The sequence below is a fragment of the Bos mutus genome, chromosome 3 (assembly GCF_027580195.1).
Source record: "Bos mutus isolate GX-2022 chromosome 3, NWIPB_WYAK_1.1, whole genome shotgun sequence".
NCBI classification, from domain to species: domain Eukaryota; kingdom Metazoa; phylum Chordata; class Mammalia; order Artiodactyla; family Bovidae; genus Bos; species Bos mutus.
Window position 1 is genome coordinate 55,223,265 of NC_091619.1, and position 128,943 is coordinate 55,352,207.

Consider the following 128,943-nt stretch of genomic DNA (forward strand, 5'->3'; position numbering starts at 1 on the left):
GAGGATACAGGAGTCAAAACAAATCCCTGCCCTGATAAAGCATCTTGGTGATATCCTTAGGATTTAATAATGATCTCAGAATATGAACGGGTCTTTAGGGACGTTCCACAATACATACAAAAGTAAATTATTCTTGTCTAATGATCGTTTCATGCCTAGGATCAAAGCTTTGATAGACCACTTTTAATCAATGATAAAAAACAAATTTGACCTCCTTACTGGTTTGGATCATATCTCATTGAAAAATTATCTTATAGTCTTTTTTTTATTATAGTTTTTGTTAATATGAAGTATTCATTCATAATAAAAATGAAACCTAAATAATTCTATCATAAAATTATTTCTATTGTGGATTCATAAATATTTTTCAAATGGCTTAGAAAAACTTTGATTTTGTTAATATACCAAGTGAATTTATAGCACACTTTGAAAGTGTTTCTTAAAAAGCCAATAAGTAAGGTGTTCCCTAGTGGCCTAGAAGTTAGGATTTGGCACTCTCGCTGGTGTTGCCTGGGTTCAGTTCCTATTTGGGGAAGTGAGATCCTGCAAGATATATGGCATGGCCAAAAAAAGAAAAAAAGCCAGCAAGTAAAAATATGCACTTTATTTTATGGTTAGTTAATAAATGGATTTTTCTAAGATAGGAAATGGTATATTCATTTTGCTTTAAAGTGAAACTAATTAGAACTAATAAACTCAAGTATTTAGGAAATTTACAACATTCATATGTTCACATATATTTCAAAGAGCTTTATAATAGACAATGTATAGTAAATTAAATCCTAAATAAATGTTTGCCAACTATGTATAACATTGAATCTCAGTTCTGATGCAATCCCTAGTTTAAACTATAGATAAAATCATAGCTAATGCAAAAATTGCCAAATTGATTGCAGAAATCTTGGTACCCAGAGCAGGGACACTGTCTTCTGGCATAGGAATAAACTTGATTGCTTGTGCGATGTTAGAAACCTCTGAGGTGAGATTGGCTTCATTGATGGCTTGGACTGCAATATAGAAGTTGGTGCCATTTTCTATTCTAAAAGGTTCTGGTTTAAATTCAAAATTTTCATCTGAGCCGGCATCCTTAGGTTTTAGACTGGAAGTATTCACTAAAGTAGCATTGTCAAAATCTTTTTGGAGATCCAGGAAACTCTTACTTATTCTTATAATGTAGCTGTTGGCTGGAAAACAAATAGGTATTTCGTGTACGTTAGAATCACTACATGCGTTATTGCTACCACATTGTTTTACATTTAAGGGTCCATCAGAAGTGCACACTGGGTTTTTTGTTTGGTTATTCCATCTTCTTTATTTTAAGAACAAATATGTGAACAGTTTTTTATCTAGTTATCTAATCACAAAGAATTTAATTTAAAATTGTGTAGTACTAAAAATGGATCTCAATTTTTTAAGAAATAGAAATATGAAGAACTGAGTCTACTTTTGATTTAGAACAAGGAACACAATAATGTTTGAGTATAGTAAAGACCTTATGTCTGTGTTATTTTCCATTAAGCTGAGAGAGAGAGTTATAAGATGGGTGAGTAAGAGAGCAGATAAGTAGAGTAGAAACCAAGGATATGGACAAAGAGCAAAGAGAGGCAAAGAGTCTGGAATGTGTACTAATTAAACATGTTTAAGAGCCAGGCAGACTTTGACTAGTACCTTAGTTTTACTACTTTCTAGCTGTAAGAAAGAAAAATTTATTTAATATTTCTTAGTTTTCTTAACTATAAAAAGAGAATCAATCATTCATTTCATCTAACATATATGGAGTGCTAGTGATGAAAATTATATGTGAGAATGCATGAAAAGCGTTTAGCACAATGTCTGGGACTTAATAAATGTTTGAAATATTAGTTATTATTACTGTTACTTTATCAAGAAAGGAAAGAAAGATAATACAAATATTTCATTTCAAAATGCTTTTAGAAATCCATCAGAGCCATAGATAAAGAAATATATTTTAACATTATGAAATGCCGTGAACAATAAACCATCGAATGTCTTCTTTTGAAGTGAAGACTTTATTTCATGAAGTGTTGAAGATGTTTTAAGTATGTGGTGAATAACTTGAATTTAGGGTTTTCTTTTTAATTCAGGACCTGTGCCTTAACATCTGAGTCTTTTAATAAATACATCTTATCCATCTGATCTATTCCGCTACTCTTCACATCCTCTCTGCATTTAATTTTGATGGGTCTATCTAACTATCCATCCATCCCTTTAATTCAAATATTTCATTGTGAAATTTTGCTTTTTTGACTTTGAGCATATTATTTGGTTCCTGTTCTCCCTGACATGAATCCCTGGAATGTGCCTCCCTCTCCCTATCTATGCAATTTGTACTTATTCTTCAAGGCCCAACAGGAGGTCCAATTTCTCCTTGAAGTCTTGATCATGTGTTTCATCACTTGATGACTCTCTTCCATGAACTCTTACTGCATGGGAAGGAGCTTTCCAATTTTATGAAGGTTCAGTTTATCTTTTCAATGTGAATTACTTCTGGGCCCCCAAAGACACATGAAAAATGCTCAACATCACCAATCATTAGGAATGCAAATCAAACCTACCTTGCACCTGTCAGAATATGTATTATTAAAAAAACAACAAAAGACAAATGTTGGCCAAAATGTAGAGAAAAGGGAACCCTTTTGCACTGTTGGTAGGAATGTAAATTGCTGCACCACTATGGAAAACAGTATAGAAGTTACTAAAAACATTAAAAGTAGACTGATCATATGATCCAGCAATTCTGCTTCTGGGTATTTTTCTCAAGAAAACAAAAACACTAATTCAAAAAGATATATGCACTTCTATGTTCATTGCAGCATTATTTGCAATAGCAAAGATATGGAGCAACCTAAGTGTCCATTGATAGGTGAATGGATATATATATATACATATATATATATAAAATACTGGAGTGGGTAGCCTATGCCTTCTCCAGGGGATCTTCCCAACCCAGGAATTGAACTGGGGTCTCCTGCATTGCAGGTGAATTCTCTACCAGCTGAGCTACTACAGAAACCCTATATATACATACTTACACACAACGGAATATTAATCAGCTATAAAAAGAATGAGAGCTTGTAATACATGACAACATGGATGGACCTAGAGGGTATTATGCTAAGTGAATTAAGTCAGATAGAAAAGACAAATACCATGTGATTTCATTTATATGTGATATCTAAAAAACAAATGAACAAATATAACAAAATAGAAATAGACTCATCAATACAGAGGACAAACAAGTATTTGCCAAATGGGAGGGGAGTGGCAGGAGTGAGTGAAATCTGTAAGGGAGATTAAGAGGTACAAACTTGCAGTTACAAAATAAATGAGTCATGGTGATGAAATGTACAGGATGGAGAATGTAGTCAATAATACTATGGTAACTTTGTATGGTGACAGATGGTATCTAGATTTAAAGTGGTGATCATTTTGTACTCTATAGATACATCAAATCACTATATTATGTATTCAGAACTAAAATAGTGTTGTAGATCAATTGTACTTTAATAAAAATATTACTTTTTGGCTAAAAATGTTTATTCAGTTGATGCCCAAAATGACAAAATTAGAGGATCATAAAATATTAGAATTATATCTACTTGTTTTAGTAATTCTAGGTCATCTAGTCTGATTTGCATATATGACAGATATGGAAATTGGGTCCCAGTAAATTTAAGTTTTTCATTCAAAATTATATAGGCTATTCATTTATTTTTTGAGATACTGCTACTACCTCCTTTTGTAATGCCTAAGGGTAAAATTTGGTAGAACTACAATATCTTCCTATCAGTTACAAGAAAAGAGCGAGATTCAGATCTCACGTATTGTAGGCGTTTGAGCTTAAACACACTGAAGTGCTTTCTTTTTCAATGTGTGTATGAAATACTTTCTTCCTTCTTTTAGTTCCTGGAAGCAAATGGCAACCCACTCCAGTGTTCTTGCCTGAAGAATCCCAGGGACAGAGGAGCCTGGTGGGCTGCCGTCTCTGGGGTCTCACAGAGTCGGACACGACTGAAGCGACTTAGCAGTAGCAGCAGCAGTAGCAGCAAGCAGCATAAGGCATTTATTATGAATCCAGTCTTAATCTAAAGGCTTAAGCTTAACTGAATTCAAGTTAGAACTAAACATATAGTCATATAATTTCATTTATGGCTTTTTCAGTGAAAGTATATATATATTTTTTCACCATAGTTTTAAGGGTCATATTGTATTTCAGAAGCTATCATGGTAAGAGTCTCAGTACTGAAGTACAAAGAGCTCTTTGTAGGTATTTTATGTTTCCTTTGGCTTCAGAATGATTTTTTTATTGTGTAATAATAACAAAAAGAAATATAACTACAAAGGAAATGAAAGATTAAGAAGCATCATTTCTTTTGAGAGCATATAGTGAGGGGTGTATTATAATCCAAGTGAAGGAACATTGAAAGTCACTTTTAAGCACTGGCAAGCTCTGAGTTAATTGTGTCTGTTGATATGCATATTTCTTTCATTTTACCACCTTTAAGGGAAAATAACAAGATTGACTTTACCCCATGAGAATCTTCTAGTCTAGCACAATTCTGGAATATGATAGTCATTCAATATTTAATTCAGCTAAATTTAAAGCAAAGCTAAAAGTGATTTAGGCTTTTTGGAATGAGGGCAGTTTATTATGAGGAACTTTGAATGAATGAGATATTTTGGCCTTGAAATTTAATTCAAACTCCATAGCCAAATCTCTGCTTGTGATCCTCTCTCTGGGACATCTTCACCTAAATTTGTTAACTTCTTTCATTCTTTAAGACTAGGTTAGGGATAGTCTTCCCTGAAAAGTTCTTTAATATACCTTGTGATCTTAACCTTCAACTATTAATAGAAGTGGGCATCCAATGGTGTATCTCATTATATTCTATAAAATTATCTTTTATTTTCAGGAACTATCTTCTCTACCTAACTGTTGAGAGTAAGGTTTATTTCTTAAGAACCTAATAGTGTTTGAAAATTCAATAAAAGGTCAGTGAATGAATGAAATTGTGCAATACTGTACTTGCACAGTACAAAAATAGAAAAAATTTTCTCTGTTAGGAAATCAGTCTTCTCAAAGAATTTCTAAGATAGTTCATGTTGTGAGAGGCAGTTTGGTACAACAGAGTCTGATGAGAGTGAGTTAGACTTCTAATTTATTAAATACAGAAGTAATTTGGGCCAATCCATTATCTCTTGGGGCTTAAGTTTTCACATATGAAAACAGGTGACCAATAGTAGACAATCTATACATGTTATTTACAAATAGGACATTAGAAAATTTTGAGCAAATGAAAGCCTGTGGGATTTCTTTTAGTATATAATATTTTAAAATATAATATCACACTTACCTTTTCCTTTATCTAGGACATTGCCAGGGGCTGTCCATGACAGTTGAATGTGATCTTCTTTAAATTTTGCTTCAAGGTCTATAATTTTATTGGGTGGGAGCACAGAAGGGTGATTACCAGAAGGAGGAGCTCCTGATACAGTAAATGACCCTCCAGAGGTTAGTCTGCTAAAGTCTTCTATTTCAGCTTTTGCCAGGTCATCTTTGACTTCAGGTCTGGGTGGGTTCAGTATAATTTTACCTACCAAAAAAGCAATTTTGTAACTTTTCATTTTGCCATATCTATTCTTATAATCTCATTTGCGGCTGTAGAGGAGTTAATATTGAGTGATAGTAGCAGCTATTGAAAAAGTAATAACTTTTAGGGAAAAAAAGCTTCTTTTATTGGTGTTATTTTAAAATTGATGAGGAGAAATTATGAAATATTAGGACTATTGTTTAACCCATCTGTCTTTATTCTTGACTCTAAATTCTTTGAGGACAAGGATGGCCCCTTATTTATCTCTGTAGCTCTGAAAGTGAAAGTGAAGTTGTGCAGTTGTGTCCGACTCTTAGCGACCCCATGGACTGCAGCCTACCAGGCTCCTCCGTCCATGGGATTTTCCAGGCAGGAGTACTGGAGTGGGGTGCCATTGCCTTCTCCAAAACTATACTTTAGATGACTTCAATGTTCTATGACCTAGCTGGGCCAAAAATCAAGTTATATAAGTGAAACTTAAGATCTGAAAGTTTTCGTTATGTACTCTATTATCATTGATTAGTTCGATATAATGCCTTTGCTTACTGATATCCATGAGCATGGGCATTTTATAAAATGAATTACAACATTTAGATTACTTTTGAATTTGGAAAAGCCTAATGTTGATGAAAAGTATAGAGTTCACCTTTAAGGTACAGGAAGCTATAAACAAAAGACTCTACGCTAGAGAATCCTGGGAACAAGACTTTTCCGTTTGTCTTGAACTAACATTTTTGGCTTAAATATGAAGGGATTTGATAAATTTCACAATTTTTAAAGCTCATCAGAATCTCTGTAGCTCTAGTATATAGCAAAAGCTTGCCACAGTAAATTTTTTTTTCAGTGTAATTGAAATGAACTGAGGGAGATGTAAACAAAACTAGGTCCCTCATCATAAATATGGTTTTGAAACATAAAGTTGATTATATAACTCTATACTTAGGTTTTCCATGCTAAGTTGCTTCAGTCATGTCCAACTCTTTGCAACCTCATGGACTGTAGCCAGCCAGGCTTCTTTGTTCAGGGCGATTCTTCAGGCAAGAATACTGGAGTGGGTTGCCATTTCCTCCTCTGGGAGATCTTCCCAACCCAGGGATCGAACTCATGTCTCTTACATCTCCTGCATTGGCAGGTGGGTTCTTTACCACTAGTGCTGCCTCCATGGTACCTTTTAATTTGAATGCTTGTCACATATAATTTACCTAGATAAATGACATATTTCTATTTTAATGCCACTTACCATTTTCAATATACCCTGGTATATACAGGGCTTTGTTCTGTGGTTGTCTTAAACTTAGCCTAGCCGTGTTGTTTCTTGCCTCGGCATGTACTTTTAAACTGTATCTACCATTTCCACGGTAATCTGTAAAATATCTTGAATAGATGCCATCATTCTTGACAGTATCAGCACCTTGATATTGAAGTATAATATTAGATATACCACAAAGTAAAAATTACAACATCAACTGTATATGAGCCCTAGCGATGGAAGCTTTTTGGAGGGATAGTAGAGCACAATTTTTTAAGTACATGAATCCAAGAATCAGGCCACTTGGGTTCAAAGTCTTGTTTGGCCACTTGCCAACCTTTGACTTTGGAAAAGTCTAATTCATGGTAAACATTCAATTAATATTAGTTATTATTTTTTCATAAGAGAATCCTATCAAAATAAGGAAAATGTAACTAAACTGGAGAAAGCAAATGTAAAACACTGATACTAATGAAAATAGAGAAAAATTGTACTCTGTTATATGGGAAAAGTAAAATTATTCATAAAATTTAAAGAAGATAAATATGCTTATGTTCGTGCCTAGACAAGATAACTAAGTGAAAGGTTAAAAAATTTTAAAAGCATTACAATTAAATTTAATTCACTTAAAGTACGTTTCTTTGGATATATAGGAACTCCTGACTTCTAAGACATGTGACTGTAGTAGAATTTTAAGTTCAGTGGAAGTTGATGCATATTCTTATTACCTGCACCATTGTCCCAGAGCTCCAATGTTACTTGATGGCCATCTTCAGTTTCTATAATGGCAGTTACATTGATTCCCAGTACAGGCAAAAACCCTTGACTGACTTGTGCATAAACAATCACTGGGCTAGGGTAATGTGCTGTATTTTGACTCATGTGAGCTGTTGCAGTTACTGGGGGTGTAGTAGGACTTCTTGCTCGAGTGGTCACTGTCACTGTTAGTATTTGAGGACTGGCATGATTATTTAGAAGGCTGTAAGTCCAAGTACCTGTCTGAAAATTAAAAAAAAAACAAAACATCTATTTTAGAGCTTTTGTAATATCTTCCCTCTCCTATATGAGATGTTGTCTTCATTTTTTCCTAAAAATTGGTTGATAAAGCATGGAGAAAATAAAAAATATTCTTACCTCTGCAATACCAGGTATTCGAAGACGAGCAGAATGAATATTTAGCTTATCTTCTTTGAAATCTGAGGTTTTATATTTCTTTCCTTTTGGATCCTGGAGAAGAATTTCTGGCTTTTTTATTGTCCACGTGACAACAAAGAAAGTGTCATTTCCAACTGTACTATCCACAGGCACCGTACCATTTACCCATTTCTTTTCTGTAATTGCCAAGGCTTTGCTTTCCAACTGTTAACGTAAATATAAACAACAAACACGTGAGACTGATTTGTTATTACAGTTAATAGGATTTCAAAGTTTAGTCAGTTCAGAGAAATTCTAAATATACTTTTAAGATTTCAATTAAAATAACCAAGACTTATGTTGAATGTTTATATTGATTAAAAATAGAAGAATCAAAAGAAAAAGTGGCTGTAAGTATCACAAAAAGCAAATTCAGTAGGATGTTTTTCTTCTGGAACCTGAAATGTTTTCAGACAGATGAGTTATTTATTAGAGAAAGAAGTTAATATTTAGGGTAATAAAAATTTATTACAAGTGTGAAAAGGCAAATAATTTTTTTAAGATACTGACCTGAATAGTCTGCTGAGTGATACTGCCACTTCTAGATGAAATTCTACTGAATGCATTAGTAAGGCCATTTATGTCTTTATTGGCATAAAACCGATGTCCTCCTAAAATGGAATTTTATTTCTTTTATAATACTAATTTTATTTTATTTGAAAAATTTTTACTGAAATATATTTGATTAACAAAATGTTAGTTTCAGGTATGTAGCAAAGTGAATCAGTTATACAGATACATTTATTCATTCTTTTTTTAGATTCTTTTTCCATATAGGACATTACAGAATATTGAGTAGACTTCTCTATGCTATACAGTAGGTCTTTATTATCTATTTTATATACTGTAGTGTTTATATGTCAATCCTAATTAGAAAGTGAAGAGGAACTAAAAAGCCTTGATGAAAGTGAAAGAGGAGAGTGAAAAAGTTGGCTTAAAGCTCAACATTCAGAAAATGAAGATCATGGCATCTGGCCCCATCACTTCATGAGAAATAGATGGGGAAACAGTGGAAACAGTGTCAGACTTTATTTTTGGGGGCTCCCAAATCACTGCAGATGGTGATTGCAGCCATGAAATTAAAAGACGCTTACTCCTTGGAAGAAAAGTTATGACCAACCTAGATAGCATATTCAAAAGCAGAGACATTACTTTGCCAACAAAGGTCCGTCTAGTCAAGGCTATGGTTTTTCCAGTGGTCATGTATGGATGTGAGAGTTGGATTGTGAAGAAAGCTGAGCGCCGAAGAATTGATTCTTTTGAACTGTGGTGTTGGAGAAGACTCTTGAGAGTCCTTTGGACTGCAGGGAGATCCAACCAGTCCATTCTGAAGGAGATCAGCCCTGGGATTTCTTTGGAAGGAATGATGCTAAAGCTGAAACTCCAATACTTTGGCCACCTCATGCGAAGAGTTGACTCATTGGAAAAGACTGATGCTGTGAGGGATTGGGGGCAGGAGGAGAAGGGGACGACAGAGGATGAGATGGCTGGATGGCATCACCAACTCGAATGAGTTTGAGTGAACTCTGGGAGTTGGTGATGGACAGGGAGGCCTGGTGATTCATGGGGTCGCAAAGAGTCGGACACGACTGAGCAACTGAACTGAACCGAACTGAATCTCCCAATTTCTCTCTCCCCAGCTCCTTTTGCCCTTGGTAACTATAAATTTGTTTTCTACGTCTGTGACTGTTTCTGTTTTGTAAATAAGTTAATTTGTACCATTTTTTTTTTAAAGATTCCACATGTAAGTGATATCATAGATTTGTCTTTCTCTGTCTGACTTACTTCACTCAGTTTGACAATCTCTAGGTCCATCCATGTTGCTGCAAATGGCAGTATTTAGTTCTCTTTTATGGCTGAGTCATATTCCATATGATTCTAATTTTAAGTGGGAAAATCATATTTGATATTATACTCTTATCAGTATACTATAAAATACATTTAAAATTTTCTTTTTAAACTTACAAAAGATGAATTTTCCAGACCTTTGGAACTTTTAGTAAATCAGTATCCTAGATGTAATCCTGCAATAACTAAACCTTGCTCAAAATATCTTAGAATAAAGAAAAAAACTGGCCAGTTAATATTATTTTAAAATCAATCATTAGATTTAAGTGCTTGCCACATTAGTAAAGCTTATCTAATCACCAAATAATGATACGAAAATTAAAGACAATTTTAAACTAGCTGCTTATTTTCTGGTTATATTAAGATATACCAAAACAATTAGAGAATGACAGTGTAGAATAAAGTAAAATTGATTAAAGAAAGTGAAAGTAAAGTGAAAGTGAAGTCGCTCAGTCGTGTCCAACTCTGTGACCCTGTGGACTGTAGCCCACCAGGCTCCTCCGTCCATGGGATTCTCCAGGCAAGAATACTGAAGTGGGTTGCTATTTCCTTCTCCAGGGGATCTTCCTGACCCAGGGATCGAACCCAGGTCTCCTGAATTGCAGGCAGACGCTTTAACCTCTGAGCCACCATGGAAGCCCTAAAATTGATTAAATGCAGATACTAAATGACGCAAGAGTTAATGAAGAGGGAGATAACTTCAGTGTCAGGAGCTGGAAAAGAGTGGATTGCAGAGAACAAGATTTGGTATTCAGTTCTCTATGCTGTGCTGTGCTTAGTTGCTGGTTGTGTCCGGCTCTCTAGTTGTGTCCAACTCTTTGAGACCCACGGACTGTAGCCTACCAGGCTGTCTGTCCTTGGGGATTCTCCAGGCAAGAATACTAGAGTGGGTTGCCAGCTCCTCCTCCCTGGATCTTCCCAGCCCAGGGATTGAATCTGGGTCTCCCTCATTGTAAGTGGATTCTTAACTATCTGAACCACCAGGGAAGCCCAAGAATAGTGGAGTGGGTAGCCTATCCCTTCTCCAAGGGATTTTCCTGAAACAGGAATCAAACCCAAGTCTCCTGCATTGCAGGTGGATTGTGGATTCTTTACCAGCTGAGCTACCAGGGAAGCCCAGTCTTACTATATTGCCTTGGGTAAATAATTTGTATTCTCTAGATTTTACATTTACTCCTCAATAAAATAGTGCTAGCTGAATCTCTACTGTAATATTGAGCAGGTAAGATACTGAGTAAGAATTTTGGAACTGCAGTTGAGTAAGTCCAGTAACCATGAGAGCAAAGGTTCATCTTGGTGGTAAAAAGTGATGAGAAATGAGTGAAGACAACACATATGGACTAATGTTAGAAGAAGCTAGTATAGGTAGAAACAGAGAGAAGTGAAATGGGGTGAGGAGAGATATTAATTTGAAGGATGAAGAGAAGGAAAGGACAGAGATGAATTTTTATTTTTAAATTTTATTTTATTTTTAAACTTTACATAATTGTATTAGTTTTGCCAAATATCAAAATGAATCCGCCACAGGTATACATGTGTAGAGATGAATTTTTTAGGACAGGAAAATTTTGAGCAGTTTATAGTTTAAGGGGAAAGAGTCCCTGGAATGAGAGAAACTGAAAAGGTATTTTCTATTTAAACTCTATTCCAAAGGTTTACCTGTCATATCTGACAGTGTCTCCAGTTCTTTGGCAGCAGAAGGTCCCAGGGCAATGGTGTGAATGATCACACCACTTTGTTTTACCTCCTCAATGCATGAGTGTATTTCATTATCTTCCCCATCGGTTAGTAGTATGATTTCAGAACCAGAAGTTCTCTGTTGACTCTGAATAATTGCCTAATGTTGAAAAACCAGACTATTGTTAATAATTAGAGAATATCTTATCTAAATACATATAAACTAAGAATAAACCTTTTCTTTAATTTTGGAAAAGTCTTTAGGCCTATACATCAGAGTAGGCCAAAGGAAACTTCCTGTTGTCATTCTAGGTTGAGCTAGCTTGGAAATGAGTGTAATGTACAATGGTCTTGTAGGTTTCCAAAGGCAGAATGTTAACAGTGCTTTCACATATACTCAAGCTATCCAAGACAGAAAGAATATAACACTTAGAACGCTAACACACAATAAATATTCAGTGAATGCTAACTATTATTATTATTATCTCAGGAGATACTTGAGGTGGAGCCTGATGACCCAGGCAGTTTTGGTAATTTGCAGACTAGACAGCATTTGTAAAGCCATGACTGAAGGCAGGTGTACAAAGTTAAATGATGTGACTTGTGTCTTTTTACGCATTTTAGTTGATAATTAAAGAATCTTAGGATTTCCTGGAAAAAACATTGACCTGTCACGAAGAAGGAAGTTCATGAATTTATCAAATACTGTAATTTTGGGAGGGTGGTATTTTCCTGATTTTTTACCAAGAGTAGTGGCTAACACAATTTACTCAGAGACATTAAGAGTAAATTCTAGCTCTTCCCTTTGATGAATTGAATAGCTAGTGTTTAGTCTCTCTGTAGTATATGTATATATAAAATATATGTATGCTGCTGCTGCTGCTGCTGCTGCTGCGTTGCTTCAGTCGTGTCTGACTCTGTGCAACCCCAGAGACGGCAGCCCACCAAGCTCCCCCGTCCCTGGGATTCTCCAGGCAAGAACACTGGAGTGGGTTGCCATTTCCTTCTCCAATGCATGAAAGTGAAAAGTGAAAGTGAAGTCGCTCAGTCATGTTCAACTCTTCGTGACTCCATGAACTGCAGCCCACCAGGCTCCTCCATCCATGGGATTCTCCAGGCAAGAGTACTGGAGTGGGGTGCCATTGCCTTCTCCAAAATATGAATATAATTAATATTTATAATAAAGTTCTATAAAGAGTTCAGTGTAATTATTACTTTTTTGAACTTTGGAGTAAGAAAGACCAGGTTTTGATCATGGTTTTGCCAATTACTGATTATATGACCTTGAGAAAGATATTTAATTACTCTGTACCTCAGTTTCTTTATGTGCAAAATAGGCATAATAATAGTGCCTGATTAAAAATTAATGGTAGCAATAATGTAAGATTATGAATGAAAAGCATTTAACATAGGCACTACTGTAGAATATGCTCAATAAATTTCAGATATTATTGTTATGATTCTGTAAGTAAAAGCTTATATGATTTCATTACATAAGTAATTAAGAGGTTTTTATTTGTTTGAATGTAATTTGACATAATCTCTTCAGCAATAGTCTGTGGTCAAAATGTCATATGACACATATCAAAACATTAAGAAAAACTGATGAACCAATATGTGCAAACATTATAACACATTCCCAAGATATAGTGCAGTCATATTTTAGAATTGAATAAACATATATAAGAATTATAATTTTTAATAGCAATCCTTCCTTGAGTACTTGCGTATCATTTTTATTGAATTATAGTTGATTTACAATGTTATATTAGTTTCAGGTATACAACATAGTAATTTACTATTCTATGAATTATACTGTAAAGTCATTACAAAATAATGGCTATATTTCTCTGTGCTATACAATATATCCTGTTGTGTATTCATTTTATATATAGTAATTTATATTTCTTAATACCATACCCTTATCTTGCACCTTCCCCTCTTCTCTCCCCATTGGTTACCACTAGATTGTTCTCTATATCTGTGAGCCTGTTTTGCTATATACATGATGTTTGTATAATTTTTTGGGTCCTACATATAATTGATAATAGAGTTTTTGTCTTTCTCTGCTTGACTTATTTTATTAAGCATCGTACCCTCTAGGTCCATCCACATTGTTACAAATGGCAGAATCTCATATTGCTGAGTAATAGTCCACTGTATATGTGTATAAATACATACATACACACTAAATCTTATTTATTCATTCATCTCTTGATAGACACTTGGTTTGCTGCTATATCTAGGCTATTATAAATGATGCTGCTATGAACATTAGGGGAACACTTATTTATCTGACATATTTCTTGCAATTAAATAAGTACTATTGCTTTTTTTCCTTCAAAGAAAAAGGAGTGCAAGAAGGCAAAGTAGTTGTCTGAAGAGGCTTTACAAAGAGCTGAGGAAAGAAGAGAAGTGAAAAGTAAAGGAGAAAGGAAAAGATACACTCAACTGAATGCAGAGTTCCAGAGAATAGCAAGGAGAGCTAAGAAGGCCTTCTTAAATTAACAATGTAAAGAAATAGAGGAAAACAACAGACTGGAAAAGACTAGAGATCTCTTCAAGAAAATGGAGCTATCAAGGGAACATTTCATGCAAGGATGGGTACAGTAAAGAACAGAGTGCTAAGGACCTAACCAAAGCATAAGAGATTAAGAAGAGGTGGCGAGAATATACAGAGGAACTATACAAAAAAGATATTAATGGCACTAATTACCCTGATACTGTGGTAACTCACCTAGAGATGGACATCCTGGAGTGTGAAGTCAAGTGGGCTTAGGAAGCTTTACTATGAACAAAGCTAGTGGAGGTGATAGAGGTACAACTGAACTATTTCAAATCCTAAAAGATGTTGCTGTTAAAATGTTGCACTCAGTACTTCAGCAAATTTGGAAAACTCAGTCGTAGCCACAGGACTGGAAAAGGTCAGTTTTCATTCCAATCCCAAAGAAAGGCAATGCCAAAGTATGTTTAAACTACTGAATAATTGTGCTCATTTCACATACTGGTAAAGTTATGCCAAAATCCTTCAAGTTGGCTTCAGTAGTATGTGAACCAAAAACTTTCAGATGTACAAACTGAATTTAGAAAAGGCAGAGGAATCAGAAGTCAAATTGCCAACATCCATTGGATCATGAAAAAAACAAAGGAATTAAAAAAAATCTGCTTCATTGACTATGCTAAAGCCTTTGATTGTGTGGATCACAACAACTGTGGAAAATTCTGAAAGAGATGGGAATACTAGACCACCTTACCTGCCTCCTGAGAAACCTGTATGCAGGTCAAGAAGCAACAGTTAGAACCTTACATGGAACAACTGACTGGTTTCAAATTGGGAAAAGAGTGTGACAAGACTGCTTATTTAACTTATATACAGAGTACATTATGCTAAATGCTGGGTTGAATTAATCACAAGCTAGAATCAAGATTGCTGGGAGAAATATCAACAACCTCTGATAAGCACATGATACCACTCAAATGGCAGAAAATGAAGAGGAACTAAAGACCCTCTTGATGTGAGTGGAAGAAGAGAGTGAAAAAACTCGCTCGAAACTCAGCATTCAAAAAACTAAGGTCGTGGCATCTGGTCACATCACTTCATGGCAAATAGAAGGGGAAAAAGTGGAAACAGTGACAGATTTTATTTTCCTGGGCTCCAAAACCACTGCAGACAGTGACTGCAGCCTTGAAATTAAAAAAAAATGTTTGCTCCTTAGCAAAAGAGACACAGATGTAAAGAACAAACTTTTGGACTATGTGGGAGAAGACAAGGGTGGGATGATTTGAGAGAATAGCATTGAAACATGTATATTGCCATATGTAAAACAGATGACCAGTGCAAGTTTGATGCATGAAGCAGTGTACTCAAAGCCTCTGGGGCAACCCAGAGGGATGGGATGGGGAGGGAGGTGGGAGGAGTGTTCAGGATGGGGGGAACATGTGCACCTGTGTCTGATTCATGTCGATGTAGGCAGAAACCACCACAATATTGTAAAGTAATTATCCTCCAATTTAAATAAATGATTAATAAAAAGATGCTTACTTCTTGAAAGGAAATCTATGAAAAACCTAGAAAACATATTTAAAAGCAAAGACATCACTTTGCTGACAAAAATCAGTCTAGTCAAAGTTATGGTTTTTCCAGTAGTCATGTACAGTTGTGAGAGCTAGACCATAAAGAAGGCTGAATGCTGAAGAATTGATATTTCTGAATTGTGGTGCTGGAGAAGACTCCTGAGTGTCCCTTGGACTGCAAGGAGATCAAATTAGTCAATGCTAAAGGGAATCAACCCTGAATATTCACTGGAAGGACTGATGCTGAAGCTGAAGCTCCAGTACTTTGGCCATCTGGTGTGAAGAGCCAACTCATTGGAAAACACTTTGATGCTGGGAAAAATTGAAGGCAAAAGGAGAAGGGGGTGGCAGAGGATGAGATGGTTAGATAGCACCACTGACTCATGGACATGAATTTGAGCAAACTTTGGGAGATAATAGAGGAAAGAGGAGCCTGGTGTGCTGCAGTCCATGTGGTCACAAAGAGTTGGATACGACTTAGTGACTGAACAAGAACAACAAGTATTACTTCTCATATTCCATTAATTGAGAAAACTGAGATTTTTTTGAGTTGAGTAACTCACCCAAGGTCATTTAGCTAGGGAATAATAGAATTACAGTCCCAGGTTTGTCTGGATCTGGAACTTGTGTATTTTCTTAAACCTATATGCTTTACAGAAAATAAACATCATGAGGAAATCTAGGAGTTTGCATTAACTAGTGGCCCAGATGAGAGTAATAATCTCTACTTTTTAGCTGAGGCAGTGAGAGGATCAGGGAAGGGAAACAATTTTCTGTTTTTTTGACTGAAGGAATATAAATAGGCTTAAACAGAGGCTATCTTAGGTTGGAAGAGATTCAGATGAGTACTGGAGGCAGTTTAATATAATGCTCAAAAAGTTGCTCACAACTTTTGATTTCACAATTTTTATTTCAATAAACTTCTACCTATGTGTTGTGAGTTTCATACTATACTTGAGCAACTATCTCTATTTTTGTGATTTTAAATGTCAATTTAATTGGATGAACTGGGGTTTTCTTTATCCATAATATAAAAATATTAGTAATCTCCCTCTTCTAAAATCCCTTTAACAGCATTATTTTATCCTCATAGAAATTTGGACTTTGGAATGATCAAGAAATGAAGACTTTCTCAATAAAATCATGATGATTATGTTTACATAGAATTTTTCTTCCCTTTAACCACTCCTCAGTGCAATGCAGTACCTTAGGAGTAAGAACAATAGGCAATAGAATGTCTTTAAAAATTATTTAAATGAGAGTTCAAGATGACAGAGTAGAAGGATGTGTGCTCATCTCCTCCTGTGAGAAAACCAAAATCTCAACTAGTTGTTGAACAGCCATCAACAGGAAGATGCTGGAACCCACCAAAAAAAGATACCCAACATCCCCCCTTGGCATAAGCCCTCTTGGAGGTCACCATTAACCCTAGGGCCTGTAGACCCCAAGGCTGGGTTGCCTCAGGCCAAACAACTAACAGAGAGGGAGCACAACTCTACCCATCAGCAGATAATTGGGTTGAAATTTATTGAGCAAGGCCGTGCCCACCAGTGCAAGACCCAGTTTTTCCCACTGCCAGTCCCTCCCATCAGGAAGCTTACACAAGCCTCTTAGCCTCCTCCATCAGAACGCAAGACAGAAGAAGCAATAAGAACCACAACCCCACAGCTAGAACAAAAGCCACATTACAGAAAGTTAGTCAGGATGACAAAGCAAAAGGTTATATCCCAGATGAGGGGACAAGATAAAACCCCAGAAAAATACTAAATGTTGTGGAGATAGGCAACCTCCCAGAAAAATAATTCAGAATAATGAAAGTGAAGATGATCCAGGATCTCGGGAACAATGGTGAAGATGCAAAAAATGTTTACCAAAGACCTATAAGAACTAAAGAACAAACAGAGATGAATAATACACTATAAGGAGTCAGTAGCAGAATAACTGAGGCAGGAGAACGGATAAATGACCTGGAGGACAGAATGGTGGAAATCACTCCCATAGAACAGAATATATAAAAAAGAATGAAAAAAAAGAAGATAGCCTAAGAGACCCCTGGGATAGCATTAAACACACCAACATTCACATTTTGAGGGTCCCAGAAGTAGAAGAGAGAGAGGAAGGACCTGAGAAAATATTTGAAGAGATAATAACTGAAACTTCCCTAACATGAGAATGGAAATAGTCAACCAAGTCCAGAAAGCACAGAGAGTCCCAGGCAGGATAAACCCAAGGAGGAACACACTGAAACACATAGTAATCAAACTGACAAAAATTAAAAACAAGGTAGAATATTTAAAACAACAAGGAAAAATGACCAATAACATACAAGAGAACTCCCATCAGGTTATCAGCTGATTTCTCAATAGTAACTCTACAAACCAGAAGGGAATGACATGATATATTTAAAGTGATGAAAGGGAAGAATCTACATCCAAGAATATTCTACATAACAAGGCTCTCATTCAGATTTGATGGAGAAAACAAAAGCTTTCCAGATAAGCAAAAGTTGAGAATATTCAGTGCCACCAAACCAGCTTTACAACAAATGCTAAAGGAACTTGTAGGCAGAAAACAAGACAAGGAAAAGACCTACAAAAAATAAACCCAAAATAATTAAGAAAATGGTAATAGGACCATATGAAAGTGAAAGTGAAAGTTGCCCAGTCGTGTCCGACTCTTTGCAACCCCATGGACTATACAGTCCGTGGAATTCTCTAGGCCAGAATACTGGAGTGGGTAGCCTTTCCCTTCTCCAGGGAATCTTCCCAACCCAGAGATCCAACCCAGGTCTCCTGCACTGCAGGCGGACTCTTTACCAGCTGAGCCACAAGGGAAGCCCGTACATATCCATAATTACCTTAAATGTAAATGGATTAAATGCATCAACTAAAAGATGTAGACTGGCTGGGCAGATAAAAACATGTGCATGTAGGTACTTCCACAGCACATCACTCTGCTTGACCCCCCCAAACTGTATGTAATTACTTTATATTGTTAGTTTAATCATGTCCCGATTATGGCCTGCAATTATAATTATCTTTTATTTTTTGTCTGGCTATTGATTGTGTAAACAGATAAATGTCTTTTACTATTGAAAAAAAATTATTTAAATGAGAGACCTCTATGCTCATGACCCTTGTAAGAGAGCTGGACAATATTAAAAGTAATAATAAATGCAAATGATACTTATAAAAGCATTTTTATTTTACCTGAAATCCTGCTTTGAGCCCCCTACAAATTGAAGTTCCACCATTAGCTTCTTGAGGCAGATTTGCAGTGATATTTTCATAAACATTATCATCAGTTATTTTTGTTAGATTATTTCGGATTTCAGCAACACTGTCAAATGTAACCATCCCAACCAAGGATCCCTTTTCAATAATTTGAATCAAGAATAATTCTGCTGCTTGATTCATTCGAAAGAGACGGTCTTCCTGTAAGAAAAGAAAGTGAAAATGAAGTCGCTCAGTTGTGTCTGACTCTTTGCGACCCCGTGGACTGTAGCCTACCAGGCTCTTCCCTCCATGGGATTCTCCAGGCAAGAATACTGGAGTGGGTTGCCATTTCCTTCTCCAGGGGATCTTCCCAACCCAGGGATCGAACCTGGGTCTCCTGCATTGCATTGCAGGCAGGTGCTTTAACCTCTGAGCCACCAGGGAAGCCCCTATTTGTTTTAATATCCCTGACAAATTCTTATAATTTAAACTAAAGGGATTAAATAATTCCAGTAATCACTGAATCAATTATTGTGGCATGTCTGAACAATCCCGGAGTTTCCTCCAATCTTGACAGACTGGTGAAAACAAAGTTCATGGCCAGAGAGCATGGTAATAATTGATTACTGTATTTTAGCATTTAACTTCATTATATTAAAAAGAAATATTAAAGAAAAACTTAAAAAGTCAGTCATGTCATACTTGGGAAAGCCCTGAAAATGTATACTGTCTTCTTTAACAATAAGGAAATAATTTAAAATGCACACAAAAATGTTTGTTGCAGTGTAATTTTTGATAAGTTGAAAATCATCAAAATGTCCATTAATGACATTTGTTATTTGACTAAATTATAGTTTGTGCATATGATACAATCATTAAAATATGTCTCATGGAATAATTTTTTCCCCTGGGGAGTGTTTAAGGTATAGTAAGTAAAAAATCATATTATGAAATATTATGTAAGATAATCACAGTTTTGAGAAGGAAATACAAGTGCATACACAGAAACAAAGTATTATGCTCAGTGGTGGAATCATGAGTGATTTTCATTTTTTCTTTTTGTTCAGTTATATTATTTCTTGTTTGTTAGAACTAAAAGTTAAAAGAATAAATGTCATCCATAATCCAATAACCTTAATATAAAAATTACTTTTATTTTAGTATTTTATCTTCTAGTGCTTGTCCATACAAAATCATTGATTAAAATTTATTAGAATAATAAATTTTAGTTAGCTTAGTAAAACTAAACCTAAGATTAAATTATACATCTATTAGCTTAAATATCTAATTTAAAAGAGCTAAAAAAAAAAAATCTTACTGAAGACATGCTTCCAGATTTATCAAGTACCAAACAAACTACTCGCTGTTTGGACTTGAGCAATGAAAATGTAGGTTGAGTCGGTGGATTCATTTCTGTCATGGGAGATGTATTTTGAAAGTCAGTAGAGTTCATGATTACATCCCATGTGCTTTTGCCATTGCACATTTTGTTTTGTAGGTTTGGAGCTTCCACATTGTGTGTTTTTTCTGTACAAAATTCAGTCACCTGGAAAAAAATCAATTGAAAGACAATTATACAGTAACTGATGCATTACGTCCCTTTCCAAATATACAGCTGGCTGTGTTATACATCCTTCACAGATTTTATCTCCTGCTAATTAACAATTATTTCATAATCTAACATTCTCACATCTGTTTTGCATACTTTAGTGGAGAAAAAGCAAAGTAAAATCATATGCGCTGGAAAATTATTTGGTAATTTTTTTAGTTATGGGTGTCTGACTCTTTGTGACCCCATGGACTATAGCCTGCCAGAATCCTCTGTCCATGGAATTCTCCAGGCAAGAATACTGGAATGGGTAGCCATTCCCTTCTCCAGGGAATCTTTCTGACTCAGAGATCGAACCCAGGTCTTCTGCATTGCAGGCATATTCTTCACCATCTGAGTTACCAGGGAAGTCCTTGGGGGATGATGGTGGCTTACATCATCTTAACTGCTTAAGTTAACTTCTTACTTTCCCTTGTAGACTCTTGGGGAATTCAAGCTTTGAAATAAGTTTAATGGAAAAAGGGGTAGGATTTGTAGTAATTTCTAGCTGACCCCTAAGAGTAGGCTAAAGAAAATAGCCTTCTTTAATTGCCTAAGTATTTGCTATCTCTTTATAATTTATTGGAAAACTTGAAAACAAATATGTAACATTGTTACATTGTTACTCTGAATGTTACTGGCTCTGTGAACTCAGAAATAAATAATACTCCTGAAAAAGTAATGACAATGTGGGAAGAAAGAAAAGAAATGTGATGCCTCCTTAGGAAGCATCACTACGAACAAAGCTAGTGGAGGTGATAGAATTGCAGTTGAGCTGTTTCAAATCCTAAAAGATGATGCTGTGAAAAGTGCTGCATGCAATATGCCAGCAAATTTGGAAAACTCAACAGTGGCCACAGGACTGGAAAAAGTCAGTTTTCATTCCAATCCCAAAGAAAGGCAATGCCAAAGAATGCTCAAACTACTGCACAATTGCACTCGTCTCCCACGCTAGTAAAGTAATGCTGAAAATTCTCCAAGCCAGGCTTCAGCAGTACGTGAACCGTGAACTTCAGATGTTCAAGCTGGTTTTAGAAAAGGCAGAGGAACCAGAGATCAAATTGCCAACATCCGCTGGATCATGGAAAAAGCAAGAGAGTTCCAGAAAAACATCTATTTCTGCTTTATTGACTATGTCAAAGCCTTTGACTGTGTGGATCACAATAAACTGTGGAAAATTCTGAAAGAGATGGGAATACCAGACCACCTGACCTGCCTCCTGAGAAATCTGTATGCAGATCAAGAAGCAACAGGTAGAACTGGACATGGAACAACAGACTGGTTCCAAATCGGGAAAGGAGTATGTCAAAGCTGTATATTGTCACCCTGCTTAATTATATGCAAAGTACATCATGAGAAACGCTGGGTTGGATGAGACACAAGCTAGAATCAAGATTGCTAGGAGAAATATCAATAACCTCAGATATGCAGATTGACTCCACCCTGATGGCAGAAAGTGAAGAAGAACTAAAGAGCCTCTTGATGAAAATGAAAGAGGAGAGTGAAAAAGCTGGCTTAAAACTCAACATTGAAAAAACTAAGATCATGGCATCTGTTCCCATCACTTCATGGCAAATAGATGGGGAAACAGTGAAAAGAATGGCTGACTTTTTTGGGGGGAGCTCCAAAATCGCTACAGATGGTGATTGCAGCCATGAAATTAAAAGACACTAACTCCTTGGACCAACCTAGACAGCATATTAAAAAGCAGAGACATTACTTTGCTGACAAAGGTCTGTCTAGTCAAAGCTATGGTTTTTCCAGTAGTTATGTATGTATGTGATAGCTGGACTATCAGAAAGCTGAGCGCCGAAGAATTGATGCTTTTGAATTGTGGTGTTGGAGAAGGCTCTTGAGAGTCTCTTGGACTGCAAGGAGATCCAACCTATCCATCCTAAAGGAAATCAGTCCTGAATATTCATTGGAAGGACTGATGCTGAAGCAGAAACTTCAATACTTTGGCCACCTAATGTAAAGAACTGACTCATTTGAAAAGACCCTGTTGCTGGGAAAGATTGGAGGCGGGAGGAGAAGGGGATGACAGAGGATGCGATGGTTGGATGGCATCACAGACTTGATGGACATGAGTTTGAGTAAGCTCCGGGAGTTGGTGATGGACAGGGAAGCCTGGTGTGCTGCAGTGCATTGGGTCACAAAGAGTCGTACACGACTGAGCCACTGAACTGAACTGAACTGGTGAGTCATGTCCAGTAATTCTGCCAAATGATGTTCCATTACTATGCTGCTGCTGCTGCTAAGTCGCTTCAGTCGTGTCCAACTCTGCGCGACCCCATAGACGGCAGCCCACCAGGCTCCCCCGTCCCTGGGATTCTCCAGGGAAGAACACTGGAGTGGGTTGCCATTTCCTTCTCCAATGCATGCAAGTGAAAAGTGAAAGTGAAGTTGCTCAGTCATGTCAGACTCTTAGGGACCCCATGGACTGCAGCCCACCAGGCTCCTCCATCCATGGGATTTTCCAGGCAAGAGTACTGGAGTGGGGTGCCATTGCCTTCTCCGTCCATTACTATAGAACCTATTAAAATCCTCCAAGTTTTGAAAATTTAACAAGTTGGAGAAACACTGGATAAACTAGTATAGCATTAGGAGAGAATTTGTCTTACAGTAAAGCCTCAGCTTTGTGTCATTTTATTTTTTTTAAATGCCCTCATATAAATCTCTGGCTATAAATTCAGGTTTAGAACTAAATTATTAAACCTGCATAACTTTTATTCAAGTTGTAAGAGTTTCTTTTCCTTCTCTTATGTTTCTGACTGATATTTCTTAGAAGGGGATATATTGGATGGAAGAAAAGTATAGTTTTCAGTCAAAGCAGTGATTTACAATCATCTTGATGTTATGAAATGCATATGAAACATGACTCCTTTTACTACTGTCACTGCCTTAATTTGTGACCTTCAGGTCTCTTGTCTGCCTGTTTTCATGTCCTTCCAATTGGTCTGCCTACCTCCACTATCTCACTCCCTTTTATTTTTCACAGACAGAAGAATTGTCCTGAAGGAATTAGCTGGTTACATTACAAGCCTGAGGTTGATAAAATAAAAATCTGAACACCTTAGGTTTGTAGCTTCCAATTTTGTGTTTCAGTCTCATTCCATGTTTCTTCCTTACCGTGTATATTTTGCTTATAGGACACTGAACTTTCTCCTGTTCTTTAGAGTATGCCAGAAGCTTTTATAAGGTTCTCACTAATACAAATGGAAAAAGAGAACAGGAAATTTGTGCAAATTATAGAAAGGTGCCCCTTTCTCAAGTTCTTTTTATTTCTATCCAGTAGTCATGTATGGATGTGAGAGTTGGACCATACAGAAGGCTGCTGCTGCTGCTAAGTCGCTTCAGTTGTGTCTGACTCTGTGCGACCCCATAGACGGCAGTCCACCAGGCTCTGCCATCCCTGGGATTCTCCAGGCAAGAACACTGGAGTGGGTTGCCATTTCCTTCTCCAATGCATGAAAGTGAAAAGTGAAAGTGAAGTCGCTCAGTCGTGTCCGACCCTCAGTGACCCCATGGACTGCAGCCTTCCAGGCTCCTCTGTCCATGGGATTTTCCAGGCAAGAATACTGGAGTGGGGTGCCATTATAGACAGCATATTAAAAAGTAGAGCCATTACTTTGCCAACAAAGGTCCATCTAGTCAAGGCTATGGTTTTTCCAGTAGTCATGTATGGATGTGAGAGTTGGACTATAAAGAAGGCTGAGTGCCAAAGAATTGATGCTTTTGAACTGTGGTGTTGGAGAACATTCTTGAGAGTCACTTGGACAGCAAGGAGATTAAAGTGGTCAATCCTAAAGGAAACCAACCCTGAATATTCATTGGAAGGACTGATGCTGATGCTGATGCTGAAGCACCAGTACTTTGGCCACCTGATACGAAGGACTGACTCACTGAAAAAGACCCTGATGCTGGGAAAGATTGAAGGCAGGAGGTGAAGGGGGCAACAGCAGATGAGATGGTTGGATGGCATCATTGAGTCAATGAACATGAGTTTGAGCAAAATCTGGGAGGTGGTGAAGGACAGGGAAGCCTGGCGTGCTGCAGTTCATGGGGTTGCAAAGAGTTGGGCACATCTTAGTGACTGAACAACAACAATAACTTTAAAATTGTTCTAATAAACATTAAAATTTTAGTGACCATGCTGCAGATAATTTGGGCAGTGCTCAACTTGTGCAGTCATGTGTGGCATCGTTGTATTTTTCCATCTTTGTTTTTGTAAACCTGTTTCTTTGCCTAGAATACACTTCCTCTTCCTGCTTTAGCAAGTTCATACTAATTTTTTTTCCAAATCCCAACTCAAAGCTCATTTCTTTTAGAATCTGTTTTCTGACCTCTAGTTTGAGACATTTTCTGTACTCCCACAATACTTGGTTTCTATTTCTTCCTACTTTGTATTCTTATTTATTTTTCTTATATCTACCAGCCTCACTAAATTGAGTTCCTCAAAAACAGTTCTTTTTAATTATTTGTGTATTTTTTCTGCTCCTAATACAGTGCTGGACATGAAGTGGAAATAATGAAGTTTAAAGGAAGAAAATCATGGACTTGAATATTCATTATTTCAGAGCGTATTTCTCCTGGGTCTGAGCTTATGCCTTGGGTACAGTCATACAATGTATTTAGTCTATGTGATAATAATTAGAAGGTATGTATTTAGTCTATGTTATAATAATTAGAAGGTAGTGTTATGCACAAGATATTATAGTTAAAGTACAGTATTTATCTCTGAGCCATATCTTATATAAATTGCCCTCCATATTTCAGCTACATGATTTTCCTTCTTCATTATTGTTTATTTTATGATAGGCAGCATCAGTTATCTCTTAATAGGCAGATGCTTTCAGAATTTATAATTTGGTACAGACAGTATATGTTCCAATTATCTTCTTGTGTCACATGATCTAATATCTATTTGGATGCTGAATTCTTTGGCTACCTTTGTGGATCTACTTGCAGCAGGTTAAAGTGAGATTTCTAGACTCATGCTTCAGATATTCCCAGGAGGGAGCTTTATTAGGCTGGAAAACAATTTTTACTTAAAAATCTTACTGGATTCATTTAGGAGTTTTAGAAGAATTTATCAAGTCTATATTTTTACTCAAGTCTTTCATTATTAATGCCCTAGACTTCAAAGCAATTTTAAAGCTTACTGGAAATGATAGGCTTTTACAAACCTCTACCCATAAAGTCTATGTTACTAGTAATTTGGTACATGAAAATTTGCTTCTTTTAATTGTTAGTTTACTATCTAGAGATAGTATTCTTTATTTTGATTTGATGTTTTTGAAAACTTTCATATGTTTCATATTTAAAAGTCTATTTTTAATGTTTGGAAACTTTCATTGAGTTAACTATAATATGCTTACATTAATTAAGCTGAATTTATCCAGGGAAAGAGACAATTTCCTATTATCCAAATATTTTGTAATTTTAAAAAATTAAAAAAATTAAGTTTACTTTGTACTCACCTTGTGCTAAGCACTGTTGTCATACTTTATTTATATTAGCTCTTATAAAACTAACAACAATAATACTGTAAAGTATTTTTAAATTCCCATTTAAAAAACTAGAGAATGAAATTTCAGATTAAGCAGTTTGTTGTTCTGTAGAGACAGAGCCATTTATGTGTTCACAATATCATTTTGCCAAGTATAGTGTGCTTTAGTATGAACGTAATGGAAAGCAGAGACTGTCAGTACTTTCTGAAGCTACAGAATGATTTGCTTTGGAAACGTAGTATGAATAACACTTAAAGGAAATAATTAAGGTTGTAGTTCTAGACAATACAGAAGTCAAATGAGGGAAGGGATGCTATAAGAAATTCTGTGATACCAATGAGGAGGGTACAGTTTTACCTCTGAAGAAAAAAAGACAGGTTAGTAATAAAGTATGGGATAATTTCCAGATATATTCTGACAGGACTGGTGACACAAGACTGGATAAAATGACTGTTAGTTAACTGTCTTAGTAATTTTCCTTACTTCTATTGGTATGTATAATTTCACAGTAGAAAATTCAGCTTCCCTAATTAATTTTTTCCAAAGGCTTCCTTTGTAAGACTAGAAAAAGGAGGTACTTACAGAATGGAGACTTTGCATAAACATGATGGACTCCCTTGCAGTCTGGGATTTTTCTGGGATGAATGTACATTTTGCCTCATACAGCCCTGTCTGTGAGTCACGTCTGCATGGCCTTGTTATACAGCTGCCTCCCTGGCATTTGACAATCACATTAGTACCAGTAATATGAGTTGAACATCTATGGTGAAAGAATTAGATTACATTTATATATGAAGGCCAGAGAAATTATAAATAGATATTAACATCCTAAAATCATTCCCTCAGTGATAATTGCTATGGACCATGTACCAAATTCCATTTTGACAAAAGTAGGCACAGTGTCATACCCCTACTCACCATCAACTTCAATAAGAACAATGATGTTAATTCATATGTATTAATATTCACTGTTCATTAAAGTGATCAACATATCTATTAGCTCCTTGTGACTTTGAGCTAAAGATGATAATTCCTCACAGGGATGTTGTGAACATTAATTGAGTTAAAAGATACAGAGGAGTTGCTTCCCAGTGGGGAGGGGAGAGTCAACATTATGCTTAAAACCCTCTTTCCTACTCATGGTACACGTATACATATATACTTGCACACATGTGTGTGTGTGTGTATAAAGAGCCTCTTGATGAAATTGAAAGAGGAGAGTGAAAAAAGTTGGCTTAAAGCTCAACATTCAGAAAACTAAGATCATGGCATCTGGTCCCATCACTCCATGGCAAGTAGATGGGGAAACAATGGAAACAGTAAGAGACTTTATTTCTTTGGGGTCCAAAATCACTGCAGATGGTGACTGCAGCCATGAAATTAAAAGACGCTTACTCCTTGGAAGAAAAGCTATGACCAACCTAGAGAACATATTCAAAAGCAGAGGTATTTCTTTGCTGACAAAGGTCCATCTAATCAAAGCTATGGTTTTTCCAGTAGTCATGTATGGATGTGAGAGTTGGACTATAAAGAAAGCTGAGCTCTGAAGAGTTGATGCTTTTGAACTGTGGTGTTGGAGAAGACTCTTGAGAGTCCCTTGGACTGTAAGGAGATCAAACCAGTTAATCCTAAAGGAAATCAGTCCTGAATATTCATTGGAAGGACTGATGCTGAAGCTGAAACTCCTATACTTTGGCCACCTGATGCGAAGAACTGATTCATTTGAAAAGACCCTGATGCTGGGAAAGATTGAAGGTGGGAGGAGACGGGGACAACAGAGGATGAGATGGTTGGATGGCATCACCGACTTGATGGACATGAGTTTGAGTAAGCTCTGGGAGTTGGTGATGGACAGGGAATTCTGGCGTGATGCCGTCCATGGGGTTGCGAAGAGTCGGACACAACCCATCTGAACTGATATTGCTGTATGTGTTGTGCTGTGCTTAGTCGTTCAGTTGTGTCTGACTCTTTGCAACCCTGTGGCCTGTAGCCCTCCAGGCTCTTCTGTCCATGAGATTCTCCAGGCAAGACTACTGGAGTGGGTTGCCATACCCTCCTCCAAGGGGTCTTCCCAACCCAGGGATTGAACCCTGTCTCCCGCATTGCAGGCAGATTCTTTACTATCTGAGCCACCAGGTAAGCCCAGGAATATTGGAGTGGGTAGCCTATCCCTTTTCCAGGGGGTCTTTCTGATCCAGGAATCGAACCAGAGTCTTATGCATTACAGGCAGATTCTTTACCAGCTGAGCTACCAGAGAAGCCCATATTGCTAAATAGATGTATACATATATACATAGATGTATATATCATACATAAAAAACCATGTGTGGTTTTTGTGTTTACATTTTACATTTTATTGAGCTAGACTGAATTAAGAAATAAAAATAAACCCTGTATAGAAATGCTTGTGTGTTCAAACCTTTTGGTCTTTATAAGTAAGAGAATTGTCAAATCCCTGGCAGAGAATGAGGTGGAGTAGGGTATGGGTAAAAGATTCTGAAGAGTTCTTGTTTATTTGCAGGATTTATCCCATTCTGTGTTAATATTAAACTTCATTCCATTAATCCATTTAAATAAATTTATTTGTATTTCAAGGATTAAAAGAAATAATTAGTCATATTTTCCCAGAAGGTTTGCTCTAGAGTAAGCCTGAAAATTAAACTTACACTGCCTCCAACAAAGTGCCTGGCTCACAGTAGGAACTCAGTGTTATTTTCAATACTTGTTTTTACTATATATCTTTATGACTGATAAGGAACCTGATTTATTTTTCATTAACTTTTAAAAAGTAGTTGTTTGATAGATTCTTTGTTTAATTTTTACTTTATGCCATGTACAAGGCTAGGAGATTAAAAAAATCAGTCCTCAAGGATCTTAAAGTCTAGTGGAGAAAATAAAATGATACAGAAAATTATTGCCCACTGTGAGAGAAGTACCCTCAAGGATTAAATGGCAACCCACTCCAGTATTCTTGCCTAGAAAATTCCATGGACAGAGGAGCCTGGTGGACTGCAGTCCATGGAGTCACAAAGAGACACGAATGAGTGCCTGAGCGCACACACACACACACACACACACACACACGCAGGTGAGAGCAGCCCGTGCATGTTGCTTTGGGAACAGCCTCAAGGATATCACAAATGGAGGGAGAGGAAAGACACTTGGGGGAAAGCATTTAATTTGAGACTGGAAGGACTAACAAGCATTATCTGAATACGGGAGGTGGTGCTGGGAGGGGTTGTTGCATGAGAAGAGGAGAGAGTGTTTCCTGGGTTGAAACCCTAGTCTCTGTGAAAGATTCTAGCAGCTTAGTAGACATAAAGCGAACAATACAAAGGCATTTTTCTACCACACCTCTTTTCTCTAATATGTTTTTTTATTCCAAAGCAGTTTTAATTACACTAATTTCTGTTGTTCTTTAATACTCATTAACTATTCCATGTATTTGATAGTTTTAATTTAAATATCTCATCTATTCATAAATAAGAGCTAAGTCTACCTATTCTTTAAAAAATCAAAAATTTCACTTATTTTTAAGAAAAGTACTTCTTTTCTTTAAGCTCAAGATTAAATGAAAAATAGAATATACTTAACATGAGACTCTAACAGTTTAAATGATTTCAGTGAAACAGATTGACCTTAAAAAGCTTTGAACCACATGGAATAAAAGATTGGGTAGGAACTTGAGCTCTAATTCTCAGATATCTTAAGGTTTAGATTACAACCTTTTTCTTTCTCTCTCCTCTGCTGCTGCTGCTGCTAAGTCGCTTCAGTCATGTCCGACTCTGTGTGACCCCACAGATGGCAGCCCACCAGGCCCCGCCATCCCTGGGATTCTCCAGGCAAGAACACTGGAGAGGGTTGCCATTTCCTCCTCCAATGCATGAAAGTGAAAAGTGAAAGTGAAGTCGCTCAGTCGTGTCCGACTCTTAGCGACCCCATGGACTGCAGCCTACCAGGCTCCTCTGTCCATGGGATTTTCCAGGCAAGAGTACTGGAGTGGGTTGCCATTGCCTTCTCCAACTCTTTCCTCTGAGAACAACATATTTTTAATACAACCCCATGAATATTGAAATTATTCCCAAATTTTGATTGATCGTGCTTCCAAAATGTAATACTCAGAAATTGTTAGATATATAATGGGGCAGGTTGAATATTGCAGTTGAGTGTGTGAGCACTCAACCACAGAGATAGTCTTTGTTTGCTTAGTATAGAAAATTAAAAATTCATAAGTGAAAACATTTGAAAACAGATTTATTCAATAGAATGATACCTTGTTGCTTCAATAGTGTTCCTTCTGGAGATATAGAATGGCTGGTCCCCGTTATACTCATCAAATATTCCCCATCGGAGATGGGCCCACTCATGGACAAATGCTCTGCCTATGAGAGAATATTGCCGCTTTAAAATTTATGTTTACAACAGAAGTATCCCTGCTTTTTGAAAATTCATTATACACCACTTCATTTTTATGAAAGACCCACCTCAGTACCTGTTTTCACTAACAGAAAGAAATTTGAAGAGGATTTTGCTTTTATGAAAAAAGGTGAAAAGCAAAGGTAGCATTAGGCATTTGTTTTGCAGCCAACTGTTTTACGGACAGCACACACCCAGAGCAGGAAAAGTGGCAGCACCAAGCTCCTTCCCTAGCAACTGTGCTTGGCATCAAGCCTCATAGATTTGAAATGTGTCTGTGAGCAATCTGTGATTCATCTCAACATATTTTGTGTATCTGTTAGCAAGATGTGTCCTAAGGTAATTGCTTCTTGTACATCATTCTGACTTATGATAGAAACACTTCTTTTGAATAGTGAGGGAAACTTGTATATAAATAGGGTTTCCTTATATTTTAAGTCTCCCTTCTCCACATCATCAATCTAACTGAGTCAAGGAAATCTAGAAATTGACAACTTTCATTAGACCAAAGAAGTTAAATCAGTTAGTATCAGTAAATGGCTAACTTTATTATTAAACACACGTACAAAAAGAAATGTAGTTAGGTTGAACATAACTAGTAACTTTCTGAACAAAAATATTAATACTTATTTTTTCCTTTAAAAATTAAAAAAATACCATCAATCACAGTGTTATATTTGTTTCCAGTGAAAATAAAAACAGAAGTATGAAATAAATATCCTTACCTCGGGACCCATAGATAGGCAAATTATTAGTCAGCAAGAAGTTTGGAGTAAAATGTATATATTGTCCTTTTTCTCCACATCTTCCATATTGAAGTGTATAGGGATCATCTCCATGTTTTAGGTAAGGATTAGCAACTATGACTTCTGCCTAAAAGGCAGAATAAACAAACCAAAACAGATCTCATGAGCAATAGAAACAAGGAAATTTTCATCTAAATTTAGAACATTAATATTACTAAATTAAATACTAAAGTAGTCATTAATAATTACTCAAAATTATGAGCATTAATTTCTAAAAATCACAGCAAGAAGAAACAATTTAGGAGCTAGATAAAATACCCTACCTGGTCATATGATTCTTGTTTTGGCATTAAGTACTCAGATTTTGACTTCCACGTCATTGGAATTAAAATGCTTACATTCCTGAAATAAACTCTTCGTTTGGTGGCATGAAACAGGTAAGTAGAAGCTTCAGTTACCATTTCCTGACAAAATTAAAAGTACCTTGTAGTGGCAGTTTCACAATGAAATGAATGTGAAAGTGTACAAACAAGCAAGAAGAAGCTGATCTAAGCCCATCTCCCCAAATATTTTAGCAAAGACTAACTGAAAAGTAGGTTACATTTTACCATATCTATCTAGTCTGTAAACTCTCATTTTTATATACCTAGAAATCAGTTCTTTAATTTTTACCTGTCCAGGTCTGCATTCAACATGAGTTGGAGCAGGGAGTGAGGGTGCTAGGTGAGATATAAAGGTGATTAAGACTGGGAGTCTGTTAGCAAGTTGCTTCTTGAATTGGACAGAGGTGCTTAAAACTGGGCTGGGAGTTAAAAGTTTGGTTGATTTTATGCTGTTGTTAATTGAAAAAACAATTTGCTAGATTTGGTTTGAGTTATCTTCTCATATGGAATGTGTTCATAAAAAGCAAAGTTTTACTAGGCAATAATTTTCTAAGAATACGTAAGTCATTGGCTTCAAGTTCTAGTTTTGCTACTTAATGTATGACGTACAAATCACTTAACTCCTCTCAATTTATACAACAAGGGTAATTAATAATCTGTATTGTGTGGGCTTTCCAGGTACTGCTGGTGGTAACCTGTGTGCCAATGCAGGAGACATAAGGGACGTGGGTTTGATCCCTGGGTTGGGAAGATCCCCTGGAGGAGGTCCTGGCAACCCACTCCAGTGTTCTTGCCTGGAGAATCCCGTGGACAGAAGAGCCTGGTGGGCTACAGTCTATGGGGTCACAAAAAGTCAGACACAACTGAAATGAGTGAGCATGCATGCATGCATTGTTGACCACCTTATAGGGATATTGAGATACAAAGAAAATAGTATATATTAAGAGTACTATATATAGAATATTGTACTGATTAGCCCAAAGAAAATTAGGAAATGAGTCAACCTTAAAAATATATTTTCTTTGTGATCAGATACCTAAGAATTTCAAAATTTTCAGAGCTAAACAAATATGAAAACTGAAAAAATTGAAAAAATGTATAAGATAATGAACCTCAAGGGCTTTAAATAAGGTTAGTTTTTTAAACATTATAAAAGTAACTTCATAAAGTTTCAAAATTATTCTCTAGTAGCTTGAAGATCTTTCTTTTAGCTTAATGAGTTGAAAATATTAGTAGTTTGGCCTTTTAATAATTCATTAAGGGAGTGACTAAAGCTATTAATATATGATACATAATACTTAAACTAAGCAGATATTAACCTTGACAGTTTAGATATATGCTAAATAAATGATGAATATTATCAAAGGAATTTTGGAAAATTATAACTCTATGTGAATGTGCGTATCTGCCTAGGCAACATGAGTTGAAATACTTAACAAAATAAAGATAAGTGGATAATAAGCTTTTCTCTTACCTTTATGTTTTGAATGAGTTTTTCATCTTCTGGCACACTAGGGTTAATTGCAATGACAATGCCATCATATCCATTGTTAATCAAATTTACCATTGAACTTTTCATTCCAGGCAGGAGGTGCAAAGTTAGGAACAGAATGACAGTCAGACGAGGCATCATTTTTGCGCATGTTACAATAAACCTATTGGAAATGTAAGGAGAGTATTTATGTATCTGTATAAGTCAGAGATTTGACTATAGCCCCAAATTTGCATAAAAGTATTACAAAATATCTTGATGAACTTCCTTATTCTAAAGAATTCTTCAATTGTTAAGTAGTAACAGGGATTATACTGGACATTTATTGCACTTTCTAAGACAACTAAGGTGTTGAATACTCAATGAACTGAGGAATTCTTTTAGATTATGTGGTTAGTCATCATCCTCATCATGGTGGTCATTCATTGTCTTCATTGTTATCATCATCAAATAGTTTTAGATATTTTACAGTCCTGTGATCTGTGGTCTGTGAAAAGCTGAGGAACTGAAATGCAAAGCACCAGGAAATAGCAGATGAATAAGTCATGTTTAAAAAACAAAGCAAAGATGAATAAAGGAACTAGAGCAGGAGTGGCAGTGAATTATCAAAATCCTAATTCACTGCCACTCCTACTCTAATTCTTTTATTTATTTTTGTTTTGGTTTCTAAACAAGACTTTTTCATCTGTTATTTCCTGTTGCTTTGCGTTTCAGTTCCTCATGCTTTCACAGAGCACTTTTCTGCAAACAGAACCCAGGACTGTAAAATATCTATTTTATGATGGGAGTCATATAAGCACAGTGGTTGCAGACAGCTATGTGTCAAGAGGGAAGTGGGTTTTTCCCCCTGCTTTCTGTGATGACTACTTGGATATTTCAGTTTTCAAATAGCACTGAATGCTTTAAATCCTTGTATAACTTGGACAGTTAATATGCTTCAATTATATTTCTTTTTTGGATTGAACACAAATCTTCCAATATTCTGTTAGCTTGAAATAGTTGTATACATAGCATTGTGAGCTGGCTTTAGAGTCAGATGAATCTAAACCTGACCCTTGCCTTGGTCATTTAACAGTCATGTGATTCTTTTTAAAAATTGAGGTAAAGGAACTTCCCTGGTGGTCCAGTGGTTAAGATCCACCTTCAATGCAGGGACACAAGTTAGATCCCTTGTCAGGTAACTAAGATCCCACATGCCACAGAACAGCTAAGTCTGCATGCTGCAACTACTGAAGCTCGTGTGCTCTGGAGCCTGTGCCACAGCTGGAGAGTCTGTGCAGTAACAAAAAGATCCCGCATGCCACAACTGAGACCTGATGCAGCCAATTAAATAGGCAGATTAAAAAATTGAGATTTAGTTGGTGTAAAGTATTTGGGCTTCCCTTGTGGCTCAGCTAGTAAAGAATCTGCCCACAATGCAGGAGACCTGGATTCGATCCCTGGGTTGGGAAGATCCCCTGGAGAAGGGAAAGGCTACCCACTCCAGTATTTGGGCCTGGAGAATTCCAAGTCCATGGGGTCGCAAAGAGTTGGACACGACTAAGCAACTTTCACTTACTTGCTCACTTACTGGTGTAAAATATAAGTTTCAGGTGCACAACAAAATGATTCACAGTTTTTAAAGATTATATTATACTTATAAAATATTGGCTATATTCCCTGTGTTGTGCAATATACTTGTAGCTTATTTTATACATTTTGTAGTTTGTAGCTCTTAGTCCCCTACCATTATCTTGCCTGACCCTGCTTCCTTCTTTCCACCAGTGACCACTAGTTCTGTACATCTGTGAGTCTGTTTCTTTTTTGTTGTATTTGCTAGTTTGTTGTATTCTTTATGTTTTACTTATAAATGAAACCATACATCATTTGTCTTTCTCTGTCTGGCTTATTTCACTTAGCATAATGCCCTGTTGGTCTGTCCATGCTGTCACAAATGGCAAGATTTCATTTTTTCTTTTATGGCTGAGTAATAGTCCATTATATGTATACCACATCTTTATCTATTCATCTGTTCATGGGCCTTTAAATTGCTCCTGTATCTTGGCTATTGTAAATAATGCAATAATGAACATAGGGATGCATACGTCTTTTCTATCTCATGGTTTTCCTTTCTTTGAATAAATACCTAGGACTGGAATTGTTAGATCATGTGGTAGTTCTTTTTTTTTTTTTTTAACTTTTGAGGAATCTCTATACTGTTTTCCATAGTGGCCAATCAGTGTTCTTCCTGCTTTTTAAAGAGTACAGAAATGAGTAAAACACAGGCACTGCCTTTAAAGAACTTGCAAATTTGAGATTTGAACTCAGGTCATCCACTTTCAGAATCTATGTTTTTAAAGTGTATGTAACATACATAACTTCTCAAAGGATGAATCAGTGAGTATCAGCCTAGAAAATTACTTTGAAAGCAGTTTCTTTTTGTTTCTATTGCAGACTAGTACTTGAAGTATAAGAGTAAAAAGAACGGGGACTGCTATGAATATTGCTATAAATCAATTTAACTTTTATCTTTTTTTCAATTTTAGGTTGAATAATGGAATTTTCAAAAGACTTTTGCCATGAAAACTTAGAATTAAGTACAAGTCTTTCAGAATTTATTCACTTTTTGATTATTTTAAGGACAGAAAACCTTTCAATAAGCAATTCTTAAACTGTATTTGAAATTGAAATGGTCAACAGAGGTAAAAAATCATATTGTCATAAAAATTCCAAAAACTTAATCTCTAAGTTTCTTTTGATGATCTTTATTAAAACTTATTTCTTTATTCTTTCCCTGTTGCCTCTTCTCCTGAAAGATATTTGTCTGGATGCCCCAGAAGTGTTGAGATAATAGCAGATTATTTTTTATATATACTACCTTTCAAAGAGTTACATAAAATGAATTAAAAGCAAATGCTAGATATGAACAAGGAAATGTTAAGAGTTCTCCTATGGGTGTGTTGCACCGATTCAGAGGTGTTATGAACCGCACCCACTCATGCTACTGTCCGATCATACTTAGATGTCACAGTTAATTCCTGTAGAGATTATACTGGATTTTACCAACTGTTACATAAACTTTAAACTGATGAATACAGTGAATTGTTAGCTTAGTCTCCTTGTAGATGCTGCCTTAAAATTTTATTGGCCCTTCCTTTTTCTTTGTTTGTTTTATACCATCACTTCTGGAATGTTATTTTATTTGCCACCAACATTCATGCTATGCGTTCATGACTATTCTCTTCATTATTTTATTTTACAAATCTGTTCATTCATTCATTTATTCAACAAACTTAGTGGACACTTGCCATGTATCAGGCATTCTGCTAGTGTATTAAGCTATAATCATTATCTTCTTCAAGGTGCTTCCAATCTACTTGGCATCCTGGACACTAGAAATTATCTTGATTGATTTTCTCTTGTTCTTCCTACATTGTTGAGCATTATTTCAATTTAGAGACTCTGATCATTATGCAATTTATTACTGTGATTTTTGAACTTAACACTATCTCAGCCAAGTGTTAACTACTGTACTACATTGCTGTAGAATACTCTGTAAGTTTCTTCAATGTCCACTTACCCTTTCCCCCCTGCTGATAGAATTTCAATTTTGTCCAGGTGTTTTCAACTTTCATGTGACTTGAATGAAGGCCATCCCCATCTCTAGCAAGGATAATTCTAGGTTGATCAGAGCCCATGGTCTTCAAAGTGTGGTTTGCAGACCTCTAAAGGTCTCCAAGACTCTTTCAGAGGATCTAAAAGGCCAAAAACTATTTTGATGATTATACTAAGAAGTTACAGTATTTGTGTTTTTTAAATTTAAATTTGTTGACATTTGATGATGATGCAAAAGTTGCAGAGGATAATACTGCTAAAACCTTAGCACAAATAAGGAAAACCACTTGGACAAAAGGTATAAGCTGAACTAGTCACATTTGTCATAAGTGCCATGTTTTACTTGAAAGAATTATTTATAGACTATGGTTATTTAGACATAGATATTTGGCAAATATTTTCTCAAAAATATCATGTAAGAGAAGACAACTATTTGTTGACCATGATAAAATTTGAGCTTTTAAAAATTAGAATTTGGAAATATTGTAAACTTGATAAAGATTTTTCTCATAAGGTTGGTAGTAGGTGGTATCAATTGATGTGAGTTTTTGCTATTGTATAATGAAATGTGTCAACATTTAGAAGATTTGCATAACTCAATGAATCAGTATTTTCCAAATCATCAATGCGTGATATTAGAAAATTACACAAGTGTAAATATCCATTCAAAATATAATATACATAAAGAGCTATTTAACAGAATATCAATTTACTTGATTTGTGATGTTTTCTAAATCAGTGGATGTTTAAAAACTATTTCTAAAATTTCAATAAAATCAGAATCACTTAATTTAAATACCAATTAACAAATATTTGATTTTATTAGTGTCTTTTCATTAAAATACTCAAGAAACCCTGTTAATAAACAGTAAACTGTTTCTTAGAAGCTATAATTGGCTTGCATTTTAATCATTCATCCCTTAATACCCAGGAAAGAATTTTTTGTTGATGTTATGTTTGCTAAACAAACTTATGGGTGATGTGAGAAATAGTTTAAAAAACTTGAAAGAAGAGGTAGACCAAGGGAGGGATACAGTATTAGATTAACTCTTCTTAGTTATCTATCAGGAATCAATATTTGCTACTTCTCTGAAATAACTCATTTTGGTAGTTTGATATATGTTCACATACACACATAGATATATACACTAAAACATTATTGGCATAATGGGTTAGGAAGACAATTTATAGTATAGCAAAATAAATATTTTGAAAATTAAACATTTTGTAATTTATTACGATTAAACTTCTATTGGAGAAAGAAATTTAGTAAAGTAGCAACTTGGGAGTGTTTTTTGAAGTAGGCTGTAGTCACACACTAGTAAAGTAATGCTCAAAATTCTCCAAGCCAGGCTTCAGCAATATGTGAACCATGAACTTCAGATGTTCAAGCTGGTTTTAGAAAAGGCAGAGGAACCAGAGATCAAATTGCCAACATCCGCTGGATCATGGAAAAAGCAAGAGAGTTCCAGAAAAACATCTATTTCTGCTTTATTGACTATGTCAAAGCCTTTGACTGTGTGGATCACAATAAACTGTGGAAAATTCTGAAAGAGATGGGAATACCAGACCACCTGATCTGCCTCTTGAGAAACCTGTATGCAGGTCAGGAAGCAACAGTTAGAACTGGACATGGAACAACAGACTTGTTCCAAATAGGAAAAGGAGTACGTCAAGGCTGTATATTGTCACCCTGCTTATTTAACTTCTATGCAGAGTACATTATGAGAAACGCTGGGCTGGAAGAAGCACAAGCTGGAATCAAGATTGCTGGGAGAAATATCAATAACCTCAGATATGCAAATGACACCACCCTTATGGCAGAAAGTGAAGAGGAACTAAAAAGCCTCCTGATTAAAGTGAAAGAGGAGAGTGAAAAAGTAGGCTTAAAGCTCAACATTCAGAAAACAAAGATCATGGCATCTGTTCCCATCACTTCATGGGAAATAGATGGGGAAACAGTGGAAACAGTGTCAGACTTTATTTTTTTGGGCTCCAAAATCACTGCAGATGGTGACTGCAGCCATGAAATTACAAGACGCTTACTCCTTGCAAGAAAAGTTATGACCAACCTAGAGAGCATACTCAAAAGCAGAGACATTACTTTGCCAACAAAGGTCCGTTTAGTCAAGGCTATGGTTTTTCCTGTGGTCATGTATGGATGTGAGAGTTGGACTGTGAAGAAGGCTGAGCGCCGAAGAATTGATGCTTTTGAACTGTGGTGTTGGAGAAGACTCTTGAGAGTCCCTTGGACTGCAGGGAGATCCAACTAGTCCATTCTGAAGGAGATCAGCCCTGGGATTTCTTTGGAAGGAATGATGCTAAAGCTGAAACTCCAGTACTTTGGCCACCTCATGCGAAAAGTTGACTCATGGGAAAAGACTCTGATGCTGTGAGGGATTGGGGGCAGGAGGAGAAGGGGATGACAGAGAATGAGATGGCTGGATGGCATCACTGACTCGATGGACGTGAGTCTGAGTGAACTCCAGGAGTTGGTGATGGACAGGGAGGCCTGGCATGCTGTGATTCATGGGGTCGCAAAGAGTCGGACACTACTGAGCAACTGAACTGAACTGAACTGATAGGCAGCCAGGAGACCAGAGTTTGAGGTTTATATATGCTACTAATTTACTTTGTACAAACTGTGTCAACTTGTATAACCTCTAGCTCCTCATTTATAACATAAATTTATATCTATCTTTAAGAATTCCCATGGAAATTACATGGGATTGTATATACTATTTGTGTATACAAAAGAAAGTGAAAGTGAAAATTGCTCGGTTGTGTCCAACTCTTTGTGACCCCATGGGCTATACAGTTCATGGAATTCTCCAGGCCCGAATATTGGAGTGGGTAGCCTTTCCCTTCTCCAGGGATCTTCCCAATCTAGGGATTGAACCCCGGTCTCCCGCATTGCAGGCAGATTCTTTACCAGCTGAGCCAAAAGGGAAGCCTGTATATACAAAATACTATTCAAATAGAAAGTGTTATTATTTAGAATATTAAATAGGATGTTCAGTACCACAAGTCTACCCTGTACAATAAAGCTAAGAAGTCAGGTGTGGACCTTGGTCTATGAAGAGAACTCACTACTGGGAAGTCATATGACTTATTTTTGAAATGTTACTGATACATTCATGCCGGAAGTAACACATTTTCTGTTATCTACTCCAGTAATGCACATGCTAAACAGATCTTTTACCTAACGTTAAGGTCCAAAGTCTCCAACCATAAAACAAAATGTTCTTTGTGTAAATACTAATTGTTCTATATAGAGATAAAATCTGCAGGAGAAGTCTTTCTTGTGGTGGGCTTTAACTAGCTGAGCTAACTGGCTGGGCTCATGCTCTTGCCATTTTTTTCCCGCTGATAGTTTGGAAGTTATATGCTGTATTTCTATTTGTTTACTGTTTCCCCTAAAAATTTTAATATGCATATTTGTCTTAACAAAGTTCAAAGTTAATCAAATTATCTTTTCTTTTCAGATTAAACAAGGACCTCAGTAAACTTGAATTCCAATCCTTCTTTCTCATTTATATTATCCTTCTCATATATCTTAATTCCACATATTTATTTATTTAGTTTAAATTTATTTATTTAGGCCGTCTTTATTGCTGTGCAGGGACTTTCTCTAACTCGGGGAGCATGGACTACTCTCTAGTTGCCTTCCTCAGACTTCTCATTGTGGTGGCTTCTCTTGTTGTGGAGCACAAGATCTAGGGCACGTGAGCTTTGGTAGTTGCTGCTCATGGGCTATAGAGCTCAGGCTCAGTAGCTGTGGCACACAGGCTTAGTTGTATTGCTTTGAGTATGAAAATTTAAATTATCTCTTCCAATCCATGAGTATGGAATATTTTTCCATTTATTTGTGTCTTCTTCAATTTCATCAATGTCTTATAGTTTTCAGTCTACTGTTGTTTTATAGTAAGTCTTGAAATCAGACAATGTGAGTCCCCAACTTTGTTCTTCCTTTAAAGAAAAAAAAAATTTTTTTTATTCTTGTTTCTTTCGATTTCCAAGTTTTAGAATTTTCTTCTCACTTTCTACCAAAAAACCTAGTGAGATCTTGTTAAACTTATAGATAAGTTTTGAGAAAATTTTCATCTTAACAATATTGAGTCTTCTGGTACATAAATATAATTTATTGCTCAATTTTATTTAGGTCATCTAACTTCTCTCAGTATATTTTGTAGTTTGCAGTGTACACGTTTTTTTTTTACAATTATTGTCATATTATCTCTATAAAGTGCATGTGCTTCGTCATTCAGTCATGTCCAACACTTTGTGACCCTTGGACTATAGCAGGTGAGGTTCCTCTGTCCATCGGATTCTCCAGTCAAGAAAACTGGAGTGGGTTGCCATTTTCTTCCTCCAGGCTATTGTTATAAATGGCACTTAAATTTTTTTCAGATGTTGTGCTAGTATATAGAAGTAAACAAGGAGAGACAAGAAGGCCTTCTTCAATGAACAATGCAAAGAAATAGAGGAAACCAACAGAAAGGGAAACACAAGATCTCTTCAAGAAAATTAGAGTTATCAAAGGAATATTTCAGGCAAAGATGTGCACAGTAAAGGACAGAAGTGGTAAAGACCTAATAGAAGCGAAGAGATCAAGAAGAGATGGAAAGAATACACTGAAGAACTGTACAAAATAGATCTTAATGACCCAGATTACCATGATGGTGTGATCACTCACTTAGAGCCAGACATTCTGGAGTGTGAAGTCAAGTGGGCCTTAGGAAGCACTGCTGCCAATAAAGCTAGTGGAGAGATGGAATTCCAGCAGAGCTATTTAAAATCCTAAAAGATGATGCTATTAAAGTGCTGCATTCAATGTGTCAGCAAATATGGAAAACCCAGCAGTGGCCACAGGACTGGAAAAGGTCAATCTTCATCCCAGTTCTCAAGAAGGGCAGTACTAAAAAATGTTCAAACTACCAGACAATTGCACTCATCTCCCATGCTAGTAAGATTATACTCAAAATTCTCCAAGCTAGGCTTCAGCAGTACATGAACCAAGAGCTTCCAAATGTTCAAGTTGTTTTTAGAAAGTGCAGAGGAACCAGATTTCAAGTTGCCAGCATTCGCTCGATCATAGAGAAAGCAAGGGCATTCCAGAAAAACATCTACCTCTGCTTCATTGACTATGCTAAAGCCTTTCAGTGTGTGGATAACAACAAACTGTGGAAAACTCTTAAAAAGATGGGGACACCAGACCATCTTACCTGTCTCCTGAGAAACCTGTGTGTGGGTCAAACAGCATCAGTTAGAACCTTATGTGGAACAACTGACTGGTTCAAAATTGAGGAAGGGGTATGACAAGGCTATTTATTGTCACCCTGTTTATTTAACTTATATGCAGAGCACATCATGTGAAATGCCAGGCTGGATGAATTACAAGTTAGAATCAAGATCTGGGAGAAATATCAACAGCCTCAGATATGCAGATGATACCACGCTAATGACAGAAAGCCAATGGGAACTGAAGAGCCTCTTGATGAGGCTGAAAGAAGAGAGTGAAAAAGCTGGCTTAAAACTCAGTATTAACAAACTAAGATCATGACATCTGGTCCCATTCAGTTCAGTTCAGTCGCTCAGTTGTGTCCGACTCTTTGCGACCTCATGAATCGCAGCACGCCAGGCCTCCCTGTCCATCACCAACTCCCGGAGTTCACTCAGACTCACGTCCATCGAGTCAGTGATGCCATCCAGCCATCTCATCCTCTGTCATCCCCTTCTCCGCCTGCCCCCAATCCTTCCCAACATCAGAGTCTTTTCCAATGAGTCAACTTTTCGCATGAGGTGGCCAAAGTACTGGAGTTTCAGCTTTAGCATCATTCCTTCCAAAGAAATCCCAGGGCTGATCTCCTTCAGAATGGACTAGTTGGATCTCCTTGCAGTCCAAGGGACTCTCAAGAGTCTTCTCCAAGACCACAGTCCAAAAGCATCAATTCTTCAGCGCTCAGCCTTCTTCACAGTCCAACTCTCATATCCATACATGACCACAGGAAAAACCATAGCCTTGACTAGATGGACCTTTGTTGGCAAAGTAATGTTAGGGAGGCTTATGTCAGATGTAAGAGGGAAATACATTTGGAAGCTAGATTCATTATGAAGAGTGGAGAGTTGTATGCAAAAGAGAATTCTCTCTTCTGCCTGAGAGTGGTAGAGACAGTCAGGGATGGCAGTAGAGGTGGCGTTTTAAAAGAGAAACATGTTCAGGACAGAAGAGGGAGCCTGAAGGTGGTAGAATTAGAAATGAGGACACCACTTTCTGAAGATAAGATAAGACAAATATCTGACAACCAAGAAGAGACACCAGATCTGCTGGTGCTTTCATCTTCATTTCCTGGCCTCCAGAACAGTGAAAAATAAATTTATTTTGTTTAAGACACCCAGTCACATAGAGGAGTAGGATGGGAGGGGGAAGGGAGACCCAAAAGGTAGGGGATAATTATGTTTGATTCACATTGTTGCTTGGCAGAAACCAGCACAACATTGTAAAGCATGTGCATGCATGCTAAGTCACTTCAGTCATGTCTGACTCTGTGCTACCCTATGGGCTGCAGCCCACCAGGCTCCTCTGTCCATGGGATTCTCCAGTCAAGAATACTGGCGTGGGTTGCCATTCCCTCCTACAGGGGATCTTTCTGACCCAGGGATCAAACCTGTGTCTCTTACATCTTCTGCATTGGCAGACAGGTTCTTTACCACTAGTCTCACCTGGGAAGCCCTTGTAAAGCAAGTATCCTCTAATTAAAAAGAAAAATAAATAGAAATGGAGAAGGACAAAAGGGGTATGGTATTCTGATAAACATACAGAGATATAAAGCAGCATAGACTTTTGGGAAGACTGAAAGTCTGATTAAAAGTGTGAGATCACTAAGATGGTATAGATAGGGAAGTGGAGGCAAGGTCAGCATAGTGGAAGGCCTGGCACTCATTTATCAAATATTTTGTTCCTTTTGTCCTCTATGCCTAGAAAAATTTATGTGATGTCATAGTCTCTGCTTTTGTGGCATGAGACTTTATTTTTTAAAACAATTTAAGAGCTATTTTCATTTTGTGTGTTACTTTGGGGCCAGTGTTGTAGACATATTGGGGAAGGTAGGATGAAGACAGAGGCCTGTTAGAGAGCATCTGTATCCAGGAGATAACTGTGGATGCTGAACTGAGGCTGCATTACTGAAAGTGAGGTGGGGAGAGACTAAGGTTAAGGGGGTGTTTATGATAAGACTTGTTAATTGATTGGATGCAAAGTGTAGGGGAATTGGAGGGTCAAGCAATTTCCTCCTGGTTTCTGATTTAGGTGACTGGGTGGTGAAATATTTTTCTTTCTCTGAGATAAGATATTTAGAAGGAAATATAGGTGAAGAGAGATGGAAATAGCAGACCACCTGATCTGCCTCTTGAGAAATCTGTATGCAGGTCAGGAAGCAAAAGTTAGAACTGGACATGGAAAAACAGACTGGTTCCAAGTAGGGAAAGGAGTACGTCAAGGCTGTATATTGTCACCCTGCTTATTTAACTAATATGCAGAGTACATCATGAGAAATGCTGGACTGGATGAAGCACAAAAAATTAATTAGAAACAAATAGTATTTGACTAAGTATTTTACTAAAATGCTATTGTAGATACAGAAGCTTTAAGACAACTTTATGGCTTATGGAATAATATAATACAATTTGTAGTGAATACTTTTTCATATGTCAGCTCTAAGAATAGGGCTACTGCATGAACATATACAGATTACTCTTTGTGAAACTCCATGGGTGCCATTTAAGAAATTATTTGAATGGATCCTTTTAGAGTTGTGTATATGGTGGTCCTAGATAAAATTTAGGGTTATGTGGAAACAGAAGACAGAAATAGGAGGAAATGCAGCCAGCACAAGGAATGAAGCCAGAAGGAGAGGGTGATGGTAGGAGGGCTGATGGGAGATTAAGTCGAGGACTTGCCAAGAAATCTAGCATGGAAAATGATTGGACCTCTTGTAGATGGGAGAATGTATGATAGGAAAGTGAAAACAGATGTTATCTGCAAGAGGGACTTGTGACAGTAACTTCCCTGTCAGACAGTAAGAGTTTGATGTCTAGGGAATGGGTCTGGATATCAGTTGGTTTGTGACCATAAGTTTATGCAGCTGTGATCACTGTGAAATCAGTTTATTGAGCAGTGTTATCTTTTTGATACATAAGCATGGAAAAGTAATGTTTTTCAGTATCTATAATGAGCTGTGTTCCATTGTTTCCCTTATCTAATTGGGTAGTAATTTCTATTACATCGTAGTCCAATTCTATTAGCATTGTCAGTTTTGAGTATTCATCTGGTTTTGGTTTGATGGTTAACACACAAACCTATTCATTTTAAGACATGTGTCTTTTATTTGAGTTTCAGATTTCCTCTTTCCCTTCCTCTAACTCAGGTCAGACTTCTGTCTCTGACTTGAAATAGGGAAGAAAGGAGTATAGAGCCTCAGTCTCAATTGACTGCTTCTCCCTTTTTTTAGACAGCATATTAAAAAGCAGAGACATCACTTTGTCAACAAAGGTCCGTCTAGTCAAGGCTATGGTTTTTCCAGTGGTCATGTATGGGTGTGAGAGTTGGAATATAAAGAAAACTGAGCACAGAAGAATTGATGCTTTTGAACTGTGGTGTTGGAAAAGACTCTTGAGAGTCCCTTGGACTGCAAGGAGATCCAATCAGTCTATCCTAAAGGAGACCAGTCCTGGGTGTTCATTGGAAGGACCGATGTTGAAGCTGAAACTCCAATACTTTTGCCACCTGATGCAAAGAGGCGACTCATTTGAAAAGACCCTGATGTTGGGAAAGATTGAAGGCAGGAGGAGATGGGGACAACAGAGGATGAGATGGTTGGATGGCATCACTGACTCAATGGACATGGGTTTGGGTTGACTCCGGTAGTTGGTGATGGACAGGGAGGCCTGGCGTGCTGTAGTGCAAAGAGTCAGATACAACTGAGCAAACAAACTGAGTGTAAAAAAAACTATTAAAAATTCCATCATATGGAGGCTAAACAATACGCTTCTGAATAACCAACAGATCACAGAAGAAATCAGAAAAGAAACCAAAATATGCATCTGTTCAGTTCACTTCAGTCGCTCAGTCGTGTCCGACACTTTGCGACCCCATGAATCGCAGCACACCAGGCTTCCCTGTCCATCACCAAATCCCAGAGTTCACCCAAACTTACGTTCATTGAGTCAGTGATGCCATCCATCCATCTCATCCTCTGTTGTCCCCTCTCCTCCTGCCCTCAATCTTTCCCAGCATCAGGGTCTTCTCAAATGAGTCAGCTCTTCGTATCAGGTGGCCAAAGTATTGGAGTTTCAGCTTCAACATCAGACCCTCTAATGAACACCCAGGACTGATCTCCTTTAGGATGGACTGGTTGGATCTCCTTGCAGTCCAAGGGACTCTCAAGAGTCTTCTCCAACACCACAGTTCAAAAGCATCAATTCTTCGGCACTCAGCCTTCTTCACAGTCCAACTCTCACATCCATACATGACCACAGGAAAAACCATAGCCTTGACTAGACGGACCTTTGTTGGCAAAGTAATATCTCTGCTTTTTAAATATGCTATCTAGGTTGGTCATAACTTTCCTTCCAAGGAGTAAGCGTCTTTTAATTTCATGGCTTCAGTCATCATCTGCAGTGATTTTGGAGCCCCCCAAAATAAAGTCTGACAGTGTTTCCACTGTTTCCCCATCTATTTCCCATGAAGTGATGGGACCAGATGCCATGATCTTTGTTTTCTGAATGTTGAGCTTTAAGCCAACTTTTTCACTCTCTTCTTTTACTTTCATCAAGAGGCTTTTTAGTTCCTCTTCACTTTCTGCCATAAGGGTGGTGTCATCTGCATATCTGAGGTTATTGATATTTCTCCCAGCAATCTTGATTCCAGCTTGTGCTTCCTCCAGCCGAGCTTTGCCTTGACCTACCCCTTTTCCTATTTGGAACCAGTCTGTTGTTCCATGTCCAGTTCTAACCGTTGCTTCCTGACTTGCATATAGGTTTCTCAAGAGGCAGGTCAGATGGTCTGGTATTCCCATATCTTTCATAATTTTCCAACACCGAAATCAGATTGATTATATTCTTTGCAGCCAAAGATGGAGAAACTCTATACAGTCAGCAAAAAAAAGACCTGGACCCAACTGTGGCTCAGACCATGAACTCCTTATTGCCAAATTCAAACTTAAATTGAAGAAAGTAGGGAAAACCACTAGACCATTCAGGTATGACCTAAATCAAATCACTTATGATTATACAGTGGAAGTGAGAAATAGATTTAAGAGACTAGATCTGATAAACAGAGTACCTGATGAACTATGGACGGAGGTTCATTACATTGTACAGGAGACAGGGATCAAGACCTTCCCCTGGAAAAGAAATGCAAAAAAGCAAAATGGCTGTCTGAGGAGGCCTTACAAATAGCTGTGAAAAGAAGAGAAGCTAAAAGCAAAGGAGAAAAGGAAAGTTATTCCCATTTGGGTGCAGAGTTCCAAAGAATAGCAAAGAGAGATAAGAAAGCCATCCTCAGCGATCAGTGCAAGGAAATAGAGGAAAATATGCATAGAAACGAATGAAAATGAAAACACAACACAAACCTATGGGACACTGTAAAAGCAGTGCTAAGGGCAAGGTTCATAGCAATAGAGGCTTACCTCAGGAAAAAGAAAAAAGTCAATAAATAACATTACACCTAAAGCAACTAGAAAAGGAAGAAATGAAGAACCCAAGGATTAGTAAAAGAAAAAAAAATCTTAAAAATTAGGGCAGAAATAAATGCAAAGGTAACAAAAGAGACCATAGCAAAAATTGACAAAGCTAAAAGCTGGTTCTTTGAGAAGATAAATGAAATTGACAAATCATTAGCCAGACTCATCAAGAAACAAAGGGAGAAGAATCAAATCAACAAAATTAGAAATAAAAATGGAGAAATCACAACAGACAACACAGAAATACAAAGGATCATAAGAGACTACTGTCAGCAACTATATGCCAATAAAATGGACAACTTGGAAGAAATGGACAAATTCTTAGAAAAGTACAACTTTCCAAAACTGAACCAGGAAGAAATAGAAAATCTTAACAGACCCATCATGGGCATGGAAATTGAAACTGTAATCAGAAATCTTCCAGCAAACCAAAGCCCAGGTCCAGATGGCTTCTCAGCTGAATTCTACCAAAAATTTAGAGAAGAGCTAACACCTATCTTACTCAAACTCTTCCAGAAAATTGTAGAGGAAGGTAAACTTCCAAACTCATTCTATGAGGCCACCATCACCCTAATACCAAAACCAGAGAAAGATGTCACAAAAAAAAGAAAACTACAGGCCAATATCACTGATGAACATAGATGCAAAAATCCTTAACAAAATTCTAGCAAACAGAATCCAATAACATATAAAAAGATCATAGGTCACGACCAAGTGGGCTTTATCCCAGGGATGCAAGGATTCTTCAATATCCGCAAATCAATCAATGTGATACACCACATTAACAAAAACCATATGATTATATCAATAGATGCAGAGAAAGCCTTTGACAAAATTCAACATCCATTTATGATAAAAACCCTCCAGAAAGCAAGAATAGAAGGAACATACCTCAACATAATAAAAGCTATATATGACAAACCCACAGCAAACATTATCCTCAATGGTGAAAAACTGAAAGCATTTCCCCTAAAGTCATGAACAAGACAAGGTGCCCACTCTCACCACTACTATTCAACACTGTTTTGGAAGTTTTGGCCACAGCAATCAGAGCAGTAAAAGAAATGAAAGGAATCCAGATTGGAAAAGAAGAAGTAAACCTCTCACTGTTTGCGGATGACATGATCCTCTACATAGAAAACCCTAAAGACTCCACCAGAAAATTACTAGAGCTAATCAATGAATATAGTAAAGTTGCAGGATATAAAATTAACCCACAGAAGTCCCTTTCATTCCTACACACTAACAATGAGAAAACATAAAGAGAAATTAAGGAAACAATTTCATTCACCATTGCAATGAAAAGAATAAAATACTTAGGAATATATCTACCTAAAGAAACAAAAGACCTATATATAGAAAACTGTAAAACACTGGTGAAAGAAATAAAAGAGGACGCAAATAGATGTAGAAGTATACAATGTTCATGGATCAGAAGAATCAATATAGTGAAAGTGAGTATACTACCCAAAGCAATCTATAGATTCAATGCAATCCTTATTAAGCTACCAACGGTATTTTTCACAGAGCTAGAACAAATAATTTCACAATTTGTATGGAAATACAAAAAACCTAGAATAGCCAAAGCAATCTTGAGAAAGAAGAATGGAACTGGAGGAATCAACCTGCCTGACTTCAAGTTCTACTACAAAGCTACTGTCATCAAGACAGTATGGTACTAGCACAAAGACAGAAATAGAGATCAATGGAACAAAATAGAAAGCCCAGAGATAAACCCACACACCTATGCACACCTTATCTTTGACAAAGGAGGCAAGAATATACAATGGAGAAAAGACAGTCTCTTTAACAAGTGGTGCTGGGAAAACTGGTCAACCGCTTGTAAAAGAATGAAACTAAAACACTTTCTAACACCAAATACAAAAATAAACTCAAAATGGATTAAAGATCTAAATGTAAGACCAGAAACTATAAAACTCCTAGAGGAAAACATAGGCAAAACACTCTCCAACATAAATCACAGCAGGATCCTCTATGACCCACCTTCCAGAGTAATGGAAATAAAAGCAAAAATAAATGGGACCTAATTAAAATTAAAAGTTTTGCACAACAAAGGAAACTATAAGCAAGGTGAAAAGACAGCCTTCTGAATGGGAGAAAATAATGGCAAATGAAGCAATTGACAAAGAATTAATCTCAAAAATATACAAGCAACTCCTGCAGCTCAATTCCAGAAAAATAAACGACCCAATCAAAAAATGGACCAAAGAACTAAATAGACATTTCTCCAAAGAAGACATACAGATGGCTAACAAACACATGAAAAGATGCTCAACATCACTCATTATCAGAGAAATGCAAATCAAAACCACAATGAGGTACCATCTCATGCCGGTCAGAATGGATGCTATCCAAAAATCTACAAACAATAAATGCTGGAGAAGGTGTGGAGAAAAGGGAACCCTGTCCTTCTGTTGGTGGGAATGCACACCAGTACAGCCACTATGAAGAACAGTATTGAGATTCCTTTAAAAAAATGGAAATAGAACTGCCATATGACCCAGCAATCCCACTGCTGGGGCATACACACTGAGGAAATCAGAATTGAAAGAGACACGTGTATTCCAATGTTCATCACAGCACTGTTTATAATACCCAGGACACGGAAGCAACCTAGATGTCCATCAGCAGACGAATGGATAAGAAAGCTGTGGTACATATACGCAATGGAATATTACTCAGCCATGAAATAGAACGCATTTGAATCAGTTCTAATGAGGTGGATGAAACTGGAGCCTATTATACAGAGTGAAGTAAGTAAGAAAGAAAAACGCCAATACAGTATACTAACAAATATATATAGAATTTAGAAAGATGGTAACAATAACCCTATACGTGGGACAGTGAAAGAGGCACAGATGTATAGAACGGTCTTTTGGACTTTGTGGGAGAAGGCAAGGGTGGGATGATCTGAGAGAATAGCTTTAAAATATGTATATTATCATATGTGAAACAGATCACCAGTCCAGGTTTGATGCATGATACAGGGTGCTCAGGACTGGTGCACTGGGATGACCCAGAGGGATGGGATAGGGAGGGAAGTGGGAGGGGGTTTCAGGATGGGAAACACATGTACACCCATGGCTGATTCATGTCAATGTACGGCAAAACCCACTACAATATTATAAAGTAATTGGCCTCCGATTAAAATGAATAAATTTTTAAAAGCTGAAAAAAATTAAAGTAATTGTTGCTTATTATTATATAGTTATTTCTATTTTATTCTTATTAATTATGGTTTTATTATTTATTTATTGTTCATCTAAGACAGGGTTCTCACAATTCCACATAAGGACATTCTTTGCTCTCCCACAATTGTCACCATTGCCTACCTTCCATGTTTCAATTGGCTTTGAAGGCAACATGGAGAAGATTGAGCTACATTTCCCAGAAACCACAAGACTTTGGTTTGAGTTGGTCAAATAAATACATGTTAAAATTTGGAAGGCATAAGTAAAACAACAGCCATAACTGTCTGAAGGGAGAGGTGACAGGAGACAGTAAGAAAGAAAACAGATGGAAATGGGCTGGCACCCTTACTCTTCCCTACTCCATGTCCAACTCTTCTTCCTGAATGCTGGCTTTGCTTACCTATCATGATCCCCGACCCACAACAAGACACTTAGTGAAGAACTCATACAGGTGGTAGCTGTACAGTGGCCACAGGCTGCCACAGACTTTGACACCATGCCCTCACAGCCCCACTTTATTAATAGTTCCTGGCCTTGCTTAGCTTCTAACATTCAACATCAAAATCTAACTCCAGTGCTTCAGGAAACACTGTTAGTAACTTTTCTTAACTCTCCAACTCTTTCTTTAGTTCTTTACTTCCCCAATTAACTCTTATAATAACTTCCCTAGTGTATAATATTCATAGTAGTTCTGTTTTCTTGATGGAACTCTGATATCTTTATTGGTTGTTTTGGCTATTAATGTATACCAAACTATCCCCAAACTTAGTGGTTTGAAACAACCAATTTATTATTTTCATGATTTTGTGGGTTGACTGGACTAACTTAGGTAGCTCTTCTGGTCTTACTTGGAGTCTGGTAATTATGAATGGAATCATCTAGAGGGTTGACTTGGAATCAGAAATAGTTAGGTTGTTTCTTTCTGCCTATAGTCTTGGAACCTCTCAATCAGCATAGCTGGATTTTATACATGGGCTCCCAAGAACACAAAAATGGAAGCTTTCATAATTCCTGCTGCATCCTGCTAATTAAAGCAAGTTGTTGGGCCAGCCTAGACCCAATTTATGAAGGGACTACACAAAGGCATAAATAAGAGGTCTTATGAATCTTTGAAAACAGTTTCCAAACTCCAAAGCTAGTTTTGGAAACTAGCTACTATACTTTTTTGTTTGACCTCACTTTCATGTTAATTCAAGACGTGCTTTGTGCTTTTCTGAATCTAAATTTAGGCTTCTGTTATGGTGAGTGTTCATCAGACACTATGGTTTGAGTCCCACCATCTGCATGTGCTCTGTTAGGTGACTCTGAGCTGCAACTCCTGTCATCACTAGCAACATGAATTAGGAGCACAGAAAGGTAGTTCCCTTGTGACTGGTTTGGAAGGATTGTGAATATATACCACCCCTCAGTTTTATATCTTTGGACAGATTCCTGAAGGTAGATAAAGTATACTTTGTGGCACTGCTGACTGCCCACCTCCAGGGGAAGTAGTCAGTTGTGTGTGTTTGTTTGTTTGTTTGTTTTTCATTCAGAAACTCTGAAGTCATTTGAGACTCTGAGGTTGGTTCTAAGGCTGCCCGGTTTCACATAGGGCTATCTCTTTTCTTGTACTTGGGAAAACCTATATTTATTTTCTGTAGCTAGGTTCCTTCCCAGAAAAAATAGTCCTAAGGTTCCCTTTCCAAACTTCGTATTTTTTGTGATTAACTACATCAAATATTAGATCATGAATGTTGCTGTATGGCTGTAATGGAAAGCCTGAACAGAGATTCCATATTACATGTGTTATTACTAGTTTAACCTGGATTGTACCTAGAGCTGGCTTAGTGGACATAAGTCCTTTGCACTTGTACAGAGCCCCAAGCTTAGAAGGCCCTGCCCTTTGTTTAGTGCTTTGTTGTTGCTATCTTGAATTTCATAATTGTTTTTCAACTGAGGCCCTCTCATTCTCATTTTACTCCGGGCCCTACAAGTTACACTGGTAATATTAACTACACCACTGGTTGCCAACAGAGAACTTCAAGCTTTTATCATCTTCTTTGTAATAGTTCAAGTATTCTACACTTACCCCTCTCAGACCTCCTCCACATTTACCTGTTTATTCAAAACCACTAGCACTGGTTGACTTGGTGCCAGCTCACTGGAGGAACAGAGTGCCAACAGATTTTCTGCCTCAACAGCTCAGGCAGGCCCAAAAATGCCTATATGCAGAGCTCATGTTCCACTGAGTGTCATGAGTGTAAATCAGAACATCTCACTGAGGACTTCCCACTTTCCTCTAATTTTAGATTTCTGCACTTCTCATTTGAACCACAGCACCCTTCTTGTCAATCCTGCCACTCAGACCAAAGGAATTATGCCAGGTCAAAGTCTGGTCTATGTTTGAAGATTGTTAAGGATGACCCCCAAGCTCATCTTATTTGGCTTGCATTTTGGTTTGCTTCCAAATCAATGAATTGTTGTTGTTTAGTGGCTGTCATATTCAACTCTTTTGTAACGCCATGGACTGTAGCCTACCAGGTTCCTCTGTTCGTGAGGTTTCCCAGGCAAGAATATTGGAGTGTGTTGCCATTTCCTTCTTCAGGGGAGTCTTCTCAGCCCAGGAATTGAATCCTCATCTCTTGCATTGGCAGGCGATTCTTACTGCTGAGCCACCTGGGAAGCCCAAATAAGGAGGCAAATGATGGATGGTCACCTTCGTATCTCTCCAGTCCTCAGGGAGCTGAATTTTGGTGGTAAAATTCCCTTTGCAACGTGAGAAGAAAGAAACAATAAGCCTATAAACTTGGACTGATAAGTCTACCTACTCTCTTGAAGCCAAATTCTTTTAGCATCATGGTAGACCATACTTTTATATTGTTTTATTAGTTTTTTCTTCATTGTTAGGACCTTTGTAGGCATGGCCATTGCCTGCTACTTAAATCTGCTTTCTTCAAGCTACACTTTCTAATTGATTTAATCATTGCTATGGTTTTAATCCATCTATATGCTGACAACAATAAAATGTGTATCTCTCAGTTCAGTTCAGTTCAGTCACTCAGTTGTGTCCAACACTTGGTGACCCCATGAATCGCAGCACGCCAGGCCTCCCTGTCCATCACCAACTCCCAGAGTTCACTCAGACTCACGTCCATCGAGTCAGTGATGCCATCCAGCCATCTCATCCTCTGTTGTCCCCTTCTCCTCCTGCCCCCAATCCCTCCCAGCATCAGAGTCTTTTCCAATGAGTCAACTCTTCGCATGAGGTGGCCAAAGTACTGGAGTTTCAGCTTTAGCATCATTCCTTCCAAAGAAATCCCAGGGCTGATCTCCTTCAGAATGGACTGGTTGGATCTCCTTGCAGTCCAAGGGACTCTCAAGAGTCTTCTCCAACACCACAGTTCAAAAGCATCAATTCTTCAGTTCTCAGCCTTCTTCACAGTCCAACTCTCACATCCATACATGACCACAGGAAAAACCATAGCTTTGACTAGATGGACCTTTGTTGGCAAAGTAATGTCTCTGCTTTTGAGTATGCTCTCTAGGTTGGTCATAACTTTTCTTCCAAGGAGTAAGCGTCTTTTAATTTCATGGCTGCAGTCACCATCTGCAGTGATTTTATGTGATACTGTTATTTGACATTTATTCACAGTCTACCTAAATGTAAACATTCAAACTCAGCTCTTTATTCCTTTTATTAAAATCCTCTTTTCCCAAATCTTCCTCATCTCAGTAAATGACACTTCTGTTTGCCCATAGTTTCAGTTAGAAACATGGGACTCATCCTCACATTCACTCCTCTTTATCTCCCCCATACAGTCCATGACCATATCTTCTCTATTCCACTTAACTTTATTTTCAGTATGTTCATTTTCCCCTATCGTTCTTCTTTAAGCCAAAATCATTTCAAACCCAGGACAATTGCTGTAGCTTTCTCATAGGACATTTCCTCTTATGTATTGTAGATTCCCTTTTTACACAGAAACCAGAGAACTGTTTTGAAATGTAAATTAGAGTACACTTATAGATCATCTATTTAATTTATATGCAGAGTACATCATGAGAAACACCGGACTGGAAGAAACACAAGCTGGAATCAAGATTGCCGGGAGAAATATCAATAACCTCAGATATGCAGATGACACCACCCTTATGGCAGAAAGTGAAGAGGAACTCAAAAGCCTCTTGATGAAAGTGGAGAGTGAAAAAGTTGGTTTAAAGTTCAACATTCAGAAAATGAAGATCATGGCATCCGGTCCCACCACTTCATGGGAAATAGATGGGGAAACAGTGGAAACAGTGTCAGACTTTATTTTTCTGGCCTCCAAAATCACTGCAGATGGTGACTGCAGCCATGAAATTAAAAGACGCTTACTCCTTGGAAGGAAAGTTATGTCCAACCTAGATAGCATATTCAAAAGCAGAGACATTACTTTGCCAACAAAGGTTCGTCTAGTCAAGGCTATGGTTTTTCCTGTGGTCATGTATGGATGTGAGAGTTGGACTGTGAAGAAGGCCGTGCACTGAAGAATTGATGCTTTTGAACTGTGGTGTTGGAGAAGACTCTTGAGAGTCCCTTGGGCTGTAAGGAGATCCAACCAGTCCATTCTGAAGGAGATGAGCCCTGGGATTTCTTTGGAAGGAATGATGCTAAAGCTGAAACTCCAGTACTTTGGCCACCTCATGCGAAGAGTTGACTCATTGGAAAAGACTCTGATGCTGGGAGGGATTGGGGGCAGGAGGAGAAGGGGACAACAGAGGATGAGATGGCTGGATGGCATCACTGACTCAATGGACGTGAGTCTGAGTGAACTCTGGGAGTTGGTGATGGACAGGGAGGCCTGGCATGCTGGGATTCATGGGGTCACAAAGAGTCAGACACGACTGAGCACTGAACTGAACTGAACACACCTCAACTATAAAATGAGCTCTTTGGAGAACATGACTGCATCCTGGGAAGAGAGAACTGAACTGATAGATCATCAACGACTTCTTCTACACTTAGAATGAAACTCAGACTTTCTTCCATAAGCCTCCTCAGGCCCTTCAGAATCCAGTGGAGAGTGTATCTTGAGCATCATTTTTGAGATTAATCAAACGTGGGTTTTGAAATCCAAGTCCATCTCAGGCTCTATGACTCTAAATGATGGAAAAAATATTTTAAAAACATTTATTTTTCTTTCTTTATCTGAAAACAAGGGCATTGTATAACAGCTTCACTAATTCTTTTCTATAATAAAAGAAAAGCATACAAGGATATATGTATTTTTAAGGTAAAAGGAATAGATATTTTTTTATATTGGGATGAAATAGGAAAAAGTCATAATATGATAGGTGGTGACTGTATTGTATGCTAGAACATTCAATTTCCATAAGGTGCAATAAACATTACATTATTTTGTAGATATTTAGAGGATACAATGTTATAAATACTTAATAGGACCAAGATCAAATTAATTTTCCCCCAAATATTGCTCTTTTCATTCTGACACTTGTACTTTTACTATTCACATAGACAACTTTAACATGTTGATAAAGTTTGAATTATTATTCCAGAAAACTTTTGTATGAAGTAACATTCAACCAGACAGCAAGAAGGAAAAAGAGTTTTATTTATCACTATGTATGATAAATGAAACAATGAGTAAATAAAATTATACTTTTAATATTGACTTACAGTATTTCAAATATCTCTGAGTGTTTACTTGTTGATGCTTTTGAACTGTGGTGTTGGAGAAGACTCTAGAGAGTCCCTTGGACTGCAGGGAGATCCAACCAGTCCATCCTAAAGGAAATCAGTTCTGAATATTCATTGGAAGGACTGATGCTGAAGCTGTAACTCCAATACTTTGGCCACCTGATGCGAAGAATCAACTCATTGGAAAAGACCCTGATGCTGGGAAAGAGTGAAGGCGGGAGAAGGGGATGACAGAGGATGAGATGTTTGGATGGCATCACTGACATGATGGACATGAGTTTGAGTAGGCTCTGGGATTGGTGATGGACAGGGAAGTCTGGCGTGCTGCAGTCCATGGGGTTGCAAAAGTTGGACATGACTGAGTGACTGAGCTGAACTGAGATTCTTAAAATTATTTTCATGAGCTATGTAATGATCCACAATAGAATTTTAAGATTCATATTATCCTTCAATTTATTAAAATCCAGTCCTTGATCTAATTGCATTCCTTTTCTTCTTTAAAATACAAATAATGGCCCTTAAAAAAACACTTAACAATTACAACAGATCCAACCACTGATAACATCAAAGTAGAAATGTTAACTCTGGGATTTGAGTGACTTTCACCAGGGCTGGGATATGCTTGAGGAATAAACAAACCTACTTGTGCAATGTTGGATACTTTTGATTTCAGATTACTTTTATCCACACTTTGAATGGCAATGAATATGTGAGTTGCATTTTGTCCTAAAATATGTCCTGGTTTGAATATAAAACTCCTTGGAGTTGGCCTCCATGTGCTTATTGGCCATCTGCATTTTCTCTCTGAAAAAATGTCTATTCAGTTCTTCTGCCCATTTTTTAATTGAGCTGTTTGTTTTTTGATGTTGAGTTGTATGAGTTCTCTATATATTTTGGATATTAACTGCTTATCAGTCATGTCATCTGCACATATTTTCATCCATTCAGTGTTTTTTTTTTTTTTTTTGGATCCGTGGTTTCCTTTGCTGTGTGAAAGCTTTTGAGTTTAATTAGGTCCCATTTGTCTTTTTTTACTTTTTTTTGTTTGTTTTAGGAGACAGATCCAAAAAATATTACTTCTATTCATGTCTAAGAGTGTTTTGCCTTATTTTATAGGCAGAACAGTTTTATAGTATCCAGTTTTACATTTAGGTCTTTAATCCATTTTGAGTTTAGTTTTGGACAGCTACTTATAAAAGAATAAAATTAGAACATTCTCTAACATACATATACAAAAATAATTTCCTTTGCTTTTGAAAGATAATTTTGCTGAATAGATAATTCTTTGTTGGTGGTTTCTCTTCAGCACTTTAAATATATCACTCTTACCCTCTTCTTGCTTACCGGGTTTCTGAAGAGAATTCTTATCTTGTTCCTTTATAGGTGTTTATTTTCAGCTTCTTTCAAGATTTTTATCTTTATTTTTTATAGTTTGAATATGGTATGCCTGCTGCTACTGCTGCTGCTAAGTCGCTTCAGTTGTGTCTGACTCTGTGTGACCCCATAGAAGGCAGCCCACCAGGCTCCCCCGTCCCTGGGATTTTCCAGGCAAGAACACTGGAGTGGGTTGCCATTTCCTTCTCCAATGCATTAAAGTGAAAAGTGAAAGTGAAGTTGCTCAGTCGTGTCCGAATGTTAGCCACCCCATGGACTGCAGCCTACCAGGCTCCTCTGTCCATGGGATTATCCAGGCAAAAGTACTGGAGTGGGGTGCCATTGCCTTCTCCATGCTATGCTTAGGTGTAGATTTTTTGGAATTTATTGTAAATTCCAAATTTACAAACAACAGAGAGCTACTTGGTGCTCTCTGAGCTTCCTTGATCTGTGGTTGATATTTGTCATTAATTTTGGAAAACTTTCAGCCATTATTCATCATTTCTTTTTTTCCTTTCTCTTTCTCCTGATACTCCCCCTGAATGTATGTTGCATTTTTATAATTGTCATAGTTCTTAGAAATTCTATTCCATTTTTTCTCTTCTTTTTTCTTTTTAGTTTGGGAACTTCCTAGTGACATATCTTCAAGCTTGTGTGTTAATTGTTCAGTACTATCCAACTCTTTGCAGTCCCTTGGACTGTAGCCCACCACGCTCCTCTGTCCATGAGATTCTCTAGGCAAGAATACTGGAGTAGGTTGCCATTTCCTTCTCTAGGGGATCATCCCAATCTAGGTCTCCCATATTGCAGGCAGATTCTTTACCATCTGAACCACCAGGGAAGCCCAAAACAAAATGACCATGATGCATTGGACAGGAATCAAACCCGAATTTCCCATGTGGGAGGCGAGAAGTCTACAACTGAACCACCATAGCACCTATCTTCAAGCTTACTGATTCTTTTATTGGCTATGTCCAGTCTACTGGTGAGTCCATCAAATGCATTTTTCATTTCTCTTACAGTATTTTTGATTTTTTAGCATTTAATTTTGATTCTTTATTAGGGTTTACATGCCTCTATTTTCATTACTTGTTCTTCCATGTTGTCTACTTTCTATATTAGAGTCCTAGGACATTAATAATAGTTATTTTAAATTCTTTTTTTTTTTTGAACTTAAAATCTCAATTACATTTTATTTTTTTTTTTTTACAGATTTTGTCTACAGCATGTTTAATTTTACATTTTCTTAACCATCAGAAACAGTTTTTACATCCAATTAATTAAATATATCAATGTTGTTGTTTTAGTTGCTAAGTTGCAACTTTTTGCAACCCAATGAAGTGTAGCCCACCAGGGTCCTCTGTCCATGGAATTCTCCAGGCAAGAATACTGGAGTGGGTTGTCACTCCAGGATCTGATGATTCCAAAATTTCTGCTATATCTTAAGTCTGGCCTTGAAGTTTTTTGTTTGTTTGTTTTGGTGCTTTCAGACTGTTTTTTGCCTTTATCATGCCTTGTAAATTTTGGCTGAAAACCACACATTATGTGTTCAGTGAAAGGAACTGAGGTAAATAGGCCTTCATCTGAAATTTTATGCTATCTGGCTAGTAGTTAGGGTATGCTTACAAAACCTGTAACTTTAGTTGTCTGAAACAACTAAATTTACACTAAATTTACTGTAGTGTCTATTTTTGTCTCCTTGGATGTTTTGGACTTCCCTAGAGACTCTTAATTGATTCCGAGGCTTCTGTTTCTTTTATCTGTAATCTTCTGTTATTATGAAAGAAAAAGTGAAAGTGTTTAGTCACTCAGTTGTGTCAGACTCCTTGCATCCCATGTATTGTAGCCTGCCAGGCTCCTCCAGGCAAGAATACTGCAGTGGGTAGCCATTCTCCAGGGGATCTTCCCTGACCCAGGGACCAAATGTGGATCTCTCACATTGCAGGCAGATTCTTTACTACCTGAGCCACTAGGGAAGCCCATTCTATTATACTGCAGCCTTATTAATGTGATAGTAAGGTGTGGGGGAAAGGGAAGCATTTTGTAGTCCTATAGTTAGGTCTCATTCTTTTAATGTGCTTGTCCTCTGAGCTGTGACCTTCACACCTGTTTTATAGATTTTTTTTTTTCCTTTGATAAGACAGGAACAACTAAATGGCCGTGAAGTTGGGTATTTCTCTTCCTGAAAGTTCGTTATGCTCTTGTAAAACCTAATCTGAATAGTTAGGTAAAGTTGTTTCCCTTAAGGACAGCTTTCTAAGGAAAACAGAATGCTCTGGGCATATTTCAAAATGATTACTTTTCCTTCTCTCCCTGCTAAAAATCTGAAGGAATTTTTCTTCAGTTCTCACTCTGAAAACATGGTGGGGCTCCTAGAGCAAAAGCTCAGCAAAGTGTGGAGCTTCTTCTAAGGTCCCTTGGAGCTTTTAACTCTTAAATTTGGCTGCACTGGGCCTCAGCCAGTTCACTGTTTATAGTTTGTGTTGCTACTGGTACTGGCTTCTGTGGCAAGGTTCAAGTCCTGGGCTTCTGTTCTAACTATGAGTCTCTGTATTTGTCTGTCTTTGCAGTTAATGGAACAGCATATAGTGATATGGGCTTAATTCTTTGGTGGATCTAAGAATAATTGTTGCTTTTTAGTTATTCAGCTTGTTTCTTGCGAGGATGGTAATGTGACCTCTAGCTCTTTACGTGTCAGACTGGTGCTCCTGATTTTTTATAAACTGATCTTATGTCTGGTAACTTTACAGAATTCTCTTATTAGTTTTAAGTAATTACAGTTTTGTACCTTTCTTCCCAATTATTGTATCCTCTTTTTTTAAGCTGCATAGAAATCTTACTTTCCTCAGTGACTGTTAAAGCTCTGTAAATCATTTCTCAGTACAGCAGTCACATAGATAGACTAAATTAAGACCATTTAAGGCCTTCATAATCAGCAGTGATTTTTTTTTTATAATTTATAGACTTTTAAGTGATTTGTTTTCCTCAGGATTTAGAATTCTCCCCTGTTGTGTCTAATTTTTCATCCCTATTTGAAGATTTAATGCACTCTTAAAAAATTTTTTTTTAATGATTGGGTTGGACAGTAAGATTCATAGTATCAGGTTAATAACGTTTTCAGGTGTTTCATTTTTAATTGAAGAATGCTGGTTGAATTATATTTTTATATGTGTATTGAAATAATATAGTTTTTCTTTTTAAGCTATTAATGTGATAAATTACATTGGTTTCTAATATTAAACCATCTTTGGATTCCAGGGATAAATTCAACTTGGTCAGAGTACGTTATTATATTTTACATATTCCTCTGGTTTTGGTATGTTACTATATTATGATTTTTTCCTGACTTTTCCAAATGTATCATATAGCTTCTTCCTTTCAGACATTCAAAGAATTTTTGAAATATTCCTGTCTGTAAACAAAGGATTTTCCTCTAATATTACTGATGCTCTCTCTGTCTCTTTCTCCTTCAGAAAAAAAATCACACTAGTGCTATATTAAAGCTTAATTTACATTTTATTAGGTAGTTTTTAGATTCTATAAAATAATTTTTCAATGAACCATATTTCATTGAAAAATTATTTTATAGTCTTTTTTGATTACAGTTTATATTAATATGAAATATTCATTTATAATAAGAATGAAATGTAAATAATTCTACCATAAAATTATTTCTGTTGTGGGTTCACAAATATTTTTCAAATGGCTTGAATAAACTTTGATTTTGTTAATATACTGAATGAATTTGTAGCACACTTTGAAAATGCTTCTTAAAAAGTTCCTCCAATAACTAGGGAGTTCCCTAGTGGCCTAATAGTTAGGATTTGGCACTTTCACTGGCATGGCCTGGCTTCAGTTCTTGTTGGGGAACTAAGATCCTGCAAGCCATATGCCAAAAAAAAAAAAAAAAAAAAGCCAGCAAGTAGAAATAAGCATTTTATTTTATAATGAGTTAATAAATGGATTTTTAAAATATAAGGAATGGTATATTCATTTTGCCTTAATAATTAGAACTAATAAGCTGAAGTACTTAGGAAATTTATGACTTTCGTACATTCACGTGCACATTTCAAAGAGTTATATAATACACAATGAGTATAGCAAATGTCCCTTTATGGATCATTGCCTTGTTGGGGTGAAGGGGCTTGTATAACTCAATGAAGCTATGAGCCATGCTGTGCAGAGCCACCCAAGATGGATGGGTCATAGTGAAGAATTCTGACAACATGTGGTGCACTAAAGGAGGGGATGGCAAACCACTTGAGTATTCTTGCTGTGAGAACCCCATGAGCAGTATGAAAAGGATATAAGACTGAAGAGGAGCCCCCTAGGTTGGAGTGAGTGAGTGAAAGTTGCTCAGTCGTGTCCAACTCTTTGCGACCCCATGGACTGTCCATGGAATTCTCCAGGCCACAATACTGGAGTGGGTAGCCTTTCCCTTCTCCAGGGGATCTTCCCAACCCAGGGATCAAACCCAGGTCTTCTGCATTGCACGTGGATTCTTAGCCTGCTGAGCCACAAGGGAAGCCCAAGAATATTGGAGTGAGTAGCCTATTCCTTCTTCAGTGGATCTTCCTGACCCAGGAATCGAACTGGGCTCTTCTGCATTGCAGGTGGATTCTTTGCCAACTGAGCTATCAGGGTTGGAAGAGCATATGCTACTGGGGAAGAACACAGTACAATTATGAATAGCTGCAGAAAGAATGAAGTAGCTGAGTCAAGCAGAAACAATATTCAGCTGTGGAGGTGTCTGGTAGTGAAAGAAAAGTCTGATGCTGTGAAGAACAGTATTGCATAGGAACCTGGAATATTAGGTCCATGAATCAAGGTAAGTTGGATGTAGTCAACCAGGAGATGGTAAGAGTGAGCATTGATATATTAGGAATCAGTGAACTAAAATGGATGGAAATGGGTGAATTTACTACTATGGGAAAGAATCCCTTAGAAGAAATGGTAGACCTCATAGTCAACAAAAAAGTCTGAAATGCAGTACTTGGATGCAATCTCAAAAACAATAGAATGATTTCAGTTCATTTCCAGGGCAGACCATTCAATGTCATAGTAATCCAAGTCTGTGCCCCAGCCACTGATGCAGAAGAAGCTGAAGTTGATTGGTTCTGTGAAGACCTACAACACTTTCTAGAACTAACACCAAAAAGATGTCCTTTTCATCATCAGGAATTGTAATGCAAAAGTAGGAAGTCAAGAAATACCTGGAGGAATAGGCAAGTTTGTCCCTGAGTACAAAATGAAGCTGGGCAAAGGCTAATAGAATTTTGTCAAGAGAACACACTGGGCATAGCAACCCATAGCAACACATAGCACACACACCCTCTTCCAAGAACACAAGAGATGACTCTATACATGGATATCACTAGATGGTCCATACCAAAATCAGATTGATTATATTCTTTGCAGCTGAAGATGGAGAAGCTCTATAAAGTCAGCAAAAACCAGACCACGAGCTGTCTGTGGCTCAGATCATGAGCTCCTTATTGCAAAATTCAGGCTTAAATTGAAGAAAGTAAGGAAAACCACTATGCCATTCATGTATGACCTAAATCAAATCCCTTATACAGTGGAGGTGATGAATAGATTCAAGGGAGTAGATCTGATAGACAGAGTACCTGAAAAATTATGGAGGGAGGTTCATTGTAACATTGCATAGGAGGCAGTGACCAAAATCACCCCCAAGAAAAAGATATGGAAGAAGGCAAAGTGGTTGTCTGAGGAGGCCTTGAAAATAGCTGAGGAAAGAACAGAAGCAAAAGGCAAAGGAGAAAGGGAAAGATATACCCAGCTGAATGCAGAGTTCAAGAGAATAGTGAGGAGAGTTAAGAAGCCCTTCTTCAGTGAACAATGCAAAGAAATAGAGAAAAACTATAGAATGGGAAAGACTAGAGATCTCTTCAAGAAATTTGGAGAATACCAAGGGAACATTTCATGTAAGGATGGGCACGATAAAGGACAGAAACAGTAAGGACCTAACAGAGAGAAGAGATTAAGAAGAGGTGACAAGAATATACAGAAGAACCATACAAAAAAGATCTGATTGACCTGGATGACCATGATAGTGTGGTCGCTCACCTAGAGCCAGACATCTTGGAGTGTGAAGTCAAGTGGTCCTTAGCAAGCATTACTATGAACTAAGCTAGTGGAGGTGATGCAATTCTAGCTGAGCTATTTAAAATCCTAAGAGATGATGCTGTTAAAGTGCTGCACTCAGTATGCCAGCAAATTTGGAAAACTCAGCAGTGGTCACAGGACTGAAGAAGATCAGTTTTCATTCCAACCCCAAAGAAGGGCAATGCCAAAGAACATTCAAACTACTGTACAATTGCACTCATTTTATATGCTAGTAAGATTATGCTCAAAATCCTTCAAGCTAGGCTTCAGCAGGGTTGAACTGTGAACTTCCAGATGTTCAAGCTAGATTTAGAAAAGGCAGAGGAACAAGAGATCAGATTGCCAACATTGCTGGATCATAGAGAAAGCAAGGAAATTCCAGAAAAGTATCTATTTTTGCTTCATTGACTATGCTAAAGGCTTTGACTGTGTGTATCACAACAAACTGTGGCATATTCTTAAAGAGATGGGAATTCCAGAGCATGTTACCTGTGTCCTGAGAAACCTGTATATTGGTCAAAAAGCAACAGTTAGAACTGAACATGGAACAACTGACTGTTTCAAAATTGGAAAAGAAGTACAACAAGGCTGTATACTGTCACTCTGCTTATTTAACTTCTTTGCAGACTACATCACGTTAAATGCCAGGCTGTATGACACAAGTTGGAATCAAGATTTTGGGGAGAAATATGAAACTCCAGTACTTTGGCCACCTCATGTGAAGAGCTGACTCATTGGAAAAGACTCTGATGCTGGGAGGGATTGGGGGCAGGAGGAGAAGGGGACGACAGAGGATGAGATGGCTGGATGGCATCACCGACTCGATGGACATGAGTCTGAGTGAACTCCGGGAGTTGGTGATGGACAGGGAGGCCTGGTGTGCTGCAATTCATGGGGTCGCAGAGTCAGACACAACTGAGCGGCTGAACTGAACTGAACTGATCAACAACCTCAGATATGTAGATGATACCACTCTGATGGCAGAAAATGAAGAGGAACTCAAGAACCCCTTGATGCAGGTGAAGGAGGAAAGTGAGCTTGAAACTGGCTTGAAACTCAACATTCAAAAAACTAAGATCATGGCATCTGGTTCCATCACTTTGTGACAAATAGATGGGGGGAAAGTGGAAACAGTGGCAGATTTTCTTTCTTGGACTCCAAAATCACTGACTATTGTGATTGCAGTCATGAAATTAACAGACCCTTTCTCCTTGGAAGGAAATATGACAAACCTAGACAGTGTATTAAAAAGCAGAGACATCACTTTGCCAACAAAGATCCATTTACTCAAAGCTATGGTTTTTCCAGGAGTCGTGCATAGATGTGAGCATTGGACTATAAAGAAGGCTGAGTACCAAAGAACTGGTTCTTTCAAACTGTGGTGCTGGAGAAGACTCCAGAGTGTCCCTTGAACTGCAAGATCAAACCAGTCTATCCTAAAGAAAATCAACCCTGGATATTCATTTGAAGAACTGTTGCTGAAAATGCCAATATTTTGGCCACCTGATGCTAAGAGCTGACTCATTGGAAAAGATCCTAATGCTGGGAAAGATTGAAGGTAAACAGAGAAGAGGACAGCAGAGGATGAGATAGTTAGCATTACTGACTCAAATGAACATGAATTTGAGCAAGCTCTGGGAGTTGGTGATGGACAGGGAAACCTGGCATGCTGCAGTCCTGGCGTCGCAAAGAGTTGGACACAATTTAGCAACTGAACAACAAGAAAATAGCAAGTTAAATCCTAAATAAATGTGTACCAACTATGTATAACATTGGTTATCAGTGCTGACACAATTCCTAGTTTAAAATACAGAGAAAATCATTGGTAATCCCAAAATTGCCAGAGTGATTTCAGAAATCTTGGTACCCAGATCATGGACACTGTCTTCTGGTAGAGGAATAAATTTGATTGCTTGTACAATGTGAGAAACCTCTGAGATGAGATTGGCTTCATTAATGGCTTGGACTGAAATATAGAATTTGGTGCCATTTTCTACTCTAAAATGTTCTGGCTTAAATTCAAAATTTTCTTTTGAGCCGGCCTCCTTAGGTATTAGATTAGAAGTATTCACTAAAGTCGCATTGTCAAAATCTTCTTGACGATCCATGAAACTCTTACTTATTCTTATAACGTAGCTGTTGGCTGGAAAATAAATAGATATTTCATGTATGTTAGGATCACTAGGATGCCTTATTGCTATCACATCAGTTTATATTTAGGGGTCCATCAGGAATGCACACTGGTTTTTTTGTCTGGTTATTCCATCTTCTTTAAGAACACATATATGAACAGTTTTTTATCTAGTTATCTAATCACAAAGAATTTAATTCAGAATTGTATATTACTAAAAATGGAATATAGATTTAAAAATAGAAGTATGAAGAACTGAGTCTACTTTTGATTTAGAACAAGGAACACAATAATGTTTGAGTATAGTAATGACATTCAGTAACATTCAATACCCTTTGTCTATATTATTTTTCATTAAGCTGAGAAAGGGAGTACTAGGATGTATGAGTAGGAAAGCAGATAAGTAGAGTGGGAGCCAGGGATAAAGACAAAGAGCAAAGGAAGGCAGAGAATTTAGAATGTGTACTAAAAATTAAACATGTTTAGGAGCTAGGCAGACTTTAATTTGTACCTTAGTTCTACTTTCTAGCTGTAACAAAGAAAACTTTAATTAATCTTTCTTACCTTAGTTTTCTTATCTGTAAAAAAGAGAATCAGTCATTCAATTCAACAAATATTTATGGAATTTTATATATGAACATTATATAATGTAATGTATAATAATACATGAAAAGTGTTTAGCACAATGTCTGGAACTTAATAAATGTTTGAAATATTAGCTATTATTATTGTTATTTTATCAAGAAAGGAAAGAAAGATGCTGACAAATGTTTCATTCAAAATGCTTTAGAAATCTACAGGAGCCATAAATAAAGAAATATATTTTAACATGAAATGCAATGAACAATAAGACATAAAATATCTTTTTTTGCAGTGACTTTATTTTTTCATGAAATATTGAATATTTTCTAGTATGTGGTGAATAGCTTAAATTTATTGTTTTCTTTTAAATTCAGGCCCTATGCCTCACATTTGGGTCTTCTAATAAATAGGTCCTATCAATCTGATCTAGTCCACTACTCTTCATATCCTCTCTGCATTTAATTTCTGTGGATCTAACTATCCATCCATCCATTCATAAGATGAATACCATATGATTTCACTTATACGTGGCATCTAAAAAACAAAACAAATGAACAAATATAACAAACTAGAAACAGACTCATAGATACAGAGAACAAACAAGCATTGGCTAAATGGGAGGTGAGTAGGGGGAATGAGTGAAATAGGTGAGGGAGATTAAAAGGTACAAACTTCCAGTTACAAAATAAATGAACCACAGGGACGAAATGTATGAATTAAATGTGAATTAAGGTGAATTAAGTGAATTAAGTAATATTTAAATATTTAATTTAAATATTTCATTGTGATATTTTGCTTTCTTGACTTTGATCATATTATTTGATTCCTTTTCTCCCTGACATGAATCCCTGGAATGTGCCTCCCTCTCCCTATCTATGCAAATTGTACTTATTCTTCAAGGCCCACCCAACAGGAGGTCCACTTTCTTCATGAAGTCTTGGTCATGTATTTCATCCCTTGGTAACTCTCTTCCCTGAACTCTGTTGCATGAAATTTAGTTTTCCAGTTTTATAGAGGTTCAGTTTATCTTTCCAATTTGAATGTACTATTCTTTAGGACAAAAATATGTTTTATACTCCTTTTGTATGAACTAGAGTACCTGGTACTGTGTTTGGCATGTATTTGGCCTCCTTAATTACTTCTAGGCCCCAACAGACATGAAAAGGTGCTCAGTCTTAGCAATCATCAGGGAAATGCAGATTAAAACTACCTCACACCTGTCAGAACATACATTATCAAAAAGACAACAAATAACAAGTGTGGTAAGAAGGTGGAGAAAAAGGGAACCTTCTCATCCTATTGGCGGGAATGTAAATTGGTACAGCCACTATGGAAAACAGTATGGATATTATTAAAATCAAAAATAGAGCAACCATACAATTCAGCAATTCTGCTTCTGAATGTTTTTCTGAAGAAAACAAAAACACTAATTTAGAAAGATATATGCACTTCTATGTTCGTTGCAGCATTATTCACAGTAGCCAAGATATAGAACAACCTAAGTATCCACTGATAGGTGAATGGATAAAGAAGATGTGGTGTGTGTACAAACAAACCTGTAATGGAATATTACTCACTCATAAAAAGAATGAAATCTTGTGTTTTGTGACGTGAATGGACCTAGAGGGTATTATGCTAAGTGAATTAAGTCAGACAGCTAAGATGAATACCATATGATTTCACTTATACGTGGCATCTAAAAAACAAAACAAATGAACAAATATAACAAACTAGAAATAGACTCATAGATACAGAGAACAAACAAGCATTGGCTAAATGGGAGGTGAGTAGGGGGAATGAGTGAAATAGGTGAGGGAGATTAAAAGGTACAAACTTCCAGTTACAAAATAAATGAATCATGAGGATGAAATGTATGGAATGGAGAGTATAGTCAATAATACTATAGTAACTTTGTATGGTAACAGATGGTAACTAGACTTAAAGTGGTGATCATTTTGTATTGTATAGATATATCAAATCACTATATTATATACCAGGAACTAACTTAGTGTTGTAGGTCAATTATACTTTAATAAAAATACTACTTTTTGGCCAAAAACAGTTATTCAGTTGATGCCCAAAATGACAAAATTAGTGGATCATAAAATATTAAAATTATATCTACATGTTTTAGTATTTCCAAGTCATCTAGTCTGATTTGCATATATGACTGGTATGGAAATTGGGTCCCAGTAAACTTAAGTTTATCACAGATCCCTGGTGGCTCAGATGGTAAAGCATCTACCTACAGTGTGGGAGACCCAGGTTTGATCCCTGGTCAGGAAGATCCTCTGGAGAAGGAAATGGAAACCCACTCCAATACTCTTGCCTGGAAAATCCCATGGATGGAGGAGCCTGGTAGGCTATAGTCCATGGGGTCACAAAGAGTCGGACACAACTGAGCGACTCCACTTTCACTTTCAAGCTTAAGTTTTTCTTTTAAAATTATATAGATAATTATTTATTTTTTGATATTGCTAATACTTCCTTTTGTAATGAGTAGGGGTAAAATCTGGTAGAACTACATCTTCCTATTTGTTACCAGGAGAGAGGGAGATCAGATCCCACCTGTTTTAGGTATTTGAGGTTAAACACAGTGAAGTTCTTTCTTTCCCAATGTATGTATGAAATATTTTCTTCCATCTTTTAGTTTCTATAATCAGTATAAGGAACATTTATTGTGAATCCAGTCTTGATCTAAAGACTTGGTCTTAACTGAATTCAATTTTAGAATTAAACATTTAGTCAGATAGTTTCATTTATGGATTTCTAAGTGGCAGTATTTTTTCTTTTCACCATATTTTTAATGGTCAAGTGTATTTCAGAAGCTGTCATGATAAGAGTCTCAGTATTGAAGTACAAAGAGCTCTTCATAGGTATTTTATGTTTCCTTTGACTTCAGAATGATTTTTTTCATTGTATAATAATGACAAAGAGAAATATAGCTACATAGGAAGTGAAAGATTAAGAAGCATTATTTCTTTTGAGAGAGCCTATAGTAAGGGATGTATTATAACACAAGGGAAAGAGCATTAAAAGTGACTTTTCAGCACTAACAACCTCTGAGATATTGTCTGTTGATATGCATATTGCTTTCATTTTACCACCTTAAAGGGAAAATAACAAGATTGGCTTTATCCTATGAGAATCTGCTAGTCTAGCACAACACTGGAATATGGTAGACATTCAATAAACACTAATTTAATTCAGTTAAATTTAAAGCAAAGCTAAAAGTGATTTAAACTTTTAAGAATGTGGGCAATTTATTATGAGGAAGTTACAGTAGTTATGTATGGATGTGAGAGCTGGATTATAAAGAAAGCTGAGCACTGAAAAATTGATGCTTTTGAACTGTGGTGTTGGAGAAGACTCTTGAGAGTCCCTTGGACTGTAAGGAGATCAAACCAGTCAATCCTAAAGGAAATCAGTCCTGAATATTCATTGGAAGGACTGATGCTGAAGCTGAAACTCCAATACTTTGGCCACCTTATGTGAAGAACTGACTCATTGGAAAAGATCCTGATGCTGGGAAAGATTGAAGGTGGGAGGAGAAGGGGACAACAGAGGATGAGATGGTTGGATGGCATCACCCACTCGATGGACATGAATACGCTTTGAATAAACTCCGGGAGTTGGTGATGGACAGGGAGGCCTGGTGTGCTGCAGTCCATGGGGGTCACAAAGAGTCAGACATGAGTGAATGATTGAACTGAACTTGAATGAATAAGATAATTTGGCATTGAAGTTTAATTCAAACTTCATAGCTAAATCTCTGCATATTATCCTCTCTCTCTCTCTGGGACATCTTCACTTAACTTTCCTAACATCTCTCATTCTTTAAGACTTAGGTCAGTAATAGTCTTCCCTGAAAAGCCCTTTAAGATATACCTTGTGATCTTAACTCTCAACTAGAACTGGCTATCCAATGGCGTATCTCATCATATTCTGTAAAATTATCTGTTTATTTGCAGAAAGTGTCTTTTCCACCTAACTGTTGACAATAGGGATTATTTCTTATGAACCTAACAACATTTGAAAATTTAAAAAAAGATCAATGAATGAATGAAATTGTTCAAGTACAGATATACTTAGAAAAAATTTTCCCTGTTAGGGAGAAAGGAATGCAAAAGAAAGCTGTTAAGTCAGTCTTCTAAGATGGTTCATATTTTGAGAGGCAGTTTGGCACAACACGATCTGATGAGAGTGAGTTTAACTACTAATTTATTAAATATAGAAGTAATTTGGGGCAGTTCATTATCTCTTCAGGCTTATGTTTTCACATACATAAATGGGTGACCCATAGTAGACCATCTATGCATGTTATTTATAAATAGGACATTAGAAAATATTTAGCAAATGAAAGCCAATGTATGTAATATTTTAAAATGTAATATCAAACTTACCTTTTCCTTTATCTAGGACATTGCCAGGGGCTGTCCATGAAAGTTGAATATAATCTTCTTTGAACTTAGCCTCAAGATCTGTAATTTTACTGGGTGGGAACACAGAAGGGTGATTACCAGGAGGAGGAGCTCCTGATACAGTAAATGACCCTCCAGAGGTTAGTCTGCTAAAGTCTTCTATTTTAGCTTTTGCCAGGTCATCTTTGACTTCAGGTCTGGGTGGGTTCAGTATAATTTTACCTACCAAAAAAAGAAATTTTGTAACTTTTCATATTGTGATGTCTTTTCATATAATCTCATTTGCAGCTGTAGGTAGTTAATGTTGATTGATAGCAGCCATTGAAAAAGTAACAGCTTTTAGTGAAAAAAAAAAGCTTGTTCTATTGGTGTCATTTTAAAATTGATGAGGAGACATTATGAAGTGTTAGTCCTATCATTTAACTTATCTGTCTTACTTCTTGATTCTAAATTCTCCAATGACAAAGATGGTGCCTTACTAATTTTTGTAGCTCCAACATCTAGCAAAGTGCTTGCCACAGTAAATTTTTTTCAATATAAATGAAGTGAACTTGGGAGATGTAAAGAAAGCATATTGTAAGTGTAGTCCTATGCTAGTTCCCTTATCATAAATATGGTTTTGAAACAAAGAGGTGATTATATAACTATATAGTTAGGTTTCCCACAGTACCTTTTATTTTGAATGCTTGCCACATTAATTTACCTAAATAAATGACACATTTCTGTTTTAATGCTACTTACCGTTTTCAACGTAGCCTGGAACATATAGAACTTTGTTCTGTGGTTGTCTTAAATTTAGCCTAGCCGTGTTGTTTCTTGCCTGTGCATGTACTTTTAAACTGTATCTACCATTTCCATAGTAATCTGTAAAGTATCTTGAGTAGATGCCATCATTCTTGACAGTATCAGCACCTTGATATTGAAATGTTATATTAGACATACAACAAAGTAAAATATGACAATATCAGCTGTGTATGAGCACTAGTGATGGAAGCTCTTTTGTGAGATAGCATAGCACAATTTTCTAAAATATATGAACCCTAGAATCAGACTACTTGAATTCGAAGCTTGGGTTGACAACTTGCTAAATCTTGACTTTGAAAAGGTCTAATTCATAGTAAGCATTCAGTTAATATTAGCTATTATTATTTCATAAGATAATCCTAACAAAAAAGAAAAATATAACTAAACTGGAAAAAGATATGCAAAACACTGACACTAACGAAAATAAAAAATTATTGTGCTCTTGGAAAAAATAAAAATTTTTTTTTCATTTTACATGGAAAAAATAAAATTACTTATAAAATTCAAAGAAGATAAATGTACTCATGTCTATACCTAGACAAGATAACTAAGTAAAAAGTTAAAAAGCTTTAAAAACATTAAAATTAAATTTAATTCACCTAAAATATGTTTCATTAGCATATATAGGAAATAATGACTTTTGAGGCATGTGACTATAGTAGGATTTTAAGTTCAGTGGAAGTAGATACAGATTGTTATTACCTGCACCATTGTCCCAGAGCTCCAATGTTACTTGATGTCCATCTTCGGTTTCTATAATGGCTATTACACTGATTCCCAGTACAGGCAAAAACCCTTGACTGACTTGTGCATAAACAATCATTGGGCTAGGATAATGTGCTGTATGTTGACTCATGTGAGCTGTTGCAATTACTGGGGGTGTAGTAGGACTTCTTGCTCGAGTGGTCACTGTCACTGTTAGCATTTGAGAACTGGCATGATTATTTAGAAGGCTGTAAGTCCAAGTACCTGTCTAAAAATTAAAAAAAAAAAACTATTTGAGAGCTTTTGTAATATTTTCCTACTCCCATGTGAGATGTTATTTTCATTTTTTTCCTTAAAATTGGTTGATAAAGCATGGAGAAAATAAAAAATATTCTTACCTCTGCAATACCAGGTATTTGCAGACGAGCAGATCGAATATTTAACTTATCTTCTTTGAAATCCGAGGTTTTATATTTCTTTCCTTTTGGATCTTGGAGAACAATTTCTGGTTTTTGTATTGTCCATGTGACAACAAAGAAAGTGTCATTTCCAACTGTACTGTCTACAGGCACTGTGCCGTTTACTCTTTTCCTTCCTGTAATTTTCAAGGCTTTGCTTTCCAACTGTTACATAAATATAAACAAATCACATGAAACTGATTTGTTATTCCAGTTACAACATTTCAAAGTTTAGTCAGTTCAGAGTAATTCTAAATATACTTTTAAGATTTTAATTAAAATAACTAAGAATTATTTTGAAGAAGTTTGCAAATAAAATGCATTTATATTGATAAAAATAGAAGGATCAAAGAAAAAGTGTCTGTAAATATTACATAAAGCAAATTCAATAAGGATGTTTTCTGGACACCCAAAATGTTTTCAGGCAGATAAGTTATTTATTAGAGAAAGAAACTACTATTTAGGATAATAAAAATGTGTTACAAGTGTGAAAAGGCAAAGAATTTTTTAAAGATACCAACCTGAATAGCCTGCTGAGTGATGCTTCCACTTCTAGATGAAATTCTACTGAAAGCATTAGTAAGGCCAGTTATGTCTTTATTGGCAAAAAAACGATATCCTCCTAAAATGGAATTTTGTTTACTTTTATAATTTTATTTTATTAAAAAAATTTATTGGAGTATAGTTAATTCACAATGTGTTAGTTCAGGTATACAGAAAAATAAATCAGTTATACAAATGCATTTATCCATTCTTTTTTAGATTCTTTTTCCATATAGATCATTACAGAATATTGAGTAGAGAGTTCCCTGTGCTATATAGCAGGTACATACACACACACAGACACACACACACACACACACACATAAAGTAGTGTTCATATATCAATCCCCATCTCCCAGTTTATCCCTCCTCTACTCCTTTTGCCCCTGGTAACCGTAACCATGTTTGTTTTCTACATATGGTACTCTGTTTTCATTTTGTAAATAAGTTCATTTGTACTAGTTTTTTAGATTCCACATATAAGTGATATCATATGATATTTGTCTTTCTCTAATTTACTTCACTCAGTTTGACAATCTCTGGGTCCATCCATGTTGCTGCAAATGACAATATGTTGTTCTTTTGTATGACTGCATAATATTCCATATTGAAGGCAGGAGGAGAAGGGGATGACAGAGGATGAGAAGGTTGGATGGCATCACTAACTCAATGGACTGAGTTTGAGTAAGCTCTGGGAGTTGGTGATGGACAGAGAAGCCTGGTGTGCTGCAGTCCATGGGGTCACAAAGAGTCAGACATGACTGAGTGACTGAACTGACTGAATATTCCATATGATACTAATTTTAAGTGGGAAAATCATTTGCTATTATGCTCTTATCAATATACTCTAAAATACATTTTAAAATTTCTTTCTAAACTTACAAAAGATGAATTTCCCAGACTTTAGGAACTTTTATTATATCAGTATCCTAGATGTAATGCTACAATAAGTAAACCTTGCTCAAAATATATTAGAAAAAAGGAAAAACTGGCCAAAAAAAAGTTTTTAATCATTAGATTTAAGTGCTTGCCACATTAGTAAAGCTGATGTAATCTCTAAATAATGTTATGAAAATTAAAGATATATTTTTTAAACTAGCTGCTTATTCTCTGGTTATATCTAAGATACACCAAAACAATTAGAGAATGACAGTTTAGAATAAAGTAAAATTGATTAAATGCAGATAATAAATGATACAGGAATTAATGAAGAGGGAGATAATTTAGGTGTCAGAAGCTGGAAAAGAATGGATTACAGAGAGCAAGATTTGGTATTCAGGTCTCTGACTATAGCCTTGGGCAAATAATTTGTGTTCTCTAGGTCTTACATTTCTTCCTCAATGAAATAGTGCTATCTGAATCTCTACTATAAGATTAAGCAGGTAAGATACTGAATATTCCAAGAATTTTGGAACTGCACTTGAGTAAGTCCATAGTGACCCTGGAGAAAGAAGGTTCATCTTGATGGTACTGGTAAAAGTGATGAGAAATGAATGAAGACAGAAAATGTTGACTAATGTTAAAAGAAGCTAGTTATAGGTAGAAATAGAAAATGGGAGTGGGAGAAGAAAGACATTAATTTGAAGGATGAGGACAAGGAAAGGACAAAGATTAATTTTTTAAGACAGGAAAATTTTGAGCAGTTTGTAGTTTAAGGGAAAGAGCTCCTGGAATGAGAGAAACTGAAAATGTATGTATTCAAATTCTATTTCAAAGGTTTACCTGTCATATTTGACAATGTCTCCAGTTCTTTGGCAGCAGAGGGTCCCAGAGCAATGGTGTGGATGATTGCACCACTTCGTTTTACATCCTCAAAGCATGAATTTATTTCATTATCTTCCCCATCAGTTAATAGTATGATTTCAGAACCAGAAGTACTCTGGTCACTGTGGATAATTGCCTGATAGTGAAAACCCAGATTATTAATTAGATTATATCTAAATAAACTAAGAATAAACTTGTTCTTTGGTCTTGGAGAAGTCATTATGCATCAGAGTAGGCAAAGGGAAACTTTGTATTGTCATTCCAGGTTGAGTTGGTTTGAAAATGAGTATAATGTACAATGGTCATGTAGGTTTCCAAAGGCAGGATGTTAACAGTGCTTTCACATATACGCAAACTACCCAAGAAAGAAAGAATAAAACACTTAGAACACTATCTAACTCACAGTAAATACTCAGTGAATGTTAGCTATTATTATTATCTCAGGAGGTACTTGGGACAGAGGCGGATGACCCAGACAGTTTTGAAAGTTTGCAGACTAGACATTTGTAAAGCTGTGACTGAAGGCCAGTGTGCAAAGTTAAATGATGTGACTTGTGCTTTTTAGTGCATAAAAGCTAGTTGATAATTGAATCTCAGGGTTTCCTGGAAAAAAATTGATGTGTCATGAAGAGTTCATGAATTTATCAAGTATTATAATTTGGAGGAGTATTTTCCCGATTTTTTTTACTAAGAGTAGTGACTAAGACAATTTACTCAGACAAATTGAGAATAAATTCTAGCTCTGCCATTTGCCAAGTAGAATAGCTAGTGTTTAGTCTTTTGGAGAAGGCGATGGCACCCCACTCCAGTACTCTTGCCTGGAAAATCCCATGGACGGAGGAGCCCGGTGGGCTGCAGTCCAGGGGGTCGCTAGGAGTCGGACACGACTGAGCGACTTCACTTTCACTTTTCACTTTCATGCATTGGAGAAGGAAACGGCAACCCACTCCAGTGTTCTTGCCTGGAGAATCCCAGGGACGGCAGAGCCTGGTGGGCTGCTGTCTATGGGGTCTCACAGAGTCGGACACGACTGAAGCGACTTAGCAGCAGCAGCAGTCTTTCATTTATGTATATAAATATAATTTATATTTATAGTAGGGTTCTATAAATAGCTCGGATTCTTTACCAACTGAACTATCAGGGAAGCCCAATAAATAGCTCAGTGTAATGATTACTTTTTTGAACTTCAGAGTAAGAAAGATCAGGTTTTGAACCATGGATTTGCCAATTACTGACTATATGATCTTGAGAAAGATATTTAATTACTCTGAAAATCAGTTTTTGTGTGCAAAATGGGCATGGTAATAGTGCCTGACTAAATAGTAATGATAACAATAAAGTAAAATTATGAATGTAAAGCATTTAACATAGGCACTAATGTAATATGTGCTTAATAAATTTCAGACATTTTATTATGATTCTGTAAGTAAAAACATGATTTCATTATATAAGTAATTAAGAGGTTTTTACTTATTTGAATGTATTGATGGTATGATATAATCTCTTCAGCTACAGAGTCTGGTCAAAATGTTGTAAGAAATATATCAAAGCATATTAATAAAAACATATATGAATCAATGTGTGCAAACAGTGTAACACATTCCCAAAATATAGCACTCTCATATTTTAGAATTGAATAAACATACATAAGAATTATGATTTTTAATAGCAATCCTTTCTTGGGTACTTGTTTAATATTTTTATTGAATTATAGTTGATTTACAATGTTATATTAGTTTCAGGTGTACACATACAAATTTTCTATTTTGTGAATTATATTCTAAAGTCATTACAAAATAATGACTATGTTTCCCTGTGCTGTACAATGTATCCTTGTTGCTTATTTATTTTATACATAGTAGTTTATATTTCTTAATACAATATCCTTATATTGCAGCCTCCTCTCTCTTCTCCCTACTGATTACCACTAGATTCTTCTCTATATCTGTGAGTCTGTTTTGTTATATACAGTTGTTTGTGTTATTTTTTAGATTCAGCATATAATTTATAACACAGTTTTTGTCTTTTTCTGTCTGACTTATTTACTAAGCGTAATACCCTGTAGGTCCATCCACATTGTTGAAAATGACAGAATCTCCCTTTTTTTGCTGAGTGATATTCCATTGTATATATGTATATATACATACCTACACACTGTGCTGTGCTGTGGTTAGTCATGCAGTCGTGTCCAACTCTTTGCAACCCCATGGATGTAGCCCACCAGGCTCCTCTGTCCATGGGGATTCTCCAGGCAAGAATACTGGAGTGGGTTGCAATGCCCTTCTCCAGGGGATCTTCCCAACCCAAGGACTGAACCCAGGTCTCCTGCATTGCTGTCTGAGCCACCAGGGAAGCCCTACGTGCACTACATCTTCTTTATTCATTCATCTCTTGATGAACCCTTGATTTGCTTCCATATCTTGGCTGTTTTAAATGATGCTGCTATGAACATTAGGGGAGCAATTATTAGTATGACATAGTTCTCATAATTAAATGAAATAAGTACTATTATTTCTTTTTCCCCCAAAGAAAAAGAAATGCAAGAAGGCAGAGTGGTTGTCTGAGGATCATGACCTCAGGTGTCATCACTTCATGAAAAATAGAAGGGGGAAAAGTGCAAACAGTGACAGATTTTCTTTCTTGGGCTCCAAAATCACTGCAGACATTGACTGTAGTCATGAAATTAAAAGATGGTTGCTCCTTGGAAGGAAAGCTATGACAAGCCTAGACAATGTATTGAAAAGCAGAAACATCACTTTGCTGACAAAGCTATGGTTTTCCAGTAGTCATGTACGAATGTGAGAGTTAAACCATAAAGAAGGTTGAATGCCAAAGAATTGATGCTTTCGAGTGGTGCAGAAGACTCTTGAGAGTCTCTTGCACAGCAAGGAGATCAAATCAGTCAATCCTAAAGGAAATCAACCCTGGATATTCTTTGGAAGGACTGATGCAGAAGCTGAAACTCCAATACCTTAGCCACCTGATGCCAAGAGCTGATTCATTGGAAAAGACCCTGATGCTAGGGAAAATTGAGGGCAGGAGGAGAAAAGGATGGTAGAGGATGAAATGGTTAGATAACATCACTGACTCAATGGGTATGAGTTTGAGCAAACTCCGGGAGATAGTGAGGACAGAGGGGCCTGGCGTTCTGTAGTCCATGGGATTGCAAAGAGCTAGACACGACTTAGCAACTGAACAACAACAACTATTACTTTCCATATTTCATTAATTGAAGAAACAGATTTTCTGAGTTGAATAACTCATCCAAGGTCCTTTTACTAGTGAATAATAGAACCACAATCTCAGGTTTGTCTGGGTCTGGAAGTTATGTGTTTTCTTAAACCAATATGCTTTACAGCAAATATACATCACGAGGAAAGCCAAGAGATGACATTAACTAGTGGCCCAGATACAAGTAATAATCTCCACTTTTTAGCTGAGGCAATGAGAGAATCAATGAAGGGAAGGAAATACTTTTCTGTTTTTGTGACTGAAAGAATATAAATAAGCTAAAACAGGGCTGTCTTATGTTGGAAGAAATTCAGATGAGTACTGGATGCAGTTGAATATAGTGCTCAAAAGTTGCTTGAAACTTTTGATTTCACAATTTTTATTTCAGTAAACTTCTACCCACATATCTTGAATTTGGTACTATGCTTGAGGAACTACCTCTATTTCTGTGATTTTTAAATGTCAATTTAATTTGATGAACTGAGATTTTCTTTATCCATAATATAAAAATATTACTAATCTCCCTCTTCTACAATCTCCTTAACAGCATTATTTTTTTCCTCATAGTGATTCAGGCTATGTAATGCTAAAGAAAAGAGGAGTTTCTCAGTAAAATCATGGTGATTATGTGCTCACAGAATTTTTCTTCCCTTTAATCACTTCTCAGTGGAACTCAGTTTTTCAGGAGTATGGACAATAGAAATTCTTCTAAAATTATTTAAATGAGAGACCTCTAAGCTCATGACACTTGTTCTAACAGAGCTGGAGAAAATTAAAAGGAACAATAAATGTGAATGATATTTAGAAAAGCATTTTTATTTTACCTGGAATCCTGCTTTGAGCCCTCTACAAATTGAAGTTCCACCATTAGCTACTTGAGGCAGTTTTGCAGTGATCTTTTGGTAAACATTATCATCAGTTATTCTTGTTAGATGATTTTGGATTTCAGCAACACTGTCAAAGGTAACCATCCCAACTAAAGATCCCTTTTCAATAACTTGAATCAAGTATAGTTCTGCTGCTTGATTCATTCGAAAGAGACGGTCTTCCTGTAAGAAAAAAGATGTCTGAACAATTCCTGAGTTTCCTCCAATCCTAACAGATTGGTGAAAGACAAAGTTTATGGGTCAGAGATCATGATAATAATTGATTACTCTATTTTAGAGTTTAGCTTCATTATATTAAAAAGAATATTAATGAAAAATTAAAAATTAGTCATGCCTTACTTGGGAAAGTCTTTAACAATTTATACCTTCTTTTTTAACAATAAGGAAATCATTTTAAGATGCACACAAAAATGTTTTTTGCAATATAATTTTTGATAAGAAGATTTTTGTACTGGATACAAAAATATCCAGTAATGGGAAGTTGACTAAATTATATTATGTGCATATGATACAGTCATTAAAAATTGTGTCATGTAATCATTTTTTCCTTGGGGAGTATTTAAGGTATAGTAAGTAAAAAAATCATATTATAAAAATTATGTAAGATATCACATTTTTGAGGAGGAAAGACAAATACATGAGCAGAAAAAATGACATGGAATGACATAGGAATGACATGCTCAGTGGTGGAATTATGGGTGATTTTTGTCTTTTTTCTTTGTTCACTTGTGTTACTTCCTGTTTGTTAGAACTAAAAGTTAAAGAATAGACATCATCCATGATACAATAACTTTAACATTTATTTTATTTTAGTATATTATCCTCTAGTGCTTGTCCACATAAAATCGTCGTACTAAAATTTGTTAGAATAATAAAAATATTTTTTACTTAGCTTAGTAGAGCTGAACCTAAGATTAAATTGTATTTCTATTAGCTTAAATATCTTAATTAGGAGAGCTAACAAATAAATGTCTTACTGCAGACATGCTTCCAGATTTATCAAGTACCAAACAGACTACCCGCTGTTTGGACTTGAGCAATGAAAATGTAGGATGAGTCGGTGGATTCATTTCTGTCATGGGAGATGTATTCTGAAAGTCAACAGAGTTCATGATTACATCCCATGTGCTTTTGCCATTGCACATTTTGTTTTGTAGGTTTGGAGCTTCTGTATTGTGTGTTTTTTCTGTACAAAATTCGGTCACCTGGAAAAAATCAATTGAAAGACAATAATAGGTAACTGATGAACCATTATCTTCCTTTCCAAACATATACTTGGCTGTCTTATACGTCCTCCACAGATTTTATCTCTTGACAAGTAAAAATTATTTCATAATCTAACATTCTCACATCCATTTTGTATATTGAGTGGAGAGAAAGCAAAGTGAAACTGTCAGTATGCACTGGAAAGTCATTTGGTGATTCTTTTAGGTATAGGTTGATCATAACACTGGGGGACGATGATGGCTGACACAACTGCCTAAGTTGTGGGAGTAATGAAATTTCAAGGAAGAACATAATGGACTTGAATATTCATTATTTCAGAGCATATTTCTCCTGGGTCTGAGCTTATGCCCTGGGTATAGATGCTATGCAGTGTATTTAGTTTATGTTACAATAATTAGAAGGGAATATTATTACATACAAGATATATAGTTAAGGTACAGTACTTATCTCTGAGCCGTATCTTATATAGCTAGTCGTGCTACATATTTCAATTACATGGTTTTCTTTCTTCATTGTTATTTATTTTCCAGGTAGGCAGCATGAGTTATCTCCTCAGAGGCAAATGCTTTGGAATTTATAGTTTGGTGCAGACAGTACATTTTCCAATTATCCTCTTGTGTTACGTGATCTGATAACTAATGGATGCTCAATTCTTTGGCTACCTTTGTGGATCCAGATGCAACAGATTACAATGAAAGATCTAGAATCACACTTCAAATACTCCCAGAAGGGAACTTTATTAGGCTGGAAAACAATTTATACTTAAATATCTCATTGGATTTCTTTAGGAGTTTTAGAAGAAAATATAAAGTCTACATTTTTACTCAAGTCTTTCATTATTAATGCCCTAGATTTCACAATTTTAAATCTTATTGGAAATAATAGGCCTTTACAAACCTCTACCCTTAGAAGTCTATGTTATTAGTAATTTTATTTATGAAAACTTGCGCCTTTTAAACCTAGAGGTAGTATGCTTTATTTTGATTAGTTGTTTTTGATAACTTCATAGGTTTTGTATTTAAAAGTCTTTTTTATGTGTTTGGAAACTTTCATTAGGTAACTATAATATGCTTACATTAATTAAGTTGAATTTACCCAGAGAAAGAGACAATTCCCTATTATCCAAATATTTTATACATTTAAAAAATGAAAAATTTTAAGTTTATTTTGTACTCACCTTATGCTAAGTACTGTGATCATACTTTATTTATATTAATTCTTATAAAACTAACCACAGTAACACTGTAAAGTGAGTATTATAATTTTCGTTTAAAAAGCTAGAGAATTAAAATCTTAGATTTAGCAATTTGCTCTTAGCGATACAGCTTTAAAATGACAGACTGGAGTTTTATATCAGCTCTGTCTAACTCCAAGGCACTTGTTCTTCTCTTCTGAGCTTCATACATTTAACCAGATATTTCAAGTCAAACATTAGCTTTAGAACTTGAATTATTGTGTTGTTATTTTTTAATTGGTCAGATTGGTGATTGTGAACCATTCTGCTTTTGTTGTTCTGTAGAGACAGAGCCATTTATGTTTTCAAAATATCACTTTGCAAAACTTAGTGTACTTTAGTGTGGAGGTAATGGAAAACAGAGACTGTCAGTACTTTCCAAAGCTACAGAATGAATTACTTTGGAAAAGTAGTATGAATTGAATAACACTTAGAAGAAAAAATTAAAAGTAAAGTTGCAGTTCTAGACATAAATCCACAGAAGTCAATTGAGGAAAGCAATGTTATAAGAAATTCTGTGATGCTAATAAGAAGGATACAGTTCTACCTCTGAAGGAAAAACAAAACAAAAGAAAACAGAATAGTGAGAAAGGGTGGAATAATTTCCAGATACACACTGGCAGGACTGAATAAAATAGCTGTTAATTAACTGTCTTAGTAACTTTCCTTATTTCTATTGGTATGGAAAATTCAGCTTCCCTAATTAATTTTCCCTAGAGGCTTCCTTTGTGAGACTAGAAAAAGAAGGTACTTACAGAATGGAGACTTGGCATAAACATAATGGATTCCTTTGCAGTCTGGGATTTTTTTGGAAGGAATGTACATTTTGCTTCATACAGCCCTGTCTGTGAGTCACGTCTGCATAGACTTGTTATACAGCTGCCTCCAGGGCATTTCTTGAAAACCACATTAATACCAGTAATATGAGTTGAACATCTATGGTGAAAGAATTAGATTACATTTATCCATGAAGGCTAGATAAATTATGAATAAATATTAATATCCTAAAATCATTCCCTCAGTGATATTTTGCTATAGACCATGTACCATCATTCCATTTTAACAAAAGTAGGCAGAGCGTCCTACCCATTTACTATCAGTTTCAACAAGAACAATGATGTTAGTTTGTATTTATCAATAGTTGTTGCTTGTGACCTTGAGCTAAAGATGATAATTCCTTACAGGCACATGGAAATTGAATTAAGAGACACAGAGGAGTTGCTCCCTAATGGGTAGGGAAGATTCAACGTTATTCTTAACACTCTCTTAAATTTCTTATGTATGCTACATATATACTTTTATAGATAGACATGTATATTGCTATATAAGTGTTTACATATACACATATATAAATACAAGTATTATGTATATTTGTATGTGAGAGAAGCCCATGCACATTGCTTTGGGAACAATCTCAAGGATATATAACCCCAAGTGGATGGAAAGGAAAGACACTTACGGAAGAAGCATTTAAACTGAGCCTTAAAGGATGAGCAAGCGTTGTCTGAATAAGGGTGGTGGTGCTGGGAGGAGTTGCATGGGAAGAGGTGAGATTAATTAGTGTCCTGGGTTGAAAGCCTAGGCTGTGAAAGATTCTAGGTGGCTTAGTACACATAAAGCAAACAACACAAAGGCATTTTTCTACCACACTTCTTTTTTCTAATTTTTATCCTAAAGACTTATTTCCTATTACACTGATTTCAGTTGTTCTTTCGTACTCATTAACTACTCCATGTGCCTGATAGTTTTAATTTAAATATCTCATCTATTCAAAAATAGGACCTATCTAAATCTGTCCAGTTTTTTCCTTATAAAATCAGTTTTCTCACTTATGAAAAGTACTCCTTTTCTTTAAGCTCAAGATTAAATGAAAATGAAATATATTTAACAGGAGGTTGTAACAGTTTAGTTAATTTCAATGAAACAGATTCACATTGAAAAGCTATGAATCAAATGGAATGAAAGATTGTGTAGGAAGTTGAACTCTAATTCTCAGATCTTAAGGTTTAGGTTACAACTTTTTTCTTTCTTTTTCTTCTGATAATTTGTTGTTGTTCAGTTGCTAAGTCAGGTTCAACTCTTTGCGACCTCATGGACTGCAGCACGCTAGACTTACCTGTCCTTCCCCATATCCCAGAGATTGCTCAAATTCATGTCCATTGAGTTGGTGATACCACCCAACTATCTCATCCACTGTCGCCCCCTTCTCCTCCTGCCCTCAATCGTCCCCAGCATCTGGGTCTTTTCCAGTGAGTTGGCTCTTCACATTAGATGGCCAAAGTATTGGAGCTTCAGCTTCAGCATTAGTCCTTCAGGACTAATTTCCTTTAGGATTGACTGATTGGATCTTCTTGCTGTCCAAGGGATTCTTAAAAGTTTTCTCCAGCACCACAATTCAAAAGCATCAATTCTTCAGCGTCATTTTTATGGTCCAACTTTCACATCCATTCATGACTATTGGAAAAATGATAGCTTAGACTATACAAACCTTTGTTGGCAAAGTGATGTCTCTTCTACCTAGGTTTGTCGTAGCTTTTCTTCCAAGGAGCCAACATCTTTTAATTTCATGGCTGCAGTCAGTGTTCACAAAGATTTTGGAGCCCAAGAAAGTAAAAATTGCCACTGTTTTCACTTTTTCCCCACCTTTTTGCCATGAAGTGATGAAACCAGATACCATGATCTTATTTTTTTGAATGTTGAGTTTTAAGCCAGCTTTTTCACTTTCCTCTTTCTCTCTTATCAAGAGATTCTTTAGTTCCTCTTTGTTTTCTGCCATTACAGTTGTATCATCTATGTATCTGAGGTTGCTGATACTTCTTCTGAAAATCTTGATTTCAGCTTGTGATATGTTCAGCCTGACATTTTGCATGATGTACTCTGCATAGAAGTTAAATAAGCAGGATGACAATATACAACCTTGACTTACTCCTTTCCCACCTTTGAACCAGTCAGTTGTTCCATGTCAGGTTCTAACTGTTGCTTCTTAATCAACATATAGGTTGCTCAGGAGCCAGGTAAGGTGCTCTGGTGTTCTCATCTCTTTAAGAATATGCCACAGTTTGTTGTGATCCACATAGTCAAAGCCTTTAGCATAGTTGATGAAACAGAAGGTGATGTTTTTCTGGAATTCCCTTACTTTTTCTAGGATCCACCAAATGTTGGCAATTTGATCTCTGTTTCCTCTGCCTTTTCTAAATTCAGCTTATACATCTGGAAGTTCTTGGTTCACATCCTGCTGAAGCCTAGCTTGAAGGATTTTGAGCATAACCTTACTAGCATGTAAAATGAGTGCAATTGTACAGTAGTTTGAACGTTCTTTGGCACTGCCTTTCTTCGGGATTGGAATGAAAACTGACCTTTCCCAGTCCTGTGGCCTCTGCTGAGTTTTCCAAATTTGCTGGCATATTGAGTGCAGCACTTTGACTGCATCATCCTTTAGGATTTGAAATAGCTCAGTTGGAATTCCATCACTTCCTCTGGCTTTGTTTGTAGTGATACTTTCTAAGGCCCACTTGACTTCACAATCCAGAATGTCTGTTTCATGGTGAGTGGCCACACCATTGTCTTTATTCCAATCATTAAGATTTTTTTTTGTATAGTTGTTCTCTGTATTCTTGCCACTTCTTAATCTCGTCTGCCTCTGTTAGGTCAATTACCATTTCTGTTGTTTATCATGCCCATCCTTGCATGAAATATTCCCTTGATATCTCCAGTTTTCTTGCAGAGATCTCTAGTCTTTCTCACTCTTTTGTTTTCCTCTACTTCTTTGCATTGTTCATTGAAGAAGGCCTTCTTAGCTCTCCTTGCTATTTCCTGGAACTCTGCATTCAGTTTAGTATATCTTTCCCTTTCTCCCTTGATTTTCACTTCTCTTCTTTCCTCAGCTATTTAATACAACCCCATGAATAATGAAATTATTCCCCAATTTTGGTTGATCTTTATTCCAAAGTGTAATACACAGAAGTTGTTCAACATATTTGTAGTGCAACAGGTTGGATTTTGCCATTAATTGGGCAAGCACTCAGCCACTGAGATAACCTTTGTTGGCCTAGTATAGAAAATTAAAAAGTCATAAATGAAAAAATTTGAAAACAGATTTGTTCAGTAGGATGATACCTTGTTGCTTCAATAGTGTTCTTTCTGGAAATATAGAATGGCTGGTCCACATTATACTCATCAAATATTCCCCAGCGGAGATGGGCCCACTCATGGACAAATACTCTGCCTATGAGAGAATATTGCCACTTATAAATTTGCATTTACATTATAAATATCCCTGCTTTTTGAAAGTTCATTTAAACCACTTCACTTTTATGAAGAATCCATCTTAGTACCTGTTTTCACTAATGGAAAGAAATTCAAAGAAGATTTTTGCTTTTATGAAAAAAAGGTCAAAAGCTAAAATAGTATTCAGCACTTGTTTTGCAGCCAGCAGTTTTACAACAGCACACAAACAGAGCAGGAAGAGCAGCATCATCAAGCTTCTCTGTGTTTAGCATCTTGGTATCAAACCCTATAGATCTGAACTCTGTCTGTGAACATCTGTGCTATATCTCGACATATTTTGTGCATCTGTTAGCAAGATGTGTCCTCAGGTAATTGCTTCATGCTGTATACCATTTTGACTTATGAACGGTTGCATAGGAACACTGCTTTGGGATAGTAGGGAATCCTGTATTTAAATCCAATCTCCTTATATTTTAAGTCTCCCTTTCCCACATAATCAATCTAATTCAGTCAAGGAAATCTAGAAATTGACAACTTTCATTAGCCCAAAGAAGTTAAACTGGGTTGGTATCAATAAATGGCTTTTTAAAATTAATTTTATTATTAAACACACATAGAAAAAGAAATATAATTAGTTGAACATAACCAATAAATTTCCAAACAAAGGTATTTTTTCCTTTAAAAAATTTAAGAATACATTAATCACAATGTTACATTTGTTTCCAGTGGAAATAAAAATAGAAGTATAAAATAGACAACCCTACCTCGGGACCCATAGATGTGGAAATTATTAGTCAACAAGAAGTTTGGAGTAAAATGTATATATTTTCCTTTTTCTCCACACCTTCCATATTGCAGTGTATAGGGATCATCTCCATATTTTAGATAAGGATTAGCAACTATGACATCTGCCTAAAAAGCAGAACAAACAAACCAAAACAGACCCCAATAACAAGAGAAACAAGAAATTTTTCATCTAAAGTAAGACCAGCAAAATTGCTAATTTAAATAGTAGTCATTAGTAATTACTAAAAAATTATGAGTATTAATTTTTAAAAATCACAGGGAGAAAGAAATAGTTTAGGAGCTAAATAAAATTCCCTACCTGGTCATATGATTCTTGTTTTGGTATGAAGTACTCAGATTTTGATTTCCAGGTCATTGGAATTAAAATGCTCACATTCCTGAAATAAACTCTTCGTTTGGTGGCATGAAACAGGTAAGTAGAAGCTTCAGTTACCATTTCCTGACAAAATTAAATTGTAGTAACAATTTAATTGTAATTACCTTGTAGTAACAATTTCACAATGAACTTGAGAGTATACATACAAACAATAAGCACCCTTCCCCAAATATTTTGTCAAAGACTAACTGAAAAATAGATTATACTTTACTGTATCTCTCTAGTCTGTAGACTCTCATTTTTGTATACTAAGAAATTAATTCTTTAGTTTTTATCTATCCATATCTGCATTCAGCATGATGGGTTGGAACTGAGAGTGAGGGTGTTAGGTGAGATATAAAGGTGATTAAGATTCAGAGTCTGTTAGCAAGTTGCTTATTGAACTGAACAGAGATGCTTAAAATTGGGCTGGAAGTTTGAAGTTTGGTAATTTTAAATTGCTGTTAATTGAAAAAACTATTTTGCTAGATTCATTTTGAGTTATCTTCTCATATGGAATGTGCTCATAAAATGCAAAGTTATATCAAGCAGTAATTTTCTAAAAATATATAGGTTATTGGCTTCAAATTCTGTTTTTGCTACTTATTATATGATTATAAAAATCACTTAACTTCTCTCAGTTTATACAAGGGTAACTAGTAATCTAAGAATTTCAAAATTTTCAGAATTGAACAAATATGAGGAATGAAAAAAATTGAAAAAATGTATAAGATAATGACCTCTAGAGAGGGTTTAAATGTAGGTTAGTTATGTAAACCTTATAAAAAGTAAACTTCATAAAGATAAAACTTGAAAATCATTCTCTAGTAGCTTGAAGGTCTTTATTTTAGCTTACTGTATTGAAAAAAACATTAGTAGTTTGAATTTCATGATTCATTAGGGACTAACTAATGCTACTAATATATGATACATAATACTTACACTAAGCAGATATTAATCTTGACAGTTTAGATACATGCCATATAAATGATGAGTATTGTCAAAGCAGTTTTGGAAAGTTATAACTCTGTGTGAATGTTTATGACTAAGCAACATGAGTTGAAAATACTTAATGAAATAAAAATAAATGAATAAATTTTTATCTCACCTTTATGTTTTCAATGAGTTTTTCATCTTCTGGCACACTGGGGTTAATTGCAATGACAACGCCATCATACCCATTGTTAATCAAATTTACTATTGAACTTTTCATTCCAGGCAAGAGATGCAAAGTTAGGAACAGAATAACATTCAGACAGAGCACCATTTTTGCACATGTTACAGTAAACCTATTGGAAATGTAAGGAAAGTATTTATGTATCTGTTAACTCAGAGATATGACTCTAGCAGCAGCAGCAGCAGTTTGTACTCTGTTCTGCCGAAAGATTTATGGTCTGCTGAAACACTCATTTTTAGGCCCAGAGGACTGACCAATAAAATAACCACTCTACATTTTAAGCAAGAAATAAAGAAGGTTATTATGTTAGTAGTAAGTTACAGTATGAGGACAAGTAACATAGAGATATATATGCATGTATATATACCCTTGTAGCTTATTTATTTTATACATAGTCATTTGTATCGCTGTTCTGCCAAAAGATTTATGATCTGCTGAAACACTTTCAGGTTCAGAGAATTGACCAGTAAAATAACTACTCTACTCTTAAATAAGCAGGAAATAAGGAAGGTTATTATGTTAGTAATGTTACAGTATGAGGACAAGTAATATAGAGATAATTATATATACATATGTACATTGCCAGGGGGCTTCCCTGGTGGCTCAGATGGTAAAGAAAATGCCTGCAATGCAGGAGACCTGGGTTCGATCCCTGGGTTGGGAAGTTTCCTGGAGAAGGGAATGGCAACTCACTCCAGTATTCTTGCCTAGAGAATTTCATGGAACCTGGCAGGCTCCAGTCCATGGGATCGCAAAGACTCAGACATGACCAAGTGACTAACACACACACATATACATTGCCACAAGAAATACATGTGTGTGTGTGTGTATATATATATATACACACACACACACACACAAACATATATCACCAAATTAGAAAAGCTTCTACATCTAGATCCAGTTTGGAGTACCAGTTGGAAGATCCACAAGTAGTATAGCAAGAAACAAATATATACATCACCAAACTGGGGACATACCTACATCCAGATTCAGGCAATGCTGGAAGACCCTGGAATAGCACTCTGGAGTCCTCAATTGAGAAGTCCCAGGCATGTGTCCACCCACACGTGAGACTTCAAGGTGCCGTCCAAAGGAGTCCTACTTTTATTGCCAAACTGCAAGCTGATAATCATCATGTAAATATACAGTTCTGACTAATAAGCTAAATGCTGGTATCGCTAGTCATGTCTCAGAATGTTCACTGATCCCTGGGAGCTGGCCAGATTCTCAAGGCTCAGGAAACTTCGTAACTCATTCCATTCCTTGTGACTTATTCCCTTCCTTATTTGTTAGTTCCCCAAAACTACTTTCACCATTTCTGCTGATTAGCAGCTTGTTGTGTAACTCCTTTCGAGGTCTCTGTTCAGTCAAGGCCTATCATTTCCTCTGAAGTCTGAACAAGACTACTTCTATTACTTTCCCCAACATTCAGCCTCAGCATTGTTTAGACTGAAGAGCAGAAGAATAAGGAAAGGTCTCTCTAGCAGTTTTCGTAATGCATTAAGATAGATAACATTTCCATATGGTTAATAAGAACAATACAATCAAGATCATCAACAGTGAGTTAAACAATGCAGAAAACAATATGGCTCAGTGGGAGACTGAGAAAAGAAAATGTCCCACCGAGAATGAGAAGTATGCTTTTGGACATTAATACCTACATCCATTAATTTGTTAGCTGCAGTAATAGTAACAATAAAATGTTCTAATAAAGTAGAGTGATGCTTATTTATAAATTCTTTTTATAAATCTGTAATTCTTTTGCTTCTTCTAGGATTTTATGTAGGAGTTCTAATGGTAAACTAATATCGGGGACAGGTAAAGTAGGAATTAACATTTGAGTCTGCAACAATTGTTCTTTTACAGGAGAGCAATAGTATGTGGTTCCTTTCTTATATAAATGATCTATATGTGCTAAACATCCTGAAAATGGAACTTCTAGCCGATAATTAGAGGTTGTGTTTAAATCATTGATTATAACACAAATAAATTGGAAAGTGACTTCAAGAAGTATTTTATAAGATTGAGGAAAAATAGTCCATTTGATCAAGTTTTCTAATAAGCAGGATTCCCAGATACAAGAAGTCTGGCCACAGAGTAGTCCCTTGGCAGCTCTCCCACAGTCCGTTAATCAGTGGGTGTGGTTATTGAAATCCAAACAGTTTTCTGTGAAATGGGGTAACCAAAATTCTTTTCCAAAGGCAATGGTACATTATAATGCAATATAGTCCCCTTGCACCAAGCTTTCTCACGTCCAGCTTTTCCTTTATTAATATATAATGATTAATATATAATGATCTTTAGTTATTCATTCTTTAAATATTTTTCTCTAAGCATATACTTTGGTAGACATTAGTATTTCTTGGGCTTTGTCCTTTTGAACAAGGTAATACAGTGTTTGATTAGAACACATAGTCCATTTAAACTTTTAAATTATATGTACAGTTTGATCTAATCTATTAATGAAGCATTGAACAATAGTAAGAAACTTTTATCATAATCTTAACTGAGCTAATATGGTTTGAAAGTAGTAGGTATCCATTTAGCATTAATAGTTAAAGCTTGGGCTATACCTTTATCAGTGTGTTATAATCTAGATGCTAAAGTCTCTACATTCATAGAATTCACTAAGCCTGTCACAGTGCCACTAGTCCCTAATAGAATATCATACCATGCTCATTTTATTTGCATTTAGATTGAATAGGAAAGGTTATATTTAAATGTAGTATTAATTTCTGGTAATGATGGCCTACCTGGGTACATGATTGAAAAATCTTAACAAATGTATGAAATAAAACATCAGATGAGAATCTAAGACAATAACAAGATCCATCAAGGTGCCTCTTCCATTACTCTGTGAGTTATTAAACCGTATTAACAAGAAACCTTGTGTTAAAGGTACCTTTTGTGTGATATTTCCATTGTATAGATGTAGAATAGTAGTATTTTTACAGGAATTTATAGTACTTTATTGGGAAGATTCACTGGAGGAGAGCATGGCAACCCACTCCGGTATTGTTGCCTGGAGAATCCCATGGACAGAGGAGCCTGGTGGGCTACAGTCCATATGGTCGCAGAATCAGACACAACTGAAGCGAGTTAACACACACACAGGTTTGTCATAGCTTTCCTTCCAAGTGGAAAGCATCTTTTAATTTCATGGCTTCTGATATTGTCCACAATGATTTTGGAGCCCAAGAAAATAAAATATGCCACTGTTTTCACTTTTTCCCCATCTATTTCCCATGAAGTTATGGGACTGGATGCCATGATCTTAGTTTTTTGAATATTGAGTTTTAGGTGAGCTTTTTAATTCTCCTATTTCACCTTTATCAAGAGGCTCTTTAGTTCCTCTTCATTTTCTTCCATTAGGATGGTATCATCTGCATATCTGAGGTTGTTGATATTTCTCCCCCAAATTTTTATTCCAGCCTGTGCTTCATCCAGCCTGGCATTTCACATGATGAACTCTGTATATAAATTAAATAAGCAGGTTGATAACATAAAGCTTTGACGAACTCCTTTCCCACTTTTGAACCAGTCCTTTGTTACATGTCCAGTTCTAACTGTTGATTCTTGACCTACATACAGGTTTCTCAGGAGGCAGGTAAGTTGGTCTGGTATTCCCGTCTCTTTAAGAATTTCCACAGTTTGTTGTAATTCACAGAGTCATTAAGCATAGTCAATGAAGCAGAAGTAGATGTTTTTCTGGAATTCCCTTGCTTTCTCTGACCCAACGGCTGTTGACAATTTGGTCTCTAAATTGGCAATTTGGCAATTGGTTGGCAGTTTGGCATTTTCTAAATCCACAAAGCTCCAATATTTTGGCCACCTGATGTGAAGAACTGACTCACTGGAAAAGACCCTGATGCTGGGAAAGACTGAAGGCGGGAGGAGAAGGTGACGACAGAGGACGAGATGGTTGGATGGCATCATTGACTCAATGGACATGAGTTTGAGTAAATTCCTGGAGTTGGTGATGGACAGGGAGGCCTGGAGTGCTGCAGTCCATGGGATTGCAAAGAGTTGGACACGACTGAGTGACTGAACTGAACTGACTGTATATCTGGAAGTTCTCAGTTCAGAGCCTTGAGGGCTCAATAAAATTGTAAGAGAAGAAGAAGTCGTAGAACATACAGAAGCTTGAGCCCACAGGTTATTAGTGTCCACCCCTGACCAAACAGGTTTTGTACAAAAAAGTCAGGTAGAACAGGACAGTCTTCATTTGCAGAGCAGGTGAAGTTATCTTAATATAACAAGTTGAATTTTTCCATCTAAAGTTTCCATTTTTGTGTCCCTTTGATCATAGCATAGATACTGGGGTTGAGGCTTGGTTTGTGATCCACATTATAGTTAGACTTTCAAAAACAATCTATTCACAAGAATAACAATGATTTAATGGAATATATTTACATCATTCTTGTCCAGGGATCATTTTTACATGGTGCTATCCTTCCCCTGTTATACCAGCAGGTATGGGAGGACCGTTAGGTTACTTCACCCAGACTGTAGCTAAAATTGAGGTACATTCATTTGTGGATCCAACTCCTCCACCTCCTTGAACAGTTAACAAAGTGAGAGGTTCTCCTTTTTTTTTTTTAATTTTCAATATAGTAGGGGAGAATAAAAATTGACTCTACCATGTTTATTAATGAACAAATCATTACTTTCATGCTGTAAAATTATTTTAATATCTCCCTGATAATCAGGGTCACTTATCCCCCTTAAACACAAATACCTTTAAAGGCTAGACTAGATCATTCTTTAATTAGTCCAAAGTGTTCAGGAGGTATCTTTATGCCAATACCAGTTGATATAGCACAAACTATTCTTTTTGTAAGTCTTTGTTCACTTATAGAGTACAAATCAAGTCCTGTGGCCTCAGGAGTGGCTCAAATAGCAATTACTTAAACTTGATGAGGGCTCTTATAAAAACTAGAAAACTAACTTGAATACTGTCCTCAACATGTTGAGTAACAGACCCATCAGTTCAGTTGAGTCCCTCAGTTGTGTCCAACTCTTTGCGACCTCATAAATCGCAGCATGCCAGGCCTCCCTGTCCATCACCAATTCCCGGAGTTCACCCAAACTCATGTGCATCGGGTCAGTGATGCCATCCAGCCATCTCATCCTCTGTTGTTCCCTTCTCCTCCTGCCCCCAATCCCTCCCAGCATCAGGGTCTTTTCCAATGAGTCAACTCTTCACATGAAGTGGCCAAAGTATTGGAATTTCAGCCTCAGCATCAGTCTTTCCAATGAACACCCAGGACTGGTCTCCTTTAGGATAGACTGGTTGGATCTCCCTGCAGTCCAAGGGACTCTCAAGAGTCTTCTCCAACCCCACATTTCAAAAGCATCAATTCTTCAGTGCTCAGCCTTCTTCACAGTCCAACTCTTACATCCATACATGACCAATGGAAAAACCATAGCCTTGACTAGATGGACCTTTGTTGGCAAAGTAATGTCTCTGCTTTTGACTATGCTATCTAGGTTGGTCATAACTTTCCTTCCAAGGAGTAAGCGTCTTTTAATTTCATGGCTGCAATCACCATCTGCAGTGATTTTCAGATCAGATCAGATCAGTCGCTCAGTCGAGTCCGACTCTTTGCGACCCCATGAATCGCAGCACGCCAGGCCTCCCTCCATCACCAACTCCCGGAATTCACTCAGACTCACGTCCATCGAGTCAGTGATGCCATCCAGCCATCTCATCCTCTGTTGTCCCCTTCTCCTCCTGCCCCCAATCCCTCCCAGCATCAGAGTCTTTTCCAGTGAGTCAACTCTTCGCATGAGGTGGCCAAAGTACTGGAGTTTCAGCTTTAGCATCATTCCTTCCAAAGAAATCCCAGGGCTGATCTTCAGAATGGAGTGGTTGGATCTCCTTGCAGTCCAAGGGACTCTCAAGAGTCTTCTCCAACACCACAGTTCAAAAGCATCAATTCTTCAGCGCTCAGCCTTCTTCACAGTCCAACTCTCACATCCATACATGACCATAGGAAAAACCATAGCCTTGACTAGACAGACCTTTGTTGGCAAAGTAATGTCTCTGCCTTTGAATATGCTATCTAAATTGGTCATAACTTTCCTTCCAAGGAGTAAGCATCTTTTAACTTCATGGCTGCAGTCACCATCTGCAGTGATTTTGGAGCCCAGAAAAATAAAGTCTGACACTGTTTCCACTGTTTCCCCATCTATTGCCCATGAAGTGATGGGACCAGATGCCTATAGGGGAACCTGAAACTCCTCTGATGAGAATGACTATACCAAATATACAATTCATTGAACAACATTCATCCAGAAGCAACTGAATATTAAGCTTGTAGTAAAAAGTGATTTTTCCATTACCTGGAGCATTAGCACTGAGTTACATAAATCTTCTAAATATTGACATATTTTATCTCCAAGTGATAATCATCAGCTTAAGTATAAATATGCAACTTTGGCTGTTATCTTTAGTTGAAAGTCTCAGCATGTTCACTCATTCCTGGAAACTGGCCATATTCCCAAGGCTGAAGAAGCTCCGTGACTTACTGCTTTTCTTATCTGTTGGTTCCCAAGACCTACTTTCACAATTTCTGCTGGTTAGCAGCTTAATATGTAACTCCTTTCAGGATCTCTATTCAGCCAAAGGCCTATTTTTGCCTTTGAAGCCTGTAATGATTTCCCCAATAGTCTCTTAATCGCGTACCCTATCTTGTCTGACCCTTCTTCCCTGTTCCCGCTGGTAATTATTGGTTCTCTGTATCTGTGAATCTGTTTCTTTTCTGTTATATTCACTAGTTTGCTGTATTGTTTCTATTTCATATGTAAATGAAACCACACAGCATTTGTCTTTCTCGAACTTACTTCACTTAGCATAATACCCTCTAGGTCTATCCATGTTGTCACAAATGGCACGATTTCATTCTCTTTTATGACTGAGTAATAGTCCATTACATATTTATACCACATCTTCCTTATCCGTTCATTTATTAATGGGCACTTAGGTTGCTTCCATATCTTGGCTATTGTAAATAATGCTGAACATAGGGGTGAATATAGGGGTACATGTATCTTTTCTATTTCATGTTTTTCTTTTCTTTGGATAAACATCCAGGAGTGGAATTGCTTGATCATGTGGTAGTTCTGTTTTTTTAATTTTTGATGAATGTCCATCCTGTTTTCCATAATGGCTGCTCAGTGTTTTACTCTTTAAGAGTACAGAAATGAGTAAAACATAGGCTTTGCCTTTAAAGAACTTGCAGATTTGGGATCTGAACTCAGGTCATCCAGTTATGGAATTCGCAAGTGGATCAGTGGTAAAGAATCTGCCTGCCAGTGCAGGAGGTGCAAGAGACACAGGTTCGATCCCTAGGTTGGTAAGATTCTCTGGAGGAGGAAATGACAACCCACTTCAGTATTCTTCCCAGGAAAATCCTATGGATGGAGGAGCCTGGTGGGCTACAGTTGGGTTTGCAAAGAGCTGGATATGACTTGAGTGACTGAACAGGCATGTATCCAGTTTCAGAATGTATGTTTTTAAAGTATATGTAAGATATACTACTTTTCAAAAAGGTGAATCAGAGAGTATCGCCTAGAAGATTAGATTGAAAGCAGTTTCTTTTTGTTTATATTACAGACTAGTACTTGATAGTACAAGATCCAAGTGAATGTGGATTGTTATGACCAGTCATTATAAGTAAATAGAATTTTTATCTTCTTTGAAGTTTAGATTGAATAATGGAATTTTCAAAAGGTTGTTTTGTCATAAATACTTCAGGTTAAGTACAAGTCTTTCAGAATTTAATTATTCATTTTAAAAATTATTTTGAGGACAGAAAACCTTTCCGATAAACAATTCTTAAGTTGAAATTGTAATGGTTAAAAGAGGTGAAAAAAATCATATTGTCATCAAATTCCAAAAACTTAATCTTTAATAAAGTTTCTTTTAATGATCTTTATTAAAATTTACTTCTTTATTCTTTTCCTATTGTCTCTTCTCCTGAAAGATATTTTTCTGGATGCCTCACAGAAGTGTTGCAAAATAGCAAATTATTTTTTTTTATATATTACCTTTCAAAGAGTTACATAAAATGAGTTAAAAGCAAATGCTATTCTTTGTAATGTGAGATACAAAGAAGGAAATGTTAACAGAGTTCACGGAGAGGGTAACAGGCAGAAAGGCCAGGGGTCTCCAAATGGAGGAAATAGGCTGCAAGTGTCAGACATTTTTTATCTCTCTTAAGCAGCAAGAGGAAACAAACTAGTGATATTTTTTTTCGCTTCTCTATACAAATTTACAGAAAAACGTCTATTTCTGCTATATTGACTATGCCAAAGCCTTTGACTATGTGGATCGCAATAAACTGTGGAAAATTTTGAAAGAGATGGGAATACCAGACTGCCTGACCTGCCTCTTGAGAAATCTGTATGCAGGTCAGGAAGCAACAGTTAGAACTGGACATGGAACAACAGACTGGTTCCAAATAGGAAAAGGAGTACGTCAAGGCTGTATATTGTCACCCTGCTTATTTAACTTCTATGCAGAGTACATTATGAGAAATGCTGGGCTGGAAGAAGCACAAGCTGGAATCAAGATTGCTGGGAGAAATATCAATAACCTCAGATATGTAGATGACACCACCCTTATGGCAGAAAGTGAAGAGGAACTAAAAAGCCTCTTGATGAAAGTGAAAGAGGAGAGTGAAAAAGTTGGCTTAAAGCTCAACATTCAGAAAATGAAGATCATGGCATCTGGTCCCATGACTTCATGGGAAATAGATGGGGAAACAGTGGAAACAGTGTCAGACTTAATTTTTTTAGGCTCCAAAATCACTGCAGATGGTGACTGCAGCCATGAAATTAAAAGACGCTTACTCCTTGGAAGGAATGTTATGACCAACCTAGATAGCATATTAAAAAGCAGAGATATTACCTTGCCAACAAAGGTCCGTCTAGTCAAGTTTATGGTTTTTCCAGTAGTCATGTGTGCATATGAGAGTTGGACTGTGAAGAAAGCTGAGAGCCAAAGAATTGATGGTTTTGAACTGTGGTGTTGGAGAAGACTCTTGAGAGTCCCTTGGACTGCAAGGAGATTCAACCAGTCCATCCTAACGGAGACCAGTCCTGGGTGTTCATTGGAAGGAGTGATGCTGAGGCTGAAATTCCAATACTTAGGCCACCTCATGCGAAGAGTTGACTCATTGGAAAAGACCCTGATGCTGTGAGGGATTGGGCAGGAGGAGAAGGAGACAACAGAGAATGAGATGGCCGGATGCATCACCGACTCGATGCACATGAGTTTGGGTGAACTCCCGGAGTTGGTGATGGACAGGAAGGCCTGGCATGCTGTGATTCATGGTGTTGTAAACAGTCAGACATGACTGAGCGACTGAACTGAACTGATACAAATTTAAAAGGAGGTTTCTCTTAAAATACTGTGTTGCCATAATGACACCTGGTTCCACCTGAAGCTAACTATTGTCAAACCTTGAGTTAACCAATGCATTCTTATGGAAATATTTGTCTTAAGCTACGTTAATATACTATGCATTTACCCCAGACTGTAATGGCTCAGAACCTAATTGACAAACCATTATGTTATACTCAGACATTGTTCCCCTAATCTATGTAAACGAAACTATGTGTATGGTCATCTGCCTTTCTACAAGATTCAAGTCAATCATTTTGTGGCCCAGGATGACTCATCTGGTGCCAAGATTATCCCAAAATACATCTTATGGATGAGGGGCCTGGTGCCATTCTGAGTTTTAAGACATTCCTTTCTTTCATTAACAGACTGCTGCTACTGCTAAGTCACTTCAGTCGTGTCCGACTCTGTGCGACCCCATAGATGGCAGCCCACTAGGCTCCCCCGTCCCTGGGATTCTCCAGGCAAGAACATGGAGTGGGTTGCCATTTCCTTCTCCGATGCATGAAAGTGAAAAGTGAAAGTGAAGTTGCTCAGTTGTGTCCAACTCTTAGCGACCCCATGGACTGCAGCCCACCAGGCTCCTCAGTCCATGGGATTTTCCAGGCAAGAGAACTGGAGTTGGGTGCCATTGCCTTCTCCGAACAGACTGCTAGTGACTAGTGACTATATAACACCCAGCTGAAGACTAGCAGGGGGGTACTCTTTCTGCCCCCTTCTGATGCCTATGTTAGAAGCTTTCTTGATCTCCTTTATACTTTAATAAAACTTTATTACACAAAAGCTCTGAGTGATCAAGTCTCGTCTCTGGCCCGGTATTGAATTCTTCTCCTCTGGAGGCCAAGAATCCTGTCTTTTCGTGGTTCAGCAACAACCTTTCATCACCTGTGGGTACAGTACACTGGTTCAGAGATTTATGAACCATCACAACCTCACACACCCAGTTATGCTACAGTCCAACCATTCTTAGATGTCATAGTTAACAGAATTTCAGTTTTGTTCAGATGTTTTCAATTTTCACGTGACTGGAATAAAGGTCACACCTATCTCAAACTCAGGGGTGAATCCAGGTTGATCTAAGCCCATAGTCTTCAAGTGTGGTTTGCAGACCCCTGAAGGTCTCCAAGACCCTTTCAGAGGATCTAAAAGGTCAAAACTATTTTGATGATGATACTAAGAAGTTATAGTATTTGTATTTTATAAACTTGTTAACACTTGATAATGCAAAGGATGTAGAGGATAAAACTGCTGGGAGCTTAGCAGAAATATAAGTAGAGACACAAAACTGTACTTATAATCATTGAATTATTCACTGCTGAATACTTGCAGTATAAAATAATGCCTCTTTCACTTAAGAGTGGAATTGATGAAGCAGTAAAAGTTAGTTATATTAAATTCCTAACCTTGAACACACTTTTTAATATTCTTTGTGATGATATAGCACTTCTGCTGCATGGCAAAGTATGGTGATTTTACTCTAGGAAAACTACTTGGACAAAATGTGCAAGGTTTTCATAAACAAAACACCACTTCTTACTTGACAAACTGTGGTTATACAGACACAGATATTTGGCAAATACTTTCTCAAAATGTCATGCACAAGAATACAACCAACAATATCTGTTGACAATGATAAAATTTGAGCTTTTAAAAATTAGAATTTGGAAAACTTATATCTGTTATTGCAAATAGCTTAAAGACTTTTCTCATAATGTTGGTAGTGGGTGGTATTAATTGATGTGAGTTTTTGATATTATATAATGAAATGTGTGAACATTTATAAGATTTGCCTAACTCACTGCATCAGTATTTTCCAAGTCATCAGAGCATGATATTAAAAGATCATGCGAATGTAAAAGATCCATTCAAAATATAAGATATACACAGTGATGATAAGAGTATCAATTTACTTGATTTGTGATATTTTCTAAATCAGTGCATGTTTGAAAACACTTACTTATAAAATTTCAGTAAAATCAGTATTGCATAAAATTTAAATGCAACTAATAAATATGTGCTTTTAATAGTATCTTTTCATTAAAATACTCAAGAAGCCCTATTAATAAACAGTAAAATGTTTCTAAGAAGACATAATTGGCTTACATTTTAGCCATTCTTGCCTTAACAACCAAGAAAGATTTTTTTATTGATGTTATATTTGTTAAACTTATGGATAACATGTGAAGAATAGTTTAAAAAATTTGAACGAAGAGGAGAACCAAGAAAGGGATACAGTATTAGATCACCTAATCATAGTTGTCTATCAGTAATCAATATTTTCTACTTCCTTGAAATTAACTCATTTAAGTAGTTTGATACATATATACATAAACACATAGACATATACACTAAAATATTGGCATAATGGGTTGAGAAGACAATTTATAGCAAAAAAATCATTTTGAAAATTAAATATTTTGTAATACATTATGATTAAACTTCTTTTGGAGAAAGAAATTTAGTAAAGTGGCACTTGGAAATATTTTTAAAGTATTCTATAGGCATCAAGGGTATTTGCTATGACCAGTGTATTCTCTTGGCAAAACTCTTAGCCTTTGCCCAGCTTCATTTTGTACTCCAAGGCCAAACTTATCTGTTATTCCAGGTATCTCTTGACTTCCTACTTTTGCATTCCAATCCCCTGTGGTGAAGAGGACATCTTGTTTTGGTGTTAGTTCTAGGAGGTCTTGTAGTTCTTTATAGACCTACAAGGTTCTTTGGCATAGTGGTTTGGGCATAGACTTCAATTACTGTGGTGTTGAATGGTTTGCCTTGGAAATGAACTGAGACCATTCTGTCATTTTTGAGATTACCCAACTGAATATAGAGTTCTAGAAAATAGCAAGGAGAAATAAAAAGGCCTACTTATTTCATATTGCAATGTGAACAATGCAAAGAAATAGAGGAAAAAAAACAGAATGGGAAAGACTAGAGATCTCCTCAAGAAAATTAGAGATACCAAGGGAACATTTCATGCAAAGATGGGCAACAAAAAGGACAGGAATGGCAAGGACCTAACAGAGGCAGAAGAGATTAAGAGGTGGCAAAATATGCAGAAGAACTATACAAAAAAGATCTTAATGACTGGTTTATCCATGATGGTACAGTTACTCACCATCCTGGTTACTAGACATCCTGGAGTGTGATTTCAAGTGGGCCTTAGGCAGCATTACTATGAACAAAGCTAGTGGAGGTGATGGAATTCCAGCTGAGCCTTTTCAAATCCTAAAAGATGATGCTGTTAAAGTGCTTCACTCAATATGTCAGCAAATTTGGAAAACTCAGCAGTGGCCACAGGGCTGGAAAAGGTTAGTTTTCATTCTAATCCCAAAGAAGGGCAACACCAAAGAATGTTCGAACTACCAGACAATTGCACTCATTTCACATACTAGCAAGGTAATGGTTAAAATCCTTCAAGCTAGGCTTCAGCAGAATGTGAACCAAAAACTTCCAGAGATATAACCTGGGTTTATAAAAGGCAGAGAAACCAGAGATCAAATAGCCAACACCCACTGGATCATAGAGAAAGCAAAGGAATTCCAGAAAAACATTTACTTCTACATCACTGGGTACGCTAAAGCCTTTGACTGGATTGTTGTTGTGATCCAGTCAAAGGCTTTAGCATACCCAATGATGGGTATTGTTAAAGAGATGGGAATACCAGACCAGCTTACTTGTCTCCTGAGAAATCTGTAATGTATGCAGGTCAAGAAGCAACAGTTAGAACCAGACATGAACAACAGACTAGTTCAAAATTGAGAAAAGAGTACGTCAAGGCTGTATATTGTCACCCTTCTTATTTAACTTCTATGCAGAGTGCATCATGAGAAATGCCAGGCTGGATGCATCACAAGCTGGAATCAAGATTTCCATAAGAAATATCAACAACCTCAGATGCGGAGATGATACCACTCTAATGGCAGAAAATGAAGAGGAACTAAAGAGCCTCTTGATGAGGGTAAAAGAGAGTGAAAAAGCTGGCTTAAAATTCAGCATTAAAAAAACAAAGATCAAAAAAAAAAAATAAAAAAACAAAGATCATGGCATTCGGTCCCATCACTTTGTGGCAAATAGATGGGGAAAAAGTGGAAATAGTGGCAGATTTTATTTTCTTGGGCTCTGAAATCACTGTGAATGGTGACTGCAGAAATGAAATTAAAAGATGCTTCCTCCTTGGAAGCATCCCTGGGCTTCCTTGGTGGCTCAGAGGTTAAAGCGTCTGCCTCCAATGTGGGAGACTGGGGTTCGATCCCTGGGTTGGGAAGATCCCCTGGAGAAGGAAATGGTAACCTACTCCAGTATTCTTGCCTTGAGAATCCCATGGAAGGAGAAGCCTGGTAGGCTACAGTCGCATGGGGTCGCAAAGAGTTGGACACGACTGAGCGACTTCACTTCACTTCACTTCCTCCTTGGAAGAAAAGCTATGACAAAGCTAGACGGCTATTAAAAAGAAGAGGCATCACTTTGCTGACAAAGGTCCATATAGTGAAAGCTGTAGTTTTTCCAGTAGTCATGTAGGATGTGAGAATTGGGTCATAAAGAAGGCTGACTGCTAAAGAATTGATGCTTTTGAACTGTGGTGCTGGAGAAGACTCTTGAGAGTCCTTTAGACTGCAAGGAGATCAAACCAGTCAATCCTAAAGAAATCAATCCTGACTATGCATTGGATGGACTGATGCAGAAACTGAAGCTTCAATACTTTGGCCACCTGATGCAAAGAGCCAACTCATTGGAAAAGACCCTGGTGCTGGGAAAGACTGAGGGCAGGAGGAGAAGGGGGCGACAGAGGATGAGATGGTTGGATGGCATCATTGACTCAATGGACATGAGTTTGAACAAACTCCAGGAGACAGTGAAGGAAAGGGAAGCCTGGCAAGCTACAGTCCTTGAGGTCGCAGAGTCTGACATGACTTGGCTGCTGAACAACAACAACAAATAGGCACCTGGGAGACCAGTGTTTGAGGTTTATATATGCTACTAATTTACTTTCTACACACTATGTCAATTTGTATAAGCCTTTAGTTCCTCATTTATAACATAAATTTAGATCTACCTCTAAGATGTTTCATGGAAATTGAATGCAAATGTGAGTACTGTGTGTGTATACAAAATTCTATTCAAATAGAAAGCATTGTTATATAGGCTAATAAATGGGGTGCCCATTTATTATAATAATAAATAGTGCCACAGGTCGATTCCATACAATAAAGCTAAGAACTCAAGTGTGGATCTTGGTCTATGAAGAGAACTCCCTGTTTCAAAGTCATACAATTTGAGTAGGTTTTAAAATATTACTTGTACATTCATGCTGGAAGTAACACATTATTTTCTGATATCAACTCTAGTAATACACATGCTAAACAGATATTTTATCTGAGTTTTAGGTCCATAGTCTCTAACCATAAAACAAAATATTCTCTGTGTGCTACTAATTGTTCTGTATACAAAGAAAATCTGCAGAAACAGTTTTTCTTGTGGTTGGCTTTAACTTGCTAAGCTAACAGACTTGCTAAGCTAACATGACCATCAGGCGGTTCTCTTGCCATTTATTCTCTTCCAATAGTTTGAAAGTTATATGCTCTATTTCTGTTTGTTTACTGTGGTGTTCATTGTGGTGGACTCTATCGTTGCAGAGCAGAGGTTCTAGGGTGTATGGGTTCAGTAGTTGTTGTACACAGGGCTTAGTTGCCCGTGGCATGTGGAACCTTTGGTTCAGGGATTGAATCCACCTCCCCTGCATTGGCATGCAGATTCTTAACCAGTGAACCACCACCAGGGAAGTCCTTGCATGTCTAAATAAGAGTTAATTTTTGTTGTGTAAGTAATCTTTGTTTGTATTTACTTGTATTTTGGCTGACTTTGTTCTTAATTCCTTTTTATTTCTCAGATCTTCTATCTAGGGCCACTTTCCTTACTCTTCAGTATATCCTTTATCATTTTTTTCTCAGTTTTTGTTTTCCTGAAATATCTTTACTTCTTTTTCATTCCTAAAACTATTTCCCCTGTGTATAGTATTCTAGTTTGATAATTATTTTATCTTAGCATAATGAAAAATTTAACTATCATCTGCCTCCCATTTTTGTGGTTAAGAAGTTACTAGTTAGTCTAATTGTTATTTTAGGAAGAATTCTGTTTTTTGTCTCTATTTAATATTATGCCCTTTCACTGTGACGTAATTTGGAGTATACTTCATTTTATCTATCTTGTTTGGAACATTTAAAAAAATTATTTATTTATTTTTAATTGAAGGATAATTACTTTACATAATTTTGTTGTTTTCTGTCACATCAACAAGAATCAGCCATAGGTGCATCCATGTCCCCTCCCTCCCGAAACTCCCTCCCATCTCTCTCTGCGTTCCTCCCTTTGAGATTGTTAAAGAGCCCCTGTTTGAGTTCCCTGAGTCATACAGCAAAAGCCCATGGCTATCTGTTTTACATATGGTATTGTAAGTTTCCATGTTACTCTTTCCATACATCTCACCCTCTCCCTTTTCCCCTCCCCCTGTGTCCATAAGTCTGTTCTCTATGTCTGTTTTTCCATTGCTGCCTTGCAAATAAATTCATTAGTACCATCTTTCTAGATTCCATATGTACGTGTTAGTATACAATTTATATTTCTCTTTCTGGGTTACTTCACTCTGTATAACAGGCTCTAGGTTTATCTACCTTATTAGAACTAACTCAAATGCATTCCTTTTTTATGGCTGAGTAATACTCCATTGTATACATGTACCACAGATTCTTTATTAATTCATCTGTCGATGGACATCTGGGTTGCTTCCATGTTCTAGCTATTGTAAATAGTGCTGCAGTGAAGACTGATGTACATGTGTCTTTTTCAGTTATGGCTTCCTCAGGGTATATGACTAGTAGTGGGATTGGTGGGTCATATAGTAGTTTTGGGGCTTCCCTGATGGCTCAGAGGTTAAAGCATCTGTCTGCAATGCGGGAGACCTGGGTTCGATCCCTGGGTCGGGAAGATCCCCTGGAGAAGGAAATGGCAACCCACTCCAGTATTCTTGCCTGGACAACCCCATGGACAGAGGAGCCTGGTGGGCTATAGTCCACGGGGTCACAAAGAGTCGGACATGACTGAGCAACTTCACATAGTAGTTTTACCCCTAGTTTTTAAAGAAATCTCCATACTGTCTTCCATGGTGTCTGTATCAATTTACATTCCCACCAGAAATGCAAGAGGTTTCCCTTTTCTCTGCACCCTCTCCAGCATTTATTGTTTGCAGACTTTTTGATGATGGTCATTCTGACTGGTGAGGTGGTATCTCATTGTCGTTTTGATCTGCATTTCTCTAATAATGAATGATGTTGAGCATCTTTTCATTTTTTAGTCATCTATATGTCTTCCACTGGATACTCATAAGGGATTTGATATAGGTCATACCTAAATGGTCTAGTGGTTTTCCCTACTTTCTTCAATTTAAGTCTGAATTTTGCAATAAGGAATTCATGATCTGAGCCATAGTCAGCTCCCAGTCTTGTTGTTGCTGACTGTATAGAGCTTTACCATCTTCGACTGCAAAGAATATAGTCAATCTGATTTTGGTATTGACCATCTGGTAATGTCCATGTGTAGTCATCTCTTGTGTTGTTGGAAGAGGGTGTTTGCTATGACCAGTGTGTTCTCTTGGTGAAACTCTGTTAGCCTTTGCCCTGCTTCATTTTGTACTCCAAGGCCAAACTTGCCTGTTACTCCAGGTATCTCTTGCCTTCCTATTTTTGCATTCCAGTCCCCTTTAATGAAACGGACGTCTTTTTCTGGTGATCATTATGGAAGATCCTGTAGGTCATCATAGAATTGTTCAACTTTAGCTTCTTCAGCATTAATGGTTGGGGCATAGACTTGGATTGCTGTGATATTGAATGGTTTGCCTTGGAAATGAACAAAATCATTCTTTCATTTTGGGGATTGCTCCCAAGTACTGCATTTCACACTCTTTTATTGATTATTGGGGCTACTCCTTTTCTTGTAAGGGATTCTTACCACAGTAGTAGATACAATGGTCATCTGAATTAATTTCACCCATTCCAGTCCATTTTAGTTCACTGATTCCTAAAATGCCAATATTCACTCTTGCCATCTCCTTTTTGACCACTTCCAATTTACCTTGATTCATGGACCTAACTTTCCAGGTTCCTAGTCCTAAAGGAGATCAGCCCTGGAATTTCTTTGGAAGGAATGATACTAAAGCTGAAACTCCAGTACTTTGGCCACCTCATGAGCAGAGTTGACTCATTGGAAAAGACTCTGATGCTGGGAGGGATTGGGGGCAGGAGGAGAAGGGGACGACAGAGGATGAGATGGCTGGATGGCATCACTGACTCGATGGACATGAGTCTGAGTGAACTCTGGGAGTTGGTGATGGACAGGGCGGCCTGGCGTGCTGCAATTCATGGGGTTACAAAGAGTTGGACGCGACTGAGCGACTGAACTGAACTGAACTGATGCAATATAGTTTTTTACAGCATTAGATTGCTCCCACCTACTGTCAGATCTACAACTGGGAGTTGTTTCCACTTTGGCTCTGTCTCTTCATTCTTTCTGGAGGTATTTCTCCACTCTTCTCCAGTAGCATATTAGGCATCTACCAACCTGGGGAGGTCATCCCTCAGTGTCATATCTCTTTGCCTTTTCATACTGTTAATGGGGTTTTTAAGGCAAGAATACTGAAATGGTTTCCATTCCCTTCTCCAGGGAACCACATTTGTCAGAACTCTCCACTATGACCTGTCTGTCTTGGGTGGCCTTACATGGCATGGCTCATAGTTTCTTTGAGTTAGAGAAGACTGTGGTCCATGTGATCAGTTTGGTTACTTTTCTGTGATTGTGGTTTTCATTCTGAATACCCTCTGATGGATAAGGATAAGACACTTATGGAAGCTTCCTGATGAAAAAGACTTACTGTGAGGGAAACTGAATCTTATTCTGATGAATGGGGCCATGATTAATAAGTCCTTAATCCAATTTTTCTGTTGATGAGGAGGGCTGTGTTTACCTCCTTTTTGTTTGACCTGAAGCCAAACTACTGTAGGGGTAATGATGATAATGGTGACCTCCTTTAAAAGGACTTGTGCATGCACTGTTGTATTCAGTTCCCCTGACCCCTCAGCAGGCCACTGTCAACCCACGCCTCTGCTGGAGACTCCTGGACACTCACAGGCAAGTCTGGCTCAGTCTCTTGTGGGGACACTGTTCCTTTCTCCTGGTTCCTGGTGCACAGAAGATTTGTTTTTTGCCCTCCAAAAGTCTGATGCCTTTCATCAGTGTCTTATAATGTTATGTATACAGGTCTTTTGTCTCCTTAGGTAGGTTTATTCCTAGATTTTTTTGTTGTTGTTGTTGCAATTCTGAATGGGATTGATTCTTTAATTTTTCTATCTGATTTTTCATTGTTAATATAGAGGAATGCAAGTGACTTCTGTGTATTAACCTTGTCCTGAGAATTTGCTAAATTCACTGATCAGGTCTAGTGATTTTCTGATAATTCTTTTGGGTTTTCTGTGTATAGTACATCATCTGCAAATAGAGTTTTACTTCTTCTTTCCATCAGAGTTCCTTTTATTTCTTTTTCTTCTCTAATTGCCATAGCTAGGACTTCCAAAACTATGCTGAATAATAGTGGTGAGAGTGGACACCCTTGTCTTGTTCCTGATCTTAGAGGGATTGTTTTCAGTTTTTCACCATTGAGAATAAAGTTTGCTGTGGGCTTATTATATATTGCCGTTACTATGTTGAAGTAGGTTCCTTCTATGTCCATTTTTGGAAGAATTTGTATCATAAATGGGTGTTGAATTTGATCAAAGGCTTTTTCTTCATCTATTGAGATGATCATATAGTTTTCATCTTTCAGTTTGTTAATATGGTGTATCACATTGATTGATTTGTGTATATTGAAGAATCCTTGCATCTCTGGAATAAACCCAACTTGATCACGGTGTATGCATTTTTAAATGTGTTGTTGAATTCTATTTGCTAGAATTTTGTTAAGGATTTTTGCATCGATGTTCATCAGTGATATTGGCCTGTGATTTTATTTTTTGTGTGCTGTCTTTGCCTGGTTTTGGTATCAGGGTGATTGTGGCCTGGTTGAATGAGTTTGGAAGTGTTCCATCCTCTGCAATTTTTGGAAGAGTTTCAGATAAATAGGCATTAGCTCTTCCCTAAATGTTTGATAGAATTCCCCATCTGGCCCTGGGCTTTTGTTTTTGGGAGATTTTTGATCACAGTTTCGATTTCTGTGTTTATAATTGACTTGTTCATAATTTCTGTTTCTTTTTGGTTCAATCTTGTGAGGTTGAAGTTTTCTAAGAATCTGTCCATTTCCTCTATGTTGTCCATTGTATTAGCATATAGTTGCTCATAATATTATTTTATGATCCTTTGTATTTCTGTGTTGTCTATTGTAACCTCTACTTTTTTCATTTCTAATTTTGTTGATTTGATTTTTCTCCCTTTTTTCTTGTTGAGGCTGGCTAATGGTTTGTCAATTTTGTTTACCTTCTCAAAGACCAATTTTTAGTTATATTAATCTTTGCTATTGTTTCCTTCATTTCTTTTTCACTTATTTCTGCTCTGATCTTTATGATTTATTTCCTTCTGCTGACTTTGGTTTTTGTTGTTGTTGTTGTTCTTTTCTCAGCTGCTTTAGATGTAGAGTTCAGCTGTCTATTTGATGCTTTTCTTGTTTGTTGAGGTAGGATTGTATTGCTATAAACTTCCTTCTTAGAAACGCTTTGGCTGAATCCCATAGGTTTTGGGTCACCATGTTTTTGTTGTCATTTGTTTCTAGGAATCTTTTGATTTCCCTTCTTATTTATTCAGTAACCTCTTCCTTATTTAGTAATGTAGTGTTTAATCTCCGTGAGTTTTTGTTTGTTACAGTTTTTTCCCCTGTAATTGATATCTAGTCTCATAGTGTTGTGGTCAGAGAAGATACTTGATATGATTTCAGTTTTTTAGTTTACTGAGGCTTGATTTGTGGCCCAAGATGTGGTGTATCCTGGAGAATGTTACATGTGCACTTGAGAAGAAAATATATTCTACTTCATTTGTATGGAAAGTCCGGAAGATATCTATTAGGTCCATTTGGTCTAATGTTTCATTTAAGGTTTGTGTTTTCTTATTGATTGTCTATTTTGATGATCTGTCCATTGGTGTGAATGGGGTGTTAAAGTCCCCTATGATTATTGCATTTCTGTTGATTCCCCCTCTTATGCCTGTTACTGTTTGCCTTATGTATTAATGTGCTCCTATGTTGGGTGCATAAATATTTACAATTGTTATGTCTTCTTCTTGGATTTATCCCTTGATCATTATATAGTATCCTTCTTTGTCTCTTATAATATTCTTTATTTTAAAGTCTTATTTTGTTTTGGTTTCCAATACCACAGTTCAAAAGCATCAATTCTTTAGCACTCAACTTTTTTTATGGTCCAACTCTCACATCCACACATGACAACTTGAAAAACTATAGCTTTGACTATATGGAGCTGTGTTGGCAAAGTGATGTCTCTGTTTTTTAATACAGTGTCTAGGTTTGTCATAGCTATTTTTCCAAGGATCAAGAGTCTTTTAATTTCATGGCTGCAGTCACTGTCTACAGTGATTTTGGAGCCCAAGAAAATAAAGTCTTTCACTGTTTCCATTGTTCCCCCCATCTATTTGCCATGAAGTGATGGGTCCAGATGCCATGATCTTGGTTTTTTGAATGTTGTGTTTTAAGGCAGCTTTTTCACTCTCCTCTTTCACCTTCATCAAGAACCTCTTTAGTTTGTCTTGGCTTTCTGCCATAAGGGTTGTGTCATCTGTATATCTGATGTTATTGATATTTCTCAGTGTCACTAGAGGCAAGCTTCATCATGACCAATCTAGCTAGCATCCTTTCTTAAGGATTGTTTCCTGATGTTGTCAAGTCTTAGAGTGAGCAGAGAGTATATAGTTTGAAACCAAGCTTTGACCTCTTCTGTTTTTTTTTTTTTTAAACCCCATTTATGAAAAGTAGGCTCTGCTTTGAGAGATGTTTTAGGGATTCCACTTATTTGTTGAAATTCTACTCTTTCATTCATTTCTTTAGCATATTTAAATTTTTTTCTCTAAATTTATGGTTCATATTTTTCTTATTTTATATAAACACTTGTGTTTTCTTTTTTTTTTGTATTTGTATTTATTTATTTGTTTGGTTGTGCTGGATCTTCAATGCTGTATATGGGCTTTCTCTACTTGCAGCAAGTGGGACTACTTTTAATTGCAGTGCATGGACTTACAGCTGTGGCTTCTCTTGTTGTGGAGCATAAGCTCTAGAGCATACAAACTTCAGTAGTTGTGGCACATGGACAGTTGCTCTGCAGGATGCGGGGTCTTCCCAGATCAGAGACTGAACCCATGTCCCCTGCATTCACAAGCAGATTCTATCCATACCACCAGGGAAGTCCATGGTTCATATTTTTCTGATTCTTTGCACCACGCACCATTTTTTCTTATTATATCCTTGACACTGTGCTTGAAAGTACTCTAGAGATTGGGTTAAGTATTGCTTTCTCCCAAAAAAGGCATGCCCTTTGTTTTTTAAGGAGTCCACCTGAGTCAGGAATGGGTTGTAGTTTGGGGTAATTAGAATTCACATGTAGTTTCAAATATCTTGAGAATCAGATCTATTCTGTGTGTGTTACAGAAGTTTCCCTCTAAAAAGGATTTTGGGGTCTAAGCATCGTGAGACTCTCTGCTATTAAGTGTAGCCACCAGCCTCTTGTTCTGTTGCAGTCTCCACAGAAGTCCCATGGAACAGAATTGGTAGAGGAATGGAAGAATTACCTCTGTATTTGGGACTCATACAGATTACAGTCTATCACACCAGCATGTGTGGTTCTTAAAGGCACTACTAGCTTCTTACTGCAGCAGAATCCCTCTGCCTGACATAGACGCTATCCTGTGCCAATGCTCCTATGAATAATTTTCCCTCTGAAATTTAATTCCTTTAGACATTTTTGGATCTATAACTCTCTGAAATCTAACGTATGTATATTGGTTTGCCTGTCTGTCTGGCTGTCTGTCTCTCTCTTTGTTGCATATCTAAATATATTATTTGTGTTCAAAGAAGTAAGATTGGATTCAGGGAAGAATTGAAGATATCAGGAAGCTATGACTGAAGGGGGCAAAGATTAAGATTTCAGAGTAGAATGATTGTGTATCTCACCTCCCCCATCCCCCACCACAAACACATCAAAAATAAATCTGCATTAACAATTATCACAAAGTACCAGATAAAAGCTGGTACAACAAAAAGCTTCAAGGAAGATCCCCAATGTAACCAGGTAGAATGAAAAGAAAAAAAATCAGGATGGACCTGCTCCCCTGGGAGGGAGCTTTGAAAGAGAAAAGGTTCCTTCATTCTGGGAACCCCTTTCACTGCCTGGAAGGTCCCTGGACAGACAGGGAGCTGGAGTGGCCTGAACTTTGCTTGAGACAAGTGCACGGGTGCTGGCTTGCTGACAAACAGGGTAGAGAGAGACCAGCACTGATGGTTGCTATGACACTATGAAGCTATGGAGCTTGCCAACCTGTAAATAATAGGGATTTCAGAAGGGGAAGAAAGAGGAAAGGGAATCAAAAAGGTATTTGAAGAAATTATGGCTGAAAATTTCTCAAACCTAAAGAAAGAAACATATCCAGGTATAGGAAGCACAGAGGATCCCAAATAAGATGAACCCAAACACATCACTACATCTTATAATTAAAATGGCAGAACTTAAAGATAGCAAGATGATTCTAAAGGCAAAAAGAGAAGAGTCAGTTATAAGTGAACTGCTGTAGGGACATTAGCTGATTTTTCTGCAGAAAATTTGCAGGCCAGAAGGGAATGATATGCTCAATGTCCTGAAAGGGAAAAACCTGCAACCTAGGAATCTATATCCATCAAGATAATTATTTAGAATAGAGAAGAAGAAATAGAAGAAGAAAAACTAAGAATTTCTCAAACAAGCAGAAACTAAAAAAATACAGTAAAACCATTCAAGTCCATTCAGGTATGAATAGACTAGAGTGATAAGAAAGCAAAAAAAGATATGGGATAATTTGAGCAAGAATCAACGGAAATGATGAAAGAAGCTATGACACTGTTAGACTTTGAACATTAGAAACATTAGAAACATTAAAACATTAGAAAATTGTGTTTATATACTAAAGAATTTGTTTATATGCCATGTAAACCCCTATAAGATTCCAGTGGGACTAACCTCACTCAAGAGCACTTCACAATTTTTACATTTAGTAAAGAGTTTAACAAACTGTTCAGTTTTATATCCATATTTGATTACTCTTGTCAGATGTGCAGAGAATACTGAAAACATTTTTAAAAGAAGTAACTAGGCCTAGAACCTAGCAGTTGCCTGTTAATTACTGTTAACTGTCAAGATTTATGTAACTTTCTTAGCCTTAAGGTTAATGAACTTTGATTTAGAACTAGATGACTTGGCAAACTTCCTATACAGATATAACAATATTTGGACTGTTAAGTGTAAATAAAGGTCTGAATGAGAGTAAATTCACTATATTTAATTACAGTAAACAACCTCTCACTCAACCATTTTTTAAATTTGAAGATACGTAGTTCAGTCGCTCAGTTGTGTCCAACTCTATGCGACCCCATGGATTGCAGAACACCAGGCCTCCCTGTCCATCACCAACTCCTGGAGTTTCCCCAGACTCATTGTCCACTGAGTCAGTGATACCATCCAACCATATCATCCTCTGTCATCCCATTATCCTCCTGCCTTCATCTTCCCCAGCATCAGGGCCTTTTCACATGAGTCGGCTCTTTGCATCAGATGGCCAAAGTATTGGAGCTTCAACTTCAACATCAGTCCTTCCAATGAACACCCAGGACTGATCTCCTTGAGGATGGACTGGTTGGATCTCCTTGCAGTCCAAGGGACTCTCAAGAATCTGCTCCAACACCACAGTTCAAAAGCATCAATTCTTCGGTGCTCAGCTTTCTTTATAGTCCAACTCTCACATCCATACATGACTACTGGAAAAAACCATAGTCCTGAATAGATGGACCTGTGTTGGTAAAGGAAATGTCTCTGCTTTTTAATATGCTATCTAGGTTGGTCATAATTTTCCTTACAAGGAGTAAGTGTCTTTTAATTTCATGACTGCATTCACCATCTGCAGTGATTTTGGAGCACAAAAAATTAAAATCTGCAACTGTTTCCACTGTTTTGCCATCTATTTCCCATGAAGTGTTGGGACCAGATGCCATGATCTTTGTTTTCTGAACGTTGAGCTTTAGGCCAACTTTTTCACTCTCCTATTTCACTTTCATCAAGAGGCTCTTTAGTTTTTCTTCACTTTCTGCCATAAGGGTGGTGTCATCTGCATATCTGAGGTTATTGATATTTCTCCCAGCAATCTTGATTCCAGCTTGTGCTTCTTCCAGCTCAGTGTTTCTCATGATGTACTCTGCATATAAGTTAAATAAGCAGGGTTACAATAATCAGCCTTGATGTATTCCTTTTCCTATTTGGAAACAGTCTGTTGTTCCATGTCTAGTTCTAACTGTTGCTTCTTGATCTGCATACAGATTTCTCAAGAGGTAGGTCAGGTGGTCTGATATTCCCATCTCTTTCAGAATTTTCCACAGTTTAATGTGATCCATACAGTTAAACGCTTTGGCATAGTCAATAAAGCAGAAATAGATGTTTTTCTGGAACTCTCTTGCTTTTTTGATGATCCAGCGGATGTTGGCAATTTGATCTCTGGTTCCTCTGCCTTTTAAACTAGCTTGAACATCTGGAAGTTCAGGGTTCATGTATTACTGAAACCTAGCTTTGAGAATTTTGAGTGTTATTTACTGGCATGTGACATGAGTGCAATTCTGTGGTAGTTTGAGCATTCTTTGGCATTGCCTTTCTTTGGGATTGGAATGAAAACTGACATTTTCCAGTCCTGTGGCCACTGCTGAGTTTTCCAAGGTTGCTGGCATATTGAGTGCAGCACTTTCACAGCATCATCTTTCAGGATTTGAAAGAGCTCAACTGGAATTCCATCACCTCCACTAGCTTTGTTCACAGTGATGCTTCCTAAGGCCCACTTGACTTCACATTCCAAGATGTCTGACTGTAGATGAGTGATCACACCATCATGATTATCTGAGTCATTAAGATCTTTTTTGTACAATTCTTCTCTGTATTCTTGTCACTTCTTCTTAATATCTTCTGCTTCTGTTAGGTCCATACCATTTCTGTCCTTTGTTGAGCCTATCTTTGCATGAAATATTCCCTTGGTATCTCTCATTTTCTTGAAGAGATCTCTAGTCTTTCCCATTTTGTTGTTTTCCTCTATTTCTTTGCAGTGATCACTGAGGAAGGCTTTCTTATCTCTCCTAGCTATTCTTTGGAACTCTGCATTCAGATGCTTATATCTTTCCTTTTCTCCTTTACTTTTCACTTCTCTTCTTTTCACAGCTATTTGTAAGGCCTCCTCAGACAGCCATTTTTCTTTTTTGCATTTCTTTTCCATGGGGATGGTCTTGATCCCTGTCTCCTGTACAATGTCATGAACCTCAGTCCATAGTTCTTCAGGCACTCTGTCTATCAGATTTAGTCCCTTAAATCTAATTCTCACTTCCACTGTATAATCATCAGGGATTTGATTTAGGTCATACCTGAATGGTCTAGTGGTTTTCCCTACTGTCTTCAATTTAAGTCTAAATTTGGCAATAAGGACTTCATGATCTGAGCCACAGTCAGCTCCCAGTCCTGTGTTTGCTCACTGTATAGAGCTTCTCCATCTTTGGCTGCAAAGAATATAATCAATCTGATTTCAGTGTTGACCATCTGGTGATGTCCATGTGTAGAGTCTTCTTTTGTGCTGCTGGAAGAGGGTGTTTTCTATGACCAGTTTGATCTCTTGGCAAAACTCTGTTAGGTTTTGCCTTGCTTCATTCTGTACTCCAAGGCCAAATCTACCTGTTACTCCAGGTGTTTCTTGACTTCCTACGTTTGCATTCCATTCCCCTATAATGAAAAGGACATCTTTTTGGGGTATTAATTCTAGAAGGTCTTGTAGGTCTTCATAGAACCATTCAACTTCAGCTTCTTCAGCATTACTGGTTGTAGCATATACTTGGATTACTGTGATACTGAATGGTTTGCCTTGGAAACGAACAGAGATCATTTGGTCATTTTCCAGATTGCATCCAAGTACTGCATTTTGGACTCTTGTTGACTATGATGGCTACTCCATTTTTTCTAAGGGATTCTTGCCCACAATAGTAGATATAATGGTCATCTGAGTTAAACTCACCCATTCCAGTCCATTTTAGTTCGCTGATTCCTAAAATATCTATGTTCACTCTTGTCATCTCCTGTTTGACCACTTCCAATTTGCCTTAATTCATGGACCTAACATTCCCGGTTCATATGCAGTATTTCTCTTACAGCATCAGACCTTACTTCTATAACTAGTCATATCCACAACTACGTGTTGTTTTTGCTCTGGCTCCATCTATTCATTCTCTCAGGAGTTATTTCTCCACTGGTCTCCAGTAGCATATTGCATATCTACCGACTTGGGGAGTTCATCTTTCGGAGTTCTTTTTGCATCTTCATAGTGTTCGTGGGTTCTCAAGGCAAGAGTATTGAACTGGTTTGCCATTCCCTTCTCCAGCAGATATATAGAGAGTAGAACAAGTTTTATATAATAGTTTGTTGGCATGACTTATAACTTTTAAATATTTAAATATGTGGTATTTGTTCCATATTGTATCCTTTGTACATAGATATGAGGGATGTTCCCCTTGGCTTTGTTTCCCTCTGTGTTTTCTCCACTTTCTGCTATAGTCCTTTATGGTTGCCTCCTGTTCCTTAGTGTGCCCAGCTCTTTTTGTATACTGGCATCTTTGCCCTTATTGTTTCCTCTTCCTGGAATGCCTTTTCTCTTTCACTGTCCGGTAAAATCTCTCACATGCTTCAAATCTCAATTTAAATGTTTCTTTTCTGGGGAGCTAACCTGATCAGGTGACCTTTCCCTCTTCTGTGATCCTACAGATACTTTTAATTATATAGATTATATCACCTACAGTAGTGAACTTTTGAAAACAAGTTCTGATGGTATTAATCCTAGTTACCTTATGATAAAGTCCAAAATCCTTAGTGAGACTTGCAAGGCCCCCACCTCATTAAAACCCACATACTTAATTCCTCAGCTGCATTTCCTATTCTGATCAGACTAGTCGACCTGAGGCTCTCTTGCCTGACTCTTTGCACATGTTGTTTTCTTTGCCTTGAACATTAGTTTTTACTCTCTTGGTGAATCTCTACTCACAGTTTTAGCTGAAATTTTACTCTCTTAGGCTTTCTATGACCCTTAGATTAGGTTAGTTCTCCCTGATTTAAGTACCCAAAGCACTCTCTGCACTAAAATAGTGTATCTGATACTATCTTTTCCATTATACTTCTTGAGTATGTTTGCCTTGTTCACATCTATATTTCTTTTAATCAAGCATATGTAAAGTACCTCAAAGACATTTGCTAAAAAGTTTTTTTTTTTGGTAGAATGAATGAAAAGATAAATTCAAACCTTCATTTTAAGAGAAATCTTCTCACTCACCTCACTCTTTCTGTGCCTGTATAATGCCATACATGGAGTGGGAACTCAGTGATATCATTATATTTCATTTTCATAAACATATTTTCTTTATTTCTGACTTATTTGCAATGGAATACTCAGAATTTTTCAGGTAAAGTTGTTCCAGTTTTATCCCTCTAAGTACTTGAATATTTTCTGTAAATACTTTATTGGATATTTAGAAAAATTTTCAGATGTCCTGGTCAGCTGTCCTCAAACATATTTGCTATTTCCTCCTACTCTGCCTATTCTAGAAGTTTGGAGACTTCTTCCCATCTAGGGTTCTATCTAGCTCTTTATTTCCCTAGGGTGATCTCATTCAGTCTTATCAGCTGATGACTCTCAGACTTGATGTGTCTGTACTGGAAATTCCAGATGCATGTAACTTAGTATCTTCTTGTCATCTTTATTGGGATGGCTAATAAGTATCTCAAACCTGATATATCCTAAATAGAGTTTAAGTATTTTTTATTTCTTGACAATAACAAATTCTTATTCTCTTATAAAGAAGTAGAATGATCTTTCATCACTGTAAGTTACTTTTGCTGTAAAAAGTAACAGCAAAACAAATGTTATTTCCCTCCCAATGAATCAATGACAGCTTCCTACTAAGGCTTACACCTCTAAAAGCCAGCCAAGCAGCAACAGCTGAACTTCAATGACCATACTCTGGATTCTAGTCAGTTGATCCTTAATGTTTCTATTTGTGATATTCCACTATTTCCTGAACTTCTTCCTGGAAATCCTGAATAATAGTGATTTGTTTTTTTCAGAGGCTTCAACTGGAAACGAAGTTCCTTTTTGTTTAATACAGAAAAGAGTTCAATTTTGCTTTCAATTACTTAATGGATGCCTCTTCGTTTTATTCCCTTCAATCATGATGCTTCCCCAATTTTCTTCATACCATTATGGCATCATCATCTTCCAAATGTAGCACATCCTACATATCAGTAACTTTTGACAAATGTACCTTCAAAATTTGTTCTGAATCTATCCTATAGAGCATAATAATTAAGTGTGTGAATTGAAGCCACACTACCAGCTTTTTTATTAATACTAACTACACAAGTCAAGAACTGTACAAAAAAGATCTTCATGATCCAGGTAATCACGATGGTATGATCACTCACCTAGAGCCAGACATCCTGAAATGTGAAGTCAAGTGGACCCTAGAAAGCTTCACTACGAACAAAGCTAGTGGAGGTGATGGAATTCCAGTTGAGCTCTTTCAAATCCTGAAAGATGATGCTGTGAAAGTGCTGCACTCAATATGCCAGCAAATTTGGAAAACTCAGCAGTGGCCACAGGACTGGAAAAGGTCAGTTTTCATTCCAATCCCAAAGAAAGGCAATGCCAAAGAATGCTCAGACTACCACACAATTGCACTCATCTCACACGCTAGGAAACTAATGCTTAAAATTCTCCAAACCAGGCTTCAGCAATACGTGAACTGTGAACTTCCAGATGTTCAAGCTGGTTTTAGAAAAGCCAGAGGAACCAGAGATCAAATTGCCAACATCCACTGGATCATTGAAAAAGCAAGAGAGGTCCAGAAAAACATCTATTTCTGTGAATTGACTATGCCAAAGCCTTTGACAATGTGGATCACAATAAACTGTGGAAAATTCTGAAAGAGATGGGAATACCAGACCACCTGATCTACCTCTTGAGAAACGTGTATGCAGATCAGGAAGCAACAGTTAGAACTGGACATGAAACAACAGACTGTTTCCAAATAGGAAAAGGAGTACGTCAAGGCTGTGTATTGTCACCCTGCTTATTTAATTTATAATCAGAGTACATCATGAGAAACACTGGGGTGAAAGAAGCACAAGCTGGAATCAAGATTGCCAGAAGAAATATCAATAACCAGATATGCAGATGACACCACCCTTATGGCAGAAAGTGAAGAGGAACTTAAAAGCCTCTCGATGAAAGTGAAAGAGGAGAGTGAAAAAGTTGGCCTAAAGCTCAACGTTCAGAAAACGAAGATCATGGCATCTGGTCCCATCACTTCATGGGAAATAGATGGGGAAACAGTGGAAACAGTGTTAGACTTTATTTTTCTGGGCTCCAAAATCACTGCAGATGGTAATTGCAGCCATGAAATTAAAAGACACTTACTCCTTGGAAGGAAAGTTATGACCAATCTATATAGCATATTTAAAAGCAGAGACATTCCTTTGCCAACAAAGATCCGTCTAGTCAAGGCTATGGTTTTTCCAGTAGTCATGTATGGATGTGAGAGTTGGACTGTGAAGAAAGCTGAGCACCAAAGAATTGATGCTTTTGAACTGTGGTGTTGGAGAAGACTCTTGAGAGTCCCTTGGACTGCAAGGAGGTCCAACCAGTCCATATTAAAGGAGACCAGTCCTGGGTGTTCATTGGAAGGACTGATGCTGAGGCTGAAAGTCCAATACTTTGGCCACCTCATGCAAAGTGTTGACTCATTGGAAAAGACTGTGATGCTGGAAGGGATTGGGGGCAGGAGGAGAAGGGGAAGACAGAGGATGAGATGACTGGATGGCATCACTGACTCAATGCACATGAGTTTGCGTGAACTCCAGGAGTTGGAGATGGACAGGGAGGCCTGGCGTGCTACAGTTCATGGGGTCGCAAAGAGTCGGACACGACTGAGTGACCGAACTGATTGACACAAGTCACTTAAGCTTTTTGTGCTTTAACATAATAACAGTACTTATTAATGCTTCATATAAGAAGTGGGAGCATGAACTAAACCAGTGCACACAAAGTACAGAGAACAGTGCCTGGCCCATAATAAATGTCACATACAGATTAACTTTTATCATTGTGATTACCACACTCATCCAAGCTACTCTTATCTCTGCAATAACCTCGTAATTAGCATACCTGCTTCCACCCTTGTCTGGCCCAAATCCAGTTTCCACATGGTAACAAGAATAATATATTTATAAAATCAACTTTATTAAAGTACAATTTACATACAAAAATGATTCCATTTTTAGCATACACTTCTTTAAATTTTAAAAACTTTTACACCCATGAAACATAATCACAGTCAAGGTATAGAACATTTCCATTCTGTCAAATAGTTCCCTAGTTTCCCCTTTTAGTCAGCCCTTCTCTCCCACTCCAGCCCCCAGCAACCACTAATCTAATTTCTGTCAGTGTATTAGTTTATAGTAACTATGATTTCATATAATCTAATTGCATACTTTGTTTTTTGTTTCTTGAGTTTTTTGGTGTCTGGTTCCTTTCAGTAAGTGTGTTTTTGAAATTCATCTATATTGTGGCACATTGTTCATTACTGTTTATTATTGAATTTCACTGTATTAAGACACTGCAATTTGCTTATCCATTTACCAGTTGAAGAACATTTATTTTTTTCCTCCTACATTTTGGTTATCATGAATAAAACAGCAGTAAACATTTGTGTAAACTCTGAGTGGGAAATAAAAATTGTTTAAAAATTTTGACTTTTATTAATAACAACATTTTAAAGAAGTCTCTTAGTGCACATGTGCACATATTATTTTGGGATATATAATTCTCAGTGGAATTTCTCAGTCACTGGGTTTATATACGTTCAGCTAGACTAGATAATGCTTTAAGGTTTTCTGAAGTTTGTCTCCCAAATTTGATAGAGACATGAATCTGTATATCCAGGAAGATCAGTAAACCTTAAAAAAATAAATTCAGAGATCTATGGTGAGATCCTTACAAGAGATTTTCCAGTAAGATTAATAGCTGATTTCTTATCAGAAACCATGTAGGCCAGAAGGCAGTGGGATGGTTTAGTGAAAATGCTGAAAGAAGAAAACTTGCCAGTTTAAGAATTCTATATAGGAAAACACTATCCTGAGGATAGAAACAACCCAAATGTCCATTAAGTTATGAATAGATAAACAAAATATGATATATCCAGGAATGGAATATTATTCAGCCATAAAAAGGAAAGAAGTACTGTTACATTAAGTCAGTTCAGTTCAGTCGCTCAGTCTTGTCTGACTCTTTGCAACCCCATGAATCACAGCACGCCAGACCTCCCTGTCCATCACCAACTCCCGGAGTTCACTCAAACTCATGTCCATCTAGTCGGTGATGCCATCCAGCCATCTCATCCTCTGTTGTCCCCTTCTCCTCCTGCCTCCAATCCCTCCCAGCATCAGAGTCTTTTCCAATGAGTCAAGTCTTCGCATGAGGTGGCCAAAGTACTGGAGTTTCAGCTTTAGCATCATTCCTTCCAAAGAAATCCCAGGGCTGATCTCCTTTAGAATGGACTGGTTGGATCTCCTTGCAGTCCAAGGGACTCTTAAGAGTCTTCTCCAACACCACAAGTTTAAAAGCATCAATTCTTCGGTGCTCAGCTTTCTTCACAGTCCAACTCTCACATCCATACATGACTACTAGAAAAACCATAGCCTTGACTAGACGGATCTTTGTTGGCAAAGGAATGTCTCTGCTTTTTAATATGCTATATAGATTGGTCATAACTTTCCTTCCAAGGAGTAAGTGTCTTTTAATTTCATGGCTGCAATTACCATCTGCAGTGATTTTGGAGCCCAGAAAAATAAAGTCTGATATTGTTTCCACTGTTTCCCCATCTATTTCCCATGAAGTGATGGGACCAGATGCCATGATCTTCGTTTTCTGAACGTTGAGCTTTAGGCCAACTTTTTCACTCTCCTCTTTCACTTTCATCGAGAGGCTTTTGAGTTCCTCTTCACTTCCTGCCATAACGGTGGTGTCATCTGCATATCTGAGGTTATTGATATTTCTCCCGGCAATCTTGATTCTCTTTTAGAATTTTCCACAGTTTATTGTGATCCACACAGTCAAAGGCTTTGGCAAAGTCAATAAAGCAGAAGTGGATGTTTTTCTGGACCTCTCTTGCTTTTTCAGTGATCCAGCAGATTTTGGCAATTTGATCTATGGTTCCTCTGGCTTTTCTAAAACCAGCTTGAACATCTGGAAGTTCATGGTTCATGTATTGCTGAAGCCTGGCTTGGAGAATTTTGAGCATTACTTTACTAGTGTGTGAGATGAGTGCAATTGTGCAGTAGTCTGATCATTCTTTGGCATTGCCTTTCTTTGGGATTGGAGTGAAAACTGACCTTTTCCAGTCCTGTGGCCACTGCTGAGTTTTCCAAATTTGCTGGCATATTGAGTGCAGCACTTTCACAGCATCATCTTTCAGGATTTGAAAGAGCTCAACTGGAATTCCATCACATCCACTAGCTTTGTTCATAGTGATGCTTTCTAAGGTCCACTTGACTTCACATTCCAGGATGTCTGGCTCTAGGTGAGTGATCACACCATGATTATCTTGGTCATGAAGATCTTTTTTGTACAGTTCTTCTAGGTATTCTTGCCACCTGTTCTTAATATCTTCTGTTTCTGTTAGGTCCATACCATTTCTGTCCTTTACTGAGTCCATCTTTGCATGAAATGTTCCCTTGGTATCTCTAATTTTCTTGAAGAGATCGCTAGTCTTTCCCATTGTGTTGTTTTCCTCTATTTCTCCGCATTGATCACTGAGGAAGGCTTTCTTATCTCTTCTTGCTATTCTTTGGAACTCTGCATTCAAATAGGTATCTTTCCTTTTCTCCTTTGCTTTTCACTTCTCTTCTTTTCACAGCTATTTGTAAGGCCTCCTCAGACAGCCATTTTTCTTTTTTTGCATTTCTTTTTCTTGGGGATGGTCTTGATCCCTGTCTCCTGTACCATGTCATGAACCTCCATCCATAGTTCATCAGGCACTCTATCCATCAGATCTAGCCCCTTAAATCTATTTCTCTACTGTTACATGCTATAACATAAATGAACATTGAAACTATGATGCCAAGCTAGACAAAAAGGCCTTATATTTTATGATTCCATTGATATTAAATGTTTAGCATAAGTTAACTCATGGTGACAGAAAGCAGCCTAGTCATTGCCAGGAGCCTGGGGGAGGTGAGAAGAAATAGGAAGTGACTGCTTAATGGGAATGGGATTTGTTTCTGGGGTGATGAAATATTCTAGTGTTAGATAATGATGATGATTGCACAGCACTGTGAATGTATTAAAAGACCCTGAATTGGATTAGTTACATTTCTACATTATTATAAAAAGTAATTGTAATGACTACGTCTTCAGTGGTAGATTTTACCAAGATGGGCACTTGAAGTTAACTCTGGCAACAAAGTTTTTCTAATCTCAATATTACCACATGGCTGCCAACTCAGTGTATAGTTAAGGGTTTACACTTTAAAATATTTGAACTGGTAAATTTATACCATGTATTTATAGTGTTCAATTATAAATTAAATAAAATAAATGTTCTTGAGTCCGTATGACATGAATAAAAATAGGGAGAAAGGAGAAATGATAAATCTTAAAGCATTGCTCTAGGAAAATTGTATAGATAATCTTATTTGCAAAGCAGAAATAGAGACACATGTGTAGAGAACAAGTGTATGGATACTAGGGGAATGATAGGGTGGGAGAAATTGGGAGATTGGGATTGACATGTATGCATTTTGATACTATGTATAAAATAGATAACAAAAGAGAACCTAATGCTTATCACAGTGAACTCTAATAGATGCTCTGTGGTGACCTAAATGGAAAGAAAATCTAAAAAAGAGAGGATGTATGTATATGTATAGCTGACTCATTTTACCCACAGTAGAAATCAACACAAAATTGTAAAGCAACTATAGTCCAGTAAAAATAATTAAAAAAAAAAAGACAAAAAATCTTAAAGCATTGCTGTTAATAAATATGGAAGGAATGAAAAATAGAAATCATCATTAGAACATCATGGAAATATTATTGCAGGCAAAGCCTGTCTTTTCATATGCTAATTTGCCACCTGTATAACTTCTTTGGTGAATATCTGTTCAGATCCTATTGCTCACTTTTTTGAGTTGTTTATATTTTTCATGCTGAGTTACACATCCGTTATTGGACATGTGGTTTAAAGCATTTCCCCCAGGTGTCTTTTCATTTTTAGCAGTGTCTTTTGCAGAGTAAAAGTTTTCCATTTTTTATAAAGTCAATTATCAATTTCTTTTAGATCATCATACTTTTGATTTCTATCTAACAACTCATCTCCAAATCATATAGATTTTCTAATTGCTTTTCTTCTAGAAATTTTATAGTGTTATTTTTTATATTTAGATCTATGATTAATTTTTGAGAATTTTTGTATAAATCCTTAGATATGTGTTACAAATATTATTTCTTTTTTTGCCTATGAACGTCCAACCTTTTCAGCATTATTTATTGAATTGCTATTTTCTCATTTAAATTTCTTTTGCTTTTTTTTTTTTTGGTCAAAAATCAACTGTCTGTATTTGTGTAGGTCTATTTCTGGACTCTATTCTGTTACACTGATCTGTGTGTCTGCCCTTTTGCCAATGCCACACTCCTTTGATTACTGTAGTTTTATTGATTGATTGCTTAACTATGGATCAGTTTCTTTTCTCTCCTCTAGTTTTATTGAGATGTCATTGGCAAATAGAGTTATAAGATATTCATTTGTTTATTAAAAAGTAAATATATATGATATATAAATTTAAATTGTATACATTTAATATATATATGTTACTTACATGCATCTATATATTGTAACCTGACTGCCATTGTAGCAATAATTAGCACTTCTACCATGTTATATAATTCTTCTTTCTATTTAGTGGTTGAAATAATTAAATTCTAGCCTCTTAGCAAGTTTGGTGATTATAGTCTCATAGCACTGTTGTCAGAGAAGATACTTGATATGATTTCAATTTTCTTAAATTTACTGAGAAATTTGTGGTCCAAGATGTGGTGTATCCTGGAGAATGTTCCTGCACTTGAGAAAAAAGTGTATTCTTCTGCATTTGGATGGAAAGCCCTGAAGATATCTATTAGGTCCATTTGGTCTAATGTTTCATTTAAGGTTTGCGTTTCCTTACTGATTCTCTCTTTTGATGACCTGTCCGTTGGTGTAAGTGAGGTGTTAAAGTCCCCTACTATTGCATTACTGTCAATTTCCCCTCTTACACCTATTTAGAGTTTGCCTTATGTATTGAGGTGCTCCTATGTTGGCGGCATAAATATTTACAATTGTTATGTCTTCTTCTTGGATTTATCCCTTGATCATTATGTAGTGTCCTTCTTTGTCTCTTATAATAGTCCTTATTTTAAAGTCTATTTTGTCTGAAATAAGGATTGCCATTCCGGCTTTCTTTTGGTTTCCATTGGCATGGAATATCTTTTTCCATCTTTTTACTTTCAGTCTGTATGTGTCTCCAGGTCTGAAGTGAGTCTCTTGTAGGCAACATATATATGGGTCTTGTTTTGTATCCATTCAGTCAGTCTGTATCTTTTGGTTGGTGCACTTAATTTGCTTACATTTAAAGTAATTATTGATATATGTGTTCTTATTGGCATTTTCTTAGTTTGCTTTGGGTTTGTTTTTGTAGGTTTTTCTTTTCTCTTGCGTTTGCTGGCTACATATGTCCCTTTAGTATTTGTTGTAAGGCTGGTTTGCTGGTGCTAAATTCTCTTGACTTTTGCTTGTCTATAAAGCTTTTGAGTTCTCCGTCAATTTTGAATGAGATCTTTGCCAGATATAGTAATCTTGGTTGTAGATTTTTCTCTTTCAGTACTTTAAATATATCCTGCCATTCCCTTCTGATCTGCAGAATTTCTGCTGAAAGATCGACTGTTAATTGTATGGGATTTCCCTTGTATGTTACTTGTTGCTTTTTCCTTGCTGCTTTTAATATTCTTTCATTGTGTTTAATCTCTGTTAGCTTGCTTAATATATGTCTTGATGTGTTTCTCCTTGGGTTTATCCTGTAAGGGACTCTCTGTGCTTCTTGGCTTGATTATGTCCTTTCCCATGTTGAGGAAGTTTTCAACTATAATTTCTTCAAAAATTTTCTCGGTGCCTTTCTTTTTTTTTTTTTCTTCCTCTGGGACCCCTATAACTCAAATGTTGGTGCATGTAATAATGTCTCAAAGGTCTTTGAGACTATCCTCAATTCTTTTCATTCTTTTTCCTTTATTCTGCTCTAAAGCAGTTATTTCCACCATTCTATCTTCCAGCTCACTTAGCTGTTCTGCCTCAGTTATTCTGTTATTGGTTCCTTCTAGAATATTTTTAATTTCAGTAATTGTGTTATCTCTGTTTGCTTATTCTTTATTTCTGCTATGTCCTTGGTGATTGTATTAACTGTGTTAATTGTATCTTCCATTTTCTCCATTCTGTTTTCAAGTCTTTGGAGCATTTTACTATCTTACTCTGAATTCTCTTTCAGGTAGATTGCTTATTTCCTCTTTGTTCCTTTGGTCTTGTGAGTTTGTACCTGGTTCTTTCATTTGTGCTGTATTTCTCTGTCTTTTCGTTTTTTCCCCCCTATTTTGCTCTGTGTGAAGTCTCCTTTTCCTAGGCTTTACAATTGTATTCCTTCTTCATTTGGTTTTTGCCCTTGGAGGGAAAGGTTGCAGGAGTGGTTTGTGTTGACTTCTTGTTAGGGGTGACTTGTACCTGTGTTCCAGTGGAAGGAGATCAAGCAGATCAAGCAGGTAATTACAGAAATAATGGGACATATACACACACTTCCACACATACAGTTATAACCAAAGTATTCTAAAGAAAAGAGTACGGGAGTTTGACTTGGTGAGCAAGGGAAACTAAAGGTGATATTGATGAATTAAAAGCAAAGCTAACTAAGGCTTAATCTGGAAAACTGAGGCTGAACTTTTTGCCAACTGGGGAATGTAGCAAAGAGAGCACAACAATTTAACTTACATGGTGAAAAAAGAGAGATGGAAAAAAGGGAGAAGAAAAAGAAAAAAAAGAGGAGATGTAAGAAGAAAGGGGTAAGGAAGCAGTGGAATAGAGAGTTAAAAGAAAGAGAGAAATGAAAAAATAGAAAAGCAAAGGTAAAGAGACATATGTGAAAAAGATTTATATATATTGAAGAATAGCTCCAGCTGGTAAAGAACTTTAAGAAAAGCAGTCAAATATATCAAAAACAAAATCAGAAAAATCACAAGTAAAAGGGTAAAAACAAAAAACCTTAAAAACTTTTTGTTTGTTTGTTTTTAACAAGAAAAACAATGAGGAACACTCCACAGTACTGCTAAAGGTTAATGTGAAGATAGGCATATGTAGGGAGAATGAATAGTGTGATTTAAAAGAGAAAAAAGAAAAAAAAAGGTTCTCAAGGTCGTAGTTCTTCTTGGTTGTGAAGTCTGCCTCCATGGATGGGGTTGGATTAGTGTCCTGTGATGTTTTTCTGGTTGGGGGAGCTTGTGGCTATGTTCCAGTTGATGGAGCTGGATCTCATCTCTCTGAAGGGCAGCACAGTGTCCAGTAGTAGGCTTTGGGGTGTCTATGGGTTCACTATGTCTTTGGGCAGTCCTCCTGGCTTTGGCAGTGTTAGACACATTTATTTCTTCAGTCGTGTCAAAGTGACCGTATCAGCATACCTTCACTGCCACCAGCCCCCTGCTTGTCCCTGGAATCTTTGCCAGTGCTCCTGTCCCCTGGCCCTACCCTGCACTGCAAGCCGAAGGTTGCTAGGTAGGGGCTTGTGTGGATCTTTTCTCAGCTCCCTGGCCCTGCCCTCTGCATCATGGAGCCTGTGTGGGCTTCCCTCAGCCCCCTGAGCTTGCCTTCTGTGTCGCAGGGCATGTGTGTACTAGCTTCGGCTCACTGGGCCTGCCCTCTAGACCGTGAGATTTGTTGCACTTGTTTCGGCTCCCCGGGCCCGCCTCTATGTCACGGGGCTTGTGTTCACATGTTTCTGTTCTCTGGACCTGCCCTTTGCACTGCAAGTTTTGTGTGCTCTGAATTCCACGTTTGAATTCCACATGTCTCTTGGCACCCTGGGCTGGCCCTCTGCACCTGGGGCTTCTGTGGACTTCTCTTGGTTCCCTGAGCCTGCTGTCTGGTTGGGGCCACAGGAGTTTGACTTGGTGAGCAAGGAAAACCAAAAGTGATATTGATGAATTAAAAGCAAAGCTAACTAAGGCTCAATCTGGAAAACTGAGGCTGTTTATGGGCTGAGAAGTGCAACTTTCTCTGTTTTCTGCCCTTGAGGTCCTTTGTTTTGCCTGAGATTCCACAACTCCCCTTTGGGCCCCCCTGTGAGGGAGCTTCCCAGTGCTCTAGAATCTCTTCCTCCTTTACGACTCCTTCCCTTGGGGCCCAAACTCCCATTTAGAAGTTCTCCATCTTTTCCCTTTTTGTGTCTCCATCTTCTCTCCTACCTCATTCCAGGGAGCTTAGCTTGCCCCCACTCGGAGGCCTGGGGTCATCGGCTGTCGCTTAGAGGTTGCTTTGTAGTTGTTCTGAGAGGGTAACAGGCAGGAAGGCTAGGGGTCTCCAAACAGTGGAAATAGGCTGCAAGTGTCAGACGTTTTTTCTCTCTTTCTTAGTGACTAAACCACCACTAAGCAGCAGGAGGAAACAAACTACAAGTATCAGATTTTTTCCCCTTCTTTATACAAAATTAAAAGAAGGTTTCCTTTAAAATTCTGTGTTGCCATGATGACACCTGGTTCCACCTGAACTTAACTTTTCTCAAACCTTGAGCTAACCAATGTGTTTTGCTTATGGAAATGTTTTTCTTAAGCTGTGTTAATGAACTATGTATTTACCCTAGATTCTGTCTTTCTTCAAGTCAGTTCCACCTAAGACTCAGAACCGACTTGACAAGTATGTTTTACTTATGCAAATGTTCTCTTAAGCTGTGTTTATGAGACTGTGTCTCTGCTTGGAAACCTGCCTTTCTTCAAGATTCATATCAATTGTTTTATGGCCCTGGATGACTCACCTTGTGCCAATGTTATCTCAAAATGCATGTTGTGGGTGTGGGGCCTGGTGCCACTCTCTGAGTTCTGAGACATTTCCTTTCTCTAATTAGCAGCCTGCTAGTAGGTACATAACTTCCTGCTAAAGACTAGCAGGGGGGCACTCTTTCTGCCCTCTTCTGATGTCTATGTCAGAAGTTTTCTCTATCTCTTTTATACTTTGAGAAAACTTTATTACACAAAATCTCTGAGCGATCAAGTCTTGTCACTGGCCCCAGATTGAATTCCTCTTCTCAGGAGTCCAAGAATGCCAATGTCTTTCATAGCACAGCAACAACCTTCCAGTTCAGTTCAGTTCAGTTGCTCAGTCGTGTCCGATTCTTTGCGACCCCATGGACTGCAGGATGCCAGGCTTTCCTGTCCATCACCAACTCCTGGAGTTTACTCAAACTCATGTCCATTGAATCCATGATGCCATCCAACCATCTTGTACTCTGTCATCCCCTTCTCCTCCTGCCTTCAATCTTTCCCAGCATCAGGGTTTTTTTTTTTTCCCCCAATAAGTCAGTTCTTCATATCAGGTGGCCAAAGTATTGGAGTTTCAGCTTCAACATCAGTCCTTCCAATGAATATTCAGGACTGATTTCCTTTGGGATGGACTGGTTGGATCCCCTTGCAGTCCAAGGGACTCTCAAGAGTCTTCTCCAACACCACAGTTCAAAAGCATCAATTCTTTGGTGCTCAGCTTTCTTTATGGTCCAACTTTCACATCCATACATGACTACTGGAAAAACCATAGCCTTGACTAGATGGACCTTTGTTGGCA

At 37.0% G+C, this 128,943-nt stretch overlaps 2 protein-coding genes across 3 annotated transcripts; both read right to left on the reverse strand.

Moving 5' to 3' along the window:
• Nucleotides 1-665: 665 nt before the first annotated feature.
• LOC102270735 (calcium-activated chloride channel regulator 1) lies at nucleotides 666-33,334 on the reverse strand. The gene is made up of 14 exons (XM_005888428.2): nucleotides 32,987-33,334; nucleotides 31,453-31,593; nucleotides 31,109-31,256; nucleotides 30,241-30,349; nucleotides 26,550-26,727; nucleotides 20,188-20,415; nucleotides 18,864-19,088; nucleotides 11,563-11,740; nucleotides 8,566-8,666; nucleotides 7,996-8,220; nucleotides 7,590-7,860; nucleotides 6,853-7,023; nucleotides 5,376-5,615; nucleotides 666-1,184 (listed from the first exon to the last, which is right to left on the reverse strand). The coding sequence occupies exons 1-14, from the start codon at nucleotides 33,143-33,145 to the stop codon at nucleotides 844-846; spliced, it is 2,715 nt and encodes a 904-aa protein (XP_005888490.2). The 5' UTR covers nucleotides 33,146-33,334; the 3' UTR covers nucleotides 666-843.
• Nucleotides 33,335-54,590: 21,256 nt separating this feature from the next.
• Nucleotides 54,591-89,498, reverse strand: LOC102271020 (calcium-activated chloride channel regulator 1). 2 transcript variants are annotated; one of them, XM_070367750.1, is made up of 15 exons: nucleotides 89,267-89,498; nucleotides 88,214-88,394; nucleotides 87,049-87,189; nucleotides 86,708-86,855; nucleotides 85,833-85,941; nucleotides 82,472-82,652; nucleotides 80,233-80,460; nucleotides 79,193-79,417; nucleotides 75,096-75,273; nucleotides 73,352-73,452; nucleotides 72,771-72,995; nucleotides 72,370-72,640; nucleotides 71,605-71,775; nucleotides 70,846-71,085; nucleotides 54,591-65,872 (listed from the first exon to the last, which is right to left on the reverse strand). In XM_070367750.1, coding segments are annotated over exons 1-15 (2,742 nt in total). In that variant the 5' UTR covers nucleotides 89,269-89,498; the 3' UTR covers nucleotides 54,591-65,531. The 2 variants fall into 2 exon arrangements, with proteins under 2 accessions (XP_070223851.1, XP_005888491.2); XM_005888429.2 differs by having other exon boundaries at nucleotides 89,263-89,498.
• Between the last annotated feature and the right edge of the window lie 39,445 nt (nucleotides 89,499-128,943).

Coding starts and splice junctions, on each gene's coding strand:
- LOC102271020 (XM_070367750.1), bottom strand. Junction 85,942..86,707: donor CCACATCTATGGGTCCCGAG/GTAGGGTTGTCT, acceptor ATTCTCTCATAG/GCAGAGTATTTGTCCATGAG. Junction 65,873..70,845: donor TGTCCTAGATAAAGGAAAAG/GTAAGTTTGATA, acceptor TTTATTTTCCAG/CCAACAGCTACGTTATAAGA.
- LOC102270735 (XM_005888428.2), bottom strand. CDS start 33,145: ATGATGCCTCGTCTGACTGTCATTCTGTTCCTAACTTTGCACCTCCTG. Junction 31,257..31,452: donor AACAAGAATCATATGACCAG/GTAGGGTATTTT, acceptor TCTGCCTTTTAG/GCAGAAGTCATAGTTGCTAA. Junction 19,089..20,187: donor AATCTGGAAGCATGTCTTCA/GTAAGATTTTTT, acceptor CTTTTCTTACAG/GAAGACCGTCTCTTTCGAAT.